This window comes from Macaca nemestrina, chromosome 2, assembly GCF_043159975.1.
Source record: "Macaca nemestrina isolate mMacNem1 chromosome 2, mMacNem.hap1, whole genome shotgun sequence".
NCBI lineage: Eukaryota > Metazoa > Chordata > Mammalia > Primates > Cercopithecidae > Macaca > Macaca nemestrina.
In genome coordinates this window covers 48,644,128-48,771,170 of record NC_092126.1, presented here as the reverse complement: position 1 = coordinate 48,771,170, position 127,043 = coordinate 48,644,128, and the positions used below count along the sequence as shown (strand labels likewise).

The 127,043-nt window shown below is 35.3% G+C and overlaps 1 protein-coding gene across 4 annotated transcripts; it reads left to right on the top strand.

Moving 5' to 3' along the window:
* The first annotated feature begins 15,048 nt into the window (after positions 1-15,048).
* On the top strand, positions 15,049-106,573 carry LOC105470016 (procollagen-lysine,2-oxoglutarate 5-dioxygenase 2). Of its 4 annotated transcripts, none has more exons than XM_011721710.2 (20): positions 15,049-15,326; positions 53,258-53,349; positions 56,236-56,372; positions 68,324-68,487; positions 72,095-72,207; positions 74,403-74,466; positions 75,887-75,984; positions 84,854-84,955; positions 88,087-88,212; positions 89,872-89,993; positions 91,476-91,580; positions 94,670-94,795; positions 97,290-97,431; positions 98,587-98,649; positions 99,619-99,732; positions 103,165-103,230; positions 103,765-103,869; positions 104,998-105,144; positions 105,254-105,379; positions 105,549-106,573. In XM_011721710.2, exons 1-20 carry the CDS (start codon positions 15,218-15,220, stop codon positions 105,702-105,704), a joined length of 2,277 nt encoding a protein of 758 aa, XP_011720012.2. In that variant the 5' UTR covers positions 15,049-15,217; the 3' UTR covers positions 105,705-106,573. The 4 variants fall into 4 exon arrangements, with proteins under 4 accessions (XP_011720012.2, XP_011720013.2, XP_011720015.2 ...); XM_011721713.2 differs by lacking the exon at positions 15,049-15,326 and adding an exon at positions 15,399-15,418; XM_011721712.3 differs by lacking the exons at positions 15,049-15,326; positions 53,258-53,349 and adding exons at positions 54,164-54,209; positions 55,456-55,518.
* Positions 106,574-127,043: the final 20,470 nt, after the last annotated feature.

Sequence of the window (127,043 nt, the reverse complement as noted above, 5' to 3'; positions counted from 1 at the left end):
TATTGTTTATTCAGATTGTACTTAGCTCTTGCAAAGAGCAAAAAAAATGAGAAAAAGCTTATCTTATAAAAAAGGTAACAACTTGGAGTTAGGCATCTTAGGTAAATCTCATTAAATTGAACAGCAAATTAAACAGTTTTTAAAATTTTATTTTAGGAACGGTTGTTATATTCTTCTTTATGTCCACTACAGACTAAAAACAATGTGACTATTTCTAATGTAGTATATGGTTGACAAGTACAGAACAAGAGTTATTACATTTATGAGGTTGGAAACTAACACTTGATCAAAAATCATTCATCAAACTAACTTCCAAAGTTCCCTAAAACAGAATCTCACCGATGTAACTTAAAAATAAATATTGGGGTTTAACCTGTTTCTGATTCAACCAAGGAAGACATAACCCTCTCAAGCAATTCGATGAAAATATTAAACAATGCTATATCAACTTAACTCATAATGCAGGTTAAGACATGTTTTCCTGGGAGTTCACACTATGAGGTAGGTAGAAAGCCTTGGTGTAGCTCTGGACCTGCTATCTGTCAGGGGCCCAGGAGGTAAGAGAAGGTACTTTCTGATGAGAACTCATTGGAGAAGCAGAAGATCTCCATGCATAATGACCTTACACAACATCTTCCTTTTTACAATTACTACATTCCTTTAAGAGAGGCTAAATGTTTTATCTCTGAAATGCACACAGCGATTATTGGCACTATGAATGATGCCAAATTGTATTAGCAGATCCTTGTGACAACTCAGGGAAATGTAAAACCTATGCCTCACGTTCCATAGCTACCTCTTCACACTGTCATGAGACCAAGACCGAACTTTCTTCAAATGATGCACTAAAAAAGTCACAGAATTGTAGGTGGGCATATGAAAGCCTCAGCAATATTTGATAAGAAGGGAACAATATTGATTTAGATTGTCTTGATGCTGACCTTAGTATCTATGAGTACTTGATTCTCAGAGTTATGTTAGTCTAGTACTGCAGATCATCCACAGATTTATTTTACAGTTTGAATACAATTGGTTTCTTAGTTATGTTGAAAACTGAACTTTGTTCAATTTCTAAATGTATTTTCTCAAATTGCTGCAAAGAACAAATTAATGCAAAATAAAGTAGCAGATGTTTTGTGGACCTTCTCTCTTGCATTAGTGCTTAAAATCATTATAGGAAAAACACTGGATTGAGTTTAGAAAAATGAAAAACTAATTTCTCTTGGTTGTAAAGATTATATGTTTTGAGAGCTTTTATTAAAACTGATATTGAATTTGAACTACTTTGATAGTTTTACCTTTCGTTTAAATTTTTTTGACTTAATGCTAAACTGAATTTCATTTAAAATAATTTAAATATACTACAAAGGTTTCAGAGTATACAAATGCAGTTACAAATTATATGCTGTCTAGAAAGCATGCTAGGCATATTGTTTTACATGTTTACATATTGTTCATGCTTTACATGAACAATTGGAGGTTCCAGTTTATTTATGGAAGTTTTCAAAAAGATTTAAATTATTTCATAATCAAGCTTTTAAATTTTACTTTATGCAAAATCTTATTAAAAGCAATCTTAACAGGGCTATAGTTTGATTTAAAATCTTTCTAGTTTTTAATGTGTATGATACTTAATTTTTTGTTTTGTTTGTTTTGGTTTTTTGAGACAGAGTATGGCTCTGTCGACCAGGCTGGAATGAAGTGGCACGATCTTGGCTCACTGCAACCTCCGCCTTCTGGATTCAAGTGATTCTCCTGTCTCAGCCTCCCGAGTAGCTGGGATTACAGGTGCCTGCAACCACACCCTGCTAATTTTTGTATTTTTAGTAGAGACAGGGTTTTGCCATGTTGGCCAGGCTGGTCTCGAACTCCTGACCTCAGGTGATCCACCGACCTTGGCCTCCAAAGGTGCTAGAATTACAAGCATGAGCCACCGCACCCAACTCAAGACTTAATTATTTTTAATGCATGCACAAAATCTTCTACTTTTATGTCTGGGAGGATTTTTCATAATGTACACTCTGTGTTGCTTTATTGCTTATAAATCTTCCTGATACTATCTGTGTAAATTATTTTAAATATGAATAAAAATATTTTCATGCTATAAAATACTTTTTAGTAAAGAAGTTTTTGCAAAATTAAGTAAATATGGGATGCATTCCCATTTAAATAAAAATTAAGGAATCAGTGCCTCAATATTAAATGTAAAATTTTCATTGAAAACAAATGCCACTTGGTAATGTTTTATTTTCTAAGTTAGATGCTTCATTGTATTATTCTTAATAGATTTTTAAATATTATACATATAATTTATTTATAATATTTATATCCATTTTAATTCTGGCCAATTATGATAATAGAATTCTCAGGAAAGTTATGTTATTAGACTTACATAATTAAGTAGCTGTTTCTGAACATATTTAGACAACATGCATTGGACTGGTGCCCAGCTTAGGGTGTCTAAAGTCGGTTCTGTTTCATTTCCTGTCCTACCTACCAGTTAAACCTTCCTCCTATGAAGGAGGTTTTTAGCAACTATTGGGAGAAAAAAGATCGTTTCTTAAAAATATTGTTTACTATAAGGAAAACAAATAAAATCTTATTTTAATTCTATTCGCTTTACAGGGGAAAAATAAAAAGGATGAAATTGAGCTGTCTTTGACCATATCCAGGAGGTAGAGTTGCCTCCAATCCATTGTTTACATGGCAGTTGGTAGAATATTTTTGAACAGCAAATCTGATTATGTTTCTCTTGCATTTTGAACTCTTCAACAACTTCCAATTGACTTTTTCATAAAAGCCAACTCTCCTCCACCAAATGTCCTTCCAACTCCACCCTGCCTCTTTAGTTCTACCTCCTCTCACACACTTTGCTCACTACTGGTGAGCAATTTGAGTCTGTCCTCATGCTTTATGATTTTCAAATCCCTGGAATACTCTCTCCCTAACTCCTCCTTCGTCTAACGAGTCTTACAATTTCGGTCTTCATTTAAACATTTTCTTATCAAACCCTTCCCTGACTATGTTAACCCTCCATACCAGCCCACATCCACACACTTCGTACTTCTTCCTTTCATCACATTTACAATGCTTTTATTATTTTTTCATCATCATCCCCTATGATAGATTGCAAGTTCTCAAAGGACTAGAAATGCTTCTGTTCCCAACACACTCTATTCCCAGTACACACGATATATAGGGTGCCCAAAGCTCTACAGATGAATCAGTACATTTTTTTATTTAATAAAGCATCAAAATAGTTTCATAAAAGACATTTTCATCCAGTCCCTGAGAGCTGCAACTATTGATTTAAAGCACCCTTAGCACATTTTATTTCTTCAAACAGAAGCATGAATAAAGCAGAGTAGTTTAGTTGGAATCACAAGTATGTCCTTATCAGCAGATAAAACAAACACAGACTTTCTACAAAGAACCCTTAAAACATTTTCCTCCAGATCACCTCATTCCCACAGGTCAAGTTCAAATTTTATTGAGGTGTAATTATACAGATACAGTAAAATAAATATATGTTATGGAATGTTGACACCATCAAGCTCACTCTTTAGTGACTAAGTTCATTTTGATGATACAGTTTTTAAAGAATATATGTTTAATATGTTGACCATTCAGACTTTATATACAAGTTTCAAGAAGCTGAAATGTGTATGCCTGCAGATGAAAATTTCAGTAAGAAACAAAGCATTTCTTGCTAGAAAAAGACTCGTAATTTGGAGCTACTATGTATGTTGGAATGTGAAATTATGTGATAGGGCCACCAGCCAAATATAAAGTCTTTATAGAAAGTCTCTGCACCTCAGCTCTTCTGTCTCTCCTGGCATAGACAGAAAACTATTCCTCCCTTGACTCCAACTCTTCAGCGAAATGGGGAATTATTTTCTGCATTGTAGAATAGAGGGAATTGACTACAGAACTCACCTAAGATGAATATAACATAAAGTAACACACTAAAAATATGGCAGCTAAATGAATCTCTACATTCTGAGTAGTAAGACCCACATGATTATTTTAGCCCACCCTATTCAAGAACTAAAATATAACAGCCAAACTTAAAGGCCATACCTCCCCTACATTCAGGAAATTGAAGGTTTCTTCTATAGAGAAGTTGCATCAAGGCCAGGCACAGTGGCTGATGCCTGTAATCCCAGCATTTTGGGGGGCCAAGGCAGGCGGATCACCTGAGGTCAGGAGTTCAAGACCAGCCTGGCCAACATGACGTGACCCCCTTCTACTATAAATACAACAATTAGCTGGGTGTGGTGGCGCATGCTTGTAGTCCCAGCTACTAAGGAGGCTGAGACAGGAGGATCACTTGTTGAACCCAGGAAGCAGAGGTTGCAGTGAGCTGAGATCACACCACTGGCCTGAGTGACAGAGAGAGACTGACTCAAAAAAGAAAAAAAAAAGAAGTAGCATCAAAAGAAAAGACAGATACTGACATCGGGAGCCTTCCCCAAACAAAATGTTTAGATGTTCTCTTCTCTCATCACCTTACAGAATGTATGCCAGTTGACAAACCCCACCTTTGCACATAGAGCTATCTGTCATCTTTTAAACACCTCGTCTGACTAGAAAGTCAAGGATAAGCAGACCATATGAGACAAGCTTTCACATAAATATAGTGGCCAAAACAAATGAACTGAAGAAAACAGAGTGCAGGCATGAAATTGAAGAAAACTATAAAAAAACCACTCTATTATATTTGAAGAATTAAAAGACAGTGTATTCATAAAACAATAATGGACTGACATTTAAAGATGAACATTCAGAAAATAAGAAACAACTTCTAAAGTTTAAATTATGAAATAAAAATTTGAAAGTGGCAGATAAATTTAAATAATATTCTAAATAGAATAAAAAGGCAAATAAATGAAAAATCAGAGAAGGTAAGGAAATTACAGGATCAATATAGGAGAGAGAATAAAGAAAATGGAGTGGAAATTTTTTCAAAAAGTGGTTCACTGAATACACAGAACAATGAATGACAGAAGATTTACCCCAAAATGCATCATTATGTCACTGTGAATTTTAGAACACTGTGAATACAAAATATTTTAGAGGGAGGGAGGGAGACAGAGAGAGAAGAGATACAGGTTGTAAACACAACCTTGATCAGAAGTCATTGTAACAATGAAACAATCCGAAATTCTGAAGGAAAGTGAAAACCAATCTAAAGTCTTATATTCACTAAAACTAGCATTTAACTTATAAGAGTGGAATGAGGAGATTTTTAGGCATGAAAAGTTTCAAAACATTTACATTTCATTAACGTTTTCTCAGAAAGTTACTGGAGGATGTGTTCCACCAAAACAATGGAATGCATCACAGGAATGAGGATCTACTAAAGGAGAGAGGCTAAGGTATTCCAATGATTCCAATGATGAGAAATCCCATGGGAATTTCAGCTCCATCAATCCAGGTAGGAGAAGGATGAAGGTTTCCTCTAGGAGAGTCATCTCTAAGAAAAAAGAAAAAGAAATTGCTTGATGTGATTGACCACATTGGTTGAAGTTTTACAGCTTATCCCAAAGAATTAAAATATAGTGATGGCACATAGAAAACTAAGTAACTGAATAAATAATTTAATGATAATTTATTACACAGTGAATAAATTTAAAAGACAATTATTAATTCCAGGAAAAACAGAAAACATATAAGAAAGGAAATTAAATTATGGTAAATTACTTAGCTTACCAATAAATATTATTTATACAACCACAATCATGCAAACACTACATATTAATCTAACTAAAATTGTGACACACGTGCAGAAGATTGGCAATGGTATGTGTGTGAGTGTGAATGTATGTATGTTTGTGTGTGTGTGTATGTGAGGGGGAGAGGAAGACACAGAGAGAGAGAGAGATAAACAGAAAGAGACAGAGAGAAAAGACAGACTTCTACCAATCTACCATCTTCCTTGGCAGGCAGTCAACTAATAGGTAATGGACTATATTGGTTACCCAACCATTCATAATTCTTCCTTATGGAGCCGAAATTTTATTTAAGTTTCCAAATCAAACTGTCTCTTGTGTGATTCAGAGAAAGCTGACATCATCTATAGCTCTAGGGATAGATAGGAAGCCAAACATGAATGGCAATCATTTTCTTCTGGCATGGTTGGTTTAAAAATGGTCACATGACCTAATTCTGGCCAGTGACACAAGGGGATGTCTTCTGGGCAGTTTCTGGGTAAAGACAAAAATAAAAGCACTACTTTTTCTTTTTCTCGGTAACTTCCTGTCAACATAATGCCCAGGACTTCTGCAAACATGTTGCTACCAGTACAAGAACCATAGGAGGGCAGGGTCAATAACATCGGAGAGAAATAGAGGCAGAGACCTAATAGACTGTGCCTGGGGACTTCCCTATCTCTGGACAACTTCATACGTGCACTAATAAGTTTTATTTAATTTCAGCCAAATCAAGAGGCTAAGAAACAGCCCAGGGTTTCATAGATGGTAAGTGGCAAAATCAGGATTGGAACCCAGAGTGGCCTGAGTCAAAGACCTGAGGTCAACATCATGTCATACTGCCGTTGTTGAGCAATCTTTAAAGTATCCTCTTAAAAACAGAAATCAAATTTGTGATAGAGAAAGAAATTAGTGCATGTGAAAGTGGGGGGATGTGCCCTATTGTCAACAATAAAGACTACAAATAAACTCTAAGAACTTACCTTCTACTGATTTATTCTCTCAATAAAAAGTGGCATTTTTGGTTTTAGGTGGTTGCAGTATCAAAACTAATTATTTTCTTGACTATGAAATAATTATATAACTTTAATTACTTAATTATAGACCAATGTCAAATACACTTTAGCAATATCAACAACAAATAACAACAAACAATTACCATAAAAAGATAATTCAAATTATTATTTTATATGGGACACTGCAATATATTCAAAATAATCCAGTTTCCCAAATTGAGAAAATTTATTTTTTCTTTAATACGTTTTAATGTAGATATATTACAGACTAAATCAAGTTATAACAATTTAATTTATTATTTAGCACAGTGATTTGCTTTTGTATGTACATATTCAAAGAGAAAGCAGGATCTAATGCATTTTGAAAGCCGAAAGACAAAGAACAATGTCTGGAATGTGGTCCTTGCACTAAAACTATTTGTTGAATGAAAAACTGTGCATCTACTTTAAGAAAACCAAGAGTGGAATAAAGATAAAAAGAGATTTCTGACTTTTGGGATTGATTTTGGCCAGTCTTGCTGTGTGGATACTAGTTGTATCATTTATTTATTTTGATTTAGAAAATAAGTTATAATTATTGAAAAACTGAAGCATTCAAAGAAGGCATTAAAGTAGTTGATTTAATAATATTTCTCATTTCTTTAAATTTAAAATGTTTAGGGAAAAATTTTTTGTTTAATAATCTGTTGTTCATATAAGTATTTATCTTTTATTATAGCTAAAACCTTTTTCGGTAAATACTGATAATCCTTTGCAATTAAATAATGTTTTTAGGATAAAATTGGTGTCAATAGTCTCTGAATTCCAATTTTTAAGAATCATATTAACAGCCGGAAAAAAAAAAAAAAAAGAGTGCCCATAGACATTAACAAAGTAACACTGCAACAGTAATTAAGAAAAATACTGTGGTTGAAGTAAAAGATAAATTAGAGGGCAGTAACCAAATGGTTACCTTTCAATACCAGAGTGGCATAATGTAATGTTAGAGAACTTTGCAAAATAAGATGTCTGCAGGGAGTTCACCCACCATTTCACATGCATTCAGCAAATGGGCTGCATGATCATTATAGTGATCTTCAAAAAGGATGAAGTGGCTCTGTGCATTGTGATCTGTGCCTATAATACAGAAAATTATACCTGATAGAAACCATCCCTTTTAGAAACCTGTTATGAAAAAATACGCTAAGGAAGACAACACTTATAATTCTAAGGTGCTGCATTCAGACTGGGCATGGTGTGGCACACTGGCCAATGCCATGCTTTTCTCTATTGGTATATGCTTTAAAGTAAATTCTCCTTCCTTTCAGTTCTATTGCAAAAATGTTTCCTTTTTTGGGGGAAAAAAAAAGCCACAGAATGCATTACCCAGATTTTAATAATGTAGATTAAGAATACCATTTGTACCTTTATGCCATATTTCTGAAGAATATCCACTTCCCTAAGGCCAAAGTTTTATAATTTCTATCATTTTATCCTCTCTGTTCTTTATATAACATCTAATATTAGAGTTATTTACATCTTTAACAAAATAACATCTAATATTAGAGTTTTACAACTGTTTCTATTACATAATAGATCTCAGTATTTTCTTAGGTAGACTATACTTCATTTCAAGAGAGCATCCTTAGAGATCTCACCAAGTAGAATTATAATACAATTGTTTAACTGAAAGTTTCTGTTTGAATCAAACACTTGTGATCAATGTATGTTAATCTCATGTCTATCATAAAAAGCTCTGCCAGAATAGGGAGGACCAGAACCAGCAGACTAAGAGGCATGGGCAGGACAGGTAAAGAAATACCTAATAGCAGATGGTAAGACAATGCAGGCAGGAGGCCTTGAGGAGGTTCAGGGGTTCAATTAAGTGACAGAACTCCATTTTCTGGAAAACTTAGAAGAAGATCAGGAAAGATCTCAGTCTGAGATGAATTAGGCAATCAGACAGGGATCGAAGATAGTGACTAAAATACTTGAACCAAGGTATATAAGGACATGCTTAATCATAGAGGAATAAAGTAACAATATCATTATCGGAAATTGAGCATAGCATACAATCAAAACTGACTCAGAAAAATTCAATTCCATGCTGAGCCCAAGAATTATTGCTCATAGACTCCTTGTATTCTCAATACTTACGGAAAGGATTGGTTTTAGATTCTAGGGGTAGGAAAAGAAGCCAGTCAAAATGTATGGGGGTCTAAAGCATTAGAGATCCTTTTAAAAAATTATATGAGTTACAAATATAAAATAAAACAAAGAAGTAAGTCCTCATTTAGAATAAGAAAAGAAAACCTAATAATTTAGAGAATCCTTGGAGCTCAGGCACCTTTTTTTCTAAGATTTCCCCAGGCAGTTTCTGAGAAGTGTTTTCTTAGTGATTGTTCCTGATTACAGCCCGGCTTCCCTTCCAGCCTAGCATATTGTACAACTCCCAGACACTCCTAACTCTCACAGGGACCTTTGCAAGTGAGGGGCATTGACATTTAAGCTTCAATAGTTCCAGGGTAAATCTACCTCTGGGCAGAGCAGATGTCAGAGAAAGGAGCTAAATGGTCCCAAGAAGCAGGAGAATGAGAGATTATAAAGGCAGAGAGTCTTTCAAAAAAAATCATTAGAAACTACTGTTGAACAAGAAAATGTTGACGATACATGGTGATTAATCATAATTAATGCTAATCTGGTGTTAGCTATGCCAACAAGTATGTCATCTTGTGGAACTTTGGTCAAACATATTTGGAAGACTGAATGTGAATGCCACAATGATTGCTGACCCTGTTGGATGACTCATGGCCTAGACAGTTCTGCCCAATAGTTTTGACTAGTCACAAACATCTGCTATAATCATCTTCAAAATACTTGTGTTTGCTGGCATTCTTTCCTATCCTGGCATGCTCTTCTTACTTTGAACTTGACTGAGTTTCATTTTACATCTGACATCATTTTGCTAGGTACAAGGGTTTCACAACTCATATCCACCTAAAGAAGATTCCAGATAAGCACACTAAGATGACTAAAACATAGAATTAGTGTTATTTAAAAAATATACTGAAAAGTGTCCTTATCCTCTCTTGAAGACAAATAAGAAACGAAAGAAATAAAACACCTCAGAAAATAAACCATGCTCATTTTCTCTGGGATAAATCACTGTTTATGTTGCACCAGGAAACCTGTTTTACTTATGGTTAAACAGGTCATTTTAATGTTTAAGTCTAGCTCCTAGGAAGTTCTTCCCCTTACTATTTGTGTTTGGTTCTTTTTATTTCTAATTTCTTAATGTAGTTGGTCTCATACAGGCTTTGTTTGAAAGGATGTTCAGCCTTGAAAAAGTCACCTGGTAAATCATTCCTGTCAAATTACAGCTTAAAGAATTTAAAGGGAAAACTGCTGGGGCCCACAGACTATACTGCAAACCTCTCATATGTAAAGGGCAGCTTCAGATTTGTGGCAACTCAATCATCCTAAAATTAGAGAGGTCATCCCCTGACATCTGCAGCAGAGGCCTGTTTAGAATGAAGAGTCACAGCAAAAAAGCTCTGCTTCATGGTGTTCTCTAAACCCTAATCTCCAGTTTGTATCTTATATTTGCTGTTGTTTCTGCTTCCATCTAAGTTCTGATCTTAAACTATGTTTCCCGACGCTACAATCAATGACTTCTCTGAGGCTTCCTCCTATTGCCCAGTCTCTCTTCTCTAAGACTTCTCCTATTTATCTGAGTTTAACAGTCTCTTTTGCCGATTTCTTTTTTCCTGTTTCCTCAAAAGGGTCTGCCTTCTCTGAGTTTCAGCTCTTGGATGTCTGGTGGTTTTTCTTTGTCCTCTAATTCATTTAACATCCCCCTTCATCTGTACCTCCAGGGTTATTACACAAATTCCCGAAGCTTTACGTCTTATTCACTCCACAAATATTCATTGAATAAATATTCGTTGACTCCTTTTTCTCTCTTACGCCCGCATTCAAACATCAAATTTTGTTGGCTCTACATTCAAATCTATCTGGAAATTGACCTTCATTTACTGCTATTGACTTGCTTAAAGCCTCCGTCATCTCTCTCCTGGACCACTACATTATCCTTCAAGTTGGTCTACAGGTCTACAGGCTTTCTGCTTCATTTCTCCACTCACCCTCCCTTATCTTCCTCTAATGTGGCAGCTGTGGACTCTGTCATCCTTTTTAAATCCTACTTCAGATCATGTCACTGCTCTGCTTACAACCATCCAAAAGGCATTTCAATTCATCCAGGGTAAAGGACAAAGCTGCTACCAGGCTTTACCCTTATCACACTGTTTATCTGCTTGTCTCCGCCCTGCTTATTACCTCTCAGGCTTCATCTCCTACTATTCTTACCCATAGTCACTGAACACTCAATTGCCCTCTTGCCTCCTCATAACACTCCAGATATTTCTGGTCTCACGGTCCTTACATTTCCTGTTTCTTCTGCCTGGAACGCAGGTTCCCTGTACAGCATGGCCCCCTCTTTTTCTCACCACTTTCAGATCTTTGCTTAAGAATCATCTTCTCAGTGGGGCTTTCCCAGGATCCCTTACTAAGGTTTCAGTATACCTCCCCTCCTTATTGATCCTTCCTAGTTACGTTTCCTGACTGACTTTCTTTCTACCACTTACTACCATGACATGTTTATCTGTTTCACCTGAAACTAAAGCACAATAGATTTTTGTTTTTTTCTGTCACTAATAAATTTGTTTTTACCAATATCTATCTAGAACAATGCCTGAGATATAGCAGTCACAGAATATTTTTTGAATGAATCAATGAATAAACAAATGTGCTACTATGGTACTTACTCTTCAATGATGAAAAATAATTCAATCCTGACCTTAATAGACTGTCTAATAATAATGCTAAGAAAAGACCCTGTCACAAATGAGAGAGGTCTGCTTCAGAAGTTAAAAATCATGGAACAGGGACTTCTCTACCCAGCCTGAGGTAGGGCAAGGTACCCCAGTTGGGCTTCCTGTAGGAGGTGGCACTTCAGCTTGACAGATTTTAGCCCGATGAAGGAAGGAGGACAGGTTTTGTCATCCTTTTTTTTTTTTTTTTTTTTTTTTTTTAGATATAGGGATAACATGAACAAAGGTATGGTTGCTGAGCAAATGCTGCTTCTCTCATTTCTCCTCAAATTTCCTTACCATTTCTGAGCATGTCACCCTGAATTCTTATGATCAAGAGTTGTATCATTGGAGTGGCTGCTACCACAGCAGGTTGGGAATGCCTGGGAATTAATGAGTGTCCCTCAGCCCTTAAGTCAATGACTGATAGGTGTTGGGAATATATATCCCAGTTCTCTGACCCATTGACCAGGATATTTTTGAGTGATATATAGTATATCAATTTTGCGGGATTAAGCTCCAATTACCCACTGTGGTTGATTTAATTGGGTATTTTCCCCTTCCTGTGTCATTTTAGTCTCACCTATCTTGTTTTCTCGAAACTCTCCACAAACTGCTAGTCACTGAATTTGGGCTCATGCTCGGAGGAACCCAAATGATTCCTACCTAAACTTTAAAGAATGAAAGTGACAAAGTATTTGGTCTGCTTTAGGAGATAATAAAGCAAACTACATTGGTTGGGTCTAGTTTGGCATGAAGGGATCTGAATACTATGTTAGGGAATTTGTATTGTTTCCAAATCTCTTATGAAATCTGTTTGGGGATGAAGCAAGCAAAAGGACATGAGTATGATTCATCTAGTTGTGGTATATAGTGGTATTATACTGGTGGTAGGGAAAGTCTACAGGAAATGGCCTAGGATACACTCAAGAGTGCATTAGTTAGTGAGGTAGCAGTGAGAATGGAAAGGAATAGATGAAGACAGAACATAAAGGGGAAAAAATGACAAAATTTGAGTCCAGCTCTGTGAGCTGGCGGGTGTAGGGGATAGGAAGAGAGAAGTAAAAATGTCTGAGGACACATGAGTTAGAGAGCAGTAGTATCAACAGAGATGAGGGAGCTGACTAGGATCTGGATTTGATGAGTTAAAAGACATATCGGGCCAGGCGTGGTGGCTCACGCCTGTAATCCCAACACTTTGGGAGGCCGAGGCAGGTGGATCACGAGGTCAGGAGATCAAGACCATCCTAGCTAACACGGTGAAACCCCATCTCTACTAAAAATACAAAAAAAAAAAATAGCCGGGCCTGGTGGCAGGCGCCTGTAGTCCCAGTTACTCCAGAGGTTGAGGCAGGAGAATGGTGTGAACCCGGGAGGCGGAGCAAGCTTGCAGTGAGCAGAGATTGCACCACTACACTCCAGCCGGGGTGACAGAGCGTGACTCTGTTTAAAAAAAAAAAAAAAAAAAAGACATACTGAGTTTGTGCCAATGGAACATCCAAGTAGAAATGTTCAGCAGATGGCTGGAAATATAAGAAAGCAGGAAGGATTTGGTTTCAGAATTGGGGCTCTTTCAGACTGTGTTAGAAGTGTCTAGGTATTTTGAAAATCCCAAAGAAATACTTGCTTTATATGAGTCTCACAGTACAGACATTGTGATTCTTAACAGAGAAGGAAGAATGTCAAAGTAACCTGAAATTATTAGTGGACTTTTGGAGTTTAAACACACACACACACACACACACACACACACACCTGTGATGCAGAGAAGCCGTTAAGCATTCATGAGGGGAACGGGGGTGCCAGGTTGTAGCTCTGCAAGCTCTTAAAGATACTGGAGAACCAAGGAAGCAAGAAGTCAAGTTCAAGGGGTTTGGCAATTGCAGGTTTGGCTTTCTGGAGACAGATTTGGCCAAAACACCGGCCACTCATAGCAGAGTCCTTGGACTCAGAGGACTGATGCAGTTTGCTTTGTGCCTAGTTTTATGAAGCTGTACTTGCCACACATGAAAGGCTGTCATTAAGGAATCCATCTTTTAGCTTTTTTTCCCCCCTTCAGACTAAATAAACCTTATTTTATTCTTCTCACAGGTCATAGTTTCCATTTCTTTAATTATTTGTTACTCTTCTCAGAACTTTCTCCAGTTTTCCTCTTCTTTTAAAAAAGTGAGGCCAAACCTTCAAAATAGAGTAATAACTGGCTTAGTTGTGGGCACAGGAAGTGATTCTTTTTTAAAATGTCACATCCCAGGCAACATTTCTTTGCAAGTTTTCCACCTGTTTCTAATGCTACCAAGATAAGATGAAAGCATTAAGTTCATGTTATCTTGATATGTTAATTTTAGACAAAATGTGATCATAATGGAATACATTTTTCCATAATTTTCGGTTTTAATTTCAAAGGCTCAGAGTTATAACGGGTGTTGTCTCAATTCTGTTTTTCTTGTCATTTCACGAAAATTGAGGCAGGAGATTCCAGAATGGAAGCAGTTTGGTTCTCTTTCTCCTATAAGATAGCGTACGTCATTAAATGTATGAGGCAAAACTGTCAAGCTTTTTCTTAATTGTTCATTTGCTCCCACTCATTCCAACAAATTAAACCCTTGGCTAGTTAAAATGTGAGAACATAAAAAAGGCAATTTTGTTAGACATCAGTCAAAAATGGAAGGAGTGGCGGCCAAGGCTCAGAGACCTCGACCTCTCCGACCACGTCTTTAGGAGTAATTTTCCATGCGGACTGGAGGAAGATCTTGTAGGCACAGCCCTGGCATTACACACGTTGGGCTCTGATTCCGCAGGATTTACAAGCCTCATTACTGGAAAGAGTCTAAGGCTCTCTTGGCACAAGCGGCGGAACAAGAAATGTTCACTGGACAATAAAACTTTCGGTTTACGGAGTAAAATAAAAGCACGGCCTTCGTTTTACAGGGTGATGAACCTGCCCCTGAATTAATGAGGGGCGATCCATTTCCATGGCTTAGAGTCTGGCAAGGTTCCATTCAGACAAGATTGCGGCAGATCTGCAGTCACTTCAGACTGGGTGGGGTATCCAAGGCCATAGAAGAGCAAATTCTCACCCTTAGCGGCTGCTGTGGAAGCTACTGGGGCTGGGACAGCAGAGAAGAACCCAGACGGGAGCACCGCCCTCCCGCCAGATTCCCGGCGGCTCCTCCTCTCTCTCCCAAACCCACTCCCAAAGCTAAGGGCAGTCTTCCCCGTTCCAGGCAGAAGCGCTGCGTGAGTCTCCACACGTAGCCGCAGGCAGCTCCTTAAATAGCGTCCGAGCTGAGCAAACAGTCCAGACGTGGGGCCCAGGAGGGCGAGTGGAGGCGACCGCACCGGGCGCGCAGCGGCGGCGGGTCAGCGGGCGGCCAATAGCCAGGGCTCGGCCCGCCCCGTCGCCTCCCCTCGGGGAGCCTATAAGGCCACTGCAGCGCCCCGGGCGCCTGCTGCTCCGCGCCTCCGCCGACGACCTGACTCTGCTGCGTTACGCGCAGCTCACGCTGCCGGCCCCGCGCCTTGCCCACCCGCTCCCGCCCGCAATCGCTAGCCCAGGGCGGACTCGGGTGTCTGCGCTCTCGCGAGAAGTGCGGCGCTGCGGGGCCGTGGGCGCCTGAGCCCGCGCGGCCCTCGAGGGCCGAACATGGGGGTGCGCACGGTGAAGCCTCAGCTGCTGCTCCTGGCGCTCGTCCTCCACCCCTGGAATCCCTATCTGGGTGCAGACTCGGAGAAGCCCTCGAGCATCCCCACAGGTGAGCACCCTGCGGTGTGCCGCTGTCCCGCGAGGTTCGGCCGGCGGGGGGGCAGTTCATTCATCCACCAACCCTTCCGCGGGGCTGGCCAGGTGAGTAGTGGGGGCCTGTCCCTCCTCTCCAGGACCGCCGGGGTCTTCCCCAGAATTGCGGTCGGGCGGCGCTGGTCCCAGGGGAAGTGTAGGGGCACCCGCGCTCGTTGACTCCTTGGAGTTCTCGGTGAACTCAGCTTGCCCGAATTTCCCTGCAGAACAAGTTGGAGTTTCCTTTTGGACTTGCAGGTCATGGGCACAACACCTTTCCTGCAGCTGTCCTTTCTCTTTCCTCCTTTCTGAGAGTTGGCATGGATTTATCCGTGGTGGACGAGGCAGTACTCCTTCTGTGACCTAAACACGGGGCTTAGTGTACTTTCTAATTGACGGTGACACATTCCTTCCAGCACCCCAGGAAGCAGCCGGTAACACCTCCCTCTTGCCAAAAACAACGCTTGCTCAGAAACCTTAGTTGTTTTCAGTAAGGCTGCCTGGCTACCCAATACCTCCAGGCGGCAGCTTTCCTCCTTTGGGATCTGAAGGGGAAGCTGTGGATACACGGCTGCTCCCCTTACCTACCCTTTTCTAGAGCCCGGTGCTGTTTCTTGTTTTCAGAAGCTGGAGCTGCACGAGAGTCTAGTCAAGTTCTTGTAAAACAAAACTTTTTACATTTAGCCAGATTAAAGAGAGTTTCACAACGTTTGTCTAAACGTGCTTTGCTGCCTTTTGTGGCACATGAAAAATCCTTGGAGTTTTCCACATTTGTGCTCTTTGTGCTCAACTCTCTATAATTAGATCTTGCATTTGAATGACCTTCTAATGTCCTTTTGTTGTTGTTGTTGTTAAGTCATTTTGGCATCTTTTTTTCTCCCAAGTTAATAGAGTGCTTTTCTACTTGAACTTTTCTTAAGCCTAAGGACAGAAATTTCTATTTCAGAGTTACATTCAGAAAGTGACATTTGGTCTGCTGTCCAGCTCATCCATGTAGCAATAGTTTTGTTTTCATCTTTAAGTGTTTCAGATAACGTCAGCAGGCTGAACTGCCCATCTTTCTACAAAACAGTGCTTGCTTTGTTAGCTTGAGAAACTTCAGCATTCAGATGGATTTCTATCAGTTACAGGATGCTTTTCTTTCTGTTAGGTATATGTGACCATTTAAAATGGATTTCTGAACCCGTGTGAGTCCTCTAAATTTGAACTAAACTTTTGCATAATTTAAAAATATTTCTTCTAGCATAATATCTAGAAAGTAGAAAGTAAGTGCCTTCAGCAAATTTGAAAGTGGAGACAGAGACATTTAAAAAGGAAAAACAAAACAAAACAAAAAGACTTCTCCAGAAAAATGTCTTTCTTTGTTGAAACACCCAAGGAAACTTTAATTGGGAAATAAAACAATCTCTAAGGACTTTGTTATATTTAGAGAGGCCTGTTTGGCCTTTGTATATTTTATTCCACTTGATTGCCAACACCCCTTACTTTTTAATAGAGGACCTCCCTTTGTAGCTGCCTTTGTGTTTATAGTCAAAATCGACTTCCCTTCTCACTCTGGATTTTAAATTTCATGGAACTGGACAGTAAACTTTTAATGGATTGTGATATCAGAGAAAGAGAATTTTAGATATGAAAGTTTCCTCAGGAAAAGACCACATGAAACCCACTGTTTAAATCTGAGGACTGGTCACTTTTGGTAAGCAGGCGGGAATTCGGTTAGGATCGAAATGTGGGGAAATACTAATTTGTGATAGGTGAAGCCAGCACTAGTCAGTTTGGTTACAAATTTCGGTGTAGGTAGATGTTCTTGTAGGTTATGTGATAAACTAATAAACGTAGAGGTGAACTGCTTGATAAGGTGGGCAGAATCACGGACTGTGGTCTATATTATTCTTTACATATTTCAACTGAAAATTACTGAATAGAAACCTATTTGTTGACATAAATATCAAGATCTTCTATAGGACCCTAAATTGTCTAGCTTAATAGTTCTTTAAGAAGAGTGCTTATCATCTCTAACCCTGTATATTTGTCAACATGTCCCAACTAACCAAGAAGAAATGGTTTAGATCACAATTTCTTGGCCCTATTGACATTTTGAGCCAGACACTTCTTTGCTTTGGGGAACTATGCTGTGCATCGACGTTTAGCAGTACCCTTAACCTCTGTGCACTAGGTGCCAGTAGTATTCCCCTTCTAATCTGAGCACCAGAAAAAACAAACAAACAAACAAACAAACAAAAAAAGGCCAAATGTCCCCAGAGGGACAAAATTTTGCCCAGGGTTAAGAATCATGGGATTAGACAAATCTATTTGTATTTGAGGCAGTGTGGCATTATAGCGTTACTGAAATGATAACAGCAAATCATTTTTGAAAACAAATATTTATAATGATTTTCAGTTTACCCACTGTAGTTGGGAATGTGACACACATTCATCAATTTTTGGAGTGTAATTTTTCCTAGCTCTGGTGCTTTGTTGACCAGAGTTGAGCTCTTAGCTTTTTGTTACATTTTTGAGAGTTCTGTGTGCTGTGTTGGTTCCTTTTGGTTGCCACTTTATTCTTAGCATGGAAAGACTAAATAAGATTTTGGTTAAAATGATCATTTTCTCTGAAAATAATGTATAGGAATTGTTACCTGAAAATCATATCCTTATGGGAACTTTCAGAGGCAGAACCTTCCTAATCAGTGCCAGTAAATCAGGTTCATACCCTGATTTATCTTTCCTGCCTTTTCTGCCTTCTAGGTGGAATAAGGAGAAGGTGGACGTATTCCTGCCAAGTCTTTGCTGTCAGGTCTCTAGACGTGAATCAAATTTGTGTGTGTTTTCTGAGGCACCTTACTATTCTATGATCCAAATTGGGCAGAAACCAAGTTTTGGGCAAAAATAAAGGAAATGGTTTCAAATGTTTCTGTCAAGACCAGTATTTTTCTACCACATTCATTCATTTATAAACTCTCTAATTTACTGTGGTACATTCAAGGAAAAAAGGAAAGATTTGTCCCTATCTACTGATGCAAACCAGCAATTTACGGGGTGGAGAGGAAAAGAGCAAGGGCCTGGAGAAACCTCTGGAAGAGAGAGGGTCTTGTCCTCTGTACTTTCTGTATTCTGTGCTTCAGCCACACAGAATGACATATCATCCATAAACAGACTGTGCCTTTTATTTCACATGAAAGCAGACATATAAAACAACTCTAGAGAATGTGAAGACAAGAAATGAAAATTAAATTGAGCTACACTTTTCTATCCATCATATGGGACAAAGCATCTTAAAATAAACTCTGTACCAAATGTCAGGATGGGAATTGACCGTTGGTGGAAGCACAGTGTTTTTGGAGAACAATTTAATAATGTCTACTGGAATTGAGAATCCACATGTTCTGTAATCCTAGATATGTACATGAATAGCTGTCTCAAATTTCTGTTCCTTTTTAGTTTTTTGAAATCCTGTTTATTGTTGAAGTCTAGCTCCTAGGAAATTCTTCCCCTTGCTGTTTTTGTTTGGTTCTTTTTATTTTTAACTTAATGTGGTTGGTTTATACATATCATATTTACTTTGTACTATAGGTCCTTATGTTTAATACATTATAAACTCTTTAAAATGAAGGGCTGAGTTTTATTCATTTTTATGCTCTTCAGGGTCTACACTGTACTTTTGCCACAGACATTCTCAGGTTTTGTTTACTGAGTTTCTGGCCTGTTCTGAGAATTATGAAAAGTAGCATGCAATCGATGAGGTTGCTGGTTTCTCCTTCCCCCAGAACTTTATCCGAATTCACTGAGCTTCCTTTCTCTGCTTGGGAACCCATACGCTACATGATTTAACAGCTTACAAGTGCAGTATCTGCTGCCTTGTTTCTGAACCATGTTTGGCAACCCTTCTCCACGGGTTATATTTCTCCCTCTACCTGCTTTACTCAATACAAAGTGGCAGCTGCACTATTACTTTCAGGTAGTTGGGTGCCGTAATTTTTTTTATTGGTGGTGAAATGGAGATTTGGAATGGTTGCGTAACTTGCACAAGCTCACATAGCTGGAAAACAGTAGAAGAGGAGGCTGTGCCCCTTCTTCAGGCTGTGCTTGTCTTTCCTGACCTCTTAATTGTTCTCTTGGACTTCTGGGACCTATGGGAAAGAAACAGAAACTGGCCATCAGTGACTTAAAGAAAGAAAAGGAAAGCTTTGCTAAAAGGGAAGAGACATAATTTGCAGGTTACATAAAAGGAGGAGAAAGAGTAGGCACAGGCTGAAGGAAAACTGGGCCTTAGGCAAGAGTGGCAAATTATGGCCCATAGGCCAAATCTAGCACACCCCTGTGTTTGTGTGGTCTGTGAACTAACAGTGATGTTTACATTTTTAAATGGTTGAAAAATATCAAAAGGAGAATAATATACTCTGAAACATGAAAATTATATGAAATTAAAGTTTTATTGGCTCTCAGCCAAATTCTTTTGTTTACATATTGTCTGGCTGCTTTGGTGCTACAAGGCAGAGCTGAATAGTAGTTACAGAGACTGTGAGGCCTGCAAAGTCTGAAATATTTACTAGCTGGTCCTATACAGAAAACTTTGCCGAACCTTGCCTTAGGAGATGACATTCCCACTTAAGCTGTGGCTCATGCCGATCTGCTGCTCTGTGGGAAGGAGCTGGCTTCTGGACAGTAGCAGCTGGCTCTGGGCATTTCAGAGACCTGTTTTTCATTTTAGAATTTGCCAGTGATTCCTATGGTGTTTTGCATTCAAACATAGAGCTTCTCTGTTACATCTTTTTAAACACAGCACTTGAAGCTAACAAGACATGTTCTTTGGTGTAAATAGTGTTCTCATGATAAAAAATGATTAAAATACTGATGACTAGTTGGAAAGGAGATGCAAATTTCTTCTTCAGAGCTTGAGTATATTCTAGAAATTTGTTCTTGAAACTTCGTTATGAATTTGTGGCTGAGCTCCTGGGAGGAAATAGTTAGCATGTTGATCAAAGAGTATTTTTATTTTTCTTTAATCATTGCTATAAATTAGGCTTAACTGAGAATTTGGTGGCTTTTAAAGTGACATATTCTTTTTAATTTACGTTTTACTCATTTGCTTTTGCTGTAGAATGGTTGCCTCACCAAACTAAACTGAAGAGAACTAATTTTCTTTCTTTCTTTCTTTTCTTTTCTTTTTTTTTTTTTTTTTTTTTTTGAGACTGAGTCTCGCTCTGTCGTCCAGGCCGGAGTGCAGTGGTATGATCTCGGCCACTGCAACCTCTGCCTCCTGGGTTCAAGCAATTGTCTGCCTCAGCCTCCTGAGAAGCTGGGATTACAGGCGCACGCTACCATGCCAGGCTAATTTTTGTATTTTTTTAAAGTAGAGATGGGGTTTCACCATCTTGGTTAGGCTGGTCTTGAACTCCTGACCTCGTGATCCAACCCCTTGGCTTCCCAAAGTGCTGGGATTACAGGTGTGAGCCACCACGCCTGGCCAACAAAACTAATTTTCAAAGCTATTGAGACTGCAGTTAAAAATGGTTATCTAGAATAGTAGAATTATAGAGACTGTGTTATTTTATTTATTTATTTATAGACAGGGTCTCATGCTGTGGGTCAGGCTAGAATGCAGTGATGCTGTCATAGCTCACTACAGCCCTGGGCTCTGTGATCCTGTTTATCACCTCAGCCTCTCAAGTAGCTGGGACTGCAACTCTGTTGTTATTTGTTTTCTTTATTCTGCTTACCACCTTAAAGCCTACGTGTTGCCACCCATATTTGGTAATTACACTACTAAAGATGGTGTAGCAGTACAGAATTGATTACTGCCCGACTGTGTCACAAAAATACCTCTTCGAAAACTACTGTTTGTAATTTAAAAATATAGTAACTTCAAATAAGTTTTTGTTTTCAGAGTAACTTTACAAGCTATTCAAAGAGCAAAGATATATTGTTTTTATACACAGAAGGAAGATTTTCATTACAGATATTCTTTTGTGTATTAAAAGAGGGAAATGTACTTTTGTTAATTTTAATTTGGTTTTCTTCAAAACAATACAATCAGGTTTATGCATTTACATACTTAGTTACTGATTGACTCATGCATTTTTTTCAGGCCTTGATTGTTTTAGTAGCATATTGTGGCAGATTTAGGGAAATAATAATATTTTAAAATTTCTAATAAAATATGGATATACTTCCCCTTTCTTGCATTTATTTCTTAAATGAGATGTGATTAAGTGAGAAAATGCTTAATTTGTTAGTGTTGAAATATGCTTCATGTTTACAATTTCTTTTCTGTTATAAGAAATTAGGTTTAAATGAGAACACTTGGACACAGGAAGGGGCACATCACACATCAAGGCCTGTCCTGGGGTGGGGGGAGGGGGGAGGGATGGCATTAGGAGATATACCTAATGTAAATGACAAGTTAATGGGTGCAGCACACCAACATGGCACATGTATACATATGTAACAGACCTGCCAATTGTGCACATGTACCCTAGAACTTAAAGTATAATAAAAAATAAGTAAATAAATAAATAAATAAATAAGAAATTAGGTTTAAAGTTTAGTTTGTATAGGTTTGTAATTAAATTTTAACCAGGGAAAAATCTATAAATAGCAACTGGATAACCTTTGCTCTTCATTTCAAGAGCCATTAACACTAATTATTATTACTATTTTTTGCTGTTCTTTTTTATTATTAGTCTTCTCGCAAGAGAGTATCAGTTTCTGTGCAAGTTTGTGAGTGATGGGGATACTCCCCAGGCATTATCAATACAGAAGTGACAAGGTATACTACATTGGAGTGTCCTTTCCTTTTTTGGCTAAAGAACTGTATTTATAATAAAATTCAACACCAGAAGTTTAAAGTAAAAACCTTATTTCAAGTTTGTATACGCTAAAGAACATGATTATTACTGTAAATATACTCAACAGACTTTTAATACAAATAAAAGTCTTGGTGAACATACGGCTAAAATGAGGGGCTACTTGAGGCAGGGGAGTGGTCAGAAAATGTGTTTCATATAAACATTGGTGAATTTGCAAAAACAGGCCAGAGTTGAAATTAAATATCATTTGTTATACTGATAGTTTATTGGTTTTAATATTGCTTTTATTATCTTGTGTGCATAAAACATCCTGGTGCATTAACTAATCATCTGCTTATTTAATTTGGGGTTATATTCTCAAATTTTTGCACAGAACTTTCTCATTTGCTTTCTAGTTACTGCTAACCTGTTTTAGGGTTCCTTCCTTAGGGTAGTGAGAGACAGGAATTTCCTCTGATTTAAATGCTGTTTTTCTACTTTTTTTTTTTTTTTTTTTTTTTTTTTGAGACGGAGTCTCGCTCTGTCACCCGAGCTGGAGTGCAGTGGCCGGATCTCAGCTCACTGCAAGCTCCGCCTCCCGGGTTTACGCCATTCTCCTGCCTCAGCCTCCCCAGTAGCTGGGACTACAGGCGCCCGCCACCTCGCCCGGCTAGTTTTTTGTATTTTTTAGTAGAGACGGGGTTTCACCGTGTTAGCCAGGATGGTCTCGATCTCCTGACCTCGTGATCCGCCCGTCTCGGCCTCCCAAAGTGCTGGGATTACAGGCTTGAGCCACCGCGCCCGGCCTGTTTTTCTACTTTTAAAAAAATTTTTTATTTTTATTTTTATTTTTTGCTGTGGACAGGTAAAAATTCTATATGGGACAAAGGAATTTTTAAGTACACATAATTTGTATTGTTCTTGACAGTACTCCTGGTCAGTCATGAACACTCAAGTGCAGTAAGGAGATATTGAATATGCATCATGCTCCACAACTTGACCCTCCCACAGGCACAGCAACAAGCAGAATAGATAATGTGGATTTTGGCATCTTGGCTTTCTGATGCTAGGGCGTCGATCTGGCTTGGGAGAAGAAAAGATCCAGAAGCTATACTTTATTCCAGAACCCCAGCACACAGTGTCTCATAGGCAAGGCTACTCTGTCATTGACTATTCTGTTTTAAATGATTTGGAGCCACAGCTTTTGTGGGCTTTCAGGTGCAAAATACTTACAGATGCTGCACACAGGGCTGAGAAGGGAGCCATAACATTTAGGTCTTTTTAAATGCCTTCTCTAACAGGTTCTTTAAGCATTTAAATCTTTCCTTCCTGTTTCTAGCAATGTACTGAATACCAACAGCTATTTCATCTTTAAAAATTTGGCAAATATAGAATTTAAATTATTTCTTTCTTAAAAAGGGAACCAGCTAACAGTTTACTGGTAGACTAAAATGATCTCCTTAATTTGATCACCTGGGGAAGTCTTAGAGCACTGTTGTTATGAAGAGGGTGGATGGGTTCTTTGATGGGATTTTCCAGTCTTGTCCAAGCCAGATCTGAGGCTGCTTGTCTTCAGAGGCCTCTTCTCCCGCTCTGGCTCTACTGGTTCTTTCCTGGCCTCCAGCTGGCACCACAGTGGTGACCAGAATGTCCTGCTGGTCCAGGGCCTCTGGAATTCCTGCCGGCCACGTCTAGAGAAGGACAATCCTCCTTTTCTTCTTAGTTTGGTTTAGACAAGGTTGGAATTTTTTAAACAGTGACTTTACTAAGTAACCAAGGGCAAAACAAAACAAAACCCCACACTGGAAAATCACCGAAGCAAAGAAATGAACAGACTTACCAAGTAGAGATTCAGAGTTCTTACTTTCCTCTGACTTTGGTATAGTTAGATGCCTGCACACCTGGCACATTTTGAGGGTTCATGAGTTCTGTGCCTTTGCGCAGCATTTCTTTCTCCCCCCTTCACTCTCATTCCTCACTTCTTCCTACCACTTTCTTTTACACCAACAACTCTTCTTCATGGTTGGGGTCCATGAGATCCCTGGGTAGACAAGTGCTAATAGATGGTCTAGGTATATTTGTCATTTCTTAGGGACATATCACATTACATATTAGCATAACTCTAGCCATTGGGCACTTTATTTTCTTCAATAGGTAGAATCTTTTTTTTTTTTTTTTTTTTTGGTGAGGGGGAACAGAGTCTTGCCCTGTCATCCAGACTGGAGTGGAGTGGTGCAATCTCGGCTCACTACAGCCTCTGCCTCCCAGGTTCAAGTGGTTTTCCTGCCTCAGCCTCCTGAGTAGCTGGGTTACAGGCGTGTGCCACCATGACCAGCTAATTTTTGTATTTCTAGTAGAGACAGGGGTTTCGCCATGTTGGTCAGGCTGGTCTCGAACTCCTGACCTCAGATGATCCGCCCGCCTTGGCCTCCCAAAGTGCTGGGATTACAGGTGTGAGGCACCGCACCCGGCCAATAGGTAGAAAATTTTTATGCTGTTGCCCATAACAATTTTTGTATTGCATTAATTCTTGATTTTAGTAGCAATTTGTGTATGCTTTTATAAAAAATGCTACATAATTTAGTAAATCTACGTTAATTTAGCTAAGCTTTACAAATTCTCTCATAATACAATTTTTTTAGAGGTAACTAACAGCATTTTAACTTTTTAGATGCAAATGTATGCCAACAATAATTTCCATTGTGTAATACTGTGAAATTTTTGTAATTAATTTTTTTTTTTTTTTTTTTTTTGAGACAGAGTCTCACTCTGTCCCCCAGGCTGGAGTGCAGTGGCTGGATCTCAGCTCACTGCAAGCTCCGCCTCCCGGGTTTACCCCATTCTCCTGCCTCAGTGTCCGGAGTTGCTGGAACTACAGGCGCCCACCACCTCGCCCTGCTAGTTTTTTGTATTTTTTTAGTAGAGTCGGGGTTTCACCGTGTTAGCCAGGATGGTCTCGATCTCCTGACCTCGTGATCCGCCCGTCTCGGCCCCCCAAAGTGTTGGGATTACAGGCTTGAGCCACAGCGCCCAGCCGGTAATTAATATTTTAAAATATAATTGGAGTATTTATTGACTGGCTAGTCTGTGTTCTGTTGCTTTGTGTGAAGGAAAAAGAGAGAAAAAACAAAGCCAGAATGAACAAACAAAAACCACACAAGGCTCAGTCCCTGTTCTGTATTGAAATTCTAAGATTCTTACAGGGAAAATAATGCATATGTAAAACTGAGCAAATCAAAGAAGCACTTACGGGTAAGCAGCCTGGGCTAGAGGGAAGAACATACACATCTGGCATTAGGAAACCTACGTCTAAGTTCTCATCCTTCCTCCTTCCACTCACCAACCTTGAGCCGATTCTTGAGCCTCTTCAGACTTCACTTGTAATTTGTGATCCTTATAGTGTTGTGATTTGATGTCTCTTGACTTTTTTGTTTTTGAGCTGGAGTTTCATTCTTCTCCTCCAGGCTGGAGTGCAATGACGCGAGATCTCGGCTCACTGCAACTTCCGCCTCTGGGGTTCAAGTGATTCTCCTGCCTCAGCCTCCTGAGTAGCTGGGATTACAGGCATGCACTACCATGGCCAGCTAATTTTGTATTTTTAGAAGAGACAAAGTTTCTCCATGTTTGTCAGGCTGGTCTTGAACTCCCGACCTCAGGTGAACCGCCCACCTCAGCCTCTAAAAGTGCTGAGATTACAGGCGTGAGCCACTGTGGTTGGCCAATGGCTCTTGACTTTTAAGTGTCAGAATGGTGGTAGAGACAGAGTGCTGCAGGAATCAGAAAAGAGGTCTCAAGAAAACTTACTATTATTTGTTAGGCCAAAGAAGGCATAGATATAAGGTTGTTTTGTGTTTTAAATTCTACTTTTTCTACTGGTTATTGTATCAAGATCTGGAGTTGGCCAGGACTTGGTGTTACTTTTTTTCTCTAATTAGATTTGATTTAGATGCAGGACAATAGGCCAAGAATAACTAGAATTAAATTTACATTTAAAAATATTCCAAGTGTTTTTATATGAGAAGAGAAAACAGTCTGGTGTTTTTATGAAGCTATTTTCTGTTTTCAGAGAGGAACCATATCCTCTTCAGTACATTTAAATTTTGTAAGCTGTTAAAAAAATAAACTTATATTCATCTGTTTCAGTCCTGAACTTTAAGTCAAATAAATTAATAACAACTATGCTGGTAACTTTTTTTTAACTTTTATTTTGGGTTCAGGAGTACATGTGAAGTTTTGTTACACAGGTGAACTCATGTGATGGGAGTTTGTTGTACAGATTTTTTTTTTTTTTTTGAGATGGAGTCTCACTCTGTCGTCCAGGCTGGAGTGCAGTGGCCGGATCGCAGCTCACTGCAAGCTCCGCCTCCCGGGTTTACGCCATTCTCCGGCCTCAGCCTCCCGAGTAGCTGGGACTACAGGCGCCCGCCACCACGCCCGGCTAGCTTTTTGTATTTTTTAGTAGAGACGGGGTTTCATCGGGTTAGCCAGGATGGTCTCAATCTCCTGACCTCGTGATCCGCCCGTCTCGGCCTCCCCAAGTGCTGGGATTACAGGCTTGAGCCACCGCGCCCGGCCTATTGTACAGATTATTTCATCTCCCAGGTATTAAGCCCCAGTACCCAGTAGTTATCTTCTCTGCTTCTCTCTCTCCTCCCACCATCACCCTTAAGTTGAGCCCAGTGTCTGTTTTTCCTTTCTTTGTGTTCGTGAGTTCTCATCATTTAGCGTCCACATATAAGTGAGAATATTCAGTATTTGGATTTTTGTTCCTGTGTTAGTTTGCTAATGATAATAGCCTCTAGCTCCATCCATATTCTCGCAAAAAAACATGATCTCATTTTTTTTTAAATGGCTACATAGAAATTAAAGCGAAGTTTTACGATATGTGCTACTTAAAAATTGGGGACCCTTGTCTAACTTATTACATAAATAGTCATCAGAATACCTAGATTCAACTTTTAGATTCATTATCTTTAAAATATGATTGCATTTAGTGAACTGAAAACATGGTAAATAAAAACGAAATCAGTTTGTGGGAGAAAAGTATTTATGTGCATATGTATACGTGTATATGTGTATGTACACATTTGTGTATCCTAGCCATGGAGATTATTGTTGAGCCTTAAGAAAGGAATAGAAAGTAGGAGTACCTTTTAATCTGGACTTCTCTTCTTCGAGGTTATTGTCACAGCAGCATTTGTTCTACATGTGTTTGCATCTTTGAATGGAGCATATCTAGTGAGTGGTACACTCTGCAACTTAATCCTTGGAGAAGATGGTGGTATGCAGTGGTTTTTTTTCTGGCTATTTTTCCTACTGTTTCCAGATGGATTTTATGTAAATTGAAGGAAGCAGTTCAAACAGAACAATTGGAAGGGAAAGAGGGTGACTTAATTTTAAAAACGTATATAGTTACTTATACAGTTGTTTTCTAAGTGTAAGATTAGCAAATATTACAGAAGTATTTAGCCTGGGTGTTGGTTTTTGGAAATTAACAATTATTTATTGAATAAGCAAATAAAAACCAGTAGCTGTTTCTTTTGTACAGTATATTAGGTTGAAGAAAAATTTGGTTTATTAAAATGATAACTAACTTTTATCTTATTTAATATCACTTGATATTTTATGTTCCTCAGGCATAAACATGGTTTTTTTTTAAAAATGAAGTATTACATTTTAAACAACTAGTGTAATATCCTAAAAAACCGAGCTCCTCCTCCCTGAGTGGCTGTATGACACCAGTACCATCAGCTCCATGAGTTGTGGCAGAGTGGATAAGTGAGATTTTTTTTTATGTTTTGATAAAAGATAAACTAAGAAGTCTGCTTTATAGACACAAACTTAAAACATAACTATGATCGATAATTATATCTCATTTTCTGTAACCAGATTTAAATTCTTTATTGATGCAAGGCATGAATTTTTCTTAATAATTCTCAGAATATCCCACACTTAAATTAGTTTCGAAGCATATTGGGTTTGTAGAAAATTCTTTCGAAAAAGAGTCCTATTCAGTTTGAAGAGATGATGGGAGTGAGAGGGTAAGTGAAACAGAGGAAGGGAAGTTGCTTTTAAGTGTGGTACAGAATTACAAAATATGTGACTTGAGTGAGTTCACAATTAATTCAGAAAAATCTGAACTAGAAGCCACTGCTGAGTGCTGACAAGGGAAATTTTGCTTATGTAAAATGTGACACTGAATTCTTCCCTGAACAGAAATATGGTTTGGGTAGTTTCATCCTTGGGATTTATGTATCTGGATTATGCTTATTGTGGTTTTAGCATTTCATATTAACTGCAACAAATGGAATATCTCAGCCATTCTTTGCATGCTATGACTTTCAGCCTGTGGTCCAGTGTGCATGGACCCCAATGCAGCATATACACTGAGACAGTGTATAGTGCTGAATTTGTTTTTTATTTGGTTTCAGGAAGTCAGCTGGTTACTTCAGTAATCAGCAGAGATTCAGAAATATAGATGCTGTCATATTATGATGCAGCCGTGGATGTGTTTCATATCACTTTGCATTTCTGATAAATTGAGGTACAAATCTGTTGTGCTTTGAATTATTGCAGAGTTGTGTTATTTCCTCTTTTATTATGATTAAGTATATTACAAAGAATTTGGTATGATGTTTTTAAAATATTAGGGCAAATGCAGAAACAGTGCAGAGGAGTGCTTGCTTTCTTGATATAGCCAGAGGGTGCTCACTATACAAGGAGACTAGAGACCTCTAACTTTGAACTTCAAAACTTTGAAGTCATTTTTTCTCATTCCTCTGATTTATTCTTGATATTCAGGTATATTGCTTTGCTCATTATTTTGTCTCTGTCTTTTTTTGTTTGTTTCATCTGTAGTGGAAAATGTGCGTGTGTGTGTGTGTGTGTGTGTGTGTGTGTGTGTGTGTGACTCCCTGCCTGCCTGTATAAATAATTAGATATCTGAAACAGGTAAAGATTATTTTTAATATGATTTTAATATTGTTATTGCATTCAGCAGTGATTCCTTAATGTTATTTAATACCTATCCAAATTCACCTTTGCCCCTTTTTCTCAAATATGTCTTTTTATAGTTGATTTGTTTGATCTGGATCCATAAATGTATCTTCCTAAACACCTTCCAAGCTGTCACTATCTTAGTCTACAGTGCAGGACTCTGGTGGCCTCAGGGTCAAATCTAGCCTGCATATTGTTTTCCAAAGTCTCAAATTAAGTTCTGTGTTTCAGGAAATTTTACTTAAAAATCAGAATTTTTCTTGCCTTGGAGGAAAAAAAAGGAAAAAAAAGGCCTGGAAACCCTGGATTTTCCTTCCCATGTGGCAGCAATAGTTGGCTGGCTCTGAGGAGTCCTCTCCTTGTATGGGGTGCTTTTGCACTCCAGTCACCATAGCAGGGGCCTGGCCTCTTCACTGATGTGTTTGCAGCCCCCTGTCAGTATACATCACTGAATTAGATAATTATCGTTGTTTCTGAAATTATTTTTCTTGTCTCATCTTTCTTGAGTTCAGTGACTCTTAACCAGGAGTGGTTTTGTCCCCCCTGGAATGTTTGGTAACATCTAGAGACTTTTGTTGTGAGCAGTGGGTGCTCCTGGCATCCTGTGGGTAGAGTCCAGGGACGTTGCTGAAACGTCCTGCATTACACAGCATGACCCCATCACTCTCTCCCACCCCCACCCCAAGAAAGAATTATCTGGCCCCAAATGTCAATAGTGCTGAAGTTGAGAAACTCTGCTACAGTCTGATGGCACACTTCTGATTTCACTGCCCTGCTTCTAGTGCCCTCTCGATTTCCAAATGTATTTATTATCATTTCCCAATTTGCGCTCTGTATTCGTACTGGATTCCTCACTATCCAGTCAAGAGATCATGCTTTTACCCATCTTTTGGGGGAGGGGGGATTATATTTCCAGGTTCCTTGACTGTCAAAATACTGTTTGTCATTTTTTAAGGCCTCTATCTAGCTCATTTAGCTAGTTGTTTCTGATGACACTTTATCGCAGTGTTCTCAAAAAATCATTTTGTTATAACTGGAAAATTCCTTGAAAATTTATTTGAACTCTTCCCCTCATTACAGTCTCTGCTTCTCCAGTACTGAACATAGATATATTAAATCTTATATTCTAGTTTTTTTTTTTTTGTAGATTTTTATTGTCCCTTCAGTGTTGAACTTCTACAGTATTATCTGCAAATATATAATCTGTGATTTAAATTAGTATTTAGTATGTTATCCTCAGTCTTTTTATATGAACTGACTTTACATTCTTAGTTGGATTTTAACCGGCAAGAGGATAGAGATTGTATCTCTTGAATTGCTGTGCCTTAGAACTCCCAGCCTCTGAAGCTTCTCTGCCTATAGGCCTTACAGAGGGACAGTCCATTAACCCTTGGCTTGCCCTAGTCACAGCTAACAAGATAAGTGGGCACCCTATGTTGGTCCGGGTTTTATTCAAATGAAGAACCCATTTTAGATATCTTGAACAAAAGTAGATTTAACAAAAGTAATTACAAGCTGATACAATTATTAGAATGCCTGGAAGAATGGGCTTTAGCAAAGCTTCAAACTGTGAATTCTAGAAGAGCAGAAATAGCTGACCATACTAGGAGGCTACTACCTCTGTCCCAGCTGGGAATCAGGAACCCACCATTGGAAGTATTGAATTCAGAAATAGGCTTCCATAAATGTAACCCAGGGTTGGAGAAGCTGTCTCCATTGATTCCTTATGCCCATGAGGCTGGTGACTATACCAACAATGCAGAATTCAACCACAGCCTTTGCTGCTGTCAATATGTCTGTCTGTCTGTCTCTCTGTCTCTCTTTCTCTCTCCCTCCATCTCCTTCCCTCTCCCTCCACCCACCCTCCTTCCCAGTTCCCACAAAGTGTGAGATTGACCCTAGAACACTGGTGTAGGGTAAACCATATCCTTCTGACCATGCTTACCAATGGAAATGTCCAAAAGTGGTAGGGAGAAGACCATCTGTTTTTCTGGTCTCATAGGAACACATCTTGGAGGAGGGGTATAATTTACATCCAAATGTTTAGCTCCAAAGAACTTGGAGAAATGCACCTTTAATATTTGATTTTTCTTATGACTTTCATCAGTAATTGTTCTTCTTGAAGCTTGGCAAAGCTTTAAATTATTTTAAAATTTTATGGATGTTTTTGACAATAGGGACCCAGTAAGGGCTTAGCATTACATGAAATACATGCTTTTTAACATGGAGCTCTATTACAAAGTTCTAAGCATGTTGAATACTTTCTCAGCTTTTAGGAAGAGCAATTTCTAAGAAAGTCATGGGAAAAAATAAACTAAACTATGAAATAGAGGCAACTAAGTAATCAAAATTTATTGTGCCTTCACCATCCTTATTGTTTTAAGGCCAGTGGATCATAACTTTTATGGAAGAGACAGCATGGTACAACTTAATCCTAATTACAATTTTATGATATTTGTTTGACTTATAGTTATTCATTTCTTATTCAGTAGTGCTTTTATTTTATACAGCACCCTATAACTTTCAGTAAATTCTTGGCTGACTAATGTCACTTTTCTGAGATAAAGACAGTGGGGCTTCCTCACAGCTTCTGGATTTTGAGAATGTCAATGATAATTCTGGCTCATTAAGGAAGGAAGGATTTAATTTGACTCAGCCTTTTAAAAATTCATGATAACAAAAGTACAAAAGAAAACTTTGTGGATTACCGTAATTGTACTTTCTAATTGTAAATTTATGTTTCATGATTTTTATTTGAAAGTTTAGTTTTTATGTAATTGTTTTTTACTTTTGTAGTTTCTTTGCTCATAACAGTAACGGTAGTTAAGCTTATGGCTGAAACTCCTGCTGAACAAATCTACAGAGGAGTATCTTGCATTCAAATTAGAATGTTGATCTTCCTCACATTATTTGGAGTTGGGACACCCCAAGTAACGTGGTATTTATTTATTTTAAAATTTCATTTGTTTTGCTCACGGTGACAATTTCAGGTGCTAAGTAGATGTACCTTAGTGTTCAAATTAACACACGGACAAAACTAGATTGGGAATGGCTGGAATAGAACTGATACATGTCTATCTGTTATAATGCCACCATGGCAGTTTTAGTTTTTGGTTTTGTATGTGTGTGTTTAAAATGATACAGCTAAAAACATTTGCTTTTATTTTGATGAAGAGAAAAATATTTGGGAAATCTGGATTTATTTTGATGATATGCTTAGGATGTAGTCTGTTTAGCCCTTTAAATGACATTTTTCATCTAAATTGTTCTGAAAGCTCTGGTAAGAAATGACAGAGCTCCTATAAGAAATGTTGAAGCACCAGTAGAAATCAGTAAGAACTAGGATATAGTAGATCTAGTGAAGATGGCGTAACTTCGTTTAAGAGTTGTATTTTCGGTTACAATGACAATAATTGCTTGTAACTGAAAACAAAGATAGTTAAGAATAAATTTAAATTTGTCCATGAACTCACTATCAATTAGTAAACAATGTAAAACACTGTGATAGTATTCATTTTTTTCTGTTTGTATATCTTCATATATTTTCTTTATAAAATCAGGATATACATACATATTGATAAGCATACTGACACAGTTTTGTATTTGTCTTATTTACGAAATAGTATATTTTAAGCATTTCCCATGGCATTGAATACTCTTCAAGCCATGATTTTTAAGTAACATTTTTATATCTGTCATGGGATTATACCATAATTTTTATAACCATTACCTTATTATTCAATATATAGCTTGTTTGCCATTTGACGCTAGTAGAAATAATATTGTTAGGGGTATTATTGAAAATAGGTTTTGGTTTCCATTTTTACCTATTTTTATAGGAAAATTTCAAGAAACAAAATATTTAAATCAAAAGATATGTACTCTTTTTGTATCTTGTTACATATTGTGGAGTTGATTTCCAGAAGGTTTTATAAATTTTCACTTCCATGAGCAGTGTACAAAATGGTATGGAAATCTTAGCAAGCATTACTTTTCAAAATACTTTCTTCAAGGTTTTAAGGGAAAATTGTGTCTCTCTTTATCCTCCTTTTTAATTTCTTAAATTTATAGTGATTTATTTACTTGCTAAAATATTTTTTGCTACTTCTGTTTCCTCTGTGAGTTGCATATTCATATCAGTGGTGTGTACATTCTAGTGGAGTTAGAAAGGACAGTAAACAAATGTATTGGGAAGGTATAAATCTTAAAAAGAAAAATAAAATGAGATTAGAGTGATTAGGTTGAAGAATACCAATATAGGTACTGTTTTCAGGAGAGCCTTCTTATTTTTGATTAATTTGAGCATAGAAGGGTGGAGGCTTTCTGAGAGAGGAGAGTTACAGGCAGCAGGGACCACGATATAAATGCTCTTGGCTGAGGATGTGTTTGATGTGTCTGCAGAGCAGCCAGGAGAACAGTGTGCCTGCAGTAGGGACAAGGAGGGTATAGTGATGGAAGAGATCAGATTGTCAGTCAAGACCAGATCGCTTAGGTACTTGGAGTTTGCACTAGGGTGAGGAGTTTGGATTTTATTGAGAACAAGAGGTAAACCCTTAAAAAAACTTGGGGAGAAACGCAAGATATGTGTGTGAATTAGAAGAGGTTATCTTATCTGGACTTTTGGTTGGTGAATGTAATACGTGCTGATTTCAGTCTCATTTTCCCCTTTAGCCTCTCTAAAGGGTGGCTGTATTATATAGTTGCTAAACTATGTACATTGTGACCCTGAATTGATAGAGTTGTAGCTTTATCATTCTGACCAGTAGAAAGGAGAGATAGACAGTGGCCAGGGTAGATACAGGGAGATTCTCTAACAGATGATTTCAGTAGTCTAGGGAGAAGAGAATAGTGCCCAGGTTTAGACAAGTCACAGAAAAGATGATTAGGAGAGAGGTTGGATCCTGTAATGCTGATAGAATTTGTGGTCAACTTAGATGGAGAATGTGAGAGAAAAACAGGAGTTAAGGATGACTCCAAATTTTATTCTTAAAATTTTACATCTTAGAAGTTTCAATTTGTTTAAGTCTTACACAAATTGGGTATATACTCTACATGCTATTTTTTAAAATATTCTCACTCGTGTTTACATAGACTGGAACAACTTTGAGGGACTCTGGTGACTGTTTTACTCTTATTTTGATAATTACTATTAAAATTTTTAGTCTTCTTTGTGTCTATAATGTTATCTAAATGTTTATTCAGTAGAATGCTAGTGGTGGAAAACAGGACCCTAAAAATATTTTTACAAGGGCAGTCGGAGTGTTTAACTCTAGGAAGTAGGCCAAAATAGCTGCTGTGATTCACTGAGCCGTGAGTTTGGGAAAAAGCATTCTGCAAAACGTTAGCCGATAGCATTGAAAAATAACAGAGCTGCTCAAAGCAGATTTTTCAGTTTACAGAAATTGTTTTATAACCAAAGCATGGGAGATGGGAACAAATGGCAGGGAAATCTGGCTACATGACTCTAAGATCAGTGCTACTGCAAAGAGTCCCTGAGTCAGCTTTGGTTTGTACCAAGGCATCAAGTGTATTTGGTTTGACAAGAGATTGGAATGTGCTGACAATGCCCCTTTCTTATAATCTTAGGCAGTATATTACAAAGCTTTATTTTCAAGGTAGCTTTTATTGTTTGTTGTTTATTGTACTTAAATTATGGTTAAAGGCAAGCACTGGGATATTTGTGTGCTTCAACTTTGTTTAAGGGCAAGAACTGGAGATTTATTTGCCTGGAACAGACCCTGCTCTGCCTCTAGTTTCCATTTAGGTCAGTGGGCAATTAATCTTGTAATATGAAAGGTTTCAGGTTTGTAGTGTTTTTATTGACCAACCTTTACATGAAAGTACACCTACCACGTAACCGGAAAAAGATCCCTGATGACTTTTCTATGTACCACCCTTAGTTTTTGGAAATAGGTAACGGAAGAAAAACTGACAGACTGAGAATGAATAGGCAGAGAGGTGGAAAAACAGTAGACAGAAGTACCAGGAGGGGTAGATTCATACAGCTGGAGGGTGAATTTGGCACTGATCCATTTTGCTAACTTAAAACTTGTTGGATTACATAAATTTCTATTAAGAAAGAAAACACTGCATCCATATTAATTTAGGCAGTATTTTTCTTGATGACAAAAATCTGAATAGAAAAAAATTAATTTCTTTTAATAAAGGACATTAAATATCAGTAGATAGTAGCTTTACTTGTAGTTTATTTGGAAGTACTTTCAAGGGAAACTTTCCTCATCTTTTTGAAAGTTATAATTTGGCAATTGTTTTCTTACAGGAACCTTTGGTTAATGATACAGTAGATGATGTTTTTACCAATATTCTAACTCTCTGGGAACAGAAATGGAGAATGTTGAATCCCGTTCCCCTGTTACACACATTTCTTCACCTGGTGAACTCATGTGTCCTCAGTTTTAGTGTGAATTCCTCACAATTTTTTTCATAAACTTCCAATTTAAAATAACTTCCTCTGTTAAAACCTTTCACCCTCTTTTTGTTTTTGAACTTATTCTTAGTATTTACTGCAGTTTCCACTTTAAATTGTTTGTGGAATTATTTGCTACTCTCTCCCGTCACAACTGTATTGTAAGACCCATGAAGACAGGGATTGATTTTTCCAAAAATGTTTATTGAGTGACTTCCTTCCTTCCGAACATATTTATTGAGTGCCTACTATGTATCAAGTAGGATTCGGGGATACATGAGGTTTACATTCTCTTCAATTCCAGCATTTACTTTGTTTACCATTATATCTCCAACATGTAGCACAGTGCCTGATGAACAGCGAATGTCAGTACCTGTGGAAAGAATAAAGATGAAATCCCATTGAGGAGTATTTGCAGGGCTCAAATGTGGTGTGGAGTCAGGGTTAAATCTGTGGTTGAGGAACACGAACTTCTCCCGAGGTGGGGGATGTGTTTCCCCATCTCAATCTGAAATTTCCAACTGTCCCTGTTCTAACTTTTCTTTCAGTAAAAATGAGAACTTCCTTAGTGTTAGATCCATTTTGTAAACTGCATGTGGGGAATGTATGCAGTTTAAGTAAACTACAAGATAAATCACAGAAGAGTTAATGTAGTAGTGATCATTTTATTAGCAGTCCACATTAATAAAATACAGCAGTTTAAATTTTAATGTAGTTAACTTTGTACTTTTTTGGCTGTAATTAATCCAGCCATTTATGTTACTTATAATTAAAGGTAGGAAAGCCATTAGAGAACTCATTTGTTCATACTGTGTATTAAATTATCTAATTTATTATTTATCTAGTTTATTATGTACTGAGAGTACATAATAAAACTTAGTAAAACCTCATAATAAAACTTATTGGGGGCAGTAAATGAAGAAACATGTTGTGTTTTTGACAGAGCAGGTACGTGGACACTCAGACATTAAAATGGAGGCCAAGAAATTAAAGGTCAGAAGCAGCATGTGAAAAACATTGTGTCTGGGGCCACTTATTATAGGAATAAACAGCTCTGTAGATTTGGATGTTCTGGGGAAGTACCCTATCATTGGAAAGTATGGAAAGTGATCATGAGTCCTCAAGAAGAGGTTATATTTGTTTGGTATTCTTTGCTTAATTATCACATTTTACAGAATGATTTGCATTATTAGCATCATTAATAGAAAATGTTTAGAGAAAGTTGAAAGGCACCATGGTTTAATTGACGGGAATGCTTTATGACTAAAAATGCAGTGAGTAGTTTGTGAATTTTTAGAAACTGATCCTATTCTTTATTAAAGCGTATTGTGTATTTCTGAAAAAGCACACATAGTATAGTTTAATTCAGATTCTTTGAGCTGTGTATACTTCCAATTATATACTAGTTTATGAAATTATTGAGTTCCTTCTACTTTGAGAAATTCTGGAATTAAGAATAAGTGAGGATTGTTGGGGAGAGGTTGTTGAAGCTGACAGAACACTGAATGCTTACCCTTGTTTCTAGGTCACAGTGAAATCAGACTTCACTGGGGAGCAGTTATCTGATGAGGAATGTCATGAATCCTTTCAGAAATGGGAATGTCTCTATGTTTGTCTCTGTAATGTAGAGGCATCTTGAGGGGCTGGACTTTTGATGAATTGTCATAAGAACTGGCCCCATATAGCACTGGCTCAGCTTTCCAGCAAGGGGATTCTTATTTCCTGCTACACAGATTCCCCAAATGAACCATTGACTCTTTCAGATACAACCTGACCCAGTGCACTGGAGCATCCTGACCCTGTGTGGATTTATACTGCTGAGAATAAATTGCATTCAAAAGAGTGCTATTTTATGAACATCCACTTTAAATATGCATCTCGTTTATGACTAATTAATGCCTTGCTATGTTTTTGTGGAGCAGTCTTGAAGAACCAGGTGGTGAACCATTCGTTTCTAATGTGTTGTAGCTAGGAATTAGTTGAATATGACTGTATACGAGATGGGGAAAGAGAAAGGGAGGAAGGGAGGGAAGGACCAGCTTTTACACAGTGACATTCTTCAACCATTTTTTTTTTTTTTTTTTTTTTTGCCAGCAGCTGATATTTCTTCCCTAGTGCTGTTTCAGTGCACATATTCTAAGCCTTGTAATAAATTTCTTGCTAATGACTTAAAGTGATGGCATTTGTACAGGAATGTGTAACTGTTGGCTTGATTTTGTTTTACAAACTGGTTTGAAAAAGAGAGAAAATCCTCTGAATATTCATTTCAGATTAAGTCCAGTGGAAATCTCAGTAAAATATTGGATGTGCAGAAAAGCTTTACACTTTAGAATGAGCTGCGTTATTATCTTTTTCCTGCATCATAATAAAACCCTTAATCCAACATTTAGGTTGTTTGATAGTTGGCGTTTATAACACTACCGGGGTGAGCATTTATCAAGATAAATTGTAGAGATTTATGTTCCTTCAGGATAGGGAATGTGGCATTTAGAATTCTTATTGTTTAGAAAGTCACAGAAGATACTTTAAACATTTTCTTAAAATTTTATTTATGTAACAGACTCATCTTTTCAGGTTAGTTTTATGAGTTAATTTGGAGTCCTTCACTACTTTAAACATTTTCTTATAATTTTATTGATGCAGGAGACTCATCTTTTAAGATTAATAATTTGGAATCCTTCTTCACTGCTCTTTTTCACAAACCCCATTTAATCTGTCAACCAATGATTTTTAGTCTGCCTTAGAAACATATTCAAATGGATGACTTTTTACCTCCTTTACTACTACTGTTCCTTGTCTGTGTCACCTGGTCTCTAACGTAGAACACTGTTTGAAACACTCTTCAACAGACTTCCTGATTTTGTCCTTGGCCTCTTTCTGTGATAGCAACCAGGGTAATCCTGTTAAACTTGAGTCAGATTATGAGACGCAGTATTGCATAGCAGTTAAGAGCACAGCCTCTGGAGCTAGTCTTTCTCGGTTCAAATATGGGCTCTGCCACTTACTATATATATAAATTTGGGCAACACAGTTAAATGTAATATTGGAAGAGCAGTAGTACTTGGATTAAATGAGTTAATAGTATCTATATGGTAGACATTGTTATTATATTGTTATTACTATTATTTTAGTAGCTATTATGTCATCTCTTTACTCAGAAGTCTCTACTAGCTTGCTATTACATTTGAAATAAAAACCAGAGTGTTTACAATGACCTCCTAGACCGTGCAAAGTCTATTCATTCTGACTTCCGAACTCATCTGATTTTCCCTTGCGTAGTCTCTTCTGGCCATTCTGGATGCCTACTGTCCTCCCTTTTCTTCCACTGCTAATATATGAGGCCTGAACCCAGCTCAGTCAGATTCTCTGTGTTTGTTGTTTCCTTTTACTGGAAAGATGTCCCTCAGATATCTGCATAGCTCACTTCCTTTGCTTCAGGTCACCCTCTCAGTGAAACTTGGTTATGTTATCCAAGATAGCAACCCATTCAGGACTCCCTGTGACACTCTATGACACTTTGTTCTTTCTCTTTAGCCGTGAAAGTTAAATGCAATTTTTTTTTTTGTCTCCCTGTATTGGAATATAAACTCCATGATGGCAGAAGCTTATTTTTGGTCTCTTGTCCAGTCTTGAATGCTGAGTCTCTAGAACAGTGGCATGTAGTAGGCACACAGTAACATTGAAGGAATTAGTGAACTTATGGCACCTGGTTAATTCTCTTCTCAAAACCTCGTGTGGTATCATCTTTCCCATATATACCCAGTATTCTTTCAGCTGTGCCCTCTGTGGTCTGTGATCTGCTCCATCTTGGCTTCCAGCTATCTGCTCTTAATTCTAAATGGTAATTTGCAATTAACCATTTCCTGTCTTTTGAATAATGAAAACACGAATCCCTCTCCATTTCTGACTAGCAGTGTTTCTCATGTCTTTGAGACCCACTTAACTGTTTCTTCCCCCTGTGGTTTTACCTCACCTTGTCTTGATTTCTTCCTCCTCTGATTTATTGTTGCCCTTCATTGTTTAACTTCCTCATTGTGCTGTTATCTAGAATCAGAAATACCAATTTTTTATTATTTGGCATACCTAGGATGGTATTTTTTTTAGTGTGATTCCTGTTGAGCGTCGTCTGCATCTCTTCATGACAATGCCTGGTACTCGGAATTTATTCCCCAGGAGCTCCCCATGTATACTGAATCAGAAACTCTTGGAGTGTGACCCAGCAATCTCTGTTTTTACAAGGCTTTGGGTAGTTGTTCTAGTCTATGCTAATGTTTGAAAAGCACTGAGTAAGGACATTGGCATGATAGGCCAGTTTCCAGACTGGGAATATCTGAGATTAAGGGTCTAGTTGGGGCCAGCACTGTGGCTCATGTCTGTAATCCCAGCACTTTGGGAGCCCAAGGCAGGCAGATCACTTAAGACCAGGAGTTCTAGACCAGCCTGACCAACATAGTAAAACCCTGTGTCTACCAGAAATACAAATTTATTAGTGGGGTTTGGTGGCGAGCACCTGTAGTCCCAGCTACTCAGGAGGCTGAGGTGGGAGTATCACACTTCAACAGTGGGAGCTAATTGAATCAGAGGTCGTTATGTCTTAGGAGACTTTTTGTGAATGTGGCAGATAGAGCTTCTTACTGAATCAAAATGGTGTTATAAAGCCAATTATTTGGAAACAACATTATGGAGCTGTATTATCTTCCTGTTATTTTCAGAATTTTTATGCTTTGATATATAGAAAATACCTTTTAGTCATTTCCATCTTTTTTAAAAACTCACAGGTCATCTTGGAATCATAGTTGAAATAAATAGTATTTCTCATTAAAGCATTAACATGTGAGTTCATCATAAGTTTGGTAATTCAGAATGGAATGAAAGCACTTCATTGTTTGGAATACAGGTTGGATATCCCTTATCCAAAATGCTTGGGACCAGAAGTGTTTCAGATTTCCAATTTTTACAGATTTTGGAATACAATCATCTTGCATAATGACAAAAATATCTTCTGAGAATTGAGTCATTAGGCGATTTTGTCATTATAGAAACATCATAGAGTGTACCTATATAAACCTAGATGGTGTAGCTTACCACACCTAGACAATATAGTATACACTGTTTCTCCACTACAAACTTGTAAGGAGTGTTACTGTACTGAATATTTAGGTAGTTGTCACACAGTGGTATTTGTGTATCTAAATATATCGAAACATGAAAAAGGCAACCCATTGTGCTATGACTGCTACTATATCACTAGATGATAGGAGTTTTTCAGCTCCATTGTAATATTATGGGACCAGTGTTGTATATGTGGCTCATCATTGATGGGACCATCATGTGGCACATTACTGTATTTATATACACATAATGAGATATCTTGGGGATGGGACCCAAGTCTCAACATGAAATTCGTGTATGTTTCATATATACCTTTTACATATAAGACAATATTATATAATATTTTAAATAATTTTATGCAAGAAATAACATTTTCACTGTCCTCCTCACATTAGGTCAGGTGTGGAATTTTACACTTGTGGTCTTTCAGCACTCAAAAAGTTTTAGTTTCAATTTTGGATTTCTGGACTAGGAATGCTCAACCTGTAATATGAATTAGTAAAGTCTTATCAGGTTCAGTATTTCATTTATTCAACATTAAGCATATGACAAGGTATCAGTGTAAAAAATGAAACTATAAAAGTACTGGAAGAAAATATGAATAATTATTTTATAATTGCAACATGTAGAAGACATTTCTGAAGTGTGAAAAACAAAACCCAGAAGATGTAAGAATTAATGGCTGATTTTTAAAAGTCATAAAAATAAAAATTCTGTCTGGGAAAAAATCATACAGTCAAAACGAAGTTGAAAGATAAGTGGTAAATGGGGAGAAAATGTTCAACCCACAAGGTTTACTTGGAATTTATTGTAGAGATACAATCTTACATGTAAGAAAATTACTTGTGAACATCATTATCAATTGCAGCATTTTAATATTTAATTTTTATTTTTTTAGCGCAGCAGTGGAATGGAAACAGCCTAAATTTTTACCAGCATGCTGGTTAAATTATGGTTCATTCATACAACAGAATATTATATGTCTGTACTCTATTTGGAAATATCTCAAAGAAATACAAAATTTTTAAAAAGATGCAGAGTGGAATAGAGAGTATGCACATGTATGAGAAGTATTCACTTGTGCATGCATTAAAATATCTCTTAAACCATACATCAGAACCAGTATTATTGATATTTTCTGAGGGGAAGTCAGTTAAATGTCTGGTAAAGATTATCACTTTCTACTTCACCTAGTCCAAAAGTTAAATTACAAATAAGGAAAGATCAGCCATGTATATAAATACATGTTTTAGATCTCCAGCTTGGCACAGTGGATGCTAGAATGTTTTTTGTATTTTCTGGGATATACTCCAAAAAAAGATGTCTCCTTACATAAAGATGAGAATTTATGACAGTTTTCAACATGAAGTGAATAATAAACTTTTTTGGAGTCTTGTGGTAATTCTGTAGAAGATATTTGTAGTTGTCTTCATCAAATCATCATTTAATTTTATGTACTGAAAATATATAATATACAGATTCAATTTTCTAGTAATCTTTTATATCGCAACTTCAACTCGTGGAACAATGTGGAGAACTAGCAACTTGTTGGGGGAAGATTCTGAGCTGCCAAAACTGATACCATAAAACTTTCAAGACAGTATGAGGATGAGCTGCTCCTCAAGTTAAATGTACTTATTTTATGCAAGGTAGATAACAATGGAAGATATCTCCTTATAAAAATCATATTATAATGTGTTCATGGCCATGTGGAGTAAAGTAAGCAAATATTTCACTATAATTAAAGATGGTAAATGAAAGTTATGTCTTCTCTCCATTTTTGTTCCTGTTTCAGTCACATCACACTTTATCAGGTCTACATTTAGTTTTGTGTACCTGATTCATTTATTTTCATTGCTTTCGTTTTGGCAGACTTGTGCATAAAGGCTGTTCTTTTTCCGTTATGAAGAATAAAATGTTATCTTGATTCAGGCACCTCACCCTTACAACTTTCTCTTAGAGCATGGCTTGCCTAAGCATAAGTCTAACTCAAGCTTTCTGTTCCAGGGCAACTCTCCTTATTCATATGCGAATTGGCAGGAATATATTACCTCAGCCTGTGCTTGTTTGTCCTGGTTCCTAACTTTACTATTGATCCCCTTTTCATATAAGCATTGGAAATATTTTTAGTGTCTGTGTAAAATATGAAATAAACAGTAACAGATCATATGTGTTTCAACAAGCTACGTAACCTTGGTACCAGATTTCTGGCAGGCAGTTCATATCATCTAATAAAGCATTTGGCCAGCAGATGGGTTACCCCATCCCACTCAAAGAAGGTTTCTCATTCATTTGTGGAGGTTGCTGAAACCTTTGAACCCTTGGAATTCAACAGATTAAAGTACTGTATTTGTGAAGGGACAGATCCATTTTCCTTTGACATTAAAATTATATCTAGTGTATATATTTTTATAACGTTTGAAGGGATCAATTGTATTTTCCAAGTCATAAATTTTGGAAAATGGTCCTATACTCTTTGTTTTAATTTTTATAAAGATAGGAAACATACTGCTTTTCCAAGATAATCTTTTCATTTTGGATGTTGTTTATTATACTTTGTGTTGATACGTAATCCGCACTCCTCAATTAATTCCTTTCTCTCTCTCCACCCCAGCCAGTTCTTTCCACTAAAATCATTTAGAGAAAATCTAGTATTGCTTTCTCTAAAAATGTAATGAGTTGGTGGGGAGGTAGTGAATCTTTCTTTTCTTTTTTTCATGTAGAAAAATTCTCAGTCTCTCAACTATTCAATAATGATATGATTGCTAGACCCCTGAACCTACTGGTTAAACTCCTTATTTGTCAAAATTCACCTTAATTTAGCATCCCAAGTTCTTACAGTTTCCACAGATGGGCTATACAGATTGCAGTGTAATCATCACTTCTGTTAAGATAGCTTTTGTTTTTGTTTGTTTGGTTTGGTCAGCCATCTCACATATTGGCTCATTTTTGAGTTTGTATTCAAGTAAGGCCCATAGCACACTTTTTTCCCCAACTTCTTAAAATCAAGTTTTACTCTGATTGAACCTCCTCCCTGCCGTGTGTGATCATTCTTTGCTGTTTGAATTTTACTTTTCCCTTCTGAACTCTGGAAAGAATTTGCTGAAACTCAGTGTATAGTCCTTGGCTGCAATCCATTCATTTCATCTGTGTTTCTGGGAAGGGATTGGCATACATGTGGAGGAGCAGCTCCCCCTTTTTTTAATTGCTTATTATGTTTAGGTTGAGTTCTTAACTTTTAGGTCATGGACAATTGTTGAGAGGCAGAAGTAGAGAAGTACAGGGGTGATGAGGGCCTGTGGGATTTACTGAAGGGAGTTATTGCAAGCAGTTCTAAGTAAAGTGGTTTTTTGTACAGATTGGAAAAATTATATGGTTCATATGTATATATTAATGACTTTCTAAAGTATATGGATACTGTCGAGATTGTGAGAATGTAAATTTATTTAAATGTCACTGTATTTATTTCAACATTTTCTCATAATTTTCTTGATCAGTTGTTGCTATAATATGGCTATAGAGCAGACCACAATGTTTTATATTAAAAATTACACCTCATATTAGGAAACTGGAGCCTTTTATTTTATTTTATTTTTTTGAGATGGAGTCTTGCTCTGGCACCCAGGCTGGAGTGCAGTGGCACGTTCTCCGCTCACTGTAAGCTCCGCCTCCTGGGTTCACGCTATTCTCCTGCCTCAGCTTCCCAAGTAGCTGGGACTACAGGTGCCAGCCACCACACCCAGCCAATTTTTTTGTATTTTTAGTAGAGACCAGGTTTCACCGTAGCCAGGATGGTCTTGATCTCCTGACCTCGTGATCCACTCGCCTTGGCCTCCCAGAGTGCTGGGATTGCAGGCGTGAGCCACTGGACCCGTCCAGGCTTTTATTTTAAGATTCAGATCTTTGTCTAATATTTATTCAAGTTTTATTGACCATAAATATACTATTTTTGGTATTTTTTGCAGTATAATCTGTATGTTTTTAAAAAATGTCTTGAAGCTTTCATAGCATTTTGAAAGTAACTACTACTAGAAATTCTTGATCATAATATTCCTTTGAGTTCTGTCTTGAAATTTGTCATCCATTCACTATTAGGTTACCTAACAGACAAAAGCTCACAGGTGGGTATATCACTGGAAAACATGAGTATCCAAAAGGACGATTGGGAAACCTAAATAAAAAGTTCTTAATGTTTGCATGTATAACATTTTTATTTCAAAAAATGATAAAGATATATCATGGCTTGGTTTGAAGTATTTATAAAGGATGGGGATGGTCTCGGTGCACTTGGTCTTTCACATACCTGTTATCTCTGGAAGTCTTGATCTATTCTTCTTCATTTGGTATCTAGTTAGTGTCGGACCTTATGGTTCTAGAAGAGTTTATTTTTAACTTCATGACTCCTATCCAGGACCATTTGTCTTACAGCCTTTCTGTAAATAACTGGCAATACTTGCCCTCTCCATCCCACTGCACATACTGCTATGGTGACCAACTCATTCCAGTTTGCCTAGGACTTTTTCCAGTTTTAAAACTGAAAGCCCTGTATTTCTGGAATCTCCTCAGCCCTGGGCATACTGGGATGGTGAGTCATTCTGCATACTACCCTCTACTTTTCAGCACTTCTCTTAAGTTGTGGTTTGTCTGTTCATTGTCCAGAGTGGGCTGTGGAAGCCCAGGCATCCATCTGAAAGATAATGTGTGTGAAGATGCCTTGTATGTAGTGTTAGAGGTTGGAAGTGACTTTTTTCTTTAAGCATTCCACTGACCCTCTTTTTCTACAAAAATGGTAGGAAATCATTGGATATCTCTTGACACATCCTTTTTAGGTTTCTTTTTTTTCTTGTTGAAATTGTGACATGAATTACCCTTGAGGAATTTTTGTCTTGAATTTTTTTCAACAATTCTGCCAAATAAAATTAATTATCTTCAACAATTCCACAAAATAAAATTAGACTGCATGGCTTCAGTTTGTCATAGTTTTTGGTGACTCAATACTTAACAAAGCAACAAAATTGTGCAATAAAATCTAGGAAAACCAAGTTTTTTAGTAATTGTGAATCCCAAGTTATCTTAGATTGGTTACCACTTAACTGCAGGATCCTGGACAAGTCTTGTTTTCTCTTTAGATTATGGTTTCCTCCTTCATGAAAGAAGCGGGCTTTGCTAGACTGACCCTGAGGTCATAATTTACGTTAAAGGAAATGACTTTCAGTCAGTGGAAGAGCAGGGTATAATTGCTTTATGTACCAAATACTTATTTTCTGGAGTCCATTTGGAGTCATTTTTGTGTCTCTCTAGCTTGGCCTCTGAGTACAGAACACAGACAGCATAACGCACTATCCCCATAGTACCTCTTTCAGATAAGACTTCCTGACTGTAGCTAGGATATTATGTCAGACATCCCCAAGACTTATCCTGCGGGTTCAGTGATTCACCAGGAGGACCTACAGGATTCGGCATATAGTTGTACTCATGTCTATGACTTATTACTCTGAAAGGATACAAAGCAAAATCAGCAATGAGAAAAAGCACATGGGTGAGGTCCAGGGAAAACAGGAATAAGCTTCTAACAGTTATTTTCCAGTTAAGTCACAGAAGATGTGCTTAATTCTCCAAGCAGCTAACTAGTTGTGACAACATGTGTGAAATGTTGAAATGTTTACCTACTATGAAAGCTCATTAGAGATTCAGTGCCCATAGCTTTTCTGGGGAATGGTCACATAGGCAGCCTCTGTACCAAAATTTCAAGCACCCAGAAGGAAGGCAGATGTTCAGCATAAACCACGTTGTTTGTATAATTTAGCCATAGTGAGCCATCTTATCTAGGAATGATGGGAACCCTTCCCATTGGAAAACCATCTGGAAACCATATGGAATCCAACTTTTCAGATGCCTGCCAAGGACCAACCTTACAAGCAGATCTTTCTAAGGATAGAAGTCTTAAGTTGCTATCTCTTTTCTGAACATAGTAAAACTCAAAGATTGCTTCAGCCCTTAACCTGTTGTCACCAAGGGAGGCCACATGACATTGAGGAGTAACTCTGAAGTTCTCCTTCTGGCCCTACTAGTAATTTGTTAGGTGACTTTGGCTAAGTTGAGAGGAGCTGTACCTTCTTCACCTGTGAATTTGAGATGATTATGCTAACTACACAGGGATTTTGTTAAATTATTTTATGCACACGTACGTGCAAGACATATGATATTACTTGCCCCTGAGTCTACTCATTCTGAAATGTTTTTGAAGAACCTACTGTGTGCTTAATATTGTGATAAGCTCTGGGGGTCAAACTGTGAGCAAAAGAATGTTCTCTGTCTTTCTGTAACTTATAGTCTCGTTGGAGAGAGAAACTTTAATCTCACATAATTTGAGAGTATTCATAATTTGAGATTATGCAAATTAATATGTAATTACAATTTGTGGTGAGTGTCCTGAAAGAGAGTTAGAAAGTGCAGTGAAAAATTTTATGGGTACTGACCTATTCTAGTAGGTCAGAGAGGGTCTCTCTAAGGAAATAGTATATGTGTAAGAATCTCAAGTTTGCCTGGGCAGTGGCCACATCAAGATGTCAGGGAGGAGTATTAGATAATGGTCTTGAAAAGGCTCTTCTCTTTGAATGGGAGGGTGCAGACATTATTAGAAACTAAAACACAAGCCAACGTGGTTGAAGAAGAGAGAACAAAGGGGAGAGAGAAAGTGGATGAGACTGGAGAGAAGTAACCTAGGGCCACATTGTAGTAATGGAGTTTCTCTACTATCCTAAGAGGGTATTTACCAATGAAGTGACATGATCAGATATCTAACTATTTTGAAATGATCACCCTGGCTGCTTTGTAAACAAAGGTTTAGAATGTACAAAGTTGGCTTAAGAGGCGATTGGAGAAGCCTGAGCTAGTGCTGATTATAACTTGAGTTAGAGTTATTATAGCTTGCTGGGAGATGGAGAGGAATGTAAAGATTTGAGAAGGCCTATCTAGAGTTACTTGCTGAACTGTTTGAATAAACAGTTTCACGACTGTTTTTCCATAATTTTTAAAAACAATCTGTATAGCATCTCTGGTAGAGAAAGGGATGGGAGTTATAACTTGGTGAGTTTTGCACATCAGCTACAATCTATCTTGCCCATGCTTCCTTTGAATATATATAAGATACTGTCTAACACATACGTAGGAGTTTGTGTCGACTGCTTCATATATACTAACTCATTTTACTTTCATGGAAATCCTGTCAGGTAGATGCTATTATTACAGACATATTACAGTTGAGACACAGAGTTTAAGTAACTGACCAAATCAAAACAAATAAGAAATAGTAGAGCTGGGATTTAAGCTAACTAGTTTGCGTTCAGATCCATATGGCCAACTATATGGATAAGTAGCAAACTTACGACCTTTAGGCCAATTCTGACCCATGGCTGTTTTTGCACAGCCAGCCAGACAACTACAAATTTTTAAAAATTTAAAGGATTGTAAAATATAAGGAAAAAATAAAATTTTGTTAGTGTATGTGGCTCACAAGGCCTGAAATGTTTACTATTTGACCTTTTGCAGAAGAAGTTTCTCAACATCTCTATTATGCTAACTTTTACTACGAAAACATTTTTCTTTAGTAGAAAATTGAGAAACTTTCTACTTTACAGATAAAAGATGCGTCCAGTCATAAAATCAGTTAGTAGTAGAATGAGAACAGTGTACTCCCTGTTACTTCTGTGACACAATAATTTTTTTTTATTGTTGCCAGTTTAAAATTAAGAACTGTGTTTAAAGTTACTTGAGAAGATATGGATAAAAGGCAGCTGGGCTAGTGCTGAGTTACTTAACTGTGATGCCCTCATTAAGAAAACGGATTTTAGCGCCACTGAGACTCCGTCTCAAAAAAAAAAATGGATTTCAGATGGATTTTATATGCTGCTTTAGCATTTGGTGACATGATATATTAGCAAAAACAGTTTCTGTTTTGAAACCATGATTTGTTTTTAAATAGAAAAATTGTGTCACTACTGAATATTGGTAAATTCTGTTCCAATATCAACAGCTATTTGGAGGAAAAAATGACTCCAACAATGCATTTTTTTTTTTTCTTCCAGACCTTTGAGGACATAGCATGTTTTAGCCTTTCTAAGCAAATTGACCTCTTGATTTTTGGAGAAATTATAAATTCATCTGAATTTTCAGACGGAGAAAAATAACCATTTAACAAATATTTATTAAATCTTACTGTAATGTTAGGCATTTTGGAGGATTATGTAAAGATGATTACATAGTCTGCCACTGGTTTTCATTTGGTAAGTGGTTGTTCAAATCTACCACACTGTATAGATGCATCACCTGTTTCTTATGCATGGAAACTGTATTGATCTGTTGTCTAATAGAGTCTGAAGGTGGCAATAGAGGTTACATTTGGCTACTGATGAGCTTCCATTTGCTTGTTTTTTTAACATCATGGTGCCAGGTATCTTGCTGAAACCAAGAAAAAGAGATAGCTGTTGCTGTTATAGATTGGTGGTAGCAGTGGATGGCGGGTGCCTGTTATTGAAGCACCATTCCTCAGTCATCTTACTTCATCATTCATTTGGCTGGTGGAGGGTGGATTGGAAAAGGTATTAATTATAGTTATTTAAATTATAATATTGTTTGGTTAAAGAACTCTGTATATTGTATGTTTCATTATCCTTAGATGATTCAGTCTGCTAAAAGATTCACATTGCAGAATTTTCTATCATTTTTTTTGATTGGAAGTTTAGAGATTTTGCCTAAAGTTGTACTCTGTCTTTATAGGAATTCTGTATTTTTAGTTATTTGATAACTTTCCATACTATTTTCCATAGAGGTTGAACTAATTTACATTCCCACAAACAATGTGTAAGCGTTCCCTTTTCTTTGCATCCGTGCCGACATCTGTTGTTTTTTGACCTGTTAACAATAGCCATTCTGACTGCTGTGAAATGGTATCTCATTGTGGTTTTGATTTTCACTTCTCTGCTAATTAGTGATGTTGAACATTTGTTCATGTATTTCTTGGCCACTTGTATTTCTTCTTTTGAGAAATATCTCTTCAGCCATCCCAATACTGGGTATCTACTCAAAGGGAAAGAAGTCATTATATAAAAAAGACACCTATACTCATAAGCTTATTGCAGCACTGTTCACAACAACAAAGTCATGGAGCCAACCTAAAAGTCCACCAGTAGTTGACTGGGTAGAGAAAATGTGAAATATGATATATATAGACCATGGGATATGACACAGCTAAAAGAAAGAATAAAATCATGTCCTTTGCAGTAGGATGAATGGAGCTGGAGGCCATTATCCTATGTGAGCTAACTTAGAAAACCAAATACCACATGTTCTCACTTATAAGTGGGAGCTAAACAATGGGTACACATGGACATAAAGATGGAAAAAATAGACACTGGGGACTCCAAAAAGGGGGAGGTTGGGAGAGGATTGAAAAGTTACCTGTTGGGTACAGTGTTCACTATGTGGGTAATGGATATGCTAGAAGCGAAATCCTTACCAATATGCAATGTACCCATGTAACAAACATGCACTTGTATCCTCTGAATCTAAAATGAAATTTAAAGAAATAATAAAAACAAGAACTATTCAGCTGAGCTCATATTGTAGAACCATACGAAAATAAAGTTTTATATTTTTTAACACTGAATTTTGTGTTTGTGTGCAACAGTGAGTAACTGAACAAGGGACTTGGAAAATATGTGTTGACTCAATAAGTAAATGAATGAATAGATGGAAAAATAATAATTATAGGGATTTTTAAACATACAAAAAATGCAGTTTCAGTATTTATCACATATGACCAGTCTTGTTTTAATCTGTCTACCCGAATTAACTTTAAAACACATTGTAGGCACGATATCATTTGATTGGATATTACTTCAGTATGTGTCTCTAAATTATAAGGACTCTTTTTTTAAAAAAAAGTAAATGAAATAAGCAGGCTAAAAAGTTAACTAATTTCTCAATATCACCAAATATCTAATTAGTATTCAAATTTCTCTAATTTTCTCACAAATGCTTTTTTATAGTTTTTACAAATCAGGTCCGAACTCAGGGCCATGACTAACATTTGTTTGAAATGTCTCTTATGTTAATATTCTATATATTTCCCTTCCCTTTTGTGCCTTTTGCCATCGATTGCATAAGTCATTTGTCCTATAGAATTTTTCATGTTCTGAATTTTATTGCTGACATCTCTTTCCTGTCACCATATCTTTGTCTCTTTATTTCTGGTAAATTTGTAGTGTAAATGGTAGTGAAATCCGAAAAGTATGTATCCAGTTTAGGTTACATTTTCTAACAATAATACTTCATAAATGGTGAGATGGTTGAATTTTTGAATTGGTTGATAAAAGCATGTGGGTGATACATGTCAACACTATTGTTTTTTTGTTTTTGTTTTTTTTTTTCTCCAACTAAGATTTATTTCTTATTGCAGTCATGATGATACTGAATAGCAAGTTAGAGGAAACAGCTGTTCATGTGTAATGTTACTAACCAGACCTTTCTTTAACAAAATTACGTATTTGTGATTTGGTTTAGGTTATTTATAAAGAGCAACAGTACTGAAACAGTAGGAGTTCTTATTTGGCATGGGATTGCTAGACATGGTCAGACTACACATGAGTAAGCTTTGCCTTCTGAGTCATTGGATTTGGTAACATTTTTGTCTACTCAAGGGTCTGGCCAACTTTACTTTTCCTACTAAGGATGATGAAATCCTTGCTGTTAACTTTATGCTGGAATTGTAAGTGTGAAAATTCATCCAGTAAAACCCGAAACTTGTAGTTAATTCTTATGATTTATATAGAAGAATTTAAGTAAGAAATGTAACTTTAAATAGAGTAATTTTATTACAGATAGACCTTACAAGCCTCTTTGTTCTTATAAAATAAAATGTGGTATTCCCTATTTTGAAATTTATTCTGAATAATGTTAAATTTTCATAATCAGTTAAGCTCTGTTGGAAACTTTATAAACGAAAATTTTTTTAAATAGTTGATTTTAAAAAATATTCTTAAAATATATTTACTTGGGCCTGATCACCCAGACTGGAATGCAGACATGTGATCTTGGCTCACTGCCATTTCTGCCTCCCGAGTTCGAGCGATTCTCCTGTCTCAGCCTCTTGAGTAGCTGGGATTACAAGTGTGTGCCACCATACCCGACTAATTTTTGTGTTTTTAGTAGAGACGAGGTTTCACCATGTTGGCCAGGCTGGTCTCAAACTGCTGCCCTCAAGTGATCTGCTCACCTCGGCCTCCCAAAGTGCCGTGATTACAGGCATGAGCTACTGTGCCTGGCCAGGAAATACCTTTTTCTTAGAAAAAAATCCAAGACTGTTGATGTTTATCTTCATGGAATTTTTTTTTTTTTTTTGGTTGACTAATGAATGTTTGAATTTAGTATTTCTTTGTATATTGTACTGATTTATATTTTATTGTAGTTATTTTCAAAATTTGATGGATAAGTACATTGGTTCATCTGCTGTAATTTTTATAATGCATTATTGCCATGTTTGGTGATTATTGCTTAGGGGATACTCAAAACCTGTATTGTTTTCTTATAAGTAGAATGCAAGTGAGAAACAAATGATGTTACTCAGAGAATATTGAAAAGATGTTAGTTTTGCTTACTTAGAGTGTGGGTCCTTCTAAATCTTTAGTTAAAACAAAAACAACAACAACAACAATAAAAAAAAAAAAACTGTTCCAGCCCTTTTGGCATTTGTTGATGCACTTGTTTCTTTTGTACATTTTCCAACATACCTTTTCCTATTAATAATAATCATTATCTGTAGTAGCTTATTGTAGGTGTTTTGAGACAATTCCTTAACTCTGTCTACTTCTACTGAAAAGTGTTATGTGGGACTGAAAATAATAATTCATTATAAAATGGTCGTTAACAGTTGTGTATTTACTAGGGCAGTGGTTATTTTGATTTCATTTATTCTTTAAAGATAAACCAGAACACAATAAATAATGTTGTTGCTTATAAGAATTTTCATAAAAAAGCAATCTCGAATAGTAGAAAAAATTTAAGATTTTGTTTTTAAATATTTGCTCCCAGTCATCACAATTTATTTCAGAAAATTGGGATCAGATTTAATGGTTGTATTGTTTTTTGTATATGTCATTATTTTGATGAATATAATTTGCTGATATCCTTGCTGATGTCATAAATCAGGAATGATTTATAGATGATGGTGAAGTTTGTTAATTAGATAATGTCAGAGAATCTTAATCATTATGGATTATAAAAAATGTTCATTTTATGGAAGTTTTTCTCAATGTTGAAATACTCTATTGATGGCATGCTTTTTCTTAATCATCGGTGTACTTTTTTGCATTGAAATAACTGTCATTTGAAGGTTCATCATTTGTCAGTAATACAACCAATTTGAATCATCTGTTGTTTCAACAGCTCTTTGTTTAGTCTTGTATAGATCAACAAACCAGAATATTCCCATGGGTTTAGTGAGGTCTCTGATTATTGTAGTGAGTTGTAAAATGTGAGCATTTGATCTCTTGGTAAATCTTCTTGTGTTTCCTTTTGTCTTTGCAGATAAATTATTAGTCATAACTGTAGCAACGAAAGAAAGTGATGGATTCCATCGATTTATGCAGTCAGCCAAATATTTCAATTATACTGTGAAGGTATGGTATATCCTTTAACCTTTGAAGATCCTATAATGTGTGCCTAAAGTACAGTTTTCATAATAACAGCACTACAATCTGTAGTCCTCACAAGGAAGATAGCATTTGGTTACATAATTGCTGTTAGTTCATATAGTTTTTGGCCTTAATTAATATTTCCTAACACAAATAAATGGTAAATGCTTGAGGTGAGGGGATAGCCAAAGTATTCGGATTTGGTCATTACACATTGTATGCCTGTACCAAAATATCACATGTATCCCATAAATATGCAGCTATTATGCACCTGTAATAATTAAAATAATACTGTGCCACTTAAACAATAATTTCTTAATTTTTGCTAATGCTTTGTATAAATATGTTCTATAAAACAGCAAAAAAAAATGTTAATATGTATTTGCATATATATAATTTTTTTCTGGCAGGTCATATACAAATACAATGTTAATAAGATTTGGCAGGGTTTTTTTCACTGAATAATTTTTTCTGTAATGGACTTTGCTATCATAGGATGATTGTTTGTTTACAGAGAATTAGAAACATAAATGTGAAGAGGGTGCCTTTTCTGTCTATTGAGAATTTTCTCTCTTTTTTTTTTTTTTTTGGTTCGTTTGTTTTCATTTAGAGGAATTTGGGAGCGTTGTTATTGTATTTTTAACCAAAGCATTTTAGAAAATTTATCTCCAGGTGAACATCTCTTTGACAAGTGATCAGAGGAAACTTGGGGAAACTGATAGAACTATTAAACTTAGCTATGAGAGGCCTGCCATTTTATTTACTTACTTGTTTTTTTTAATAGAAAGAAGGATCTGTCAGCCAAGTCTTTTCTACAAATAAGAGGAGAACAAGGAGATACCTAGGTAGGAACACAAAAAGCAAAAAAACTTTTTTTAAAAAAAGAAGAAAGATTACTTTTTGGAGAAAAACTGATCCATTTGAGTATATAATGTATTAAAAAGGTAGTTTTTATTAAATATCCACTGGAATACTAAATGCAGATGTAAATATGGAACAGCTTAATGTTAATATAGAATAGCTAATAAACAGCTAAATTTTGCTGAAAAGGAGATGTAGTGGTAATAACTAGATGTTTAATACAGGATAAATGAAAAACATGTTAGAAATATGTTACTATGGTAGAAGAAAAATATATGCACCAATAGGAGACACTGTGGAAATAAAATTAAAATTAAGATAAAATAAGGCTGAAATCTAGTTGGGGAATCATTAGGGTTCAGACTGGAGAGGGAGTGGAATGTTTCTTATATGCAAGGCGCCTTGTAGGGAAATTTATATATGATATGCTGTTAAGTCACTATATGAACCGCGTAAGGTGGATACTACTTTATTTCTGGATGAGGAAAACTTGTCCTAATGCAAATAACTATAAAGTATAATATCAGATCTTGGACCCCATCCCCACTTAACTTACTGGATTTTATGATCCTTTTGCTGTCTCCTCATATAATGCAGTGGTTCCCATTAAGTGGTTCCACAGTAAGTGTGGACCTTAGACCACCAACATCTGCATCACCTGGCTGCTGGTTAGAAAGAAAAAATAGTCAGACTCCACCTCAGACCGACTGGATTACAAATTCTGGGAGTGATACCCTGAAGTCTGTGTTTGAACAAGACTTCCATGAGATTCAGATGCACACTGAAATTTGACAACCACTAGTGTAGTGGAACAAACATAGAGGGTGGTGCTTAACATGGTGTATTGCACAGAGCAGATTCTCAGATGTCATTGGGTCCAATATTGCTTCAGAATTAGGGATTCCAGATGGGTTGTGAAACAAATCTCAGGGCCAGAGGAGGCCAGTTTTTAGAGCAAGTACTATTAATGCTTCAAGATTAGCCTAGTTTGAATCCAGATCCAAAACAGCTTGAGTTTTCTTGGGTTGTATTTTTCCCTCAACCTTCCGCAAAGGAAGTGATAAGTTTTAACAAGACATTTGAGGCTGGGAGCCCCACAGGCTTTCCCGGCAAGACTTATCTCTGACTCAGTATTAAGTAAAGTTAGAACTAATGTTATTTATTATTAAATTTTATTTTATCCTTTTCTTGTGTGTTTATTTTTAATTTCATTCTCCATTAATTTCCCAGATCTCTTAGTAGATTATTATAATGGCAACTTCAGACTTTGTTTTGATGAAACGAAGAGAAAAGGTGTGTGTTGTGTGGGGGAAGGGTCATGTATTGTACTTTCTGTTCCCTTAGAGTCAGTGTGTCATAATGCATTTCCAATTCAGGGAGCAGCTGCTGAGGCTCAAGCAAATAGTGAAGAGAAAGGGTACAGGGTAATTAAAATGAAATTTAAAATAATCGTACTTAGGCAGTTTTTTGCATTGAAAAATCCTTGTTAAGCTTTAGACAATTACATAAGTTTAAGAAGTATAAGGTAAAGAAGGTGATTTTTTTTTCTTGATGCCCTCTGTAATTCCCTGAAAAACCCATTTGGGTTCAGTAGGAAAATCACTTAGAGGCCTCTCATCAAGGAGTCACTGAGCTTCAATATTGATCATAAAGATTTCTTGCCAGATTAAAAAAAGTGATATGGGAAATTTATTCATTTTTCTTCTTTTTGGTCTGAACAAATAGGAATAAAATGATACAATGTGAGAAATACTTTCTGGGTCTACTTCCTTGGGTTAGACTCACAACTTTTGAGATGGTAAATTGAGAAGGGCATTTTGTGGATGGATAACATTAAAGAATTATGATCTCACTTAGGCATCTAGATTTTTTTTTTCTAGCATCATGATTTCATGAAACATTAGAAGAGTGGTTATTGTACAGTACTGTTCAAGTTGATGATGTCTTTAAGTTTTTCATAGTACTTTCATAATTTGAGTTTTGCTCAGGAATGAAATGTTTTGTTCATAGGTCCTTGGTCAAGGAGAAGAATGGAGAGGTGGTGATGGAATTAATAGTATTGGAGGGGGCCAGAAAGTGAGATTAATGAAAGAAGTCATGGAACACTATGCTGATCAAGATGATCTGGTTGTCATGTTTACTGAATGGTAAGAGAAACACCTGTGAATTTTAAAATCTGTATTAAATTACTTTTTAAAGAGCTGAGATTTGTGTTTGTAGATGATGTATTAAAATATGGTTGGATGGGTGGCTCACGTTTGTAATCCTAGCACTTTGGGGGGCCTAGGCAGGTGGATCACAAGGTCAGGAGTTCAAGACCAGCCTGGCCAAGATCGTGAAACCCCGTCTTTACTAAAAATAAAAAAATTAGCCGGGCATGGTGGCGGGCACCTGTAATCCCAGCTACTTGGGAGGCTGAGGCAGAGAATTTCTTGAACCCATGATGCGAGGTTGCAGTGAGCCGAGGTTGTGCCACTGCACTCCATCCTGGCGACAGAGCGAGACTCCATTTAAAAAAACATTATTGACAAGGAATCATTGTTTTAAAAAGTAGATATTACTCAGTTATAAAACTATTGTATTAATTAGTTCTCATGCAACTATAAATTCCTGAGACTGCATAATTTATAAAGAAAAGAGGTTTAATTGGCTCACAGTTTCACAGGCTGTATAGGAAACATGATGCTGGCCAACTGCTTGGCTTCTGGGGAGGCCTCAGGAAACTTAGGATCATGGCAGAAGGCAAAGGAGGAATGAAAGTCTCACATGGTTAGAGCAGGAGGAAGTGAGGGGAGGTGCTACATACTTTTAAACAATCAGATCTTGTGAGAATGCTGTAATGAGAACATCACTAGGGGGATGGTGCTAAACCATTAGAAACTGCCCTCATGATCCAGTCACCTCCCACCTGGCCCCACCTCCAGCACTGAGGGTTACATTTCAACATGAGATTTGGTTGGGGATGTAGACTCATATTATATCAACCATGGTCTGACATGATGTAATGCCATCAAAGACAATGAATTATCATGAACACTAATGAGACAACATGGCAAGAGCTAACTAATGTTTTTGTGAAATTCATACTTTAGTCTTGAGTTAAGAATAAATATCATATTGAGCTTTACTCTTGAGAAGGGTGACTTAATGGATTCTGGTTAAACAGAAGAAAAAAGACCACGCAAAGTTATAAATACAAGTGAGATGTAAGAAAGCCTGTGTTACTAAGAAAGAAGAACCTTTTTAATGTAAATGTATTTTGTGTAATATTTCCCTCCCTTATTAAAATATCCACTGTCTTTTTTTGCCATCTTCTTATAATTTTATAATAACATCAAATTGTCGTGAGTTATTAGTTACTACTTCCTTTCTTTTATTCTCTGTATCTTATTTGTTTTTGCTATCGATTGCTCATTTTAAGTCCTCGTGAATTTTCCCCTCTAACTTAGGAAAGTCGTTTTATATGTTTCTTCTCAACTTGAAAATGTAAAGACACAAATTATTTGCAGATGAAAAGAGTAATATTTTTATGCATTAATATACATAAGAAAGTTGTAAATTATGAAATGAAAATAGATATTAATATAATGAAGTGTGCCATACACACTTAAAAATTTTCAAAAGGTACATAACACTTGCATCTGTAAAATTTTCCTGTTATATTTTACGCAAAAAATTAAGTTCTACCTGTGGTTACCTATTTTGCAAGATGAAGTATGGTAAGGCAAGTGTTAACCATAGTGTACTGGCAATTTTTCTATAGCATTTGTTGTTTTTTTTTACACTTAGAAAAAGAATACCAAGTTCATTAAAATAGCTCTGTAGAATAAATACTGAGTATGTTTTGGTTTGAAATTACCATGGATTTCAAACAACCATATTAGTCAACTTAAACTTGTCACATGTACATTTTCACTTTGGCTCTGAGGCAGATTCTCCTTGTAAGAGTTACTACATACGAGTCAGTAAAGATTTTAGATCCCCAAGGTTCCTTTTGGGTTTTAGGAAGAACTCCTTTTCTCTACCATTACTCTCACATCACCATCCGCCACCTCTGGCCCCCTATCTAACGTTTATCCTTGTGGACAGCTGATATAGTGAGGGACCTATTTTTTTCTCATGAGAATTAGGACACTGTGAGATACCTAAAGCCAGCTTGAGTTTGAGTTTGTTGATTTAGATGATACTTTTTAAGACCTAGCTTGACAGAAAAGATAATAAAATTTTAATGGAAGACACAGTGTCTTCCAGGCACTGTTAGTGTTTGGGATATATCACGGAAACAAACAGATGAAATTTCTTACAACTCCTGTGAGAACAGCCAGCTAACTGAAAACATGGGTGCCCACTCAGCCAAATAATTGTCTAAGAAGAGTCATTAACATTTTCTCCGTCATTACCTACCATGACTACCCTCTGGAAAAAACCTAGGGGTCATGAGAAAGTAGCCAGGGGAGTAAAGAGGGATGAGCAATTGAAGCCACATAAGAACTTTTTTTTAACCCCACTTATTTTTTAAAAACAACACACTTTTTAAAAAGTATATACAGAGTGATGAATTTAGTTGAAAATTGTAGGTAATCTAGGGCCCGGGAGAATGAATTAAGTGAACTAAGCTGTTTGTAAATGGTTTGAAATATGATGCCCATTCTGTAACACAATTCTTAAACTCTTAATTAAGGTTAGTTCTGGTAAAGGGCTGGAATTCAGGATATATTTATTTTAACAAAGCAAACACATTCTTATTTTTTACGTGGTATTTTTAAGGACAATTCAACTGTAATAATTAGTTTTATGGAAGCATAGGTCACTATTATATGAAAATATACAGAGATTTATAAACTTGGTGGTTTAGATGAGCCTTTTAAGAAACACAGCTTTGTTATGGTATAATTTATATAACATGCCATAAACATTTGTAAGTGTAAAATTCAGTGAATTTAATTAAATTTACAGAGTTGTGCAGTCATCCCCATTATTCAATTTTAGAACGTTTCCAATACCCCATAATTATCCCGTATGCCATTTAGACATGCTAAAAAGCCCGAATTAATTTGGAAACAATTTTGTCACATTCCTTCCATGGAATATGTATACTAAAATTACTTTTGGATGAACATTTCAAATTAGAAACTGGCTCTTTATAAATATAATGTGTAGGGTAAGATTTATTATACTTAATTTAGATAAAAATAAATATTTGGCAAGGTTTTAGGTTATTCTCAGAACAAAAGGAAAACTGAAGATATCCATATAATAAATTCAATCTTTTTTGCAAGTTATTTCATGCTTCAGTGTGTGTGTGTTTCCTTGCAATTAAAATGGCTTATAAAGTTTGATAATCTCTCCTTGATTAGAACACCAAAAAATATGAATTTGGTGATTTTTTTTTTTTAAATAGGCTAATGAAAATTTTGGGGACAAATACTACAATTTGGTAGCTATCAACTCCTTTATGGAGAAAAATGATGTCATAAATATTTTATAGTATACCTTGATCAAGTGAATGAGCATGTTGAGTTTTATAACTGGGTACTTTACATTTGTTTTATAATTAAGTTACAAAGCTTGTATTTCTTCTATTATCGTCATATTGAAGAGAAGTGAATCAGACCTAATTATTATATGTTGGCTAGTGCTTTCTTATTATTTTTGTAAGGATAATATATAAACCAAAATATAACAAATTATTTGTGTTTTTGGGAGTAAATTTGTTACATACTTAATATCCTCACACAACTTTTGCTGTGCTGCTTACAGTAAAATATAAACTAGCAGAGTCTCAGGCCCTAAAATAAACCTATGGTGAAGTAAGTTTTCCAGATTTGGGGGCATCAAATAAAGTCGCCTAATAAAAATTTTGACTGTTCTTTTTTCTTTTTGACTAAAAATTTCTTTTAGATTTAAGGAAATTTAGAAGAAAACCAGTTAGAAATAATGTTGGCGTAATTAATACTTGAGTTTGAATTTGGGACAGGACAGACATTTACACTTTCATTGGTGGCACTTTGTGTAACTCAACTGATTAGAATGTAGATGTGCACCATATTGAAGACTCCTGGCATATGAAATATTTGAAAGACATTTGGTGGTGGTTACTGGCCTTACAAAAAAGAAGTATTTCTTTTATGGAAATATCTACTCAAAGATATTGATATATAGAAACCTCCCAGTTCTTTGAAGTATTTGTTTAAAGATGATTATGAGTTGGAGGTAAGATAAAAGAATTGGCTGTTGCGAATTTAAGTTACCAGTAGGAAAGACTAAACAGAAAAAAAAATTGGAATGGTAGTCAATGGTATACTATACAAGTTGATATATATAATTAAAATAAATGTAAAGTGTAGTCATTATTTGAGCAGTTTCTTAGGCAGCTCTGATCTGCAAAGTTGATCCAAGATAAATAAACACTGGTTAAAGTGGAGGGATAATTTCAGTCACACAAATCCTTGCTGTTCACTAGTGTACCTTATCACTTTGATTGTATATGCATAGTTTCTTTTCAGTTATGCTGAATTGTAATTGTGTGTTTCACACAGTGAAGCTGGGGCCTGTTCCTCAATTACATACATTCAGGGTGCAATAGCAAGAAATCAGTTGGGTAATGGTGAATTGCATTAGAAGAAGAAACAGGCCTCTTAAGAAGGGAAAATAATGGCGGATGCTTTGAAACTATTTTTTGAGATTTTTTGTTGTTCATTTGGAGAAATAAGATGACTTCTAAAGGCAGGAAGGTATCTGAACTTTTTAAATACCAAAGGATGGAAATTATTTAAAAGTTGAATTTTGATTAGAAAATATGGATATGAGGATATTGTTTCTGATTTCATATGTCAGCCAACTTTTGTTTTCCTTTTGGCTTCTCATTGATCATTATTTTGCTGAAAAAGTGGCATCAGTGAACACTTTGCATTCAGAATACATATGTTGAGCACAAAATGTAATCCAGGCATTGAAGTTAATACTATAGAAAAAGAGATATAAATAGATGCCACCCTCAAGGAATTATCATGTATATTGTACTAATTCTGCAGACAAAACAGAACAAACATTGTGGAAAAAGAATGCATAGCTTTTAAAAAACCTGAATGTTGGCATAATCTCTTTAGAATCATTTATTTTGGGGAAAGTTGTGAAAGATTGTGTTTTATTGAGTCACTTATTTATTTTGAAAATAACATTTTTATGATTTTGTTGTTATGTTGAACAATAATTTATATGTGTTATTCTAAAGGTGACCAGATCTTACTTGTATTTAGGATACATTTTATACCTCTCATAATTCAGATTGCATTCCTAACATACTTGACTTTTATATTGTCTTACATGATTTATAGAAAAGACAAAGTTTTTTGAAAGAAAAACTTGTAAAATACAATATCTATAATTTTAACTAACAGCGGCAGATTTATTTGACGCTTTCTTGGTGGTGATGACATTTTAAGTGTGCAGATGCAAGGAACTTAGTCATTAGTGAAGGGCAGCATTTCATTATATTAGTGTAAAGGAAAGCCAAACCACATCATGGATCCTAGTTTCTGTACTGCTTTCTTCTTCCTCTTTTTTTTTTTTTGAAGGAAAGATTGAAATTATTAGCTGTACCTAAATATATTGCACTGCCTTCTGGTTCATCTAGAATAGTGTGAAATGTGTTTAGGAATTAAGTAGAAAATGAGTGACGTTTCCTTTCTTAAATTGTTCAAATGTTCTTCTTAATGTTTACTGAGTATGGACAAGCATATTCGTGAGTAAATTGAAATGAGGGAAAAGAAGGTAATGTACAAAAAAGTGTTAGATGTTCACATATGTGTAGATTGCCCCTGGGTATTCTTATATGTGATTATTTTGTCTGACTATTATATGTATGTAGGTGTGTATTCCCAAAATGGATTGTCTGCTTGAATTTTATTCTTCTTAGGAAAATGTACTAGGCATCAATCATGTTCAAAATATGATGCTGGCTGCTGTGGCTGGATCTGTAAAATATGCTTCTAGCTGCTATGGCTGGGGGACTGACTGGGGCAGAAATTCTCATCTCTGGATATATTTCTTTCTCAGCAACTTGGTATTTGTTGTATCTGGCATGTGGTGGCTACATCATAATAGATGATAGGAATTTCAATTTTTTTCTTAAATGTTTATTTCTTATTTATTCATTGATTTAATGAACACTTATTGTGCATTAAATATGTATCATATTTGAGATTTCTAATATTGCAGAAATAAACTTAACTGTCATTTCTTAACTAGAGGGAATTTTTCATTTAATTTATTCTATCATTTCACAAGTAAAGAGACTGACCCCGAAACAAGTAGATATTGCTTATGGTCCTACAGGTAGATAGCAGCTTGAGCAGCTTGCAGTCTTTGCCACCATTTTCTCTTTGGCTGCTCTTTATCTTAGGTGGTGTTATAGCTCTTGGGCCACTCTCAGAAGTCATTTTGGAGGAAGTAACCCTCCAGCTAGACAGTGTCCTCATTGACTTCCACCTCTGCCCAGCTTCAGCCAGGATTTCATATTCAGCAAATGAAATTATATACTATTCCAAAGAACATCCCCCACGTAATATTTAGCTTTTTTATTGACGCATAATATTTATACGTATGTATGTGGTACATATGATATTTTGTTACATGCATAGAATGGTAATGATCAAGTCAGAGTATTTAGGATATCCATCACCTCAAATATTTATCATTTGTATGTGTTAGGAACCTTTCAATACCTATCTTTCAGCTGTTTTGAAATATAGAATGTGTATTTGTCCATTTTTATATTGCTGTAAAGAACTGCCTGAAACTGGGTAATACATAAAGAAAAGAGGTTTAATCGACTCACAGTTCAGCATGACTGGGGAAGCCTCAGGAACCTTATCATCATAGTGGAAGGCGACGGGCAAACAAGGCACCGTCTTCTCAAGGTGTCAGGAAGGAGAAGTGCTGAGCAAAGCGGGAAGAGCCCCTTTAAAGCCATAAGATCTCATGAAAACTCACTATCATGAGAACAGCATGAGGGAAACTGCCCCCATGATTCAGTTACCTCCTCCTGGTCTCGCTTGACATGTGGGGATTTTGGAGATTATGTGGATTACAATTCAAGATGAGATTTGGGTGGGGACGCAAAGCCTAACCATATCACAGTGTGTTAACTATAGTCACCTTACTCTGCTATAGAGTGTTAGAACTTATTCTTTCTATCTAACTGTGTGTTTGCATCCATTCACCAACTTCTTTTCATCCCACTTGGTCCCCACACACCGTTCCCAGCCTCTGATAACTATCATTCTGCTCTCTACCTTTAACTTTTTTTTTTTTTTTTTGGTGGAGTCTCACTCTGTTGCCCAGGCTGGAGTGCAGTGGCGCGATATCAGCTCACTGCAACCTCTGCCATGCGGGTTCAAGCGATTTTCCTGCCTGAGCCTCCTGAGTAGCTGGGATTACAGGCACCTATCACCATGCCCCACAAATTTTTGTATTTTTAGTAGAGACAGGGTTTTACCATCTTGGCCATGCTGGTCTTGAACTCCTGACCTCGTCATCCACCTGCCTCAGCCTCCCAAAATGCTAGCATTACAGGTGTGAGCCCCTGCGCCTGGCCCCTTTAACCTTTTTGGCTCCCAGATGTGAGTGAGACCATCTGATACTGTCTTTTTGTGCATGGCTTATGTCATTAACCTAATAACCTCCAGTTCTAACTATTTTGTTGTTGCAAATAATAGGATTTCCTTCTTTTTTATGGGTGAATAATATTCCATTATATAGGTACTCCATATTTCCTTTATCCATTCATCTGTTGATATATACTTAGATTTGTTCCATATATTTGCTATTATAAATAGTATTGCAGTAAACATGGAAGTATAGGTATCCCGTTGATACACTTATTTTCTTTCCAACAGCACAACAAAAATACCCCATGATCAAGTGGGATTTATCCCAGCAATGCCAGGATGGTTCAATATTTAGCTGTTAAAATAATATTCATTTTATGCCAACTAACTCCCTTTCCCTCCCTCCAAAATTTATAAAATAATTTTAATCAATTCATTGCGATTTTTATCATAATCTGTTGTGCAAGGTCAGCTGGGTAAGTGGGTACTTTTAACTGTGTGTGTGTGTGTGTTTTGATGGTGGGTGGTTAGGAGTGGATCCATAGTATTGGTTTATGGTGTTAATTATCTCTGGAAATACAGACCTATGTTTCAGGTGAAGATATGATGAAAGAATTATCAGGTGTGAAACTACTTCTGTGCTGCTGATAGTTTGGATGATTATAATTTTTCACTGAAGTTTATGCCTATAATGATAAAGGATCAGGGCTCAATGACAAGGTTAGGGAGCACTTCTGTTGCTTTCTTTTTTGGCTATATGGGAGCTTTTGCTTCTTGTTAAGACTCAAGATGATGGATTCTGTGGCTTGTAACACTGCCTGTTTTTGCAAAAAGTTTTGTTGAAATGCAGCTGTGCTCATTTGTTTACATATTGTCTGTGGTGGCTTTTGCAGCACAGTGACAGCGTTGTCACTGTGACAGACAGTATGGTCATCAAGACCTAAAATATTTTCTGTAAAAGGCCAGAGAATAAATATTTACTGACTCCTGCTGTAGGCCATAGTTGAGAACCATTGATAGGGTCTGGGAACTGGCACAGAATGATTTTTAAAAGAGTTTGTCAGACAGTCTTAATTATGAGTGGGGAAGAGATAGGTAATGTGGAGGTCTCTAGGGTTTTAAAATTAATCTAGCCTTGTGGCTTCTAGTGGGAGTGGAGAGGATTTGAATGCAAAATAAATTAAGTAGACAGAATCAATAGGATTAGGGAAAAGATTCCATGAGATAGGCCATGGAAAGAGAGGAGTGAAGGCTGAATGAAAGATTTTCAACCTAGTTAACTATGTGGTTGATGGTGTCACAGAAGTAGGGAACACAGAAGGACAAAACGGAAAAACACTTAGGAAAATCTCAGTCATGTATTGAGATAGAGCACTGACATGTCTGGCAGGGGACTCAGTATGACCACATCAGGTAGAGTCTTATGGTTTTTGCAGGACCCAGGCATACTTACCACAGTTATATATGGCAAGTTTTATTTTCTTCATATGTAAATGGACTCAGTTTCTGTAAGAATATTTTTATGACCTGTGTGCATTTTTAAAAATTTGACAATTTGACTTTTTGTAGCCAAAATAAATTTAAGTAGGAAACCTTTCTTGCCTTTTGAGAAGTTTTAAATAAGTTCAAATAACTTTTCTAAAGTATTTAAACACAGAAATAGCAGTGCTACTAGAATGAGATAGGAAAAGTTTCAGCAATGTGAAATTTTTCTTCAAAGGCAAATTTTTAATTGAATTATGTGATAACTTTTGTCTTGACTTTTTGCCTTAAAATAATTGTGTTTTGTTATAAAGATAATGCAGGCTTATAAAACGCTAAATTATAAGAGTTGCCATAACTCCTTTTCAAACAACTGACATTTATTAATAGTTTGAGCTGTACTATTTATATAATCTGTATCCATCATTAGGGCTTCAAAGACAAAAAATATTCACTCACATTCCGAATTGCATTTATAACTTTTTTTAATTTTTAAATTTTATATTTATTTTACTTTAAGTTCTGGGATATATGTGCAGAACGTGCAGGTTTGTTACATAGGTACACATGTGCCATCGTGGTTTGCTGCACCTATTACCCTATCATCTAGGGGTTTTTTTTTTTTTTTTTTTTTGAGACCAAGTTTCGCTCTGTCGCCAGGCTGGAGTGCAGTGGCGCAATCTCAGCTCACTGCAACTTCCACCTCCTGGGATCAAGCAATTCTCCTGCCTCAGCCTCCCAAGTAGCTGGGATTACAGGTGCACACCACCACGCCCAGCGAAGTTTTGTGTTTTTAGTAGAGATGGGTTTTCACCATGTCGGATGGTCTTGATCTCTTGAGCTCATGATCCACCTGCCTTGACCTCCCAAAGTGCTGGGATTACAGGTGTGAGCCACTGCGCCTGGCCTCATCTAGGTTTTAAGCCCTGCATGAATTAGGTATTTGTCCTAATGCTCTCCCTCTCCATCCCCCCCCCCCCACCACCGACAAGCTCCGGTGTGTGATGGTCCCCTTTCTGTGTCCATGTATTCTCATTGTTCAACTCCCACTTATGAGTGGGAACATGTGGTGTTTGGTTTTCTGTTCCTGTGTTAGTTTGCTGAGAATTATGGGTTTCCACCTTCATCCATGTCCCTGCAAAGGACATGAACTCATTCTTTTCATGGCTGAATAGTATTCCATGTAGTGTATGTGCCACGTTTTCTTTTTCCAGTTTATCATTGATGGGCATTTGGGTTGGTTCCAAGTCTTTGCTATTGTAAATAAGGCTGCAATAAACATATGTGTGCATTTATCTTTATAGAAGAATGATTTGTAATTGTTTGAGTATATACCCAGCAATGGGATTGCTCAGTCAAATGGCCTTTCTAATTCTAGATCCTTAAGGAATTGCCACACTGTATGCATGCTGCTACCTGCAAAATTTCGTATTCAGTTTGGTCGGAGTCTCCAATCATAAGATGCTCTGACATCACAAGCTATTTTTCCCCATCTCCAGGCAATGCACAAAGGCTCTGTTTATCACTCGCATGGTAGTCTCTGTTTCAGAGACTGGTTTATTTGCCTCACTTCTCATGGCCCAATTACCCATAAAACTGGTCTTATTTCCCAGTCTTCGTTATTAAAAAAACAATTATCAACAACTTACAGTCTTGAGGAAAATACTACCATTAAATCGGGTTGAGGAAATCAGTTGTACTTAGCAGAAAAAGTACAGTGTTATGTTTTGTAATGTCAGATTAATCAGTTTTTTTAAATATACGCGGCAAAGTTTGGGGTTTCAGTCAGAAAAATTTTATTGTAACTTCAAGTTCAGTTTCAAAAGTACAAGTATTTGGCTAAAAATAAAATTATTTTAACCTACAGATTTGTAAAAGCTTTGAAGTGAGTTTTCCTCTGTCTCTCCCTTCACTCTAGTCCCTTTCATGTTAATTTTTAACTTTGTTCAGTGTTTACAGTGTGCCAGGAATTATTTTTAATTTTTTAAAATTTTAACTTGAGGATATAGATACTACTTTTCCCTCCATTTTATACTTTACAGTTAAGTAGTAAAGTATAAAGAGGTTTAGTGACTTGTCCTAAGGTTATTCGCATATCAGGTGGCAGAGCTGGGATTAGAAACCCACCTGGCAGACTTCAAATTGTATGATGTGAGTGGCTTTACAATTATGCTATTAGCTACTGGGATGGTAAGTCATTAATTTATCATCACTGGAAACCTTTGGTCTTAAGGTGCACTGATGTAAAAAAATGTAAAATAATTTGTGATTGTAATGAATAAATAACTTATTGCAAAGTAGAAAAATTTTGATAGTGACTTTTATATTTCACATTTTGTTAATTCATTGTGATTCTGTGAATGAACTATGAGGAAGAAGGTCATCAGAAAAATCAATGAAATTATAGATATTAAATGGTAGTGTCAGTTTTTATAAAAATTTCCCCCAAGCATATTGAGCTTTAAAAACCTGCAGTTTTCTGTACACACTTATTTTAAGATTCCGTGCTAAACAGTCATTCAAATATTCAACATATATTGATGACATTTAGCAGTTAAACACATTTTGTCAAAGATAATTCTTCAGAAACTGTAATGGACTGGTACCAATTTATTAGAAATATTAGGCAGTTATGGCAACTTCTGTAAATGACTGTATCTGTATTATTAAGTTATACAACAAGTAACTGCATTTCTAACATTTCAATCCTGTTTTAGAATTTCAATTTGGGAATAAGTGATTATTGAAAAAAAAATTAAGGCTAACACTAAAAAAGCTGTCTTTCATTTGGACTTCATTTGCTAATGTAATATAAACACTAATAATTCAATACAATTCATATAATTTGAGAGAAATTTTGTTTGGTGTTCTGTGTAAATAGTTGGCACAAGTATTAATCTTGCATTGTATTCTAGATTCTGACTTTTGCTAGGGAACTTTTCATGGTTTATGTGCCTAGATTCTGACAAGTGTATTTTAAAACACCTTTTTTCCTCATTGAACAGCTTCGATGTCATATTTGCTGGTGGTCCAGAAGAAGTTCTAAAAAAATTCCAAAAGGCAAACCACAAAGTGGTCTTTGCAGCAGATGGAATTCTGTGGCCAGATAAAAGACTAGCAGACAAATATCCTGTTGTGCACATTGGGAAACGCTATCTGAATTCAGGAGGTGAGTTAGATACTGGAAGAAAAGTTTAATGCAAGTTATAAAGACTAATGAAACAACCATTTTTGTAGATGTAGTAACTTTAGATATGAAGTTTTAAATAACCCTTATCTTACTATTACTATATTGACAAAGCATTTTCCCATTTATTATGTGAGTTGGTGTTCCTAATAACACTAGGTAGTATGAATGTTATAATTTCCACATTATAAGTGAGGAAACTCATGTTTTTCAAATTTAAGTGACTTCTAGAGAAATTCTGTTGTTAAAGGAAGAAAATTACGGATCCAGTTCCTTTAATATGACACACTGAGAATTTTCTTGCTATAGGATAATAAGATTAGTAAGTTTCCTTACTTGAAAAAAATTATTCTCAGTCTTCAATCAAGTAGCTTTTAAGAATAGGTATTACTTAATATTATCTGATTTTAAACATTTTGGGAGTAAATAAATGATCTGTCTTGAACTCAGTAGTGAAAAATATCTAACATTGGGTGTCTGGGTATACTTAATATTGCATTAGCTGTGTTACCATGGATTAAAGGAACGAACTACCACATTCCTTAGTTCAGCCTTTTGGAAATTAAATAAAATTAGGCTTTGGACATTGCAATGGCTACAAATTTATTTTAACTAGTTTGAGATTAATGTAAACGTAGGGACAAAAGACATAACCAAATGGGATGAAGGACATGTTAGAGAAACAAATTGGGTACAAATTGCAAACCACATTGGAAAAATGGATTTTGGGGATGGTCTACATGTATATAACCAATACTTTCCAGGCTAGTTAAAATAAGTGCTGCTCCAGGTTCTAGGCTTTGCTTAGCCACTAGGGTGTGATTTAGTTTCTTGGTAATGCCTCAATTTCAGCTCTTTGCACCTGCACTTTTTTTTATCAACCTATTCTCACAGTTTTACGTTGGAACTTTGATAGCTCATATAGATTTTGTACTTTTGAAACCTTAAATTCCAATTTGTACTGCCTGGCTTCAAATCTCTTTTCCTCTTCGTCTCAATATTTCTACAGGTAATGCTTTCTGGGATCTCTTGACCATTTTCTTTTCTCCAAATCTATCTACCACCTTTGGATTTAACTTCCATATTCAAGTGAGCACCCAGGGTTTATCATATTGGTTACTCTGTGCTTCTTGCCTTAGCAGTCTTTCTCTGTTGGACTTCCAGTTCGTGAACCATCAAAGCCTCTCCCTAGTACGGGTACCCACCCTCACTTCTCTGCTTGAGCATTCAGCTCATGGATGGGTGCTGCTTCCACATCATGGCCTCCATACTGTCAAGACTTCAGTAACATATGTCTAATCTTGCAACTTATTCTAAGTCCTCCATTGTTTAAAACCATTTTTTTAAAGGAAATATGTAGCTATGGAACTCTGAGACATGTTTTATTTATACTTGTTGAACATTTTCTGAAGATGACTTGCAAGTGAAATCTCATGTAAATTTATCTCAAATAGTGATGTATGTACTCAAGTGGTTAGGTTTCAGACAGACTCACAATGCTTTGGAAACAGCAAGAAATTAGCAAGCAAGTACAGTTGTAAGCCAGTTTAATTAAGGAAAAGGTGTTTATAAGTGGGAAAGTAATCATAAAAGGATATCAAGGCATCATCCTTATGCTTTCTATAGTCAAAATAATTAGAGAATGGCAGAAAATATAAATGTTTAATAAAAATTTGAATAATTTCACAGATCACATATTTACAGTTATTTAAGGAACATGAGTTGTTTATGGGCATACTATTTAGTTTTTAAAAGTAGTTTTAGGCCAGGCACCATGTCTCAAACCTGTAATCCCAGCACTTTGGGAGTCCTAGACAGGAAGGTGACTTGAGCCCAGGAGTTCAGGCCAGCCTGTGCAACATAGGGAAATCCTATCCCTACTAAAAAAAATTTGTTTTAATTATCTAGGCATGGTGGCACATGCCTGTGTTCCTAGCTACTTCGGAGACTGAGGTGAGGAGATTGTTTGAGCCCAGGAGTTCGAGGCTGCAGTGAGCCATGAGCGCCCCATTGCACTCTAGCCTAGGTGGCAGAGTGAGAGCTCCATCTCCAAAAATAACCACAAAAAAAGTTTTTAATAGAAAAATATAAATCAGATAAAATATGTAATGTGAAAATAGATGCTTTTTTTTCATTTATTGAGGACATTTAGGATCTGTCAAATAAGGAAACAATTTTTGAAGAACAGTAATATAAACCATTGGAAAATGTTGCATGTCTCTGTGTGGTACATTTTTCATCATAGAAGATTGGCCATGGGATTTAAAAAATGTGTTATCTTCTAATGTTATAGAATTTTTTTTATTTGATGCCGGGCCTGGTGGCTCACACCTGTAATCCCAGCACTTTGGGAGGCCGAGGCGGGCAGATCACCTGGGGTCAGGAGTTCGAAACCAGCCTGACCAACATGGTGAAACCCCATCTCTACTAAAAATACAAAAATTAGCCGGGCATGGTGGTGGGCACCTGTAATCCCAGCTACTTGAGAGGCTGAGGCAGGAGGCGGAAGGTGGAGGGGAACTCGGGAGGCAGAGGTTGCAGTGAGCCAAGATTGTGCCTTTGCACTCCAGCCTGGGCGACAGAGGGAGAGTGTCTCCAAAAAGAAAAATTTTTTTATATGGCAAGAACCAAAAAATGAGCAACCAGTGATTGGTTTTGGTCATGTTTTCTTTTTCTTTTTTTTTTTTTTTTGGTAACAGTAATTTCCCTGGACCTATTTTTTAAATTCTTTTAAGAAAATTTTAATTTTGACAGTTAAAAAGGTTTTCCTTCAACTTACAGGAGTAACATTGGTTCCTTTTTCAAAGTACTGAATGTCAATGAAACATAGCAGCTTGGCTGCATTTCCATAATTCAGAGGAAGATTCAGACAGGAAAAATGATTCCGTTTGTGTCTTTAATGGACAAATGTTATTGGCAGTCTTAATGCTTATGCTCTAAGGCCAAGGAGAACAATCCAATTTTAGACTTCCTTTTTCCAGACTATGACACAAAAAACCTAGCCAGAAAATGGTTTAGCAGGCACAATGATGACTGGCCAAAGTAATGGAAACATTTCCAAAATGTCTTAGATATAAAATTTCTTTGGGATGTTTGCAGTTAGTGACAAATCCAGCATTCCTTTGATTGCATTAGCATCTCTGGCACTGACAGTAAAACCATCGTAGTAGAGATTTTATCCTGTAAGAGAGTGAGTTTTCTGCAGAGAATCCAAGAAGAGCTTTGTAGAAGGTCAGAGAAAAAATTCTTGTCTCAATCTATTCTTTTCCTAGTAAATCTGTTTCCCTTAGGAGCCTTGGAAAACATTAGTTCTCCCTGCTTTGTCAATTAATTTTGGAGACACATTTATTTAAAAAGAGTTTGGTTATTTTCTGTTTTGCAGTTGGTAGCAAACACTCTATTGGAGTTTATATATAAAACAAGTGGCACTCAATAATTCATATTTCTTTCATGATGAGGTGTGAAATTCCAACCTAAGAATTAGACTTCATGACTTCACAACTCTGTTCAACTGGTCAGTGAAATTAATATGACACCAGTTTTGGTCTTTGAATCCTAAATTATCTACTTTCTCTCTGCTGTGTTGCAGGATTTATTGGCTATGCTCCATATATCAACCGTATAGTTCAACAATGGAATCTCCAGGATAATGATGATGATCAGCTCTTTTACACGAAAATTTACATTGATCCACTGAAAAGGGTGTGTAACAGCTGCAATTTTTTTTCTTTTATTGATTTGGTTTTGTGTGTTATATTGTGTTAATGTGGAGTGGTCAGAAACAAAGGATTTTATGATAGTGTGGCAACTGGTAAACCGAATTTCAAAATGTTCTTGGTGATAACATATTTTTAATAGGTGATAGTGGTTTATGTCACCTGACTGGATATCAGCACTAGCTTAGTGTGTCTTTATGGCTTCTCTTTTGTGGCCAAGTCGGCACACTCGCCAAACTTGGTTGGATGAGGCAGAAGGAAAGAAGAACTATGTAATGCAGTGCTATATGTATTGAAACACATATTGAAATGACTTGATACTGAAATGAAATGGCAGCCCTCACACCGTTGTCATGGCCCTACCTCCACTGCATACTCACTTAGGCTGCCTTAGAATAACAGAATAAATTACATTATCAAAACTTCTGAGCTTGGAGATTTAAAGAAACAATAATGAAATCCTAAAGATTCTAGAGAATGTCTTCTTTCATAATCTTGAGTAAATAGCTGTCATTTATCAACGTAGAGCATTATAAATGTGTATTCTTGTATTCACTCCATCTTGCAGCTATAACTGTTTTCTCAAAAGCTGCACCAAGCCATTTGATACCAGAGTGAACTTCTGCGGTTTAAAAAAATGCAGTGTATTCTCACTTGTAGTCCTTTAGCCTTGCAAAGCCCTTTTATAGCTCTCTGAGCTTCTTTGATCCTAGATAGGCTAGATGCTAGACTCTGTATCCACACTTTATCCATAGAGAAACTGAGACCACATAGTCAGTGACATTGTAGGGACTGGATCCTTGGTTCTCTGAAAACCAAAATCTGGACTTAATTTTCTATTTCATTTGATAATAACATAGACTCTATGTGTTTAATTGGCTACAATTGTAAAAGAACACCTTTTTTGATATTTTGAAATGACATGTGACTAAAGCCACTCAAAAGACAGTTTTTAATTTGAAAATTACCTGTAATACCCCTGAGGACAGAGATCTTCCTCTGAGATTTGGAGCCTGGATATCATGGGTGTTGAGAAAACATTGAGGCCAAAAGCCCTGGTCCTTGTTCAAGTGTTTGGTGGCCCAGAGTGGATAGAGCCTGTAAGGATGGGTATGATCCTTTTTAGGAGACTTTATAGCCAATTTGTGGATTTCAGATATTTGAAAATATGGAGCCTGAAGATTTAAGGAGATGATAATGAAATCCCTAAGAGGTTAGAGCCTGAGGATCCATGGGACTATGCTATAGACACAGGCTTTTGCTTTTTATTCATAAGAATACTTAAACTGTAGTAAATAAAGCAACACAAAATAGCAGTGGTCTAAATAAGAAAGATATTTTTATTTATTTTTCCTTCTCCCACATTAAAAGTAATTACGAGGTAGGGAGCACAAGGCTGTTAGGGAGGCTTTATGCTGTCAAGAGGGATAGCTCTTTTGTTGCTCTATCATTGGCCCATAGCTCCCAGTTTTAATCTTACTTCCTTGTCCAAAATGACTACTTGAGTTTCAGTTATTGCATTCATATTCTGGGCACAAAGAGGCACAGTAATAAAAACAGGCCATCTCAGTTTCATCACTCTCTTTAAGTAGCCTTTCTAGAAGTCTTACCGAATGGTTTATCATACTTTGATAAGAACATATTTATGTGCCTACTCATAATACCCAAAAGAAAATCTGTTTTTTTTTTTTTTTAATTTTAAGCAGATGTGTGCTACTAAAATCTGAGTTCCTTATTGGGAAGTTGAGGGAATGTTGGGTACAATAAGCAGTCTCCCATAGGCCCTAGATAGAATATTCCTGAAATTGATGTAAGTGAAACTTTGGAGAACAGTAAAGCAAGATTTTCTAATTTGGGAATACTTTTATAATATTTACCAATATAAGTTGATATTTAATAAATTTACTATATATACTGGATACAGATATAAAAGTTACTTAATTGTGTGTTTGTAGTTGCTGTCATTAGGAAACAAGATTTTCTTTAAGTGTATTTTGCAATGAGTTGCAACCATAGCAGTTTCTATGTTTTAGCTAAATACTTTAGTCATCTAAATATTTTGGTTAGACACTTAAGATATAAGAATATTTAACTTTAAATTCCCTCAAAGAACAAACTGTATTAATAATGTTTGCTGCTTTTGTTGTCATTTTCAGTATCATTTCTATTCTTATGTTTTAGGAAGCTATTAACATCACATTGGATCACAAATGCAAAATTTTCCAGACCTTAAATGGAGCTGTAGGTATGGTTCCTAAATACCGGATTGCTTAAGTACACAAACACCTGTGTTTTCAACTATCTTTCCTTTGTTATGTCCATTTGGGGGCTGTGACTAAGGTTGACAGTGTAAATATTGTAATTATTGTAACTTAAAAAAAAATACTGGACTTGAACTTAACTTTGGTACATTAAATTAAAATCATTTCCTATGACTAGGGTGAAAAAGATAAGCTTCTGGCTTTAGGTAACTTAAAATTTAGTGTGTCACCATTTGGGAACTTTAGATAAGTTTATGAATTGATTACACTTTATCATTACACATTTTCCAGTGAAATTCTTTGTGTCACGAATTACCCAGAGTGTTAGGGTAGATCCTTTTGACCCAACTGAAAGATAACTGGTGACAACTAGACAGGTAGACCAGGGAAGAGTGTGAGTGTGTGTGTGTGTGTATGTGTGTGTGTACGTGTGTACATGCTCATGTGTGGATATACATATGTGCTTGTGTATTGTAGCTACATATATCTTGATAATATAGTAAAACCAATCAATACAGTAAAATTTAAAATATTATAATTAACACATAAATACTTTAAAATATATGCATAAAATTGAGAATATATTGTAATTCAATCAGTACTTCAAGTCAGTTCATTTAGTAAAAAGATTCTTAAAATCTAGTCAGGCATGGTGGTGCGTGCCTATAGTCCCAGCCATTTGAGAGGCTGAGGATTGCTTGATCCCAGGAGTTTGAGGCTGCAATGAGTTGTGATCATGCCCTTGTACTCCAGCCTGGGCCAGAAAGTGAGACCCAGTCTCTTAAAAAAAAAAAAAAAAAAAAGGATTCTCACAATGCAAAATGTTTAGTTTGGATTGCTCAGTAAATTTTAAAAAGATGGCTGTGCTCCCCTCTGACTTGAGTTTTATCTTAATTAATGTGCTAGGTCTGATTTTTAAGAACGGGAAATATTGTCATTGGTAGCCAATTGCAGAAACCTTGCTTATGCCAGACAATATTCTACTCACCATGTAACCCTAAAAGGCAAGCATGGATACCATTTGATAGATGACTAAACTGAGATACTACTTTAACTTGGCAAGAATAACATTACTATGAAGGGGCAGAGGCAGGATTGCAAGATGAATTATTCTAACAGACAGCTCAGTGGCTTTGCACCTCAGTCATTTTACTTGTGCCAGGTTGGAGTGAGTTTGGTATCAGTATCTGTTGTCACTGTCATCCTTCATTTTGGGTATCTGCTGACTTGGAGTAGATGAAGTTACTAGAAGTGTTGTAGCCCATGGAATATTACATTCATGAGAAATTTTTTAATGATGACACACACACATACACAGACACACGAATACAGACACACACACACACACACACACACACACATATATTTTAAATTACTAAAGTCTATTTTCTCTTTTTAACCCAGATGAAGTTGTTTTAAAATTTGAAAATGGCAAAGCCAGAGCTAAGAATACATTTTATGAAACATTACCAGTGGCGATTAATGGAAATGGACCCACCAAGGTAAGTAACAGTTACTTTCATTTGGCTCTTTCTTGGAGATAGACTATGGATTGATACGTGGAATTTCATCTATTTTATTTTTAAAAATTTCTTTCAAATACTTTATTTTGGTGCTAAAATAAAGGCTTCATCTTTTACACAGTATATCATCTGGGTTTATACTAATTAATTAATCAAACTGATGATTTTTCCTCAGCAGAGTGATAGCCTTTTATTGTATTTATAGCACATTTAGTGTTTCATTAAATAATAACAACTAACTTGGGAGTGAGCCACATTTCTCTATACTGGGTATCCTTTCTCATTAGGAATTGCTCAGGACGTTAAGAGATCATTTGTTTCACCTGACTTGCCGTTTTCTAAGTTAACAACACTGTTAAGATTGGGGTATTACATATATCCAGAAAGCTTCCTCTTTTTCTTATTTCATTAACTACAGTAATGAAAGTGACATAATTTGACCAATAATATTTTGGATCCTTTCTGTTTCAAATGTATATAACTGAGCTTGCTAAAAATGTTATTGACTGCAAAATTTATAGATGAAAAGTTTGTTTTGCGTGGTCCAATCAAGCTGGAACGTAAATTGCATTGAAAAAATATAGTAATACTGTGCTTAAAACAACCTTCTGACATGCTGAAATGCCTGATTTGAGTACCTAGAAAAGGGATTTACAGATTTTCATTGTGGGAAGAAAATATTGGGGGATGTGGGCTTCTGTTTTAACATTTGAAAATGGAATGAGTGATCTGAATTCCAGGAAAAGATATGTGAATGGAAAGAAATGCAAGGAAAACCCATGCTGGCAACTTTTGCTCCATCAAACTGAAAGAAGTAGATTCTTGTCTCTTCTAGTTAATCTTTTCCCTTTGGTTTTTATCCCATTCTAGCCTTCCTACAAAGCAATCTCTATCTTGTGCCCTCCTTCAGTCTCTATCTTATAATCAGTTTCCCCAACTCTGTCATCTCCTTATTAGCATGTTGAAGACCCTTAAGTCTCCTCCATCTTGCAAACCAAACCCAACCAAGCCAACACAAGGTAAAACATCCTCTTCAACCCACACTGCCTTCCAGGCTGCACCTGACTTTTTTATTCCCCTTCACAGCCAAACTTTCTTAAAATATAGATAACTCGCTGTCACTATTCCACTTCTTCCCATCACACTAAGAAATGCTCTTGTTAAGGTCTGTGGTGAAATCTTTGTTGAGTAGTGGACATTCTTCAGCCCTTATTTTTATTTCACCTAAAGACAGCATTTGACAATTTGTTGATCTCATTTGGTCCTAGTTGAATGCTCCTTCCTTTTGCTTCCACGATGCTCTGCTGCTTTGTCTATTAATTTTCTGGGCTTTCCTCTTCAATCTCCATTGTTCTTTAAAATGCTTATTTTTAAGTTTGTGTGCATGTAGTGACCCGCATCCTTACTGTTTTAGTAAATGTTCACAGGGGCTGTCTGAGGCCTCTTCCTTTTCTTTTCCATATACTTTGTTGGGTAATTTGAGTCATTCCCTCATCAGTGAATTCTCTAAATGCTGGTGGTTTTCAAATCCTTGCTCTAACTCCTGTGTCTTTCCTAAACTCCAGGTCAAAATACTCAAGTGGTAGATTTCTGTGTTATATATATCCAGAAATTAAGACTCGCAGCCTTACCTTCCCTTATAACCCAGTGGTTAACCAGAACCTCTGTTTTGTTTTGGCTCTAGGCACTTCCCACTCCAAAAACCCTCTGTTCCTAACTCCTGTGCATGCTGGTTTTATCTGATTTTCTCAGTGGCCATAGCAACTTTCTTAGTTGAGGCCACCTGCAGCCTCCCAGTAGTAGCAATCACACCCCCAGGATCCTGAAACTAGAGTATTCTGCCAAAGCAGAAACCCTGTCACTCTACTCACCTATATAATGACTTTCTGTAAACTTAGGTATAAAGTTGAAAATCCTCAACTTGTCTTACAAGGCTCTTTATTTTGCTCCTGCTTTAGTGGCCACCGATCTACCACCCCATTCACTGTCCCACTCCCAACACTGCTCATATTCACACCCTCTTCACATTCATTTTCTCCTTTCTCCCTCTCTGCTCAACAATACTACATTACTTTCAATTTTGCGGAAGTTTCATGTTGCTGTGTCTGCAAGTCTTCTGTACATGCTTTTTATATATCCTGGAATCCTCTGCCCCAATTCCCACCTGCTGTATCTCTACCTGCTAAGTCCTCCTTATCTTTTAGGTGTCAGTGTAGTCTTTACTTTTTGGGTCCCTTGTATGCTTTTGTAATATCTGGAACTACTTCTGTTACAGTATATATCACACACTGGACAGGAATGATATTTGCCTGTTTTCTGGTCTCTCTTACTTGTTAGGCCTTTGGTCTAGGAATTACAGAAATCTTATCTGTCTTGTTTACTTTTGTTTCCCCAGGGTCCAGCACATGTGAGGCAAATACTCGGCTTTCAACAAATCTTAATTGAATGTTAGAGTCAATAATCTAATGACCTAGCATTATTCTTGGGAGTAGTAAGGCAGATTATTTTCTGGCAGGGCAAACGAATTACCAGATTACTATTGGTTGGCTGGGCACGGTGGCTCATGCCTTTAATCCCAGCACTTTGAAAGGCTTAGGTGGGTCAGATCACTTGAGGGCAGGAGTTCAAGAGTGGCCTGACCAAGACAGGGTGAAACCCTGTCTCTACTAAAAATACAAAATTAGCTGGAGGTGGTGGCACATGTCTTTAATCCCAGCTACTTGAGAGGGCTGAGACAAGAGAGTCGCTGGAACCTGGGAGACAGAGGTTGCAGTGAGCCAAGATCGTGCCATTACACTCCAGCCTGGGCAGCAAGAGCAAAACTCTGTCTCAAAACAAACAAACAAACAAAAACTACTCTTGGTCACTGTAACTTTCCCTAGGCAAATCTGATAAATGAATCCCTTTACTATGTGTGTGTAGTCACTGTTTTAGCTTTCTGTGATACTGTCAGTGCCAGTTAGTCAAGAGTTGGTAGAATCCCACTTTTCCCATAACTACATAGTGTTCTGTTCCTCCTTGGTAATATAATGTTTGAATCAAGTTTAGGCCAGTGCAGTGGTTCATGCCTCATGTCACAGCCTGGCCAACATGGTGAAACCCTGTCTCTACTAAAAATACAAAAACAAAACAACAACAAAAAAATTAGGCAGGTGCTTGTAATCTCAGCTACTTGGCAGGCTGAGGCACAAGAATCGCTTAAACCTGGGAGGCAGAGGTTGCAGTCAGCCAAGATCGGGCCACTGCACTCCAGCCTTGGCGACAAAGCAAGACCATGTCTCAAAAATTTAAATGTCTTTGAAGAGTGATTTTGGTCTGAGAATTTAGTGATTATGGATAAGGCCTTATGTTCAGTGATTTCAACGTGATCACCAATTCCTTCCAAATTTCCAGGATGATGCTGACTGGAGCTTTAAAAAGTAACTAAAGGACATATCACAAGAAAAGGAGCACGAATCCTTAATCATTTAGAAAGACCTAGGTGTACTAAGAAATATTAAGTCTTCCTGGAAACATTTTCAATTTGCGCTATCACTGTTTCTGGCGTTTCAAGCTATGTGATGCTCGTATTATGTTTTATCTGATATGATCATATCTAGTTCATTTTATTATTCTATTAGACAATAAAATATGAAGCTTTATTATAAATATTTGGTATAATACAAAAACTCAAGAAAATTTGAATATGTAAATGTTTAACTAACACTAATACTTTCTAATATTAGGTTAAAATTAAATAAATTCAAATGAGTTTGTCACATATTCTTCTTATCCAGGCTGATGGGAAAAGAAAGCTGATCACTACAAACATTTTTTAACCTTTATAAAAAGTGGAAGGATTTTTGGTATGATTTTTTGTAAGTTAGTTTTACTTATTATTTTGTTTAGTAATGGATGTTTATAATGACGGGGTTTTGAGCCATAATATTGAACTAAACATTTAAGCAATTTTTTTCATTAAAAATATACACAATCTATAAGTGGTGAAGTGATTATAGTGTGTTCATAATACTAAACTGTGTAAAATGAGCTTGTTTCCTACTTTCTCCAAATTTTATGCCATCAGAAAAAATAATTTTAATAATTTTAAATAATTTATACTGCCCTCCCATATGGTTTTAATTCATAGCTGCTTTCAATTTTTATGTCTCCTCAGTGTATATCTTTGAACATTTATATTTTCATTTGTTTTCATAGTAGTACATAAACAATTTTGTGTTTCTGAATTAACATTTTATTTACAACGTGTTTAGGTACTTTAAATAATTATTTTCATACTTGTCTGTATAAATCTAACATGAATCAATTTTTAGATAGAAACTGGTTTCTAGTTTGAAGCTTTACTTCTTTACTTTTTATTCTTGAAACCCATTTATTGTTAGTAATGTATAAGATGCACATTTTAATGTTCAACCTTTTAAATATCAAACAATATACGTCTTAATTGTCACGAATTTGGTTGCTTTTTAAAATTTTACTTTAAGTTCTTGGATATATGTGCTGAACGTGCAGGTTTGTTGTACATAGGTATACATGTGCTATGGTGGTTTGCTGCACCTGTCAATCTGTCATCTAGGTTTTTAACTTCGCATGCATTACGTATTTGTCCTAATGTTCTCCCTCCCCTTTCCCTCCACCCCATAACAGGCCCCAGTGTGTCATGTTCCGCTCCCTGTGTCCATGAGTTCTCATTGTTCAGCTCCCACTTATGAGTGAGAACATACAGTGTTTGGTTTCCTGTTTCTGTGTTAGTTTGGTGAGGATGATGGTTTCCAGCTTCATCTTTGTCCCTGCAAAGGATGTGAACTCATTCTTTTTTTATGGCTACATAGTACTTCATGAAATACGTGGTATTTCATGCCACATTTTCTTTATCCAGTCTATCACTGATGGGCATTTGGGTTGGTTCCAAGTCTTTGCTATTGTAAATAGTGCTGCAATAAACATACATGTGCATATGTCTTTATAGTAGAATGACTTACAATCCTTTGGATATGTACCCAGTAATGAGATTACTGGGTCAAATGGTATTTCTGGTTCTAGATCCTTGAGGAATCACCACAATGTCTTCCACAATGGTTGAACTAATTTACACTGCCACCAACAGTGTAAAAGCATTCCTATTTCTCTATATCCTCACCAGCATCTGTTATTTCCAGACTTTAGTGATTGCCATTCTAACTGGCTTGAGATGGTATCTCACTGTGGTTTTGATTTGCATTTCTCTAATGACCAGTGATGTCATCAGTGATGAGCTTTTTTCCATGTTTGATGGCCACATAAATGTCTTCTTTTGAGAAGTATCTGTTCATATCGTTCGCCCACTTTTTGATGGGGTTGCTTTTTTTCTTGTGAATTTGTTTAAGTTCCTTGTAGATTCTGGATATTGGATGGATAGATTGCAAAAATTTTCTCCCGTTCTGTAGGTTGCCTGTTCACTCTGATGATAGTTTCTTTTACAGAGCAGAAGTTCTTTAGTTTAATTAGATCCCATTTGTCAATTTTGACTTTTGTTGCTATTGCTGTTGGTGTTTTAGTCATGAAGTCTTTGCCCATGCCTGTGGCCTGAATGGTATTGCCTAGGTTTTCTTCTAGGGTTTTTATAGTTTTAGGTTTGCCTTTAATCCATCTTGAGTTAATTTTTATAAGGTGTAAGGAAGAGGTCCAGTTTCTGTTTTCTGCATATGGCTAGCCAGTTTTCCCAGCACTATTTATTAAATAGGGAATCCTTTCCCCATTGCTTGTTTTTGTCAGGTTTGTTGAAGATCAGATGGATGTAGATGTGTGGTGTCATTTTTGAGGCCTCTGTTCTGTTCCATTGGTCTATATATCTGTTTTGTTACCGGTACCATGCTGTTTTGGTTACTCTAGCCTTGTAGTATAGTTTGAAGTCAGGTAGCATGATGCCTCCAGCTTTGTTCTTTTTGCTTAGGATTGTCTTGGTTATACGGGCTCTTTTTTGGTTCCATATGAAATTTAAATTAGTTTTTTCTAGTTCTGCGAATAAAGTCAATGGTAGCTTGATGGGAGTAGCATTGAATCTATAAATTACTTTGGACAGTTTGGCCATTTTCACGATACTGATTCTTCCTATCCTTGAGCATGGAATGTTCTTCCATTTGTTTGTGTCCTCTTTTATTTCATTGAGCAGTGGTTTGTAATTCTCCTTGAAGAGGTCCTTCACGTCCCTTGTAAGTTGTATTCCTAGGTGTTTTATTTTCTTTGTAGCAGTTGTGAATGGGAGTTCACTCATAATTTGGCTATTATTAGTTTATAGGAATGCTTGCAATTTTTGCACATTGATTACAAAAGAGAAAGTAAACGAGGGAATAGCCAGTGACCTGATCTGCACGTGAACATAGCTAATTTCTGAAACTGATTTGTAATAAAAATAGAGATGTTAATTTTGTGTATAAAAACTGTAGTACTTCGGTCACTGTGACCTTGAATAATTGGATATAATTCTTAAAAGGAAGAAAGAGGAAAGAATTTGGGTGGAAAAGTTTCTTTGTCAATGAAAATGACATTATACTTGGGAACATTTTGATATTGTGAAAGAAGAATCAGGAAAATACTACCACCTAGTAGCCCAAGAGTGCCCGTAGCAGCCTAACTGCATAAACAGCCTTCTGCGCCGTCTAGAGCTGCCAGCAAAAATGTCTGCTGTTTTCATGAGGAAAACAGATGTGAATGGGAGGTGGTGATAGTGGATAACCTCTGCCTGTGTGGTGAGAGGTCCAAAAGAGGGAAGTTTCTAGTCAAAAGTAATGTTTCTAAAAGATCTTAGTTATCTAGGAAACAAATTGAGATAAAAAGCAGAAGGTAGGAAAGTGACAGGTTTAATTCTGGAAACTGAAAGTGCTGTCTTTTATGCTCTAACATTTTAAAACTAGTGATCATTTTAATATTCATATAGGGATTCTAGTAGACTGATCAATAATTCATGAAATAAATTTTACATTTTTAATAAGATTTCTGAGGTGGTGGAAATACCATTCTTTATATATAATGGAGATTTTAGATATGGCCAAATATTTGGGAAATTTTTTCTGTCTTTAAAAAAAAACTTTTTCTCAGGATATTTTAAACAAAACTATGCTTTTCACCCTTGCATATTCTTCATCTTTTTAAAAAATAATGCTAAACAGGAATACATTTCCACATAGATATTTTTCCTTCAAAACAGTGATATTTTGTAGAACACAAATGATTAATGTTTGCCTTTGTAGAACACAAATGATTAATGTTTGCCTTTGTCATTTGACAACAGTAAAATATTTATTTTTGTTTTTATTATCAAGACACATTAAAATGACCACATCGACTCTTGAAATGTCATTAATATCATGACTGCATATTTCCTGCCTTGTAATTTGTTTCCTGAATTATCCTGTAGTCCAGAAGAAATTTTTAAATGGCTTACTTGTCCATGTCTTCTAATTTTGCTGTAGAGATTCAGTGTAGCTATATCTGTACAACGCAAAGTTTTTCCCATTTTAAAGTTCTTGTTTCAGCAGTATTTGTTTCAGTGTTTCAGTACGATAAGAATATTTGAACAGGATCCCAAATATTTGAGAGGAACCTGGCAAAATGGTACCCAACTACTTCATGTATTCCTCACCTTAACATCTCCTTTAGGACTTTAAGAAGCTAGAAAACTATAGTTGACATTTTTGTCCATTTTTTTGATCCCCATGTTTAACATGGACTTTCTTTCTTTTGATTTCATTTTACCTTTCCAATAAAAAACTATTGACCATATAATCATAATAGGGATTTTAGGTACTTCTTTTTAATAGCACGAGGCAAAATTATAGTTTGTGGAAAGAAAATTTGAAAAACCTATTAATATAAATGCTCAAATCACTACTGAGTATTAAAATTGCGATGTAGTAATTTCACTTATTTACTCAGCAGGATTTTCCCTAACGTGTTCAAATTCTAGGGATATTAAAGATTTTGTTTGAGGGTTCAGAGCAAATCTAAGTGTGTCTACCTCCATCACCTATCCTTCCTCCCTCACACCATCCCTCCCCAAAACACACAGAAGAGCACAGATTTTTTTTAACAGTTAAAATGAATGCCAATAGCTGTTTAAGGACTGATACTTCACAAAGGGGATCCTCAGACAGATTTGAAAGAAGATGGGTAGAGAAATAATTTTGTACTTTAGCTTACTTTCAATAGAGTTTGGCAGGTGACTGTTATTAGGGGTTGCCCTGGATCTATTTTGATCTGCAAGCTGTCTTTTCCTGAATCAGTACCCCTGAATCACTGCCCAGAAGCTTAGCTTATAGCAGCATAGTTTCCTGGAAGAGCTTAGTGTCTTTTGGTTAACAGAGCTTACTTAGTATTTATTTTGTGTGGCGTTGTGCTAGTTAGAGGTCACATTTACTACTGCCCCATTTACTGTAGGTGTCTGTGCTCAGCTTTAAACAGGTTTATCTTATTACTAAATTACTATTCATGTGACTCTTATTTGTATTTGTATTTTTCCTAATAAGTCTTACTAGCCTATTTAAAACACCGTTTCATTGTTTGCTTTTTCTTTTTGATCATCCGTTCCAGTATTATATCTTACATAATATGAAATAAAATGACCTTTATGATTTAGAAGACCTTTATGATTTAGAAGACTTTTTTGGCATTTCTAGACATACATTTTCCTGCTTTACAATTCATATTCTGGAGAAAACTATTCAGTGTGCACTACAGATGATATATTAGTAGAATTACTAAAGGAATATGCCTACTGCAGAAAACATGCTTTTAAATTAGATGATTATAGAATGAAACCACATTGATGAAAGGCCTGCTTTCATAAATAACCTTTTCCTTCATTTACAAGATTCTCCTGAATTATTTTGGAAACTATGTACCCAATTCATGGACACAGGATAATGGCTGCACTCTTTGTGAATTTGATACGATCGACTTGTCTGCAGTAGATGTAAGTGGAATTGATTATGTGTGAAATGCAGTAATAGAAAGTACCTTGTCATGAAATACAGTGATTTGTAGGAAAAAAGGCAAATTATTTTATAGTTTTGATTTTATGATAGATAACAGGTACCTAGTTTTAAAACATGGTGATTCAGCCAATTGATAGATTTGTGTTTCGGAACTGTTTTTGAAAGAAAAACCAGCTAATAATTGAACCCAATGAAAGAGTCCTATGGTTAATATTTAATAGCTTACTACGATTGGGTGCTCTTATGTTCAGTCTGTTAGCTTAGGCAAAGCATTGAGAAAAAAATCATTACAAGGCTTCAGTATTTTTATTGACTAATTTTATCTGTGCTGGATTTTCAAAATTGATATGTAAAAATTAATATTACCTGATTATATAACACACTAGTGTCCTAACTGCTTTACGTATAATAACTCATTTAAACTTCACAAAACTCCTAAAGTAAGTAGTACAATTGACTCAGTTTTACAGATGAGAAAACTGAGGTGCATAAATGTAAGTAACATGTTTAAGAGCACACAGTTTTAAGTGTTGGAGTTGGGATTTGAATATAGGGAGTCTGGCTCCAGACTATGTTCTTGACACTGTGTATTTTTACCTGTGTGATGTGTATATTCTAGGCATGGTGTTACTTGTATGTATTTCAGAGACAGATATATTTTATCATTCATGTTTTGAGGGTGAACAAAGAGTTGAAAATATTTATTATTAGTCTATAAAACATTTTTATGTATCTTTGTTCTAACATCAGCCAGAGCTGATGTCTTACAGTAACATTTTTCTTCCAAAAAATTGCTCTCATAACTTGGAAGATTATATGTACGAAGCATTGATTCTAGGGAATTATTTTGTCATTAAGACTGATTTTTTTCCTTCATTCACCATAGTTTCATTGAGTACCTATAGCAGCCAGAAACGTAGAAGCTATATAGGCAAAAATAAAGCTCTTAGGAATATAGTACTACTAACTCTGGAACCCATGCAAATGCAAAATACTTTTACTGTAATATGTTCAAGCTCCTGAATTAAATAGTTTCTATTCTTACCATTGTCTGAAAGGAGTATAAAGAGTAACTCGTGTACATGTAGGAGCTTATGAATAGAGCCCTATTTTACTTGAAAGTAAGGTTTTTGGCCAGTCTCTCAAATAGCAAACTGTTTCCTATCTGGAAAGAATGCCAGAATATTTCTGAATGAAGCTGCATCATGAAGATATTTAAAAATTTATCCTGATCTTTTTTGCTGAAAGTAGTGTTGTCTTCTGGAGGGCAAGTTAATACTTTTTATCTATTTTATGTCCTTTTATATAAACTTTCTGGTGCAAAGATAGAAAAATATTTATATTAACATTTTTTCTTTTTGCATGTTAGGAGTATGTGATTTAATACTTAAGCTATTTTGTCTTACAGCTTGTTAAAATGTGCTAGAAAAGAAAACTATTCATTCCATTATGCACAATAAAATTATGTGCTACATACAGCTATTTTTCAATAGGGATATAAAAATTAAAATTGTGTAGGTAGTTAAGTCCCAAGCCTATCGTAATGTTAGATGTGGGCCATAGGCAAGTTTCTTTATATGTAAAGTCATAGTGACTTTCTCAGAGTGTTGGTAGGAATGTTAAATGAAATTTTTTACACATATATATTATGAATATATATAACAAATATGTAAATAATACTTTATTTGTATAAATTTAATATATATATACGAAGTGGTCAGCCTTCAATAAATGTTAACTGTTATATTGTTGTTATTGTATAAACATGAACTTAGGTTGATAATGGTGATGTAGTGGATTGAAACCCAGCACTTTACCCTCAAATATGTGTGTTCTGGGTTACTTAAATTTCTCTAAATCTCATTTTCCTCTTGTGCAAATTTGGGAAAAGACCTCTAAGACTTTTATGAAAATCAAATGAGATACATCATCTCATTTGATAAAGGACAGTGTTGACCTACTTTTAAAATTATTTTTCCTATTAAATTGAGAACTACTAGAGAGTAGATATTTTGTGTTCTTTGTATTTGTTTATTCATTTAATAAATATTCGGGCAAGTGAATGAATGAGTAAAGAAGTATGATAGTGTACAAGGTGTACTTTTATGCAAGCATATGTTATTATACAGATAATGGAGGAATGTGTGAGGTACTGTGTATGAAAAAATGGAATAAGGTTGCTAATTCAGCACTTAACGTATAAGGTATTTAAAAAAATTTGTAGTTCTTTTGTTCAGACTTTAAGACATGGCTTTGGTAAGACATTATAAACAAGTCTTCCATAGATTTCTGGTCATGACACTGTTATGTGGGCATTTACTTGTGTTTCTGTCTTCCCCATCTACTTGAAAGTCTTTCAAGCCAGGAACTTTCATTCCTTTTGCTAAATACTGCCCATGATGTGGATTGGAATGTATAATGGCTATTTCAGAATTGTTTGTGCAATTAATGAAGGATAAACTCCACACCAAAACATATCTAAAGAGAACTTAAGAAAATATATTAAAACATATACATTCAGATAAGATATATTAATATTAGTAAAAGAAGATAGCTCTCCTTATACATAATATAATAATGAAAGGAAATAAAAGGATAAAGTCTCAGCTCTCCCACGATTGCTTTTTTTGTGCTCTAAATTAAGCCCTGAACTTTAAGCCATGAAAACAAAAAGAGAAACACAATTAGTATTTTGTTTCTTAGAAGAAGCTTTCAAAATAGCTTTCAGATGTGAAGAAGTTTCGGCAAGGGCTATTTTAAAGGAAGCATTGACTAGTAGTGTAAGCAGTACCATGAATTACATTCATGTAATAAATATGATAATTTCATCTTTAAACCTAACTCATAACCAAGATGGGATTCAGAAATATGATAATTTCATTTTTAAACCTAACTCATAACCAAGATGGGATTTAGTAAAATCACTTTGATGAGAGGGCCACAAAAATTTGTTTCAAGTGTTAGAGAACTGCCATGGGGCAATTCAAATTTAGCAGATTATGTTGAATTGGTATTCTAGTATTTTTTGTGTCATGGTGATTAAGATTTGAATAAAATTTAAAATAAAACCATACTAATGATAATTTTTTATGTTTGGTGTAAAACAAAGGTCCATCCAAACGTAACAATAGGTGTTTTTATTGAGCAACCAACACCTTTTCTACCTCGGTTTCTGGACATATTGTTGACACTGGATTACCCAAAAGAAGCACTTAAACTTTTTATTCATAACAAAGTAAGTATTTGAGAAAAGAATGTTTTATGTTAAAACTATTTCTGGTCTTTTTTGGAACTATTTGTTATTTATGTCTAATAAAATTCATTGGGTTAAGTTCAGTGGAGGATTTTTGGAGTAATTATAGCCCTGCCTTTTTAGGACCTAAGGATTTTAGAGTCTAGAGACTAGCACCACAATATTGATAGGAGCCACATGAAACTGCCAGTTTCTGTAGATCAAAAATGACTGAATATTAACCATCATCATATAGCTTAAATTAACATAGAGTGAAGGAGATTCAAAGGGCCTTAAATCCGTTTGCCTTTGGGTTAGTTATGGTACTTTCTTCTATAGAATTGGTCATTAAATTGTTTGCAATTTAAAACAATAACATATCATCAAAACTTGAAACAATTTCCAGATAGAGTACTGTTTTGATGAATCACACAAGGGCATGCCATTCCCCAAAAGATTTTGATACTGTCATTTTCTTCAAAAATATTCAGAGCCTCCTACATACCTCCCACATATTTCTAAACTTGAAGATATTTTTCCTCAATATTTTTTCAGTTATTTTTCATCTGCTAAAACAGTTGGTATTTAACATTGTCTAGAAAAACTCAATAGCTGTGAATTGTGCGATTTTCTCTATTCTGTCCTAATACTGTTTGTTTACCATTGTTCTTTTTTCCTAATGTAAATGTCAGCTAACCATTCACATTGTCCAGGGAATATTTTAACTGCAGGAAGCTAGCTTAAATGGATTTAAAATGGGGAAAAATTGAGCATTTGCTTTGTAAAATATGTTGTAATATATATACTTTCACTAAAGTATTTTGGTTTTATGTATTATCTTTTATTTATATTTTCCCTGCTTTCATAGGGCCTTAAAATCCTTGATGGCAGAAGTTTTTTCTTACCTTCAGTTATTTAGTATTAACTCTATGTTGCTTTTGTGTGATAAGTTATTTTAAAAATCTGCAAACAACAACAGCTTTTCAGAAAACAGAGACTTGACAAAAATCTCTGAAATACTCTAATGACGGAGACAGATAATCTTATGTGAATTTTAGCACAGTTGAATCACACTAAAATTGGTAACTTTTATGTTGATGGTTTTCCCATAGAATTTTGTTAAATTTTTCCTTTTTTTGGTAAATAAACAACTTTATTGTATATGACCATTTATTTTGCTCTCTGGTTTCAAAGAGTATTTTGTAAAATGTGATTATTTAAATTTATAACTTAGATTGATGACTATTATGCTTGGAAGACATAGTTTTCTAGACATTTTACAACATATATCTAAGATTTCCAGGCTACAGGCCATATGTTTCTTCTCCAATTGGAAACATTTTATATTACTCAGGATTTAAGTATTTATGCAAACACCTATTAAAGATTTAAGTATTTATACAAAGACTTGTCTAGCAGTAGATGTTGACAGATTTTTGAAGCATCTTTAAGAATATTGATATATATGTATTTAAGATTATTCATGTGACATTTAAGTGATATCTAAATATACCATGTTTAATGTGGTTATTATTTTATATGTAATTGAATATCTGAATTGTAGAATTCACGACTTTGAATGTGAAGCACTCTCTACATATGAATACTTCAGTCATCTTATTGTCTTATTCTCTAATTTTTGATTTTTAAAATATGTTACAGGAAGTTTATCATGAAAAGGACATCAAGGTATTTTTTGATAAAGCTAAGCATGAAATCAAAACTATAAAAATAGTAGGACCAGAAGAAAATCTAAGTCAAGCAGAAGCCAGAAACATGGGAATGTATGTTTTAATAAATTAAAATTAAATTATTCTACTAAGGAAACTTTAAGAAAAAATAAACTTTTAAATTAAAATTGTTATGCTAAATTTGGGTGTCTCAAACTATTTGTCTGTGTATGCAGTAGCCAACTTAGACTGCGTTTATATTTGTACTTATTTATACATAAAGGGCTGTAGAAGTTACTTATGTTTTTCTTTTAATGGCTACGAGTCAATATGTTTAATCAAATGACTCAAAGTAAGATCAAGATTTTTTAAACTGCAGATAAATGAATAGTATGACTTTCATAGCAGTGACTTGAAGTTACATGTACGCTCTGAAGGTTGTGTGTAGTAAAAGTGTGTTTTTAGACTGTGGGGGAAACAGGTGCTTTTACTCTCCAGTTGCTCACTGATCTAGATAATACTGTAATCCCAAGAAGGGGTATTGTAGGCCTTTTGTTTAGCCCTGTTAATACTTCTTTCTACTAATAAAACTCTAGTAGTAGTAAAAACAATCGTGTATTCAGTGAATGCCAGGAAGTGTGTTAAGAGCAGCTGATAAAAAGGTGAAGACATAATCCATTCTCATCAGGAATTAGTCTTATCTACTACGAACCCTCATGCCTGTGCTGCAGAAGCTGAGGTCCCAGAGGGTTGGATTCTGACTAGGTTGGGGGTGTAGGGATAGACAGAAAAGAGGCCTCTGGAAAACCAAACTGATGTTATTACTAATGATTCCATAATTTATTCATTGGAGAATCCTCTGGGTCCACATTCAGAACATATTTTTTAAAATTTTTTTTCATGATTGTACCAAGTGTTCCTGTCTGGTATTTTGTTTGACAGTTGCTTGGAACAAATGTGGTGTGGAGACACACACTGACAACAGCAAAAAGTGCTGGCTGGGACTGACAGGGAGGGGAGCTCAGAGGTAGGAAGTTGATAACCCAAATGTCATCTGGTACCTTCAGTTGTTCATTCCTTGATATTCCTGATGATAATGTTACAAACTGTACCAGGGAAAGCAAAAATAGTCACTGCCCTTGATGAGAAGGCAGGGGAATAACTATCTTAGAAAACTTGATGCAAATCAAGTTCTTAAAATATTAATACCTGAAAAATCATATACTTATATCTCCAACATTCTTTTAAAACTGAGTTGTGGGATATACAAGTTGCATTTGTGTGCATGTGTATGTATGTGTGCAAAAACATTTTGATTTGTGGATGTTTTATGCCTTAAAATATTTAGTGGCTTGAAAATATATTTTAACTGGCCTAAAATTTTAGAGGTGATCTCCTTATGAATATCTGTGTTAAATTGAACATTTTGAAATTTAAGACAATATATATATCCTTTCAGCTATTGTCTTTCTATTTTGATTAGAAAAGTATGCTAGAGAACCATATTTTATGTATAAGAATATTTATATTAACATTTTTCAGTCAGCAGATACTTATTTTATCTCATGCCCATTTCATTTTCTTTTTCAATGTTAGGGACTTTTGCCGTCAGGATGAAAAGTGTGATTATTACTTTAGTGTGGATGCAGATGTTGTTTTGACAAATCCAAGGACTTTAAAAATTTTGATTGAACAAAACAGGTACTGTCTAAAATTCAATATCAATTTATGGTTAAAATGATCATTTTTCATATTGATGTGAACATAGTGTAGTTATTGCGTGTTTAGTAAATTGAGGGAACTTAGTTATATTCTACAGCTTATAAACTTTTCAATTCAAGTTAATTATTTTTCATTTTAAGAGTCATAGAAAACAACCTGAATACATCTAGAAATATTTAATATTAGTTATAATCACAAATACAATTACTTGGCCCATTTTTCTGTTTAAAGCTAGGTGAAATTATGATATATCTGATACTAAAATTTAGAGTTGTTTTATTCTCTATAGATATTTTTAAAGCAGAATTTCACAAAACTTCTGACCAAAATAGTTACTGCATACAGAGTTGTAGTCCTTAGTATCAGAAAGAAATTTCAGAGGTATAAATCATCCCACAGTCATATTTGTAGCTTTATTTACTTTTAAACTAATTAACACCTAACAGCGCCTATTTGCTCATTTAACTCAATTGAAATGGGAAAAAGACACCACGTATATCAGTTTATAATGATATTAATGTTTGTTTGTCAATACTACTACTAATACTACTAATACCATTTTTACTACTCTTGCTAAGAACTCACCATTAACAAGTGCTTATTAAGTGCCAGGTGTTGTAAGTACATGTATTAACACAATTATTTCTCATAATAAGTAGAGTGTTTAGCAGATGAAATGTTAGAATGACTGTTTTTATTTTGTTAAGTAAGATACATGAGAAATCTAGTATACTTTATTAACCCACCCTATATATAATATCTATATATATCACTAGAATTTGTAAATTTGAGAGTTTAGTTTTTACTTCAAAAATCTAAGACCTCTCTGTAGCAATCTGTATATACAACACAACTGTATAGCTGTGTTATAGATACTCAATATCTAAGTTAACTATCTATACATTGTAGGTAATTTTCCAAAGCATATGAATGAGGTTTTGATCATTTGGCAAGGAAAAGCAGTTGTGATACCCTAGAGATACGAAATAGTGTATGATTTGTAACTCTTGAAACCTAGTTTAATTCAGTACTATTTTCTTGAATTTGCATTGCTTTCTCTTAATTTGATTGAAATGCTATAGTGTGTAATGCACATATGCTTTTTAATAATATTTAGATGTTATTATTATATGGCCCAACGTGTGTTTATTTTATTTCACTTTTGTGCATGTAATAGGGTGCAGCTGGTCTTCACAAGATAGAGGTATTTAATAATATTTAGATATTTTCATTTTATGACTATAATTTAGATATTAATTATTCTCTTGGTGAACTATTTAATGAATTTACACCATGTATTTGGCATATATCCCCCTTAATATTAAACATTTTAAACCTTATAAAAGAAGAAAAAATTCCCTCATAAGGAACTTACCTGCCATCTGGGTCCTTGCCCCTTAAAGAGTAAAACTCAAGCCATGTCTCCATGGAATTCTGTTAGTCAAAGGTTTAGGTTTATGGAGTACCTATGGTTCTTGCTTCTGTATCTAGACATGCGGTTTCTATAAGCTATTCACATATGCCAGGAATGTTGCAAGATTTAGTAGATTCGACTGAAGGGTAGAGAAAGAGATGTGACACATCTTGGGCATGTGGCTTTCTAGCTTCTCATCGGCTCTCTTTTTTCCTCTCCTCTTCCTATCTCTATTTGCTCTCTTGCTCTAAATTTTACTCCTTAAATTGTATAATAATATGAATCGTTCCTCGGCTGCCATCCTTCCTTTTCATTCACAAAAACATCGAGATATACAGCAGATGGATTTTGGTTTCCCAAATTTGTTGGTTTAAACCTTTTCAGGAGGCAGCTGGGGTTATAAATTACAAGTTCTTTTTAAATTAAGTATTTGATAGTTATTCATATTGAATTATTTCCAAAATTAATGTATATAGATTCTAATTCATGTTATTATTTCCAATATTGTAGGTATTCAAAACAAAACAATATATGTGTTTCTGATTAATAGTTTAGTCGGAATTTGGAAGAATAAACCAAAATTTATTATTTTGCATGATGTGTATTTATTTTTATTTATTTTTTGAGACGGAGTCTAGCTCTGTTGCTCAGGCTGGAGTGCACTGGCACGATCTTGGCTCACTGCAACCTCCGCTTCTCGAGTTCAAGCGATTCTCCTGTGTCAGCTTCCTGAGTAGCTGGGATTATAGGTGTGCGCCACCATGCCTGGCTAACTTTTTTTGGTATTTTTAGTAGAGATGGGATTTCACCATGTTGGTCAGGATGGTCTCAACCTCCTGACCCTGTGATCCGCCCACCTTGGCTTCCCAAAGTGTTGGGATTACAGGCATGAGCCACCGTGCCTGGCCCGATGTGTGTTTATTTTATTTCACTTTTGTGCATGTAATAGAAAGGGCCCAGCTGGTCTTCACAAGATAGAGGTATTGTGAAATAGGGTTTTTTTTTTTTTTTTTCTTATAAAGAATAGTTGTTCCATAAATTTGCTTTCTAAAATAAAGTTTAGTGTTGCCAGGACTAGCTTACTGTAATCACAAGTCATTTTTTAAAGTCATGGAAAACTGGAAACATACTTAAGTAATTTGAGACTTAATTACAGGAAAATTGTGCCTATTTACAAACGTCTCAGTTCATTTTCATTCATTTTTTAAAAATTCAACAAATATTAATTGAATATCTTAATGCATTGGGGCTGTTTGCCAAGTGACAATAAAAATATTTGTTTTCATTTAGTATAGGTTCCAAAATACTTTAATTAAACTTAAATATAATTAAATAACTAAAGTAGTTTCCCTCTGTTGGATGTAAGCAAGGCATTTTTAAAAGTCATTTTTATGTATTCATTAGCATTTTCAATTACTTTTTCCTTCTTTGTTACTCTTTTTAAGAAATATGGTTGAAAATTAGCAATATACTTATTTAAGCAAAGATGTTGGGAAAGAAGATCCTTATTTTATTTTTATTAACTGCAGGTTTGTTAAATGAGCTTTATTGTGTTATATGTCATGCTAAGCCCAAAATACATAGTTCTGTGGTAATTTAAAAATAAATAATTATATAGGTTTCTCTCTCTCTCTCACTCTCTCTCTGTCTTCAGAAAGATCATTGCTCCTCTTGTAACTCGTCATGGAAAGCTGTGGTCCAATTTCTGGGGAGCATTGAGTCCTGATGGATACTATGCACGATCTGAAGATTATGTGGATATTGTTCAAGGAAATAGAGTGTAAGTTACTTGATTTAATATTTTAATGTGAAATATCATAATCTAAAGATGTAGTCTTATTAGTATTACTTGAAATTTTTTTTTTATTCATCTCTTTTCTTTATAGTTAATGGGAATTTGGGAACCCAAGACCACTTGGAATCCTGAAATACCAGTATAAAACTAATATTTTAAAAAATTGTTTTAAAGTCCCAAATCTTCAAAGGAACAAGCTCATTGCTGTGGGGAATACTAAGAGATGATATATGGTTACCATACTCACAGTATGGTTGATAGAAGAGTAATACTCTTTATTTAAAAGTTTGGAAAGGGGATTTAGTTTACTGACTTTTTAATGGTTATAATTAAGGGTTGTTTTGATAGGTTTTAAAATTTATAATTAAGCCAACAGTAACACTAACAGCCAGAACACTCCAGTATTCCTGATTGCATGATGTTTTTGTGTGTGAAATAGCTATTATTCTGCTTTAAATATGTTTTTTCACAAATATTAGATTTTTACTTCTAGAGATTGAAAAGAATATATTTACTGAAAAGCGTGTGCATGATTTATATTTATTTCAGAGACAATGGTTGATTACTAAAAATAATCACAATTGAAATAGTTTTGCTAAGGTAATATTGGGGAAGAATGTCGTTCTTCTTTTCATACATATGATGGACCAGAGTGACTAAGATATTACATGCTTTGCCTTAGTTCTCAAACATGTCAGCCTGATTACAAAGGGGCAGTACACTCTTAGGACTAAAAGGATGTGCCCTTAAATTTAGAAGAAAAAAAAGGTACACGTTTCTGTTCAAATAGTTGAGTGGTAAAAAGATGTGTTGCTTGTTGAAATAGTAACTGGTGTGGAAAGCTTCAATCTGAATGATGTAAATACAATAAAGGTTTTTGTTAGCTGCAATTAAAATGCATGGTAGAGGAGAAAATGCTATTAAGATTGTGTTCTGTTGTTTCTATGCAGTTGTATTGACTCTGGGTGAGTTGTATAGACAGTATACCCGATTGTATCTTGGGCACATCAGAAATGAGGGTTTGTGAAGGAAGAATGGAAAATTCGTTTCAAATTGCTTTAGGCATTGGTGATTTTCTGTCCAACCTCCTATCATTGTTGTCTAAAGTATAAGGAAAAAAATATGACAGAGGCTTTTGAACTGGAATACACTTCATGTCCAAAAGCTACACGAAGGAGCAACTTTGTGTGTGTGTGTGTGTGTGTGTGTGTAAGCTGAAGCACTGAATAATTCCCCAGAGATTAATTTCTGAATTTAGCTGATACATTCTATACAGTAATTCCTCCTTATCTGTGGTTTTGCTTTCCATGGTTTCAAGTCAACTGTGGATTGAAAATACGAAGATATGTTGAGATAGAGAAATTGTAAACATTCATGTAACTTTTATTACAGCATATTGTTATTGTTCTATTGTCTTACTGTACTTTATTTATAAATTAAACTTTATTATAAGTCTGTATGTGTAGGAAAAAACATAGTAGTATATTTGTAGGGTTTGGTACTATGTGCTTTCAAGTATCCACTAGGGTCATGGAATGTATCACCCTCACATAAGGCGGGGACTGCTGTAACTCCTTAAGGCATTTTTCTTTGAGGCTGGTCTAGTAAGATACAATATCATATTTCTTTTAATATCTAACTACATTTCTTGGTCAAGATCTTGCCTTCATGTTCTCTAAAAGCAAGGCACACAGTCTTAGAGGCAAAACTTGTTTTGCAGTTTTTATGAAATGAGTCATTTTCAGAGTGAGAATATAGATGTGGGAAAGGATGAATTATAAAAGAACCTTCCAACATTCATGTGCTACCAGCTGTATTTCTTCATGTTTTCCTTTTTCTATAAAATATTTAACATGGCTTAATGAATGGTAAGAGAATATAGTTTTGGAGAATTTTAGGCTGTATTCAGTGGTATGCTGGTCAATGTGTAACAACTGGCTTCTGGAGGTGGAGGATTCCCTGGTTTAAACAGCTTGCCCATTTGTTTGGAGTAAATACTTCTACCATGGCTGATTTTAAGTTTCCAATGTGAAATTACTGAACATGGACTTGGCAGTAAAAGTTAACTTTGGGGAGCCAGTATGAGCTGTGTCTAGTGTACCACTGGTTGTGTGTTACGATTCATCCTATCAAATTCTTTAATTTTAAATAGAAACACCTTCTATATAACAGATTATAGTAGTCTAATTGTAACAACTGATTGAGATATGATAGCTATAATAAAAACGCCAAACAAACACCAACCCAAAATTGAAATGTATTCAAAGGGGGGGTGGTTTATCTCCTGAATCTCATTAAATATACTATAAAAAATGTAATCATATATATAGGGCAAATATCATTGAATACATTTGTATATTGATTCAATAATGTGTGTATACAAAATCTAAACACAAAGCATTTATTTTAAAAAGGTAAAAATGAAACTTAAAATTGTTTCTATTTGTGGTATTTAAGAATGTCTTCTCTTTACTTTCAGAGGAGTATGGAATGTACCATACATGGCTAATGTGTACTTAATTAAAGGAAAGACACTCCGATTAGAGATGAATGAAAGGAATTATTTTGTTCGTGATAAACTGGATCCTGATATGGCTCTTTGCCGAAATGCTAGAGAAATGGTAAGATATGCAATGATGGCTTGCTTGAATGTTCTTGTAAGATGGCTTGCTTTACCAGTTCGTGTGTCACTGTGTTTTGATGCCCTTTGTCTTGCTAATTTGTAAGTACTAGCCAATTTTTTTGGTTCTGTATTAAAAATTGGGGAGCAATTTTGGAGATAATTTAACATTTACTTGTAGAAATGGCATGAAAAATGTTAGTTTTTGTGCTCACGCTAATTCATAGGCAACAGAATTGGATTTCAAAAATAAAGTTGTGTTTGTTACAAATCGGCTTTGCTCTTTTAAGAATACATCTTTATTTTAATTTGAAATTCTATAGTGAACACTTGACCTAATTAAAATTAATTAGATAAGCTTTGATGAAACAAGATTTCCAGATTTAAGGATGTTTTTGTTCTAAAATTAATGTCTACATTTTCTCTAACCAGGTGAAATTTTAAAATTATTATTAACTTCACATTCTTAAAAAGCAGGATTATTATCACCAAACTAGTAGAAAAGTTGAGATACGTAGTATATTTACTCTAAATAAAATACTAATGATACCTTGCTGCACTACAAATAAACTTAAAATGACTAGAAAATTCAAAATGTATAGATATGGTTTAGAATATATTGATATGATTTTTGGTTTTGGAAATGATAGGGCTATTTTATTTCTGATTTCCAAATTTATATAAGCAATTGTGATTTGATGAAAAATCAGAAAAGTTGGCAAGTATTTTTTTTCTTAGTTTAACAAAGCATGTGTTGTTTGAATATGTTTGTTTTCTCTACAAACCTATGTGCATTATTATGTGATTGTATTTTGTGCTCATGTTTGGCTAATTTGACTCAACAGCGCATCATGGAATGGCCTCTCTCACTCATTTTTTCCATTGTCTTATGTGTCTAATGAAAATTCTGCTAAGGAATGAGCTTAGACTTATGTTTGACCCCCCAACACCTCCCAAAAAGAAAAGAAAGGGCTGAAAGAGCTGGAGATGTTTCTTTGTGTGCGCTATAAGCTTTGCTTGTTCTGCATGTTGTCTATGAAGGACATTTCAGAATGTTAGCTTTTGATCAACAGCTGCTATTATTTTTATTTACCAAAGGATACCTGAGAGAGCCGGGTGTACAGGTCAACTTACCCAATGCTTCTCTTCATTTTAGACTTTACAAAGGGAAAAAGACTCCCCTACTCCGGAAACATTCCAAATGCTCAGCCCCCCAAAGGTGTTATTTTTACTTATTTTGTTTATTTTTGTTTATTTAATATTTGATATAGTATATTGCCTAGTAGTAAAGTTTCTTTAAGGGCCTTATTTGCATTTAGCTTGGTAAAATGTTGATATTCATCAGTCATCTGTTTATGTGTGTGTGTGTTTTGCGTGTCTTGGGCATGGGTCTTGTGCGATAGTCAACTCTTGGCTCTTTGAGCTGATTTATATTTTATGGTTGACAGGTGAGAAAGTTAAACCTAAGTCCCTTTCATTCTTTCTTTAGGTTTTTATTTCTTTTTAAAGGGAGAGAAGGGGATAGAAGTAAGTATAAAATAGAATTTGATTACAGTAAGGTTTAGGTGCACCTCATTGAGTTATTAATCACTAACTCTTTTACCATTAAAACAGGTCCAAAAAGAAACAACATTACCTCGTGGTGTTTTCCACATTTGTCTGGTTTGGGGCAAGAATATGAGACTGGTTTTCTTTATCTGCCTTTATAATGCATAACTCCTTTGCGCGTTAGCCTTTAAACATCAGAAAAAGAAAGGAATGAAACAGACTGGTGAAATATGACTGGCAGTGAATTCTTGTTTAAAAATGTGATGCTTTCTTTGAAAGAGAAAGAAACCAAAAGAGGTATAATTCATTGCGCTGTGTCTCAAAAATATTTCTGCTTTCAAACAGGAATTTTTTTCCCTGATGTCTGCATCTAGGATCAATGAGAAAGGGACAAAAACAGTCCATTCTTTTTTTCAGTTGAGTGTCAGTGCTATCTACTAGTTTTGTGTGGTGTCTGAATTCATAATCAAAATTTGAGTTTTTTATTTAAAACCAGGCACTTTTTATATGAATACTAAAAATGCATGTTCATAAATGAAATACAAAAATTGAAATTAATATCTTCTATATATTTTTCATATGATTAAATTTACTTTTTTACCTACCTCTGACATTAATGCTGTTATTTTCTGGCATATAGGGTGTGTTTATGTACATTTCTAATAGACATGAATTTGGAAGGCTGTTATCCACTGCTAATTACAATACTTCTCATTATAACAATGACCTCTGGCAGATTTTTGAAAATCCTGTGGTATGTATTTCATATTCAACTTTATTATTTTTCTGTAACTCTAAGTGGTTATAAATCAGTTGTTTAATAATATGAAATGTGGTTAAAGGCTTTAAAAAAATGACATAATGTGAAATGCACATCAAAACCGCAATGAGATGCTGTCTCACACCAGTCAGAGTGCCTATTATTAAAAAGTCAGAAACAGATGTGGGTGAGGCTACACGGAGAAAAGGGAATGCTTGTACATTGTTGGTCACTATGTAAATTAGCAATTTGGAAAGCAGTTTGAAGATTTCTCAAAAGATCTTAAAACAGAGCTACCATTTGACCCAGCAATTCCATTACTGGGTATATAGCCAAAAGAAAATAAGTCATTTGACCAAAAAGACACATGCATCTGTATCTGTTCATTGCAGCACTATTCACACAGTAGCAAAGACATGGACTCAAACTAGGTGTTCGTTAATGATGGATTGGATAAATAAAATGTGGTGCATACACACCATAGAATACTATACAGCCATAAAAAAGAACAATATTATGTCATTTTCAGCAACATGGATAGAGCTGGAGGCTATTACCCTAAGTGAATTAATGGAACAGAAAACCAGATACTGCATGTTCTCACTTATGAGTGGGAGCCAAACATTGGGTACTTGTGAACATAAATATAGGGACAGTAGATGATGGGGATCACTAGAGGAGTGAGGGAGGAGGGAGGGGGACAAGGGTTGAAAAATCAACTAATGGGTACTATACTCACTACCTTGGTGATGGGATCAGTCATACCCTAAACCTTAGCATCATGCGATATGCACTTGTAACAAACTTGCACATATACTGCCTGAATCCAAAAGCTGAAATTATTTTTAAAAAGTAAATAAAAAGAAAAAAATTAAAACGACATAATTAATTGTATTTCATGATCTATACAGTAGATCTAAACTTGACCAATAACTTTCTTTTTTATTAGGACAGTTACTAGGTTTGGGGAAGGAAATTATCAATTTGTTGTCTTCCAATATTCTAGTATTTTTGTTTTGTGTATTCAAAAGCAGCATCCAGTTTTAATCATAATTTTAGAAGCATGTCTACAAATAGCTCACATATTATAATAGTTTGATTTTTTAGAAGAAAATTCAAGAATTTTGTTTAGGAAAATACATTTTTTAAATTATTTTTTGGCAATTTTGTGAATGTACATCAAAGATAGCCAGAGAGAATTGCAGAGAACGCTGATTCAGCATATGAAGAGAGTCTTAACTTGAAGAAACGGTTTCTTTTTAACATCTGTTTTCTTCTTTCTTTCTTTTTTTTTTTTTTAAACAGAGTTGAATCTGCAGTAATTAGCTCCTTTTGTGTTTTACAGGGACATCTTTTTGTTAGGCAAGTGGCACACTTATTCAGGGGAAAATACTCTCTTCAACAATCAGACATGTAACACAGCTGTAATGATTTTCCCCTTGCCAATAGTAAAAGTTTTAAATTGCAGACTAAATCCACCTGAGGAGAGTTGTCCTTTGTTTTGTAGGAATAGTTAAGATACGGGGATAGTAAGTGTAGTAATCTCTGAATATTCTGAATAGGAATATAACATCTTTTGACATTTTGTTATTTTAAAAGTACTTTTGTACCATTTTAGCCACATACCTTCCTCTTTCACAGAAGTAAAGTTGAAAAGAGGTGTTTTCTAGTCGTGAGGGTAGAATTCCATATTTCACTTCACCATTGAATCTCTTGGTGTTCTTAAGGGATAGAATTATTTGATTTCTTGGATGTCATTAGGTTCCTGGTAGGATGTCCTGAATTATATCCTGAATTGTAGATATTTGTGCAAGGATTCAAGTCTTTGGAAAGTAAGCAATGAAAACATCAGAACTGAGTAGGAACAACTTTTCTTTCCATGGCTTTCTTTGTTCTCTGTTAAATCAACCTGTTTAATATGCCTCGTGAGGGATATCCCGTAGCAACATGCATATTGATTATCCCATTATCAGAATATCTAAGAAATTAATAAAGTCACAGTTTACTCAATGATTTAAAAGGTGATCTAAAATGAAATGTTAATACTAATGCCCTAAAATAAAATCTTGGGGGATTTTTTTTACTTGAAGAAAAATCAGTATTGATGCACAGGTAAAAATGCTATAGGTAAAAATTCTTAAATCTTATGGATGATTATTCAGTTTCTTCCCATATTTTAGAATCAGAAAGCTAATTAATATTAGAGGGAATAATGAGATAATATAGAAATCTGATCCATATATACCATATAAACATGAAATTTATTAAAATTTTGAAGATTACCTTTGTTTCCTCCACATGAAAAATGTTTGAGTTCCATATAAACAGATATACAAAACTAACGACATAAATTATGATATAAATATTCAGACCCTAAAATGGAGCCTCAAAAGATGTATTTAAGGCAAATATCTTTTGAAACATCTTTTGATTGGAATTATTTTGAATCTGTGTCTCACTTCCTCCCTGCTGGCTCTTTGTATTTGTACTTTGTAAAGAGAAAATTAACAATTTCTAGAAATATTCTAAATTTAAGAGATCTTTTTGGATACTTGTATCACTCCATATATTAATATGTTCACGTTTTAGTAAATACCCATATTTGCATAAAGAACTTGACCCAATAAAATAATTATTTAGCTTCTGTTGAAAAAAGTTTAGATATCTTTATGTGTGGATTTTATGCCAGAAATTGGTCAAAAAGAATCAAATTCATGAATTAGAATAAAGAGGAACTGTTTTTCAGTAATGAGCCCTAACCCTTATTTTAGTAACTGAAAGAAGTGAAAGTGCTAGTAAACTCATGTTTATTCCTTGATAAATATTAATGACTGAAGTGAAGGCAGAAATTTTTAAAATTCACTAAAAAAATCAAAAAAAGAATAATGTACTATAGACATATAAGACAGACCCTAGTTAATTAATTCACTAATTCATTTTTACAAATATTTTTGGTAGAATTTTGCCTCTTGTCTTTTACCTTTAAGCATGCATTTGTTTACCTACTCTGTGTATATATTAAAATACTGATGGTCCCCAACTTATGGTGACTTGATTTAGGAATTTTCAACTTTATGATGGATTTATCAGGGTATTGTGTGTTTTTAACCTCCCACGAGTTTATTGGGACATAACGTCATCGTGAGTCAAGGAGCATCTGTAAAATGTGTAAATCTATTCACCATAAGATTACTTAAAAAATCCTGAGGTACAATATTTCATAAATAAAAATTTTGTATTTCATAGAATGACATAAGCATATTCAGAACCAGGCAAAGATTAAACCATATACTGTGGCTTCTGAAAATTACTATTTTGTCCACTATACATAATCATTTATAAGTTGAATAATTTCTAAAATGCATAAGCTTTATACTTTTCAGTATTTATACAGATATTTGTTTTAATATGTACTTCTTTTTATAGGACTGGAAGGAAAAGTATATAAACCGTGATTATTCAAAGATTTTCACTGAAAATATAGTTGAACAGGTTTGTATTAATGATTACAAAGTATAGAAAATTTTGCTGTTATTTTCCAGAAGAAATATTATTAATATAATACTACTTTCACAGAAGATGTGAAAGTGGAGAAATTTTAAAAGCATGCCTTTTTAAAAAGCATGCTCCTAAGTGTCATAGCTTTCTGACACCACTAGATACAGGAACTGTTGACAGATCTCTGATGTAGAACTCTTACAGTGAAAGCTTATCTTTGGAAGAGACTTGGCTCTCTTTCTGAAAGAGTCTTTTCTCAGAGACATCTTCAAAACATGAATTCTCTTTTAGCTTATTGTTCAAAACTACTGTTAATACCTAATTTTTGAGAATGTAAGATGTCATCAATTCTGAAGTGCACCATTATTTATGTACCATGAGAAAAAAAATACTGTCAATAAACCATGAAGGAAAACTATGTTTCCTAGTCATATAGGATTTTTTATTTTATACTTATTAAAATAACTATTTTAGACTACGAAGACACCGAAGTTATTATGTCTTCTAACAATGATGCATATTTTATAGCCCTGTCCAGATGTCTTTTGGTTCCCCATATTTTCTGAAAAAGCCTGTGATGAATTAGTAGAAGAAATGGAACATTACGGCAAATGGTCTGGGGGAAAACATCATGTAAGTCATAATTTCACACTAAGAACTAAAATGTGTGTGTGGGTTAAGTAGATACTCAGATAATTCTGAGGGGTTATACACTTTTTCTCATATGTCTTCGAGTTCTAGACCTAGAAAAATTGGCTAGCCAAGGCTGATTTCAGTCTACTTCTCCCACCAACCAGTTATTTAACACTTAAGTAATTTCATCAGTCTGGGTGGGTTTCTCATTTATGCATTTGATTACACTGGATGTTTGCTAAGGGTCGGTGTCCTCAGGCCAGAGTTAATGTTAGGTAACACATGTCTTAGAGTGATACCACTGTTTTCCAAGGCCACTTTTTATTCTTGCATTTTCACAGTGAGCTGTGGTGAAAACTCTAAGGCAAACTTTATCTGTCAAAACTGTGTTTTTGTGTGTAAAGATAGGAAGGAGGGATCTGAGTGCCTTAGGTGTAATTCAGTTTTGCATTTGCATTCAATGTCAAAGACTTGGCAGGAAATACCCCTGCCAGTGGTTAGATGTGTTTCTTTTCCTCTGAGAACCACATGCCATTTTAGTAGAATACTCTGGAATATTACTGCCTCTGCACGATTATGTCCCCCAGCTAATGAGCTGATAAGGGAGAGGGAAGCTTAAAGTATAAGGAAAAACTTAAAGTTGGTAGGTGGTGAAATAATGAAAAGCAATCGTTCAAAGACTTTTGAGTGTTACAAATATAGAAGTGAGGAAGGGCGGGGAAAGCTTGTTTTCAGTATTTGGTAATACAGAAAGCAGATATGCCATCAGTATGCTCATCTAGCAGCTAAGACTGCCTAAAGGGTCAGTGTAAAAAAAGACTCATTTTTAAGAGGGGATATGAGGGCTTAGGAAGTCAATTTTATTTACTGTATAGTTAAACTTTACATATACATATAAAAAGTAGGAAAGGAGTCTACTGACCTTATTTACTTTGTTTCATCATTGTATCATTGACAAAGATGTTACCTAAGTTATTTTGATAATTTTACAGTTAAAGCAGATGATATGCCACATTGGAACTACTGTTATTTTTCTTGTCTATTATGATCTGTGGTTGAAAAAAAACTATAATATAAATGGGAATTGCACGTGGACAACACCTATGATGTCATTAATGTTGTTTCTAGGATAGCCGTATATCTGGTGGTTATGAAAATGTCCCAACTGATGATATCCACATGAAGCAAGTTGATCTGGAGAATGTATGGCTTCATTTTATCCGGGAGTTCATTGCACCAGTTACACTGAAGGTCTTTGCAGGCTACTATACGAAGGTAGTTATCCTCCCACCCCTCCAGCCTCTTTCTTACCAACTTTTACACAGGTGTTCTTTTTAATGTTTTTATTAATAAGCAAATCCACTGGCTTACTTTGCTTTTTCAGGGATTTGCACTACTGAATTTTGTAGTAAAATACTCCCCTGAAAGACAGCGTTCTCTTCGTCCTCATCATGATGCTTCTACATTTACCATAAACATTGCGCTTAATAATGTGGGAGAAGACTTTCAGGTAATTATGACTTTTGTGTTTTTAGATTTTTCAAAAGAAATACGTCATTATGAAAAGGACTTTGCCTTAGGCCTTACTTTCTTTTTTAAATTTTGCTCAAATGACATAATTTGAATTTTGCCACTGGTTAAATATAATCTGATATATTCCTTCATTTTAACTTTTTTAGGGAGGTGGTTGCAAATTTCTAAGGTACAATTGCTCTATTGAATCACCACGAAAAGGCTGGAGCTTCATGCATCCTGGGAGACTCACACATTTGCATGAAGGACTTCCTGTTAAAAATGGAACAAGATACATTGCAGTGTCATTTATAGATCCCTAAGTTATTTACTTTTCATTGAATTGAAATTTCTTTGGACGAATGACTGGCATGAACACGTCTTTGAAGTTGTGTCTGAGAATATGAGAGGAATATTTAAATAGCGTCAACAGAACAACTTCACTTTGGGCCAAACATTTGAAAAACTTTTTATAAAAATTGTTTGATATTTCTTAATGTCTGCTCTGAGCCTTAAAACACAGGTTGAAGAAGAAAAGAAAGAAAAAACTTAAATATTTATTTCTATGCTTTGTTGCCTCTGAGAATAATGACAATTTATGAATTTGTGTTTCAAGTTGATAAAATATTTAGGTACAAATGACAAGACTAATATTTTCTTATTTAAAAACATGGGAAGATTTTTATTTATCAAAATATAGAGGAAATATAGACAAAATGGGTATAAATGAATTACCAAGTTTTAAAACCTTGAAAATCAGATTCTAACTGGATTTGTATGCAACTAAGTACTTTTTTGAACACCTATGCAGGTCTTATTTACAGTAGTTACTAAGGGAACACACAAAAAATTACACAACGTTTTCCTCAAGAAAATTAGTACAGGGGCCGGTCGCGGTGGCTCAAGCCTGTAATCCTAGCACTTTGGGAGGCCTAGGTGGGCGGATCACGAAGTCAGGAGATAGAGACCACCCTGGCTAACATGGTGAAACCCTGTCTCTACTAATACAAAAAAAAGAAATTAGCCGGGCGTGGTGGCGGGCCCCTGTAGTCCTAGCTACTCCGGAGGCTGAGGCAGGAGAATGGCGTGAACCTGGGAAGCGGAGTTTGCAGTGAGCCAAGATCGCGCCACTGCACTCCAGCCTGGGCGACAGAGTGAGACTCCGTCTTAAAAAAAAAAAAAAAAAAGAAAATTAGTACAAAACACAACCGAGGAGCGTATATAGTTGAAAACATTTTTGTTTTGATTGTAAGGCAGATTATTTTACCTTTGTATTAAAAATCAAACCCTATGTTTCTTCAGATGAATCTTCCAAAGTGGATTATATTAAGCAGGTATTAGATTTAGGAAAACCTTTCCATTAAAGTATTATCAAGTGTCAAGATCAGCAAGTGCCCTTAAGTCAAAACAGGTTTTTTTTTTTTCTTTGTTTCCTTTTTTAGAAAGTTCTAGAAAATAGTGAGGAAAAAGAAAAATTTCATTGAGATGAGTAGTGCATTTAATTATTTTTTTAAAAACACTTTTTAAGTACTTGAATTTTATATCAGGAAAACAAAGTTGTTGAGCCTTGCTGCTTCCCTTTTGCCCTTTGTCGTCTCCTTATTCTTTTTTGGGGGGAAAGGTTATTTGCTTTTTTATCTTCCTGACATAATTTCCATTTTATTCTTCTGAGTGTCTATATTAACCTCCCTTTATCCCACTTATAAAAAAATTCTCCAACAAAAATATTTGTTGACTTGATGTTTTATCATTTCTCTAAGTAAGGTTGAAATATCCCTATTGTAGCTACTGTTTTTAATGTAAAGGTTAAACTTGAAAAGTTCTTAATCATGGTGCCAAAATTCATTTTCTAACACTGTGTGTTAGAAAATTATAAAAAATAAAATAATTTTAGAAAGTTTTGTTATCTTTATTATTGGTGTTTATCTTCAGAAGTGAATACATGATGAAATTGTGTGAAAGAATGAAACCTATGATTTTTCATTTTGCTTAGTAGATTTAATGATATGTGAAACTATTGAATTATAAATGAAATTATAAAATCTTCAATTTTAGGATGACTACGGATTTGATATAACTTGTTTTACAAGTGAGAAAATAGAAGCCAAACGTTATTCAATATAGGTTTATTTGTTTATTAATATTTTCCGAGTCTCTATTATGGTCCAGGCACTGTTCCAGGCACCAAGGATATGTTGATGAACAAGACATTATAGTCACTGGGAGATGGACTTTAAAAGATAAGAAAGTTGGGTTCTACCCCGTTCTCTTCTTTGGCGACACTTAATACCCAAAGAAAATTTCTACTATCCATCAACTAGGATGAGGAGACATTTTAGTAATGATTTGTGAATTATGTTACTATACATCAGGAATGGTTTTCAAAATATGTAACACCTGGTATGACGTAGAAGCCAACTCATCAGAACAGACTCTGGTTATAAAAGCAGATCAGTTCCTACCAGTGCAAGCCAGCTTAATATCTCTTGTTGTACAATTCAAAGACATCTCCCAGATACTAGTTCTTTTCCATTTTGGTATCCATGGGTGGTTTCCTAGCGTAACTATTTCAGTCTCATGCCATGTTTTCAGAAATGGGATCCAGGTAGGCTATTGAGCACACTTTTTTTGTCTTTTCTCTTATCCTACATTCCATGAAATAATATGAAATGTAGCTTTAAAAACATGATTCATAATTAGTGAGGGAAAATTAGAAAAATTCCCATAAGTAAATTAAAAAATTTGAAAAATGGAAAGCAAGTAGAATCGGAAGGATAGAGAAAAATACAGTTTGAAACACACAGAGCAGAAGACACAGAAAGTATATCTATTGTTTGATTCATTCATTTTATGCAATATGATAAAGACTTTTAAAAGAAAAGAATACACACACATACCCATATATATAAATAATTATCCCCTGAATAATGTGGGTGTTGAGGCACTGATCCCGTGCAGTCAAAAATCCACATGTACCTTTTGACTGCCTCAAAACTTATCAACTAATAACCTACTGTTGACTGGAAGCCTTATTGATAACAAACAGCTGATTAACGTTTATTTTATATGTTATGTGCATTATACACTGTATTGTTACAATAAGCTAGAGAACAAGTTATTTAAAAAATTATAAGGAAGATAAAATACATGTACTATTCATTAAGTGGAAGTGGATCATCAGAAAGGTCTTCATCCTTGTTGTCTTTGGGCTGAGTAGGCTGAGAAGGAAGGGGAAGAGGAAGGTTGTCTCGGGTGGCAGAGACAGAAAAAACCCGCATATACATGAGCCTGCATAGTTCAAACACATGTAGTCAAAGGGCTTATTGTGTATCTCCAACAATCAGATATCTCTGACAGATGAACCTGATAAAGTCACACTGTTTAGAGTATGATACCATTTATGTTAAAAAAAAAAAAACAACAAAACAAAACTATGTATGTGTGCATAAACCTACAGCAAATTTCCGAGAGAGGAACAACTCTGGAGAGTGGTATGAGGTCATGGAGGAGTAAATGGGATTTATGCCTTTTACCTTTTACACTTGTGTTTTTGAAATATTATAGAAATATATTTGTGTATTGATTAAAGAAAAAAAGACTAGAAAGGAGACATTCATGTAACTAATTTGAATAAATGAAAGCATATGGATGTCAATAGTAACTGTGCGCATGTTTGTGCACAAGTGTGCATGTGTGTGTATGTATATACATACGTTGCCAAGGTGCTTTAAATGCTCACCGTGGTGGAATTTTTTCTAATTCTTAATGTGCATAGGAATCAATATGAATATTTTCCTTAATATAGATACTTCAGTAATAGTCCAGTGCGTTAATCTTCATTCTGCTTCATCTTTGAAAACACTAGTAATTTATCTGTCTTGGTAACTTAACTAAGAAGTCAAATATCCTTCTATGGAATAGAAATGTGGAAAACAATGAATATATGAGTTGAGTGGTCCATTCTCGTCACAGAATCTCGTTTTATACTCACTTCTATTTTCCTGTCTGACATATGTATATCTTGATTTATCTGCTTTTTATGCCCTAAAGCCCATTTTACATGACATGCTGGTAACTTGTCATTCATTTGGAATTTGGAATGGTTATTCAACAGATTTCTTAAAGTTGCAGAAGAGCCCAGTAGAATTTTTAGTCATAATTGAGTCTGTGTAAATAACTCCCTCTGACTAGATGTTAACTGTTGTGGAATATTGAAGTCTTCAAGACTTCATGAAGCAGTGTATCAAACAGAACTGTTTGTTTTGTGGTCTTTTAGAGTAGCAAGCTACAACATTGTTTAAGAATAATTATTAGGAAAAAGCCATTAGGAAGAAAAATAGGGAAATGTATAAAACTTTTTAATGCAACGAGTTTTGGATTAAAATGGAAGAGAAGTACACTGAGAAATAATGAGAAGAGGAAGTTGTACATGTAGAAATGCTTTAAAAATGTGAAGTATCGTGTAATTACATTATTTTGATAAAAGAAATTAGAATGGGAAGGTAAGTAAACAGGTTAGGGATTTGTGAACTTTATAAGTCTTAAATCTTTCTAATAGCATTTAAAACCGTACTTAACATCATTGTTTATCAGAGAAATGCGAATCAAAACTACAATGAGATATTATCTCACCCCAGTTAGAATGGCTTATATCCAAAAGACAGGCAATAACAAATGCTTGAGAGGATGTGGAGAAAAGGGACTCCTCACACACTGCTGTTGAGAATGTAATTCATTACAAACACTGTGGACAGTTTGGAGGTTCCTCAAAAAAAAACTAAAACTAGAGCTGCCATATGATAGAGCAATTCCAGTGCTTGGTATATACCCAGAAGAAAAAGAAATCAGTATATCGAAGCAGTATCTACACACCCATGTTGGTTGCAGCACTGTTCACAATAGGTAAGATTTGGAGACAGCCTAAATGTCCATCAACAGATGTATGGATATATTTTAGTTTTATTCTTAATATATTAAAATAAATGAGGAAACATTCATTTGGAAAAGTGGTTTCATTCCTGACAGGTATTAATGAAGTGGTGGTAATGTTTGTTTAATAAATCAAGAGACTGATGAGCTTAGCATGCTATTCTATCTTCACTGAAACTTGGTTGACTCAAAATCTGAATATTCTCTTTTGAAGATTAGAAATTTCTGCCTTTTCAACAATACAAAACACAAATAATCAACTGCAAGAATAATTTTAGAAGACAAAATGGATGACCCTGAAGTCAGTATTAGAGTTCAAAATTAAGCGATGGAGGAGGAAAAAAAAATACATTTTATGATGGTTAATGAACTAGTCTGTGATTAATTATAAAATAATTTTAAAAGACATTATTTTAACACTGGTTTAAAGCCACTAAATCTGTTTGGGATCGTGATGTGAAATGACAAAATAATTCTGCACCTACTGAAGACAATTTTATATATGATAAAGCTCAATAACTGCTAAGTGAGAAGTGGACAAATTAAATGATAGTTTTCTTCTGATAATATTTGGAGAATTGATTAATTTTAAATAGTGCATATTTGCAAGATGAGACTATCCTATTATATTTTGTTTTATTACATTATTTTCGTCTGTATTTACATGGTTTTTGTATCTTACAAATCTTGCCAAATTGTGACATCACAGCTCCACCTTGTGGTCAAAATAGCTAACGGAATCTAAATTTAAAGCAAATGCAAGAGCTTTATAAAATCATGTTCATCAATTTTTTTCCCAAAGGCTAATACTAATAAAATGATAAATATTGGATGCTTTTATTCAGGAATTATTTATATGTTTTTAAGTATGATACAATACAACATTTTAAAAGGAAGAATTGTGACACCTTATTCTGAAATAAGGGGTAGCTAGCGTATTACCAGTTAATACTGATGATTTGTTTTCTATTTTTATTTAATTTGTAAACTGCTTTAATCTATGTTCAATAGAGAATATTTACTTGGATTAATAATAAAATAAGCATAAGAGTAGTCAGATTCGACTACAACTGATAAAATAATTTGTTTAGAGTAGATAAAATTACTTAATTTACATAATATTAAAACAGTTCCATAGGATCTTATTGTAAAAACAAAATGTTAAAAATGTCTGTTTGTTAGGAAAAGGTAAATCATAATTTTTCTTTATTATCAGTACAGAACTGGTAAGTGCAACAATGAGGACAAGAGTCTTGTGGTACTCAAAATTGGGCGATTCAGATACTGTGAAAATTATAATCTTTGTTTTGACTTTTTGAAGATTAACAAAATTTATTCCTGCTGAAGTTATGCACCAAAGTAGTTCTAATTTATTCCAGCTGTTGCACATTTACTTATTGACCACACAGCCTCCTAGATCACCCTTTTCCTCCTTTGGGTCACTTAGTGTCTTAGCTGCTGGATGAAATCAAGGGGATCCTCAGCTAATGCTGGAGTAGTGTCATTGATTTTCATATTGTCTCAGATAGCTTTCCCATTGACCTTCTATGAGCCAAGAGGAGAGGGAATTTTAAAAATGTGTATTTTTGAAATGATTTTGTGCCTGTGATAGCAAGTCGACAAAGATGGTCCTCAATGAACCATGCTTCCCAGTACTCATACCATTGTGAACCCAGGTGGGTCCTCTGTAACCAACAGAATGCAGTAGAAGTGACTGCCTAATTTCCAAATTGAGTTATGAGAAGCTTTGTGGTTTTGAGCTCTTGGAACATTTACTGTTAGGACATTCTCTGTAGAATCCAGGTGCCATGCTGTGCCCATGCCACATGGCAAGGCCATGTGCAAGCACTCTGGCCAACATCTGAAACCAAGCTCCTGCATCAACTTCTACCACATAAGTGAATTATTTGGACATCAATCCCAGATGAATATAGCTGTTGTCAACTTCTGCCTGCAACCACATGTGAGACCCTTCAGCCAAGAAACACCCAGCTGAGCTAAGCAAACCCATACAGAGCTATAAAAGATGGCAATTTATTAAGTCACTACATTTCCACATGGTTTGTTACACAGAAATGCATAACTGAAACAGGGTTAATTGCCTATAGTGTATCTCTAATAGGCTTTCCTTCTCAGAGCACTTTGCATACTGGATTGTTTACTTACCTTTCATTCTCCTTGATAAGTCCATGGGCTCCTTGAGGGCAAGGACTGGGTCTTATTCCATCTTTTCAGTTTTAGACTCTAGCATACAGTCTGTCATATAGTATGTATTTGTGTGTTAACTGGAAGTTGGTTTTATGTCTGAAATTTTATTGTATTTGAATCAAAATGATCCCAGAGGGGGAATAGGTGTTTTGAATTTAAGAGGTAGCCAAAAAATAAACTTATGTGTACTTTAATGGTGTGAAGTAAAGATGTGTGAAAGATTGTACAGTTTGTCCCTGAATAAAAGAATATGTAGGTGGCCTCAAGTTGGATAGAGTGACGCACTAAGACAGTATAAAAGGAAACTGCTGTCACTGTTATCCTCAGCATTCTAGGCCAAAGGACTGAGAGAGGGAGAGTTCAGTTTATGAGTAATTTGCTTAGTATGTGTATTAGTATGTGCTTACTATGTGTATTTGTATGAAACATTCAGTAAGTGTTTAAAATTGAATTTGCTTTTATACATCTTAAAGCAGTTTTCTAAAAGGTGCTTTAAAAAGTGTTATTTTATATAGTGACTACAAACTCTATATATTATCCTCTAACGTTAAACTAGAAAATAGTTCTAAAAGAGAAATATGTGAAGACAGTGGATTTTTCAAATGCCAAGGAGAGTGTAGCTTTGATAGTTACTGACACTGGAACTAGTGTTGTTACCCCTGTTACATATTCGATTGTCCATTGGGTATGGCCTCTCTTGGTTTTGACCAAATGTTATTTTAACATCTATTCAGTCTGGTCTTATAAATGTGATAAATAATGGAATGAAAACTTTATAATTTCAGAATTATGAACCTGTAGGACTCTGTTCAAAATATGAATTATTTAGGAAAGATAACTGCGGTGATGTCAGAAAAAATAGAACTTAGAACATCTCTTGAGGTTCTTGTGAAGTTGTTTTTTTAATCGATATAGATGAGCTATTTTTAAAATTGGTAAGTGAATTGCCGAATCTGAGACATTTAAAAGGTACCAAAGAGCAAATTTAAGTGCATGAAGTAATAAGAATTAAGAGGGAGCAATGAGATTCAGGAGTTATGATTAATCTAATTATATTTCAAGTAGGTATGTAGAGAATGAACATAAACACATCCAATTTACCATTGATTAGAGGGGTTTCTTTTTTTTTTTTTTTTTTAGACGGAGTCTTGCTCTGTGCCCCAGGCTGGAGTGCAGTGGTGCGATCTCGGCTCACTGCAAGCTCCGCCTCCCGGGTTCACGCCATTCTCCTGCCTCAGCCTCCCGAGTAGCTGGGACTACAGGCGCCCGCCACCTCGCCCGGCTAATTTTCTTGTATTTTTAGTAGAGACGGGGTTTCACCGTGTTAGCCAGGATGGTCTCGATCTCCTGACCTCGTGATCCGCCCGTCTCGGCCTCCCAAAGTGCTGGGATTACAGGCTTGAGCCACCGCGCCCGGCCTAGAGGGGTTTCATCTAATAATTTGGGACATTTGTTTTGACATTAAATTTTCTGATCTATTATTTTTGGACAGAATATCATCTACACTGTATTCTAGACAGTTTCATCCTCCGATAGATTTTCTTGCAGATTTTTAATCCAATGTTACAGTATTTTTTTAAGTTCTAAAATGAAGACAGAACAAGAATTACAGAACGTGTACTTGTCTGTATGACATAATTAATGTGTACTTGTCTGTATGACATAATTAATTTGTGTCCTCTCTCAGATGCTGGTAGCCCTGAATCTTAATCTTCATTGATGGTTTACTTTTGTGACAGTTGCATGTATAGCTAGCTGAATATATATGGGCTTCCCAGATTTCCTAGACATTGATAGTTAGGTGGAATTATGGAACTGCTTTTGGCCAGTGGCCAATGAATGGAAGTTATGTGGATTACTTGCAAAGCCACACATTTATAAGCCCATTTTAGAGACCCTTGAAGCATAGCTATTGAGATACCTGGATCTCTGAATCACTATTTTGAGTAAGTTGCCCTTAATAGCTGCCAGGACCACAACAGATTTGTGCGAGAGAGAAATAAAGTTTCCTATGTTGAGCCACTGAAGTTTCAAAGCTTGCAAGACCGCTATTTTAACCTGACGAAAACAATAATCACAAGTGTGAGAAAAAGATAGATACTTTATATGGAGAAGATGGATTTAAGTTTATGTTGATTTACAAATAATAAAAATCTAGAGTTATCTTAGGATTTTGTGATTGAATTTGTGTCATCTAACAATAGAATCTGAGAATTGGGAGTAGTGTTAAAAGCTATATAGTCCAAGGTCTGTCCTACCTTGACGCTAAACAAATCATCTTTAAGCCTACCTAGTTGTTGAACACTCAGGTTTACTTGAAAACTTCATTTAGTGAATGTTTATGAGTATCAGTTACAAGCCCATCAATGTACCTGAAATTACAAACATGAGTTAGATATCAACCCTGCGCTACAATCTGGTAAAAGGCAATTTACTGCATTCTAACATAGAAACAGCAAAGCATTTTCCATAACTGTAATGAAGACTGTCTTTTGTAAGTAAAGTTTATATGGATACACTTGGTTGGAAATTATATGAAAAACCTAATACCTTTTAATGTGGGTTTATAAAATATTTAACAGCTGTAATCACAGCAGTTGCTTCCCACCTACCACCCCTCTATGCCTCACCTTACTACCTTTTCCACATTTAGATATACTAGATTCTTCACTTGTCTTTCTCTGACCACCCTCACTGCTCCTCCCAGCTGACGGGCTTGCTGATTTTACGAAGTCCTAATATCAGTATCACTCTCCTCTACATTTGGAATGGTTTATCAATATAGCCATGGAAGGGCGGTGGCCAGATCTGAACTTAATATGCTGGGTAGTACTAGGTATAAGTGGTATAGAAGTAAAGAAAAGACTCATTCATATTTTGTATTTTTGTTAATAAAATTATCAAATTACTTTTGATGAGGGATGGGCAACTGTATTATACTGCTGATAATTTGCAGTCAGGAAAAATTTTGTTTTCCTTCTCATAACAACACTGTTAAGCTATGACTTCAGGTTATAGTACTTGCTTTCACATTTTTCTTGAGCCAAGTATAGAATGCTATTAAATTAAATTTTATTGGTTTTAAATTATAGTTTTAGCCTATTTCGATCTTTGTGAAAGCTAATTCTATCACTCAACATAATTTAGTTATTCTCTTGGGCTCATACCACCCAAAATGATGAGCTAGCTTTCGACAGCTGAGTCTTGGTAATTTACAAAACTGTTCAGAAAGACGAACCAAAATTCGAATGGCTTGCTGTGTTCTTTATAAATTTATAATCGAAAGTCTGATCATGGCTACAGGTTTTTTTTAACTTGTTCTGTTTTTCAACAAACAATATACTTATTTACAATTAAATGAAAATAAAGCATTGAATTCTGAAGTTTGAGAGAACGACCTTAGAAATTTTTAGTGGTTGTTGGCCTTAGCCTCCTATTAAAATCATCTGGGAACTATTAAAAGCATTTAATGTTGTGACCCTACCTAGACCTATTAAATTCCATTCTCTGGGGTGAGGCCAGGCCATCAGTTATTTTAAAAGTTCTCCAAGTGCTTCTAATTTGCAGCAAAGGTTGGGAGAATCTGATCTAGTTTAGCACTTAAAGGTTATAGTGATTATTTCTACCACTACATAACACTTCTATACTGAGTTTACTGCAGTGTATTAATGGAACTATCTTAAGTGAAAAATGTCTGATCAATCATTAAATAGCAATCTAGGTGAAATCTATAACTAAAATTAGTATTTTGAAAGACAAAAAGAAAAACCAACTTCTCTTTGAGGGTATGCTATACCCAGCGGCTTGGCTAGGGCTAAGGAGGGTGTGGTAGACTTCCTGAGGTCACACAAAGAACAAGCAGCTCATGCTTGGTTCTGTCCAATAGGCTGAGTCCCCTCAGTCCTTCTGTTTTAGCCTCTAAACCACTAGGACATGATTTGAGAAATTTTGTGAAGCCTCAAGGTGTTCTTTCAGATTATTTGTATGATGGGGAAGAAAATATCTATAGTTCAACCTCTTTCCCATGTCCATGACAGATCACCTGGCCTGTGCTTGAGTATTTTATAGATTGTTCATCTGTGGCTGAAAAGCTCTTATCAAAATGCTCTTACTTTTATTGAGCTGATAAAGTTGCCATCCTAACTTCTATCCATTGGTTCTGGCTCTGCCTCCTGGAGGAACACAGACTATGTTGATTGTCTTTTCCCTGTGTTAGCAATGCAGATGGATTGTAATTTTCCTAAATCTGCTCGTCAAGATAAGATTTCAGGTTTTCAAAACCATATCATCATCCTGTCCTCAGTGACACCTGTTTCTCTCCTTTGTCAACAACACCTTTCACAATGTGTCACCTGGGTAGCAGATAGAACAACCCGGCTATAATAGTGGTTCCGATAGCCTCCTTTGATCTGGTCATTGTATTCTAGAAATGAAGCCCAAGGTTTTATCAATTTTTACCACCATCATACCACATTAATTTAAAAGATCAAGGATTTTCAAGCCAGGCTGGACATTAAAATCACTTGGGAGAGCTTTGAAAAAATATAGCCATACCCTGTTATACCCTTGATCAATTAAATCAGAATCTCTGGGGGTAAGGCCCAGGTATGGTAATTTTTAAAAGTACTTCAATGACCTTAATAGGCATCTAAGTAAGTTCTATTCTTAAATGTGGTTTCTCTCAACTTGTAGGTATATACAATATGTTGTTGTTGTTTGAATGTAAATATCAGGCTTTTGATCTGTTCTAGTTTAATTTTCTGATAATAGTAGTCCCAGAATTTTCAAATGCAATTCTTTAAGACTGCAGTAAAATTAGAACACTTATGTTACTGTTTATGTCCAAAAATGTTTAGAAAAGTTTGAAAAGGATTTTGAAAAAGTAAAGATTAACTTAGTGTTAATATTTCTTATATTGCTGGGTTTATGCATAATATAATTTGGTTAATATGTATCATAAATAAAAGTATTTTAAGATTACATCATGAACTTGTATCATCATTGATAGCAAATGACATAGCTCATAAGCATGGGATCCAAAACTGGTTTTCCAAATTTAAGGACTTTCCAAGTAGAACAAATTTTAATGTTACGCTCATTGCTTCTCTTTTTACTTAAAGCATTGGGTTTTAAGACATAACCAAAATAAACTACTTTTTGTTCCTTTGACTTTAGGTATCGTTCAGCTGTTAAAGGGAGTGCTGTTTCATAAAGGCTGACAGAAAACTTTCAGTCTCTCTCATCTGAAATTAATCACAGTATTGACTAAGAGTTACCCGGAACAACTGCAATGATTTATGGTGACCCTGGATCATTTGGCAAAGGCATTTTTTCCCCAAAGTTTTTAAGATTGCCTAAGTATTTCAGCATAGTGAAAAGAATTTTATAAAAATCAGTGTTATTAGCCATTTACATAAAAGGCAAATAGCAACCTTTGTGGTATCCCCCATTGTTCTTGAAATACTGCATACATTGTTGGTGAGATCAGGACGTATAATTCTAAAGGCACTGGTTCATAGGCTAAAGTATCGTACATTCATATTTATACTATCTGTCACACTCAAAATGAATTAGAGGTAGTCCAAAGGAATAATGTAAATACTATTAAAATGAAGACAAGAAAGGTTAGAAAACACTGAGACAAAGCAGTGAGAGGCCTATTGTAATTGCACACGCACACAAAAACTAACATTAAGCTCTTTTGATGCCAGCTCAAAACAAACACAATGGGTTATGTATATTAGGCCTTCTTATATTGTCATAAAGGCATTCCTCTTAGTTAACCATCATCTTTTCTATGTATACATTAGAACTTCACCAATAGATTCAGGCTTGCTTTCAGCTCTGAGTTCTAATCTTATCTGTGCTTACGGGCCTCAAATAACTTGTCACATATCAAGTTAACACTGATGCCTGCTTTGCTTTGACTTTTTCTTTCAAATCTGTTAACATCTATTTTGAGCCAATGGATAAACTATGTACTTCACTTACTAGAACTGGATTTGTTTTGTTCCTTTTATTGGAACATCTTCCTAGATATCTTGATTCTCATAGCTGTTACCCTAAGACTGAAGTCCTATTAGGGATTAGAGGTCAGTTTTTGTTTATGAAGATTTCCATTAGCCTTTGACATGCAAAAGATTACATAACAAACCACCTCCAAGCACAGTGCTTTAACATGCTGATAATTAATCTTATTGATCTATGGGTTGGTTAGGTTTAGTTTAGCAGGATTTTCTCCACTACACATCTCTCATCTCCCTCCCAGGGCAAGTGGGCTAACCCCAGCAATGTTTTCATCATAGCAACCTCAGAGGTAAAAGAGGGCAAATGGAAACATACAAGGCCTCTAAAGGTCTAGGCTTGAAACTGGCACATGATCACTTCTACTTTATTCTTTTGCTAAAACAAATTATATAGCTGAACCCAAATTGAGTGATGGAGAAATACTCTTGGAACTTTTACTAGGAGAAACTGTAACATCACATGGCAGAAAATACTGAACCTAGGAATGTTTTTGGAAGATACAAAGTGTTATTTAAATACATTAAAATTTGTGATTTCAATTTAAAAATTAATGTGTTGGCCGGGTGCGGTGGCTCACACCTGTAATCCCAACATTCTGGGAGGCCGAGGCGGGCAGATCATGAGGTCAAGAGATCGAGACCATCCTGACCAACATGGTGAAACTCTGTCTCTACTAAAAATACAAAAATTAGCTGGGCATGGTGGCGCACGCCTGTAGTCCCAGCTACTTGGGAAGCTGAGGCAGGAGATTTGCTTGAACCCGGAAGGCAGAGGTTGCAGTGAGCCAAGATCATACCACTGCAATCCAGCCTGGTGACAGAGCAAGACTCTGTTTCAAAAAAATAAATAAATAATAAAAATTAATGTGTTAATGTATTATCAAATTACCATTGTGACATCTACCAGGAAAATGATTTTTCCTTTATCAATTCATGTCTTTCAAGAAATGCTTGAGGGTCCAGTCAGAAGACTATTTACTTTTACTTCTGACATAAAACTCACATAATCTTGGGCAATTCAATTAAGATTTTTTTCTCAACAAAACTGTTTTTTTGGTGTACAGTTTCAACATAATTTTAACATAAAGGTAGATTTGTGTAACAATCATTATAATCAGAATATAAACAGCCAAATCACACCAAACCATTTTTTTTTTTTTTGGCCCTTTGTAGTTAAAACTTCCCCTTCCTCATAGCACCTACGAAACTGATCTTGTATATAGTTTTGTGTTTTCTAGATTGGCATGTAAATGAAATCATACAGTGTGTAACCTTTTGAAAATGATTCTTTCACTCAGTATAATACCTTTGGAAATCAACAGTGCTATTGCATGGATAAATTTTTCCTTTTTATTGCAGAGTAGTAATCCATTATATGGTTAAATTACAGATTTAACCCATTTACCTACTAAAGGACATTTGAGTTGTTTCCAGTTGTGAGTGAGTAAATACAAACAAAACTTTTAGAAACATTCATTTACATGCTTATTGTGACTATAGATTTTCATTACTCTAAAATGGATAGCTAAGAATGATATTATAGTATCCTATGGTAAGTAGCTTCTGTTTTTCATTCTACTATTTGTGCCTTTTTGGATTATTCAAATGTTTTCAGAATTCCATTTTATCTATTAGATTTTTGAATACCTTATTGTATATCTTCCCAGTGGCTACTCTAGAGATTACTATATATATATGTAACTTTTCACAGTTTACTTAGAATTAATATTCCCCTTCGTGTTTTAATTGTAATACTTATTAACTCTGTATATTAAACAACCCTCCAAAATGTTATAATTTTTGCTTTTAACAATTATATATCTTTTGGAAACTTAGGCATAAAACAGTCTATAATATTCATGTGGATGCTCCCATTTGTGTTGCTCTTCTTTCAAGTTTCCCTCTGGTACCTCTTCCCTTCCACCTGAAAAAATTACGCATTTCTTTTGTAGCAGATTTGCTGGTAATGAATCCTATTAGTTTTCATTCATCCAAAACCGTCTTTTTTCATCTTTCTTTTTTATTGTTGCTATTGTTTTAATTTTTTTGGGTACATAGTAGATGTCTATATTTATGGGGTATGTGAGATATTTTTGATACAGACATACAATGCATAATAATCACATCAGGATAAAAGGAGTATATATCACCTCAAACATTTATCATTTATTTGTGTGACAAACAATCCAATTATACTCTTAGTTATTTTAAAGTGCACAAATTTGTGTAAATTCTTGTTGACTGTAGTTATGCTGTTGTGGTATAAAACACTGGATCTTATTTATTGTACATATCTATATTTTTGTTTCCATCGACTGATCTCCCTGAGCTCCCATGACCCTTCCTAGCCTCCGGTAACCATGATTCTACTCCCTTTATCTGTGAATTCAATTGTTTTAATGTTTAGCTCCTACAAAATAAATGAGAATATGTGAAGTTTTTTTCGTGTCTGGCTTATTTCACTTAAGATAATCACCTATACTTCCATCTGTATTGCTGCTAATGACAAGATCTCATTCTTTTTTATGGCTGAATAGTGTTTTATTGTGTATATGTACCACAGTTTCTTTATCCATTCATCTGCTGATGGACACTTAGGTTGCTTCCAAATCTTGGCAATTGTGAATAGTGCTGCAATAAATGTGGAAGGGCAGATATTGCTTCAATACGCTGATTTCCTTTTTTTTTGGGATATATTTCTAGTAGTGAGATGGCTGGGTCATATGGTAGCTTTATTTTAAGTTTTTTGAGGAACCTCCAAACTGTTCTCCATGGTGCTTGTACTAACTTACATTTCTACCAATGGTGTGCAAGTGTTTCCTTTTCTCCACATCCTCGTCAGCATTTTGTTATTGCCTGCCTTTTGGATAAAAGCCATTTTAACTGGGGTGAGATGATAGCTCATTGTAGATCTGATTTGCATTTTTCTGATGATCAGTGATGTTGAACACTTTTTCGTATTACTTTTTTTCTATTTGTATGTCTTCTTTTAAGAAATGTCTATGTAGATCTTTTGCCCATTTTAAAATCAGATTATTAGATTATTTCTATTGATTTGTTTGAGCTCTTTATATATTCTGGTTACTAATCTCTTTTCAGGTAGATAGCTCACAAATATTTTCTCCCATTCTGTGTGCCGTTTCTTCTGTTGATTGTTGAAATGAAAACAATATAACTTTGGACAATGAATTTAACGTCTTGAAGATTAAGTATTGACGTCATCTCATAAATCAGTTTAAAATTTCAAATTCACCATGTAAGACAAATAATTCTGGAAAAGAGTCACTGAATTGTGAACATGTTGATCTATATGTATACTCTAAAAGGTGGTAAACAAAGAGAGGAATTTACATTCACAAAAGTCCTGGACTTTGACCAAGAATCAACTTAAACATAATTATTATGAATTTAGTCACATTATAATCCAATTCTAATTGTGACCCTTATTTGCAACTACTTCTTCCTGGAGAAACTTATCAGCCCCTAAATGCTTGTGGTCTTATGCCACGCAGACAGTCCTGGGGTTTTCCATTCATGCATATTTGAGAGTACAGACTACCATGTCTTGCAAATTTACAGATTTTGGTTAAATAAAGCATAAAGAGTGGTAATTCAAGCTTAACCACAGTAACATGTCACATTTGGGGTCAAGTCTGGATATATCCAGCATCTGACCAACATCTGTCCCGTATTATTGAGAGATCAACCGTACTTTCTGAAGAATAACATTTTATGGACAGTATGTTAAGGCACTGTGCAAACACTCCAGGATTTTTTCCCTAATTTAAACAGTTTACATATTTTGGTTTTTTTCCTTTTATAGTAAGCAGCGGTCAAAACATTTATGAAAGGCTGCATTAGAAAAGGCTAATATTCTCCCTATTTGTAAAGAATATTTTTATTTCTAGATAATAAGTTGTGGTATATTATTTGTCTCCTCATCAAGTCATCTAAATGTCAAAGTTTATGGGCAGATGTAGGCCTCTGGCTGCCTATAAGCCATTTAAATTTCTCACCTACTTCCACTATTGAGGCTGAAAAGTGAAAATATTCAATTTCCAATCTTCCCTGGGCAAGACATCATATCAGTCCTGAATTTAAAGTCTATATTTTTGAAAAATAGAATTTTAAAAGATTGTGGAGATGTTCTAGATTATGTGCTACAAAGAAAAGAGAATATAATGTTTTTAATTCTCATGATTGAAGCAATCAAGAAAAAGTTGTATTTTTTAGATAAAAAATATAACAAAAATTTTTGCCATAAAGCCACTTTTTTCTGTTTTTAAAATCTAATTCAGTTTTAGTTTGAAACTGTTGTTCAAAGGTAATCATCTGTGATAAGAGACACAAGCTGTTTCAGAAAGTGGCTGCATCAGAAAGCAAGCTGTTAAGAGTTGCTGGTTGTTAAATTCGCTTTGCATGGCAGTAGATAAAAAGTGTTGTTGCACTTCAGTTTTAGTTTATTTCAGAAGCTTCCTAAGAAATCAGACCTGAGGCTATGGTAGCCTAGGCACTAAAAACAACAACAGCAGCAACAACACAACAAAAACAAACAAACAAAAAACAAGAAATCAAACAAAAAAATACACAGCAAAACCTCAGGGAAATCTCCACCTGGGGGAAGTTTACTTTGTTGGCTTTTTATACAGAGGGCCACTGAGTGATTCTAATCTGTTCTGTCATTTTCTGCCAATTGGGAAGAAAGGGTATGGGAGTTGAAAACTGGAAATACTAATGAAGAAGAATTTCTGATGTTTAGCAGAAGTATGTGCTATCTCTTGTGTCTTGGGGTTTCTTTGAAGTCTGGCATTGCTGGCTTATATACCTCACCTGTCAGAGTTTGATTTTCTCACACAGCTAAAATGTACGAAGTATAAACTCATTAAAACAACATAATGGCTTAATGAAAACTTGCTGAAGTTTACCAAAATAAATTGCTAACCAAGGCAATGATAAAAAGTGAAAAAAAAAAAACTGCATTATTTTCATGTTTTATTTAGTGCGTGGTAAAGGTAATTGCATTTAGCAATTTTAATAGCATATTTTTGCAATAAAAAATAAATATTTTAATAAAGAAATAACTAATATGCAGTGAAATGCATACATTTTAAATGCAAAATTTGTAGAGTTTGAATATTTGCATACATCCAAATAATCCATAATCTATCAAGATATAAAACATTCTCAGCATCCTAGAAATTCTTAGATTAATCCTTGTCACTGCCCTTACCGCAAGCAACCACTTATGATTTATTTCTCCATTGCTTAGTTATCTTGCTCTAGAACTTTATATAAGTAAAATCATACAAGATATACTCCTTTGTGCCTGTTTTCTTTCGCAGAATAATATTTTTAAGATTCTTCCATGCTGTTACTGTGTATAAGCATGTTTTTTATTTGTCTGTTTGTTTACTACTAATACTATTTCATTGTATAAAACACAATTGATCCATTCACAGTTGATGAACATTTGATTAATTTTAGTTTTTGGCTACTATGAATAAAGTAACTATGAACATTCTTGCATAGTTTTTTGTTAACATATATTTTTCATTTCTCTTTAGTAAATAACTAGGGATGAATTTTGTGGGTTATAAAGTCAGAACATCTTGAATTTTATAAAACATTTCAAAACCAGTTTTCAAACTAACTTTACCAATTTATATTTCAGTACTGTGTGAGTTTTCCAGTTGTTCCACATTCTTGCCAACATTTGGTGGTGTCAGTCTTTTTTACTTTTTTAATTTTAGCCATGCTAGTGGGTATGTAATGGCATTTCATTGTGATTTTAATTGGCATTTACCAGGAAACAAATGGTATTGAACATCTTTAATGTGTTCATTAATCATTTGTATTTATTCCTCAGTGAAGTGCCTATGTAAGTCTTTTGCCAATTTTTGTATTAGGTGGTTTTTCTTATTATTGAGTTGTTGACATTGCTTATATATATAGTCGTCTTTAAGTATCCATGGACGAATAGACCCAGGACTTCCCACAAAGACCAAAATCCACAAATGCCCAAGTCCTTCAAACAAAATATCATAGTATTTGCATATAACCTATGTACATCTTCATGTATACTTTAAATCATCTCAGGATTACTTACAATATATAATAGAGAGTAAATGCTGTGAAATAGTTGTTATACCATATTTTACAGGAAATAATGATAAGAAAAAAATCTGTACATGTTTAGTAAATATACAATTAAAAAATGCTTTTGGCTTGTGGTTGGTTGATTCCATGAATGTAGAACCTATGAATAAAGAGGTCTGACTGTATTGTAAATGTTTTCTTCTAGTCTATGGCTTTTCCATTCAATTTCTCAGTAGTACCTTTTAATGAGCAGAAATGTGAACCTTGATGACATCGATTGTATCAATTTTTTAAATGCTTAATAGTCAATAGTTAAAAATGTTAATTTTTAATAGTTTAGGATAATTAATTCTAGATCTTGCCTTAGAAATCTTTGCCTACACAAAGTTTATGAAGATATTTTGTTATGCTTTCTACTAGCAACTCTATAGTTTTTTGTTTGTTTGTTTGTTTGTTTTACATTTAAGTCTATAATCTATCCCAAATTAATTTTTCTGTATGGTGTGAGGGATGGGTGGAGGCAAATATTTTTCCTCATGTAATACTGATTTTTTTTAACTACTGAAGGAATTTCTTGGTTATCTACAATCTTTGCCCAACATAATACTAATTAGATTACTTAACAATGATGGTAGGGAGTGCACAGTTACCCTAAAGACACAACAGTCCCTCAGTGTCAGCCAGTTGGGGCCTTGCCTGACGGCTGGTGCAGTGTTGCTTAATATTATGTATTTTTATTATTTTTAAAGAAGCAGAAATTCAAATACAAGTAAAATTATTTCATTATTTGCTGACAGTTACTTTTCTTTCTTCAGGTCAACACTGAAAAAACTCAGATTTATATTATGAGGGCAATTTTCAAATTTCTGCTTAGACTATTGACTCAAGGTAAATGTCACTATTTCTTAATGGTTACAAAGAAGAAATGATTAGGCCACCATAAGGTGGACTGTAGAAACAAAGCCTATTAAGTACGTCTTGGATATAAGGTTATAGACACCCACGTCTTAGCTGGACACAAAATTTGTTGAATTAAACAGTTATCCAAATGGTTTTCCCAGTGGAAAATAACTGTTTTTGGTTTGTTGTTGTAGAGGTAACTTGGCCAGAGTCAGCATTTCCTCATATTCCCTATTCACATTGTTTTGTGTTTGAAAATTTAAATTATAGAGTCATTGGTGGTGACTCAGAAATCACCAGAGATACCCAAGGCCCTGTTCAAACCATTAAACTAGAAATTCATTTGTACATTCATTCACCAAATATCAATTATTGGATACCTTCTCTGTGTCAGGCACATGCTAGGCATAGACATTTAACAGTTAAGCAAAACCAAACAAAAAACAGGATCTGTGATCACACAGATTGATTTTAAGTTGTGATTAAGAGATGATATGGTTTGACTCTATGTCCCCACCCAAATCTCATGTAAAATTGTAATTCCCATATGTTGGAGGAGGGGTCTGATGAGAGGTGATTGAATCATGGTGGCTGATTTCCCCCTTGCTATTCTTGAGATAGTGAGTGAGTTCTCATGAGATCTGCTTGTTTAAAAGTGTGTTGCACGCCGGGCATGATGACTTATGCCTGTAATCCCAGCACTTTGGGAGGCTGAGGCTGGTGGATCACCTGAGGTTGAGAGATCGAGACCAGCCTGACCAACATGGAGACATCCTGTCTCTACTAAAAAGACAAAGTTAGCAGGGCATGGTGGTGGATGCCTGTAATCCCAGCTAATCAGGAGACTGAGGCAGGAGAATTGCTTGAACCTGGGAGGCAGAGGTTGTGGTGAGCTGAGATCATGCCATTGCACTCCAGCCTGGGCAACAAGAGTGAAACTCTATCTCAAATTAAATAAATAAATAAATAAATAAATAAATAAATAAATAATGTGTTGCACTTTCACCTTTGCTGTCTCTCCTGCTCTGCCATGAGAAGACATACGTGCTTCCCTTCTCCTTTCTTGTAAGTTTTCTGAGGCCTCCCAGCCATGCTTCTTGTACAGCCTGCAGAACTGTGAATCAAGTAAACCTCTTTTCTTTATAAACTATGCAGTCTCAAGCAGTTCTTTTAGCAAGACGAGAATGAACTAATACAGAAAGTTGGTACTGAGAGTGGGGTATTGCTATAAACATACCTGAAAATGTACAAGTGACGTTGGAACTGGGTAACGGGGAAATGTTGGAACAGTTCGGTGGGATCAGAAAAAGACAGGAAGATGAGGAAAAGTTTGGAACTTCCTGCAGTCTTGTTGAATGGCTGTGACCAAAATGCTAATAGTGATATGGAGAGCGAAGTCTAGGCTGAGGTGGTCTTAGGTGGAGATGGGGAACTTATTGGGAACTGAAGTAAATGTCACTCTTGCTATGTTTTAGCAAAGAGACTGGCAGCATTGTGTCCCTG

What these genes read in the sequence shown, in the direction of transcription:
- LOC105470016 (XM_011721710.2), top strand. Translation starts at nt 15,218, where the DNA reads ATGGGGGTGCGCACGGTGAAGCCTCAGCTGCTGCTCCTGGCGCTCGTC. An exon ending in ACGCTATCTGAATTCAGGAG is followed by an intron (nt 68,488 to 72,094) that starts GTGAGTTAGATA and finishes GCTGTGTTGCAG; the next exon opens with GATTTATTGGCTATGCTCCA. An exon ending in ATTTTGATTGAACAAAACAG is followed by an intron (nt 91,581 to 94,669) that starts GTACTGTCTAAA and finishes CTCTGTCTTCAG; the next exon opens with AAAGATCATTGCTCCTCTTG.